Here is a 144,179-nt window from a genome sequence, read left to right as displayed (position 1 = left end):
AATATTTGTTAAAATGATTATCCCATGCGATGATATTCGGATTTATAAATGGAAAAGTAAATTGGTGATACACAAAACAAACATTTGAACCATGGGAAACACTGCCAATTTCATTAATAGTTCGAAACACAATCGGTGTCGAAGTTGTTTCATTAAATCACATCCGCGGATTGAAACTATCATTAAGGTTTCGTAAACGGATCTGCTGGGGCAATTGTGATTCACCAATTGGGATCGACTTGAAAATTTGCTTCCTTAAAATAAATTTGTATTTATTTCTATGTCTTGCGTATAGTTGAAATTCTAATAAAGTGGGCAGATATTTTGTGATTAAGTATTCTGCGCATGATTTTTAGGTAAAGAGTTATTTTAATCGATTCCAATTACCAAATTACAATTGTAATACGGTTCGTAGGGCTGTCAATACCGCTAAACCGCGCATTAGGCTAAATGGCTCGCGTAACGGGATCCCGGGATAGGGGATAGAGGAGGAAATAGTAATGGCAACATGCAAGGATATTCAGCTACTTATGGACAATAAAGCAATGTTACAACTACCACCACGGATATGGGGGTATTTATTATCTAATTTAGTGATGTTTATTTTGGGTGATTTAAATTACGTGGTGTTCGGGCTGAAAATTCTATGAAAAATTAAGGAACTTCACCTCCTTACCATACCTAAATTTGTAAATGCAAATATAAGTCTATCATAGGATATACTTCTTAAGATTTATCTTCAGATAGTTCTTAGGATTTTTGGTAAGCCGCCATTTCCGAATAGTAAAAATTGTCCAGCCTTAATTATTATAAAAAGATTGTTAAATTTTATCATATACTTAACATATCCGATTGAAAACGTTATCTGCTTTGATAACCAAACATTAACTCTACTTAATAGAAAACAAGCTAAAAACTAATAAACAACCAACGACACGGAACCCAAATAAATCAACCAAATCGAGTTACCTCCAACATTTATTTTGTTGATCTATATTCAAAAAGTGGAAGCATCAGACAATAATATTCAGACCGAGCATTATCGCTGTTTGACTTCACATTAAATCTTACAGTCGGGCCCATAAATAACGCAAACTTTTATCCCACCCGAAATAAGCACTCAAAAATGCAAAGAGCAGAACGGTATAGAGCACGTTCACTAAATTTATTTTGTTTCGCACAATTCAAATAACCATAACTCACCGCTACGGTGTCTTAAGCCTATCTAACGATATAATGAAAAGCCATTAAGTTTCAAAGCAAAGCGTAAGTTTAAAACGAGTATTTACCTCGAGATAAAGATGTGACTTTTCGATTTATTGATCTTTCCTTTTCGTAATAGGGAAGATTCGATCGTTTCACCTTGTTTTTCTTTAATCTTATTCTAAAAATACTTTAATATTGAAAGTTATTTTTGCGTTTTTATATTCTTTTCTACATACATATAATTATTAAAATTCTTCCTTACATAGATTTTCTTTTTTACATAGATATAAATACATATTAAAATTCTCATATTGTAGTTTAATATTTTTTTAAGCATGTTTGGTAGAAACGTCTTTTTGGTGGTAAAGTACAGTGCATAATACAATTATAGACACAAACTAATTCAGCCACAGGGTTAAATGCTTTTATTACTACTACAACATTTAAATAATCGAATATGTAAATTATTTCGTAAAATAATCGAGACTAATTAGTCGTGTAAGTTCATGTTTGATAAATTTTTCAGATCTATTTGCCGGCAAATTGAGCTGAGACTGGCCGAAGAAAATTTAAAAGACAAAACATACATATACACTATTTGAATACTTGCAAAGTGATTCGGTGTCTTCGGTTATTTAGTATTCTCATAACAAAAGATTTCATCCTTCCTGTTAAACTTTAAAAAATACTGAAGCGTAACGTAAACTTCAAAGTATACGCCACTGTAGGCGGACGCCATCTTGCCTCCATAATTAGATGGTTTGCATTCATGCCGCGTAGGCCGTATGAATTTTACCTATTGTCTGACATTGGACCTCGGAAGCTATATCATTTCGCACCTACCTTCGATCTACTTAAGGGAAGGGCAAAGGAGAGTGAAAAACGGGACACATTATGGAAAGGCTATAAAGAGGAGCATATTCAACTTTTCAAAATAGATTTTAAGTTTTAATAGAAATGAGGCTGGATATATAAAAAGTAAAGAAACGAATATCTATGTATGTGGCTTGTCAGATTTCAGACAGTTTTTTTTAAATGTGTCTTGAAAATTTTATTGAGTTTGATATTCAATCAGAAAACGGCAAGCGGCACAAGTATGCCTCTCATCGAGAGTAGGTAACATTTTTGTACCATTTGCCGTGGAGATCCTGGGGCCATGGAGTCTTAGTGCAAAAGTTTTAGCGGAGCAGTGCGGAGCTTTATAGCTAAAGTGCGAAGTGCGCCTGGCCTGCTATAACGTAACTTTAAGTGCCTGTCATGCAACCGGACCACAGCTAATTTTATTAAGGTATAACATATCTGTCTCCAGAGTTAATAAAATAAATCATTTTAATATGTATTTATTGGAAATTTCCTTGAAGTATAGGTAAAAACACTATCATAAAAATTACATATTAATAAAATGAAATTTAATGAAAATGAAAATGAAAATCTTTTTTATTCGTATAAACTTTTACAAGTGCTTACGAATAGTCGGATGCATCTACCACTGGTTCGGAATGCCTTAATCAACAGTCTTGTGTATAAAACTTAAGTTTTTGAAACAAAGTAGTAGATACAGAACCCAATTGAACACCACTCTACACTGTTAACTCAACCCTTGTTTGCGAACACGTCTACTCATTCCAGACAATCCCTCAACATGTAACAAATGGGCCCATTGAAAAATATTAATCTTAGGATGCCTCCTAATAGATATTTATGCTTGGTTGGAACTAATTTCCATGAAGCCGGGATATATCGCTAACGGATAACAAATTCAATCAGCTGATGCTGTTTACCATCAATACTTGTGCTTTTATCCGCCATCCTCATTATGTAAAATTAGATTATTCTTTCAGGCAAATTTGATAGCTATATAGTCTGTTAAAAATTTCATTTTAAATGGCATGATGTGTTTTTAGATTTTTGTTGTAGAAAAATTGATGGACACAATATAAGAACAGATAATAACATACCATAACATACGTAGGTATATAAATAATTTGAACATAAGTTAAAAAGACATACAAGTCACAAAACCTATAGTCTCATTAGATATTCTAATAGAAACAGGAATGTCTAGACAAAAAACGCTTTTCGTCGAGCGAATATTTGATCATGAAATCAAATATCAGGTGAGTATTCATATAGATGTTGTTGATTGTTGATAGTATAGTTTAATAGAATTTGTAAATTATGAGATCATGTCAACAACTATTTCATTTAAATTGTATCCTTTTATTGCGTTTTGATAGTAAAAATTCTTTAATAAAGTATTTTAGACCCAGCAATGTATTTTAAAATTGTTTCGTGTATTTTTGAAACTGTAGCCCGTTAGAATACCTACAGAGAAGGGACGTATGAAGGAACAAAACCGAAACGGCGCAAATTAAAAATGCACGAAAAAGAAGCAGGGGACAGGACCGGGGACGGGTTATGACAAATATGTGAGCCAATGGTGTTAATGAAAATGGACCTTTGAAAAACGACTCACGAGAAAGGAGTGTTGTTACAGCTTTCGATAAGTGAGCTTCGGAACAGTATCGGGGCAAATTTTCATAAAATTGTAAATTCCATTGATAATAATTTATAAATTATAAATAACAATTAAGTATATATTTTTATATGGTACTTTTATTGTAGACCTCATAAAAATCATAGAACAGAATTTAAAATATGTGTACAATAAAAACTAAGTCTTGCTAATAATATATTCCTTACTTACATGTAGTTCGATATTATATTACGTCGTAAATTTGATTTGTAGTACCCAGGTTTATGGCACAATTTTTTATTAGGAAAACCCTTTAAAAAGCATTAATGTTCACATGAAATTGTTAAAAGAGCTATGGAGGTCATAATATGGAAGTATTTTATAAAAATAAGCTTATTACATAGATAATCTATATCATCTAGGGCTTATCATACGAGTAAGACTCACTGAAAACGAATCCAGATTAATTACGTTCTATTTATCAGCTTGACCAAATACTATAAAAAGCTCATGCTCATACTCGTGTTTTGTGATAAGTAATGAGGTAATTTGAAGAATCGTATTTTTCTGGACCAGACTAATCAGCAAGCAGACAGGTCGCAAGCGTTAGAATTATTGTGTACATTGAGTTGTAAAGCATCGAATTTCCAGACAAATGGTTTAATTAACCTGATGGCATTATGACTGATCGCCTTGAATTTGCAAATTTCGACGCAATTAGAAACACTTGCAAATCTCATATCAATTAGGCAGCCTCCCAACATCACGCCCTCGTAATTGTTTTTGAATGCGTAGTTCCTGCTTCGCATGATTTATTTTTGACTTTAACACGAAAACTGAACGCTTGTATAATTTGATATTAACAAGTTCAAGGCTTAGAGTTTTAGACCTCTTTGTGTTAACATGAGATCCACATTTAAACATTCCTAGAAAAGTTACGTTCCAAGGAATTCAATTAATTCTGAAAGCATTCCTAACCAATGCGATAAACTTAAAAATATGACATATTTAAAATTGAATTTCATTTGTTTAATAATATTCAACTTTGAGAATTCTCCGTTTTTACGTTTCATACATCTATGGCGTTCAAATAATAGAGCCAATTACTCTACCATCACTTATTAGTGAAACAAAGCGTGAATAAAAAATAGAATGAGACTGTTTTAGATGCGCACTGCACACAGCCTCCCACAAACCGAAAGAAATCACTGGAGACATCTTTTGAATAATTCCTACTTCTGGGACAGACAACGGACGCGCGAGAGTCTGCAGCCTTGACAGCTAATTAGAGTTTTCATTGTTAAACGAATCTTGCCGCATTTTTGAGCCTCCAACGCATTTCTATTCAGATAAGTCTAAATCATCAGCTTATAAGGTCCAATGTTCTTCAGCCGATCTTACATTCATTGTCTTCTTTCTTAAATACTTCGAGTACTGGAAAAATACAATAATCCTCTGTGAATGGCGGGCATTGTATTGAGTCAGTGTCCAGGAAGGATGTTTTGCCGGGGTGTTCTTTTATTGCCGAATTTGCGTTTTATGGGCTGTCACAAAGGGAGTGCTGAGAGGATGTGACAATTCCGCACCCTTGTTCAGTCTGCCTTTTTTACAAGTCGACAATTAACTACTTTATTTGGAATCGATCTTCAGACCACTGTAATAATAGGTATAACTTCAACGCTTAATGCTTTCAAAATAAATGAATCTACTCCTCTTAAGACTACGACATTAATAATAAATCATCAAGAAACTGAAAATCTGAATGATTTTAATGAGTTAAATATCCGATGATAAAGAATGAATGTTATTCCTAGTTTATTCCATAGAATAAAAATAAAAATCAAAGGTTATTTCTATTCCATACGTATCTATAGTTGATTAGGAGCGCAGAGGCAGACAGAGGTCAGCAATAAAGTGACCGTCGTCAAGCTGCGTCACGTCCGACAGCCGACCGCGGACGGCGACAGTGGCGACACCCTCGTTTCGCATACGCAGCAATTCTATTTTATTGACTCTTGCGGTTTCTGCTCTCCTGATGACATTTTGTGTAATCGAAAGTGAAAACTGGTGCTCGTTTATTTTTAGTATTTGTTATTTTATTGTTCTTGTTTTCCGGCCGTGTATGGCTTTACCTATGACGTAAAAAATATCTGGTTTGGTTTGTGATCATTATTTTCATTTTGTATTTATAACCTGAGTTGGATAGGTTATAGTCACTATGGTAAATAATAAACTTTCCCGAAGTGAACCGTAAGATTAAGGATTAATCTTGATTAATCCTTGCGTCTTATAAAAAAACCATACAAACTAACTATGTATAAAGTTAGTTTATGATATAGAACTAAACAAAACAACTGCGTTCCTATTTCCGATTTTGAATTATCAAAACAATTGTTGTACTTATTGTATAAAAAATTTACTATGGCAAACTGGTAGTCAAAATAGTCAATCGTACTAATTCATACTGATATCACTAATACAATATAATGAATGCGAAATTAACTCCGTCGCCTGCACAGATGAGTAAATTTCTCTCATCTGTGGTCGCCTGTCTATCTGTATGCTAACTTCTCACTTACCATCCGTTTAACGGATTTTGACGAAAGTAGGTAGATAAAAAGATAGCTTGCATCCCAGGGTTTTTTTTATATGTCTATCTGCCATCGGTTTTCTAGCCATAATCAGATTTTGGGTAAGTGTGTAAAATTTAAGGGATCCCTGGACTGGACATACCTACTAATTTTGTCCCAAAAAATCAGAGTTTCCATGGGATGCTTAAAAAGCCGTACTTACTATACTACGATACTTACTACTTAAGATACAAAGAAGATAAGAAGGTTAAGATACTTTTATCCTGTAAAATCAGAGTTTCTACGGGATTTTTAAAAAACCTCCTCGTGGACAAAGTCGTTGGGATTATTTAGGTAGTTATTTATATCGCCTGTAGCAAATTAACAAAAAATAAGCCTTTGAACGTTCATTCGTAAACGTATATAAACGAATTCCCTTATGCCTCTAATTGAGAACTTTAAATAATTCTCCATCCTTCGTAAGTGTTACAAATATCCTTCATATTTCAAAGTCGTTTGCATCTGGACATTGCCCATTGAGATACGGATAGGCTTTGCAAGAATTAAGTTAGGGTTCAGATCCCCCTCGGTAAATTACTATGTCAAACTTTATGAATCTAAAAGAGAAAACAGCATTGCAATGGCAAAATTATATTCGTTTAAAAGTAAGATCTACATGCTAATCTATATAATTGTGCAATAATACAGAAAACAAAAGGTTAATCAAATAAAGTCGGTTAGAAGATAAGATGATTTAAATGTTCATGATAAGTCATGTTGATTAAAATTGTGTACTTAATATTATTTAAAAGTGACGATAATAATTATTTCAAATTATTGATCGTAGTTTTAAAATATAATATATATATAAGTATGATGTAAGCTATTTAATTGTACCTTTTATTAAATTACTAGATTAGCAACCCGCCCCGGCTTATCGCACGGGTAGCTTATTAGTTATTACAATTTTTGTCGGGTAATTTCTCTAAATTTTCGCAAGTTATCTATATGCCAAATACCTAGATGATATCCGCGACTTCATCCAATTTAAAAACTCTATAGGAAATCTTTGATTTTCCGGGACCAAAAGTAGCCTATGTCCTTCCCCAGAATGCATGCTCTCTAAGTACCAAAATTCGACAAAATAACGGATGGGCCGTGAACACCTAGGTAGCAGACAGACAAACACACTTTCGCATTTATAATATTAATAGTGTAAAAGTATAGATAATACGTAGGTAATCAATTTATAAACAGACATTACCTACTTCTTAAAGCAATGTCTACCGATTTAGGTAGATTATAAAATATCATACTCTACTTAGTAACTGCGAAAAACAGAGGGTCTACTGATCGTATCCATTATCCTTTATTAATTAAGGTCGTATATGCAGGACCTCGGTCCATTAGACGAAAGACAAACAGCGGCTCAACTCAACGGTTATAATAAAATCTCTTGTCAAAGCTTGACCCATGATGCCCTATTCGCATGGGGTTTAAACGTTGCAATTTATAAGTAAATTTAGTGAAAATTGTGTTCCAATCCGAGAAAAGATTACGAGAGAAGAAAGAGATTACGTTACGTAAGTAGCCGTCAAGTCTCTGCTGTGGTACACTACACTACACCTACCATACGCGATCTTTATTCCACGTCTGTTCTAGCGGCCATCGACCATTAATACAAACATAAACTGCTCTCTACTCATTTAATGGAATACCCATAATGTAATAAAATTACGCTTATCAGAGCAAATAATATGTAGGGTGTACTCTGAGCGCTACACATAGGTCATTTACCTGTGTACATAGGAACGGATGTATGTTATAATCGCCTGCCCATTTAAACTTTTGTAACAACTGCGCACCGAGCTCGTTACCGGCGGATTATTAAATATTGAAACAGTGTCCGCGGATTAAACCCGCCTCCTAGACGACCACGCAAATCCCTGCCAAGGAAACAGAACAAAGACAATGTTTTAATAAGGTCCTACGCTAACCGAATATTTATTTCAATCAACGGTTTGCCGTTTGCGTTTTGGGCTACGAATTCAGCTAAAGCTAAGCTGATACTGGTTATACAATAAATAAATAAACTAACCACTTTAGCGAATATACACATGCACTATGCACTACTGTTTACTTCAGCTTTGCAAAGTATTTCATAATTGATAAACATTGATATAAATGCGAAAATGTGTAGGTATATCTGTCTATCTGCTAACTTTTCACGGCCCATCCGCTTGTAAGAAACTGATAGGCCGTGAAATTTTGAAGTGCTTTACATAGACTACATTTTATCCCGGAAAAATAAAGAGTTCCCACGGGATATACAAACCCTAAATTCGCGCAGATGACTTCACGGGCCTCATCTACTGTAGTAAAAGATAACAAGACAAGGCAAGGCAACAGATGCTTAGATAATGTTGTCTTTTATTCAGCTTCTCTCTTTCTATAGAAGAGTAAAAATTTGTGCCCTGCAAAAATCTTCGCTGACTCTACAGGTTTCAAATGAATTCAATTTTTATTTAACTCTAGAATATTGAAAAATATTGGCATGATAAAATAACACTTTATTTCAATTTAGGTATATTACTTAAGTACTTTTTAAAAATGAAATCTTTCGCTCAGCTTGCAATGGAACTTTTCTTAACATCCCGATTGTACTCTAAACAAATCGTTGCTTATTCGGCATCACGAACAGTCCACTGGCACCTGCATTAGACGTTGATCCAGATGTAAACCGCGCGAAATTGCCGGATTAGGAACAGAATGGACTAAAAAGGAAACGAAATGGATTTTCAATTCAGGGCTGCTAAATGCAACCTCATCTTATAAAGTATCAATTGAAAACTAATATTCGTATGAGTACTAATAACTGGTGTTGATCTAAATGTGTAAAAGGATAAAATAAGTTAGGTAATGCTAGTTAGTTTATAATAACTTCCTTTAAAGGTGCGAACGAACTGCGAAGTCTGCCAATCCGTACTAAATGACGATAATGAATAGATAGACTAGAATTGTGTAAGTATCTCACAGATTCTTACAGTTACTTTATTTTCTAAGAAATAAGAATTGATCTACCAAAGTGCATAGGTGTGTCATTTCGAATTTCGATCCAGCTGCTTTAAGCAGTTCTATAATCGAATCGTAAAGTAATTAAGAGTAGGTACCTATAATCGTGGAATGTTGCAACACTTACAATTTTGAATTCCTAATCAGTAAGATGGTTGAGGCACATATCTAAATAGTAGATATAAAAAAGAGAATCGTAGTTAAGCTGAATCGGTTATCGGCGCTAAACACCCGGGGGTGTATAATTGTGAAAAGAAATCTTTGCTCTTTGTCAGCCGTGCCGAGGGGAGCTATTGATTTCTTTTGTTTTATGCTGATTGAGACACCTTAGCGATCGCGAACCCCCGCATTTGAACGCCTCACAAAACACTTTATTTTTAAAACGAATCGCAAAAGTTGCACCTAAGAAATAAAGATCCTGCTAAACATCAAATTGTTAAAAAAATACGAATCGTTTTACTGCGGTTAAAATCCTCATCTGGTTGACAGAAGGGCTGACTCATTTCTTTTGTAAAGGGTTAGCCTGGCTGTCCAGCGCGGAAATGCAGCCAGTATTCTTGGCACCATTCCACGCGATCAAACTAAAGAAATTCCACCGAAAAAAAGGAAACAGTAGGTAAGTAATGGCCAAAGCTAAACACATCAATCTATGTCTCAGCGATTCTTATCAAGCAGTGTCAAACCTCAATCAGAACCACAAAGTATCGACAGAACAAAAAAGTGGGAAGAGGAAAACAAACTTAATTCCGTCTTCGATAAAACTTAAATTGGTATGTTGTACGTTTAAACAGAAATCGTAAGCCAATCAACATTAGTCCCTTTGAGAATCGCTGCTAGGCTCATTTCTCCTGTGATTGACTGTGACTTAAAAAAAATTAGATTGCCACCTTGTGTGCGATAGCATCTCATTTTTTGAGTCTTCGCTAATGGGAGCCTGTTTTATCTCCCAGCCCCTAATGTTCTTATGCGGGCGACAATAACAAGATTTTGACACATTAATGAAGCGCAGATTATGGGAAGATCAAAACGATCGAGCACAATTATTATATTTTAAGGCTTTTCTTTTTTAGGGTTCCGTACCCGAAGGGTGCCAACGGGTGCTATTACTAAGCCTCCGCTGTCCGTACGTACGTCCGTCAGTTTGACTGTCAGTGAGCTGTATCTCGTGAACCGTAATAGGTAGAGTGTAGAAATTTACAGAGAATGTGTATTTCTATTGCCGCTATAACAACAACTAATAAAAAAAGATTCTGACGAGTTGAGAACCTTTTTTTGAATTAAAAATTAACAATGGTCGCCATGGAATAATTAAAATAATAATTAAAAAGTGCTATTTTTTGCACGATCTTGTACGTGTGTAATCCTTCGTGTGCGAATCCGATTTGCACCTGACCGATTTTAAAAAAAAGACTTATAAAGAGAAACTTATGTTGTTCATTTTTAATGAGCAAGTTTTGCTGCAGTTTACTTAATTCAATTTTTAGGGTTCCGTACCTCAACAGGAAAAAAGGAACCCTTATAGGATCACTTCGCTATCAGTCGGTCCGTCTGTCTTTCTCGTTGTCTGTCGTGTCTGTCAAAAAACATACAGGGTACTTCCCGTTGACCTAGAATCATGAAATTTGCAGGTAGGTACGACAGCAACATTAGGGGAAAATCTCCAAAACCGTGAATTTGTGGTTAAATTACAAAAAAAATATGTATTTATTCATGAACAAATAATCAGTATTTTCAACTTTTAAAGTAAGATTACTTACTATACCAAGTGGTGTCTCATATAAAAGGGCTTTACCTGTACATTTTAAAACGGATTTTTATTTATTTTATGCATAATAGTTTTTGATTTATCGTGCAAAATGTTGACAAAATACGACTGAATTACGGAACCCTCGGTGCACGAGTCAAACTCGCACTTGGCCAGTTTTTAATAAGTTTAAGTAATAATCGTATAGCTAATCTCTAAATTTTGAAAAGTATGACCTCTTTGATTTACCGTGAAAAAAGCCTATATGTCATTCTCCAAAAAATCACGTCGATTCGTTAATCGTTGATCCGATACAGCCTAATTAAAGGATCAAAAAACCAAACAAAAACACTTTCATGTTTATAATAATAATAAAGTAATATCCAAATTTTTCACAACTCAGAAGATTTTTGCAACACAAGATAGCAATATCTTGGAAAGGATCTTGAATCTTCGCCTCACCCCTTTTCACACTAAAGCAGTGCATATTCATAATCTGACAACTAGAGCTGCATCACCACACAATCTTAAGGCAACAAAAGAATCTGATGACAATGATGAATTCCACGCCGCTGATCACGGCTCAATTTTTCAATCGTCTCAAGGTAAGTCCTCCCGTTTAAAGAGGCTCAAGGACCACTCCTCAAGCCAGGGGTGTCGTCAGCGGCGACTTTAATTGTGCAGCACTTCGTTAACGGACGCCTTGATGGCATCTATAATGAACACCCGAATTAATGTAATGGGCGAAATGGAAAATCGAAGTGTGGACACTCTTCGCAATTCGGAATTTGTTTATTTAGGATTGGTCTTCAAACGTAGATAGAATAATAGGTAAGTACTGTGTAACCGCGTATGAGATAGCGATAGCACGACGTAACGATGAATAACACGACAATTATTACCATTGTTTAGGAGTTAATATTTGTATTAACCGATCAACAATATTTGTATTAAACGTTTTTTACGTGAAAACAAGTAGGTAAATAACTCATGAGAAATACAATTACGCCACAAATTCTCAAAGTTTGTTATGCAACTTCTTGTATGTATTCTTGAAAAAAACCAGTTACACGATAAGGGACAAAAAATAGGCCAGCTGCGTCGCTGTTTATCACATTAGTAACTTTATCTGTGCTCTCTGTTTAGTGCGAATGAGAAAGCAAACGTTCCTGCATCTACCTTTATTACTCTATCTACGTCTTCAAATTACTTATTCGGCTCTTGTTTTTGGGAAAGATGTGGGTACTTCAATGTAAGAAGAGTTTCTGCGTCTCTGTTTACGGTTTTAAGTGATAAAGGATCACTAGCTCTGTTATATTGTTATTATTATAGCTTTAGGTATTAGAAGCTTCTATAAATATAGGTTTCATTCTGTGGCCTGAAAATTCATAGGTACTTATAGTACGCGACAGGTCGAGATGACAATAGGGGTGGGTACGTCCCCGCTAACCCGGTGCAAGATTGTGCGTTATATCATTATAAAAGACTATTTACTGGCGCGTGGTCGCCAGTAAATAGTTTCGGAGATCCCAACTTACAAACTTTACCTTTATTTATTCAGATACAAGTTAGCCCTTGACTCTGCAATCTCACCTGGTGGTAAGTGATGATGCAGTCTAATATGGGGGCGTAACCTGAAGGGATATGGCAGGTTTTATTAAACCCATGCACCTTTGGTTTTTACGCGGCATCGTTTACCGGAACGCTAAATTGCTTGGCGGCACGGCTTTCCCGGTAGGGTGGTAACTATCCACGGCTGGAGCCTCCCAGCAGACAACCTCTTTTAAGAGTAAATAGGTTACTTATGTAGCAAATATTATGTCATCATTATCATCATCATCATCAATCGATAGACGTCCACTGCTGGACATAGGTCTCTTGTAGGGACTTCGACACGCCACGGTCTTGCGTCACCTGCATCCAGCGGCTTTCTGCAACTCGTCTGATGACGTCCGTCCACCATTATCAAAACTAATTCATAAAATTCACGAAAATTTAAACGCACTTAATGTGTCGGTAATTAATGAGTAGGTATATAAAATAACAAATGTCTACACCTACAGGCAGAACCAATCAACTTTTCCAATTGTTAAAAACGCCGACCAACCTCTTGTTTCCCGGCGGCTAGTCCTAAATAAATATGCTAAAATAAGACTTTTTAGAAACGGTCCAATACTTGAAGCTATTGAGATGAGGAGGGATTTGGAAATAAAAATTCGGCTCCAAGATTGACAGGTGCGTCTTAATAAGTACGGCGACAGCTGCTTAGAGAAACGAGAAAAGGTAAATTGCCGACTTTATGAATTGTAAGGGAAAATTATTATTACTTATACAGTTTGTTGATTTTTTCGCGGAGCCATCTTGAGCAGAAGTTTTCTTGTCTCTGATGATGTATTGTTTTTATTATTGAAATTTAGATAATTGAAAATTTCTTTTTATGCATTTGATCACATAAGATTGGACGCAAAGTTGATCGCTAGAAGCTGTCATCAGAGGTTTCTAATCTAATCTAATCTAAATCAGCCTGTGCTGTCCCACGTCTGGGCAAACCACGCGCGTTTTACATTATTTAAGTAAAATAATTAAATCTAAATATATAAAATGAAAAGGTGACTGACTGACTGATCTATAAAGGCACAACTCCAACTACTGGACGGATCGGGCTGAAATTTGGCATGCAGATAGCTATTATAACGTAGACATCCGCTATGAAAGGATTTTTGAAAATTCAGCCCCTAAAGGGGTGAAATAGGGTTCTAAATTTGTGTAGTCTACGCGGACGGAGTCGCGAGCATAAGCTAGTAAATATATTATTTATAATTCGTATATAGTTCTATACTCCCACTATTGTTTTCTTAGGGAAATTGCTTTCATAATGAATTTATCAGACGTTCCTCAAACAACATTTATTCAGACGGACCGCTAGAGACAATGGGAGGCTATCCCGGTCTGGGCATCAGCCACTTATTCCGCTGGCCTAAGCAAATTTTCGCCCGGCTCTGTTGGTTTTTCGTCGGATTCTATTTCTTCACTTCTGATTATATTATTCCATACTTTGGATAAACAATGGCTCTGCCCCAACCCTTTTGCACTATTGCTGTTAAGATGCTAAGTCAATATGGATTCTTTTCATTCAAATTATTTATTTGAATTAATCGAGAATTCAAAAAGTCCTCATCATCATCATCATGATCAACCGATAGACGCCCACTGCTGGGCATAGGTCTCTTGTAGGAAATTTTATACACCACATTCTCTTATGCTACCTGAATCTAGAATCTCCTTGCATTTGAAATCGTTTGCGAGGACGCCATTCTAGGCACCTTGGGACCCCAATTTCTATCGATTTTCGACTTAGGTACCTATGTGCCTTACGCATGGCCACTTCAACTCCACAACCATATCTATGCTATGTCTATGAGCTATGTCGGTTACTCTGGTCAAAAAGCAAGTAAACGAAATAAAAATATTTTCAATTTTGTACGTTGTTGGTATTTCTTTTATTTTCAGCAAATTACGATACGAATGACCAAATATCTCACGCTGAAGAAAAATTAGAGCTTGATAGTTAATATTATTGTGCTGTTAAAAAGAATCAATGGCAAACAATTTAACCAATTTATCAGCAATATTGTCTCAATCTTTTTAAATTTAAGAAAAGGATATATAGTAATACTAGCTTATGCTCGCGACTTCGTCCGTGTGGACTACACAAACTTTAAACCCCTGTTTTATCCCTTTAGGGATTGGATTTTCAAAAATCCTTTCTTAGCGGATGCCTACGTCTTGATAGCTATCTGCATGCCAAATTTCAGCCCGATCCGTCCAGTAATTTGAGCTGTGCGTTGATAGATCAGTCAGTCAGTCAATCAGTCAGCCATTCGGTCAGTCTATCAGTCAGTCAGTTACCTTTTCCTTTTATATATTTAGATTCAAGAGAATTAAATGTCCAGAAGTCAAACCCAAAAGCGCTTTCCATACAAAATAAGCTTTCTATGAACATTTTTCTGTATAATCTAACCGCTGTAAAAGGTTTTTGTATACGTTGCTTTTTGGCTCCTTTTGCCAGCTAATCCAATATTGACCACCCCGGCAGGCTATTGACTTATGTTTGTGTTACTCATAATAATTTCGGGTACCTTTTATTATTCAAAACATCAATTTGCTCGAGTTGCTTTCTTTTGACGGAGAAGCCCATTAATTTTATTATGTTGATTTTGGGTTATAATTTTGAAAATTTTGCAGTATTTCCTGGTCTTAATTATTTTAGTAGCAATTATTTCACTAAGTAAACTTAAATTTTAACGGGGAAGATAGTATATAAACTCAGTAGTATTTAATTAATCAAATTAAAAAACCAAATAGGTATACACGTCGTCATCATCAACCCATCGCCAGCACACTACAAAATAATATAGATACAAACATACATACATACATAGACTGCCAAAATCATGACCCTTCCTTTTGGCTTTGCCGTAGCCGGGCAAAAAGGGTTTTAGCCATAGTCCACCACTGGCAGACCAACATACAATTTATTATTTAACATCAGATTTTCACCATAAATGTATTTATAACAACAACTCTTAGGAGTTAGTCTTTCCATTAACCTCGTTTAAAAACATCTTCAGCAGGGAGTCAAATAATGATTGTCTTACAAATTACAATAAAATAAAGTAGGTAAGGTGGACGAACGACATCAGGCGAGTCGCAGGGAGCCGCAGGATTCAGGCGGCACAAGACCGTGGTGTGTGGAAATCGATATATTATGTCCAGCAGTGGAGGTCTAACGGTTGTTTATAATGTTTAGTATTGTTTCATAACATCTTGCTCTACTACTTTTAAGTACGATATTGTTTTTCATTTCAAAACAATAATGTAACAGAAACGAAAATCCAGCTACCGTTATCAAAATATCGTTTAAATCGGACTAAAAGTAAGTCTTTTGCACAACAGGAGGGTGGAAAAGAACAGCATCCGTTACGGACAAAGAGACTGCGGTATCTAAATGTTAATCTTTGGTCACTCGCGCAAAAATTATGTTTTTCGGACACCGGCAAAGTTACTGGGCTGGAAGGGAATGAGCTCCATTTAATTTGCTAAGTTCGGAATATCTAACGCCAACACGCTTTACCCGTGCGTGGGGAGCCCATAATTCTTGGTTATTAATAAAATAAATCCTGTTATTTCTTACGGTTAGAGCTTTATACGATTGTAATTTGTATGTGTGGAGTTTAGGTACGATTTATTAGTGAATTCAGTGAAATCTTGTAAATATATTAAGAGCAGCTCTGACTCACTCACTGACATCAGCGCCCAGCCTAAACCTTTGGACTTGGATAGCTAAAAATTTTCACAGACTTTGCCGTTAGACAAGGAATAAGGTTGGATTTTTTTGTAAATTTCCTCAGGAACTTTGATAAACCATCTTTCATCTAATTTATTTACAGACAAAAATCGCCAGCGACTTGGTCTGCATATAGATTTTAAAAATCAAGCATGAACTCTTATTTTTCGGGATAACATAGAGCGTATGCTTAATCGTCCAAGAGCGTATGTGTTAATTCAGGGTCAATAATCTATCTCAGTTCCAGATTTCAGCCAAATTGGTACTGCCAATGTGACGCGATGGTGTAATAAACATCAATGATCACTACCATAGAATTTTTTAAAGATTTATGATTCCAAAACAAAGTTCGACAAATTGAAAGTAAGTATACATTTACTAGATAAAACCTGCAATACATCTTCGCCAGTATTTATCTCTTTTAGTATTTTTGATTGTATTAATTTTAAAAGACTGTATCTCGGCAACATTAATGGTTTGAAAAACGTTATAGCCACCGTTTGGAACGGAGACGTTTTAAAAGGCTTCGTTTTATTTCTCGTCAATTTCTACAAAGCGAAATGACTTCAATTTGAATATGTAATGACGGCTTAGTATAATCGTCTGGCTTACACTAATAAAGGCTCCTACTCTAAAGCGGGAGTCGTCTCAAAAGAATCGAACAATCGTTCGGTTCGATTCGGGGGTGGTATAATTTATTCGAGTGTGGATCGCCATTTTGCGGCGGGGCGGTCTCCGCTATCGTGCCGGAAGACGCCTTAAGACATTGATGCTGATTCTTTTTTTATTATGCTCCCCTGGTTTCTTAAAGACGCTAATATAAAGCGGCCCATATATAAATAAGCTGCCTTTGTGAAGACGCCTCGATTTCTGAGGCAGGAAGCGGTTCTACCCTCGTCTAAGGCAAAACAATCTAAATTACATTTTCACGCAACTTCAAATGTCTTATTAATTGCGACTTTTCAATGCGATAAATTTTCTTTTAACGCTCCCATTTCAAAATCGGCTTAAGCACAAAGCTGATCATTCAATTGTGTTCTACGATTCTCTTCTTCTTTGTTTGCTTATATGTACTTATCTATCTTTACACGCAAGACACGTAATTTTTCATTTTTAATACAATCCATACTAATATTATAAAATATATGAAAGAATATCTGTATATGTGTCTTTCTACTAGCATTTCATGGCCCATCCGTTTAACTGATGTTGACGAAAGGTACAAGGTAGGCTATTGAGTAGGTACTTAGTTTACATCGCGAAATAGAATATGGGCTATCTACTTTTTCTGCCAGGAATTTTTTAAAACACCAAATCTTGAGAGGATAAAGTCGCAGGCAACATATTATTATCTTTAAAATAAGTGGCATAAAATAGTCACAAAGGAACATAAGTTTTCTCGCAAATTCGACGCCCATAAATAAAACTAATTCTATCTCCCAAAAAAATACGCGCCCAAGAAAATACCTGCGAATGATTTAAAGGTACCCTTAGACAGTGCGATACGGTTTTCATCACCTCCGGAATGACCCCGTATCCCTCTAGCTTTTAGTAATACGCGATAGTGTCGCAAATTCCCGAGGGATTTGTCAAACAAATGCCCCACTATGTATCGAAAAAAATCGACGGCTCAGTAGTGGCCATTATGGCTATTTATGGGTGATTCTCCCTTAGCTTTTTTATTAATAAAACGTATATTATGCGCACAAGTGCGTTTTATATCGCGGTCCTCCTTTTCTTCGCGGATATTATCGTCCATCTTCGGACATCTAACGGTATCGATTACGTATTAGGAGGAAATATTGTTTTTTTATTATATTCATGACGACACGTGCTAAATAATTTGACTATCATTGTTTTTATTTTCTCTAGGAAGACATTGGTGTGAAATAGTACCTAAATTTATTTTTGACTTTGAGATTTTCTGAATTCTGTTTTTAGGGAATCAACAGAATTACTAGTATGCTCAAGTAAGTTTTACGGGGGCCATTTCAACATAAAAACGCCAGCGCCCAGCACTCAGCAATCAATATTATGAAAATGGCCTGATCTGAAAATCTTGGCAGATTTCTTAGTCTTATCAAATCTCACCAATCTAAAGCCAAGCAGTGTATTAGGGCTAAATTACTGTTATTATAGTTAACACTCAATAATCTGAATATGTATAAAAAAGAAAAGTTCTAACTCACACCATCGTCCAGACCAAACAGTTTTCAGCTGAAATTTTGCATAGAGTTTCTCTTTACAATTTAAATAAGGAATAAGGCTGCGTTTTTCGAAACTACCGCGGAAAGTGGAATAAGGAGGAGTTATATTTTGCTGTGAAAAACCGCAGGTGATTGGTAGACATAATTATTATCATTATTATTCCAATACGATAGACAAAGAGTCTCTTACTTTAACGAAACCAGGTATGTAGTTGGTAGGAACAGACTTTTGTAGTAAGTAGGTACCTACTTACCTCTAAAAGCAAAGTTGTCTAATATTTTTGTTTATCATAGCAGTCGGGGAACACGAATGTCTCAGGTACATATCGTGTTTACTCCACTCGCTGCCAAGCAGTTATGCAAACACGAAGATATTGATACGGAAACTTCTTGGCGTGGAGGAAAACAAAGGCGAATGTATAAATACATGACAGATGTCATAAATGGAATACATTATTATTTTATTTTTACAATGAAATGCAGGTAAACTTTCGAACGTTTAATCCTTTGCAAGTACCTACCTATGTTAATATTTATTAATTATCATTGCTAGATCATCGTGGGATTGTTTCTACTTATTTAGTCAGTAGATGATGCCCGCGATCCGTGGGAACTCTTCGATTTTCTGGGATAAAAGTAGCCTTAGCTTAGCCTTCTCCAGGATGGAAGCCATCTTCTTACAAAACAGTTGATCATCTGTGTGGATTTACTATTGTAATAAATTATCTTATACGAAAATATATTAGATACTTTATACTTTTAGGTTTTACTTGTCATTAATTATGCACTTGTTCTACAATTACTTACTCACAATAGAAAAAAATACACAAATAACATTATTAAAAAGTGAATTAAGTACACCTAAGTGATTTTGTTCATAAGTACGATACTTGTATACAAGACGATGAACTTCAATATTAAATTAATTGCATTTTCAGCAATAACTCTCGTTAAAATGTTCACGATCTTGGAATCGCACTTGGGTAGTTCTTAAGTTGGATTTATCGTTGTTTTTCCTCAGCCGATGAAAGAACTTTTCAATCCCTCGATAATGTTTGCGTAAGAGCTAACAGACGGTGGGTACTTACTCGAATTTACCGTGTAAAGAAAGAAAACACCAGACATGTAGGAATATATTATGATATACTAGCTTATGCTCGCGACTTCGTCCGCGTGGACTACACAAATTTCAAACCCCTATATCACCCCCTTAGGGTTTAAATTTTCAAAAATCCTTTCTTAGCGGCGGATGCCTACGTTATAATAGCTATCTGCATGCGAAATTTCAGCCCGATCCGTCTAGTAGTTTGAGCTGTGCGTTGATAGATCAGTCAGTCAGTCAATCCTTAATATTTAGAGAAGAGCGAAAGTACGCTTTTCGTGAAATTTAGCAAACGATTGTTTGCTACATATCACGAAAAGAATTGTTTGCTACATTAACTGAGTTTTATCCGATGCGAATGCGAGTGTACTCGCTCGCGCGCTCTTTAACTCTTGTTGATTACCATGTGCGCACGAAATTTAAGCGATATCAAATAAAGCGTGATTAGATGTAATAATTTTAGTGAGGTTTTGCCTTGTGATTTTTCACAGGCTACTTAGGTACTTTACGTAACATTATAGGTAAGTGTTACAAAAGACTTATCACGTGATTTTTCACAGGCTACTTAGGTACTTTCAGTAACATGATAAGTGTTACAAAGGACTTTTCACGTTATTTTTCACAGGCTACTTATGTACTTTAAGTAACATGACAAGTGTTACAAAAGATTTTTCACATGCGGTCTGTGAATTGTGAAATGGCCGATCTCTACTGTCTAGTAATCTGAAACATTATGAAAAGATTTTAATTTCTCACCCAGTCGTGTCAGGGAAGGACCCCATGATCGCGTCTTATCCACCACGCAAACACTTGACGAGCCTCCATTCACTGCGGAGGTTATCTTTTATTATTTCTCACTGCATCCTCGTTTTATTGCCACTCATATTGGCTTTTTATGCTGTTCGAATAAATACATTTTAATTTTCGCCCGACTTGGTCTTTTGTGCAGCTCAGACGGTGGGGAATTAACTGAGGTATCATAAGCTTTTTAAATGCGTGCGAATTAGATTTTTATGCAGAATTTTATTTTTTATCGTCTATCAAATTTTTAACACGTAGAATAAGATATTTTATACTAAGAAATAGGGTCAAGTTATGTGAAGATTAATACGCTATAGTACGCGACAGATCGAGATGGCAATCGGGGAGAATCAGGGAGGATGGCAAACTCGTCTCATACCTCGATTGGCATCTCGACCTGTCGCGTACTATACAGTTATACAAGATTGTATTACTATCTACTTAGTTATCATCTTCATCTCAACCCGTCGCCGGCCAACTACTAAACACGGGTCTCCTCTCAGACCGAGAAGGATTTAGGACATAGTCCATCAAGCTTGACCAAGTGCGAATGACAAACTTTTCAAGCTTTTGAGAACATTATGGAGATCTCTCAGTTGTGCAGGTTTTCTCACGATGTTTTTTTCCCTTCAATCAGGTCAAGCGATTTAGCGTTTCGGTACGATGCCGTGCAGAAATCAAAGGGGTTTAATAAAAAACTACCATACCCGTTCCAGATTAGCCCGCTTCCATCTTAGACTGCATCATCACTTACCACCAGGTGAGATTGCAGTCGAGGGCTAACTTGTACCTATCTGAATTTTAAAAAAAACTGGATTACTGGAGAAGCTCGTGCATTGAGATATTACTCGAAGAACTTCGTTTCACTTACGTAGGTATCTTTTAGGTATTAGGTAGGTACTACTTAGGTATCTTTTATTATTTTTACTGTAAACTCGTAAGATTTGGAAAATCACGACGTATGTCTTATTAACAGGGAGGGTACTTTAGGCAGCGGGCTCATTTCTAATTCAGAGTTGTTCTCTCGATGCGACATTAAGTCGTTACGGAACCCTTAAGCCCACGGTGTACGGTCACGGCCATAGAGCTGCGAAAAATTGGCCGAGGTAAGTAAATAGTTCGTACAATTTTCCAGTGATTCAAAAAAAGAAGTTTGTTAATTCCAGGTATACCTACAACTAAGAATAAATTGTGTTAATTTCATCTCGGAACTTTCAATTTGTATCGAAGTGCCAATACTGACTTGTGCGGCCCACTTTACAATAGGTTTTTAGCGGGCAAGTTTAATGGTTAACCTTACTTTAACCACCTGATGTGCAATGGCACCTTTTATAAGCGTCTCTCTGGCTATCAGGGCCTGGCCTTCATCAATTCGATTACCTCCACAATTCGCATACACTCTATCATCCGTCAAAACTTGTTGTTGTGTTTGTTTATCCTTCAACCACACCGCAACGGAGCAACGCGCAACCACAGATTAGAGATATTATTCACTCATCTGTGCGCGCAACGGATCGATGTCATTTTTGCATGAATATACTTAGACCTTAATATTACTATGACAACAGCTCAACACTGAGACATTGAATGTACATCGACCTTGAATCGTGAAAATAATGTACTTCGACCTTTAGAAGGAGATAGCAGATTTGTAGAGCATTGTCTCTGTGGTTGAAACCGACAAAACGTCATTTAGGTATGAGTGACAGAGACAACGCTCTACAAAGCCGAAATGTCATTCTAAAGGCCGATGTACATTATTTTCTGCCGCGTACTTTACCTATTTTGTTACAAGTCGCTAAAGTACCTGAACTTTATGGAAAAGAGTAGCATATCCTTATTTTGGTCGATCAATGGTAACACAAGCGGTGGTATTACCCAGTGTTGTAACTTCATTTTCGTAAGTCTCGTTTCATGAGTAGATTACAAGTAATTAATTTATAAGAATACGGCTGGAGGCGGCACGCCATCGGAATTACCTGTCGTTTTGAGGGTCACAATTACATAAACTATATTAAAATGGTTATGAACTTAGAAATTATTTTATATGCGTTGTATAGTAGGTACTACTTTGTGATAATAATATTGTCAATTTGTTCTAAGCAAAGACATTTGATTTTTTTCGTTCTAAGATGCTTTTCAATAAGATTTTTTTAATAGAGAAAGAAAATAATTATTATATTATTAAAGGTCTCATAGTCAAGAAATTTGTGTTTCGAGATTTTTTTTTTATTATAGGACAGGCTTGCGCTTGATGTCATACCTTAAGGAAAGCAATGATGAGGTCTAAGTTGGAGCGCGATTGCCTAGAAGATGCCTATTCACTCTTACCTTAAAGTACTATCGGTAATCTGAGCATAACAACACATATAGGTACCTACATATTATTAGCTTTGATTAATGATTATGAAATGAAATGAAATGAAATGAAATAATTTATTTGTGTGAATATGGGAAGACAAGGTGTTTACAATAGAGAGTTGCCAACATATCCAGTCAGGAAGCCCTGACGTACAAATGTTTTGACAAAGTATCAGCAGTAAACGCGGAACGCAGGCCTCTGACCGTTGATTCGAGTATTAATGGCTTGCTAAATAATACTATTGTCTAACAAATCTTATTTTACATAAAATAAAATGATACAATTATATTATATTTCGCAAGAAAATGAAACCCTCTCGGCGGCGGCGCGGTGCGGCTCGGCTTCACGCACAAGCTGTTACTTTTAATGCGTTATTCGGTTCCGAATTAATGATTTTACTACCTACAATTACCAGATATTGTGGTAAAGGATTGAAAATTAAATCGGAGCGGTTCAAAGTCCCGCAAATTTCTAATGCGCGTGGCCGTCATTTTAGTGCCGTCAGCACTAGACTGAAGTTTTGAGCTGCTGGTATATTTTTATTTCGGCTGACGTCAAAATGACGTCATTTCAATGTTAATGAGACATGATCCCAGCACAATAGCACTTTGCGGGACTTATATTATAAAATTTATTAGTCCTTAATTTTCTAAATAAAACTCTTAGTTTCCTACTACTATCATCACATACTGACCAATAATAGAACCAAGCACGTATAAAAACCTCGGCCCCTTAGAATAACAACTCGCTCGGCCCATTTAGAATTTTAGACCTTATCTTATTTCCTCTTTTCTTCTTGTTTATCAGGCGTAGCTTATTCGTTGATGGCCAAAGGCATCCTCAAGTGCACGTCATTCTGCCTGCTGCTGAGCGAATCTCCTCCAAATTTTTTCCGCAAGTTTGGTGAAATCCATATTTAAAGGACTAATAGACCATTTTTAAATAACAAATACGACAGCAAGACTATAACCACCTTGGCAAAATCTTAGTAACTTTAATAAAAATATAAGACAGTTTGCTCTACAACAGAGTTTTTAAATCCAGAAGCTTGTTCATAGGAACAGATGTATAAAACAGGTTTCATCAGAGCAAATTAGACCCAGCGACTTCCGTAGCTGTAGTATAAACGAATTGAGGGATTCACAAAGTAACTTAAGCAGGCTCAAACTCGCTTACGACATCAATACTAAAATCGTTAAGTTCCTGAGTTCCTGCAAACGTTCGCCGATTCCGACACGTGCTAAATGGCTGCTTTTTCTCGGGAGCTACTTTTTCTCGGGAGCTACTTTGTTATCCTCTTACTTGTACATGTTTAATCGCTCCCCGGAGAGGAGGGACGTCGTTCCGACAATAAGCGCGCCGTTTACACAGGTAACTTGTCTTGTCTCTCTCTACGTGGTGAATTAGAAATTTTCTTTGAACGACGTTAGACAATGTGGCTCTTGCCTTAGTTTTCCTTTTTAACCGACTACAAAAAAAGGAGGAGGTTCTCAATTCGTCGGAATCTTTTTTTTTTTTTTTAAGAATAACATGTTTTAATAGTATCTTTTCCTTTAAAGCAAAGCTTCTTTTGGAGACACTGAATCTGGGTGAGGAAGTATTACAATAATGAGTAGGATAACTTTTTAAAAATACCAACTTTCTATAAATGATTTTGGGTTTATAAAAATCTTGGTAGAAGTCTCTCCTAGATATATTTGTATTTTGTTTGCCCTTCTCCATGCAGGACGTACTTATGGTATGCCCTTTAAAATCGGGTAAGTAGTTGAGGCGTAAGGATGTAACGAACAGATATTCGGATTTTGTATATCGAACATATTGTTTTGAAAAAGACCTATCTATTGGTATAATCTAATTAACTGAAACGCACTACAGTACAGTAGGTACTGTAAGATTATACCAATATCTATATAATATACTGTTTGATTATAAGGCAAAAGTTGCTTTCAAGAGAAAAACAACCAACTTAAAAGCATTTGAAGTCTTTATTCTTAAGTGTTCTAGCTTGCTAGTGAACTAGCTAATCCGCCCCAGCTTCTCTCGAGTAGAATTTTTGAAAATCGCTGAGGGGTGGGATTTCCAAAACTCCTTTCTTAGTGAACAAGGCTTTTTATGTTAGTACCTATATGTTAAATTAAGTTAAGATTAATTATAAAAATACAAGGTAATACCCGCGACGTCATCCGCGTTAGTTTCGGTTATTACAAATGACGTGGGAACTCTTTTATTTTCCGGGATAAAAAGTAGCCTATGTCCTTCCCCGGAATGCAAGCTATCTCTCTACCAAATTACGTCAAAAACAATTAAACAGGTGGGCCGTGAAAAGCTAGCAGATAGACATACACTTTCGCATTTATGGATTACTAGATGATGCCCGCGACTTCGTCCGCGTGGATTTAGGTTTTTAAAAATCCTGTGGGGACTCTTTAATTTTCCGGGATGAAAAGTAGCCTATGTCCTTCCCCGGGATGCAAGCTATCTCTGTACCAAAAATTTCGTGAAAATCGGTTAAACGGTTGAGCCGTGAAAAGCTAGCAGACAGACAGACAGACTCACTTTCGCATTTATAATATTATTATGGATGGATTGATTATATTAAGATGTTCATTCATTAAAGGCTCAAGATTTCTATTGCGAATCGGCATCTGCAAGGCGTTCCAACGTAAACACATAAATTCACAGGGAACTCCTTCTAATTGCGCAACTCCGATTTCTTACCTAACAATTAAACGGCTAATTTATTTGTTGTTTGTCGAAGAGGAAAAATAGGTTTGCTCTATTTTGTTTGTAGCTTCCCGAGGTGTTTCTATCGGAAGTTTTATAGGGATTGCCCACCACACTGTCAACATCGAACATTTCTAAATGCGAAACTGGCAAGATTTAAACCTACGTCAACGTAGGTTCGAATCCTGCCAGTTCCACAAATTTTGATATGTATCTAAAATTATTTAGAAATTTACTTGAAGTGTAGGTAAAAACACTATCATAAAAATTATAAAACATCGAAATTGTTAAATATCGTATTAGTAACATCCCGATTTTCGTTGATTTTCCTGGTGGTAAGCGCTTTGGTTTTTTAGAAGTGATAAGTCCTGGGTTTAATTCCTTACAGAAGCAGTTTGGGAATTTATTTATACATATGAAAAGATTAGTCGACTTGTCGGCTTGACGTGTGTTTCAAATCAATTAGTAAGACTAAAAAAAAAATATTATGATTACAGAGCAGTAGGTACAGGTACGCAATACAAACCCTGTGACTAACGACGATGCAATACCATTCCAACCTGCAAACATTTAACCAAGATTGGATGAAACCCCTTTTTATCTCGAAACAATAACCGGCGCCGAATTTATAATAAAACGTTTAGTGTAAACGTGTAACAACAAAGTTCCATATTTTATTACGATCGTTATCGTAAAGCGCGGCATCCGCGTTCTTTAAAACTTTCCTACGCTCCCCTCAAGCGCGGGAGATTTCATTATAGAATTAAACTTAAACTTGCCTTATATAATATTAGTATTGAAAACGTTTAATATTTCGATTATAATTTGCGAACAAATAATATTCGTTTGCAAGTACGGAAGTTTCGTTCTGGTGTACGGAAAAACTTATTAAAAGTTTATGAATGCACCAAACTTATTGTAAACTGCAAATATTCTTCTTTAATAAAATAAAAAAAATAAAAAAAATAAAAAAAAAAGTAATTTAATCACAAAAATCATTAGAATTCCTATGAGTGATTTCCATTCTAAATAATATCTGTCCCGGCTGTACTCACGTGTGTAGTCGACGTTAGCCCGACTAGTTTCGAACCCATACGGGGTCCTTTTTCAAGGGAGTCCGTTCGCGCACGCGCCGCGGTTTTGACTGCGGGACGCACGTGCCGCTGCCCGTAGCGCCCGTTGTGAGGGTGGCTGGGTGGGTTCGAAACTAGTCGGGCTAACGTCGACTACACACGTGAGAATTCCTATGATTAAATAATTCTAATATTCAAATCAATTAGGTACTTTTGTTTCAAACAATTCAGCATCAGTTTACAAGTTCAACTGGGACTTGTTGGTGCTAGGGTGCTCCGACCCAAAGGTGTGAGCTGTACACCATAATATGTGGGCGGACTTGCGCTTTGTAAAGAAGGAGTCAGTGCTCGGGTTCGAAGAACTGCTTAGCTCTGTTGAGCACACCAAAATTTTTAGAGGCTAATTTGGCTTTACCTTCCGAGTGATCCCGAAATTGGACCTCACTTGAAATGTGGACTCCAAGAATTCGAATTGTTGAGTTGTTGGTAGGGGTGAGGTGATTGCTCTAAATGAGAAGAGGTAAGGTAAATGGGGTCTTCTTGGCGGTTAACGCGGTAAGATATTAAATAAGTATAAAAATCTCAGATAATTTAGTTGCTAAGAATTCTTACCACCGATTACACGTCACATTACACCCGCAAAGCAATGAAAATTGTGTTATCGGCCAAAACAAACGGCGCGGGAGGTTTTCTTAAACTGTAATAGAGAAAGTTGATACCAGTTTTATCTGCGAGTCGCCCTCGAGGATCAATTAAAAGTCGGCGAGCGCAACGCTTGACAATTATTGTTGTAATAACGCGAATAAACGTTTTAGCTTTAAGAATTTTGAAAGTCACGTAAAACGTCTGCGCGGGTTGCTTTGCCTGAAAATAAGTACTTATTTTTGAAGGAAAAGAGAAGTAGTCGATTTTAAGAGCTCAAAATAATATTGCTTTTTCGAAAAATGCTTATTATATTACTATGACTTAAAATGATCACTAGCTTATGCTAGCGACTTCGTCCGTGTGGACTACACTTTCAAACCCCTATTTTATTCCTATAGGGGTAGAATTTTCAAAAATACTTTCTTAGTGGATGTCTACGTTATAATAGCTATCTGCATGCCAAATTTCAGCCCGTTCCGTTCAGTAATTTGAACTGTGCATTGATAGATCAGTCAGTCTCAAAACAGAAAAGCTTTTGTTAGAAGACTTAGATATCATATTTTTATAATTATTTACGTTCAGCTGACGTCAATGCACAATTATTTCATGAGAATGTGTACACACATTAATTTAGTCTTGAAATAATATTTTAAAATAATTTAGGCGAAATTTTTTCTTTTAACCGAAAATATAGGCTTACAATTAAGCGTGTACCTACCTGTTTATAAAGTTTACTATACGGTGTTTAACATTTTCCTAATTTACAAGGGTTACCTTCCAAAATGGGATATGATGTACTTTACCCTTGTATTCTCCAAAATGTAAACTAACCTCAATTTTGCCCTAAACCTCTACATTTACATCTTCGGATTTCCTTATCTCCATCGTTAAGATATTTAAGTTCTTTATAGTGTCACGGAATCGTTTATTACATGGGAATCACCAGTAAACCACTAATGTCTCCGTTGAGATCGATCTGATGCCACTTATAATGGGACTTTTAATTATTTTAATCGCTCTTTGCAAAACAAAAGCCATTAATTCATTATAAAAGAGTGATCATGGTTTCTTTATGGCAGTAACAATTTTTACGAGCGGGCTGAAAAAGCTTGTATTTTGGAAGCGTGGAAAATGTTAAATTAATCAATATAACGGAATAGATTTATTTTTTATTGAAAAAAACTTTTACGAGTGCTTTTGAATCGTCAAAAGAATTTACCACTGGTTCAGAAGGCTATTCCTACCGAGAAGAAATGAGAAATGAGAAAGAAATTTCCTATCAGCAAGAAACTTGGCGATTGCTTTTTCCAAATGTTCCTTCCCTGTAAAACAAAAATTTACCTAATAGATATAATAGCGCTTTAACAAGACTTCGTAAGACATATTACTATAAAAATAGGCAAAATATTTGTCGTTATAAAATAGTAGCTATGAGTCTCTGTTCTTAAAATTGGTTAATTTGATAATAAAAACTACGATGCCTTACAGGCATTACGAATCTACTTTTAACATGCTTGCATAAAATAGTAGAGGCCGTCTGCACGGCAGATTGAAACCAATTAAAAAAATAGCAGGACGGATCGCGGACGTATTAATCGTTTTCCCATTGTTCTTGGAACCACTATCTGAAGCTTTTGTGACGCAACAGCACCACCCCGGCACTAAAATGGACCGTTAATAAAGCAGAAGTTGGGCAAACAGGAAGAGAAAGTTACGAAAATTGAGTCTACGCCAGTCTACAACCATGGTTTTTAAACTGTTTTGAAATGTTCTTACTTTTTACAACATGTAAAGTATAACTAATATACCCGTGTCTTTCTTGACAATTATTTTTGCGGGTGTAAGATAATTTTGATTTAGTATACCTAGACATTTCTTTACCGGTATTTTCTTACTTTTTCTTGAATTGCTGTGAGCTTTCCAACGATTTCGAACACGCAGGTTTTATTATCTTATCTACTCATCGTCGGCTTCTCTTTGTATCAGTGGCAATGGGCAGGGCTCATAGACATCAAATGAGTTGCAGGAAGCCGCTGAATTCTGGCAGCGTAAAACCGGGACTTGTGGAAGTCCCTGAAGACACCTATATCCAACAGAACAGTGGAAGTCTATCGGTTGACGATGATGATGAGATTTTTTCCTATCAATAATATGGCAATATGGAATTTCGGCGTACCAATGGTGAAACCTTTTCAACCAATTTATCTTTTCGGCGCACACAGCACGTCTCGGCGTGGAGCGATAGTGAAGCAAAACACAAACGTTGACTCGGACGTGCGCTGCGGCCGGGACGTGACAATTGACAGCTAAGCCTAACGCAAGGAATGTTTTACTCCTTTTTCTCCACCTATCACACAGCCTGCCGCTTTCTGACGACGTTATTTTTTAATCAAATATATCCGGAACGGGTGATAGACGAAAGGGTCGCAGCGACAATGAAAAACTAAAAGGAAAAAGAGGCCTTTTAAGCAAATAGAGGCGAGACGAAGTTGATTGGTTTTGTTAGCGCTCATGTTGATTGGCACGGGCGTAAACAATTCGCTCCAGTGTTTAAGTTGAAAGGACAATTGAGACTGGACGATATCGTTATACACAACGACACACAACGCACTAGGTTTTCGGTGGTATTTTTTACGGATGATGCTCGCTTAGTGTTTTGAAAAACAAAATTCGCTGTCGACTCTATCTATTGACGTTTCATATAAAAATTAAGAGTGGACCGCAAAAATAGTTACCGAAATAAAATCTATTTTTATTGCGTGGGACTAGCGTATGAAATATGGAGAACTAAATATACAAGAACGGTAGGACAATTCAGTGAAGTTGTTAACCTGAAAAACGGTAACTTTTATACCATTTTTTTTTTTATCTACTAGACCATCCTCTTGTATATAGATTTTTTAAATCTTTTAATTTTACGGGATAAAAAGTATACCTAAAATCAAAATCGGTTAAACACCACCAGAAACCTGATATCTTTACATCATGGTGGGTAACAAATAAATAGACAAGATACATGCATTTATAATATTAATATTAATTTTTTGCGCAGCGGATCAGCCTGGCTGTCCAGCGCGGAAATGCAGCCAGTATTCTTGGCACCATTCCACGCGTTCATGATTTATATAGTAATTAGATAAGGCTAGCTTTAAGTTTTATTGTATTAAAAAAAAAAAAAAAATATTAATATGGATTTCACTTTGATGGCCTTATATTCCAAAGACCCTTAGGGTCGAATCATATTGAGACGGAGGCGAAGAGAATCAAAGCGTCAATCTAAAACTTACATAGAGCTAAGTAAAACAAACATCGTCAGAGGAAAATAAAGACTTTTCGGAAAATAAGCGTTTTCCTCCACAGAAATGTTTTAAGGTACCACGAATACCCGGACTACATAAATTCTCGTTGATATTATTCACGGTGAGTAGCCAGGTCATAAATCAGGACTCCTCAGCCGCTATCATGGGTCCATTAGAGGTCTCACCCGCGAAATACTTTTTGTGGGTTTATAGGTACTTTTTGTTCTCCCTTTGAATAATAACGAAAGTTTTAAGAGACAAAGCTATGTTGGTTACTAACATTTAAAAATTACTATCAAACTTTTAGTTTACGTTTATTGTTTCGGAAATTGTAACTCTTAGTATAGGGTGGTACCTACTGGTGAATTCTAGCTTCGTACAGTATGCGGTAGAAAATAATGTACATTGGCCTTTAGAATGACATTTCGGCTTTGTAGAGCGTTGTCTCTATCACTCATACCTATGTGACGTTTTGTCGGTCTTAATGACAGAGACGCTCTAAAAAACCGCTAACTCTTTCTAAAGGTCGATGTACATTATTTTCTGTCGCGTACTGTAAGTTTAGTACTCGCTTCATAGCCCGATTGCAATCTCGCCCTGTCGCGTACTATATAAATTTAAAATTTAATAACAACAATCTATTTAAGTAATTTAGGCAATGGTCAAATGGATTGCGGAGTTAGGTATTTACGTGGAGTTCTCCCAGGAAATGGTTTCCTTCCGAGAAATTTCCCATTGCGTGTTACTGAGTAGGAGCCAATTGAATGGAAAACAAAATACGGTGAGTGGTATGCCTAACTATTTGCCTTTTGTCTAATTTTGTTAAACTATACATATACCTCCGATTAACATGAAGTCTTTATTTGAGTTATACAAGAATTACAGTTACAGTTGTTTTCAAAAATAAAAATAAAACATCTTTAAGGTAAAATGGGTTCACAAAGGCGAAATGTATGGAAAAGTCTGGGCCACCCGAGCTCAAATTTGTTGCACGCTTTTAAAAAATATTTATATTTAAAATTCTATGTGCTCTGTTACCATAAAATAATACTGTAATCCCTTAATGTATTAAACGTTGAACGTAAACACGAAATTTTTATTGAAATTGGTTTTATATCAATCGAATAAAACTGGTTTTTCATCATGATGGTCGTATAAAAAATGCGTATTTTGTGGAAGCTTTTTTTTTTGTATCGAGCCAATTCTCTAAAGAATATTTTTAATTTTTATAATATTAAAAATAAATAAACAAAGTAGCATTTGAGGCCAAAACTTGATTCTTCGAACATCCGAAATGTGTCTTTTGAGACGCATATCGCCTTAAAAACAATACGAATTAGGTCTCACTTGCTGCGGAGAATTGGACCTAAGCAGCTGGTTTTCAGTTATACAGAGTGAGACAACTCCTGCCGTCTGCCTACCCTGAAATGCGTGCCATCTCAAATATCACCTACCTTTTTTTTAATAAAAATATTGCAATAAAACTTAAAGCTAGCTTTATCTAATTACTATACAAATCATGCTCGCGTGGAATGGTGCCAAGAATACTGACTGCATTTCCACGCTGGACAGCTAGGCTGCTCTTAATTGCGAACATCATCTAAAAATTGATACACAGGTATCAAACTTACACCTTTGGATCTAGAAAGATTTTTCATGTAAGTCTCTCCACGTAGACACTCTATGTAGGAAGGATATTATGTTACCTAAACAAAGCTGCAGCAGGTCACCTAGTAGGCCGTAAGTATTTATTTGTTAATACATGGTACTGGTACTCTTCAGCTTGGTCAGCGCCCACCTACGAAGTTATAATAAATATTATTTGTATCAAATATGCACACTCGCTTCGACTTGAATAAATTTGAGCGGCCCGAGAATTCCTGGGTACTCATTACGTAGTATTTATGTGAGGAGATAAAAATATTAGGGACAAGCTTAATCGGGAACGGATGAACAGGGACACCCTTGAATTGTGTCCCTTTTTGGATTCTATTTTATCAAGTTTTAATTTAAATTTTGTATAATATATTATAACGTCCTTAAAATTTCTACGTCCCTTTTATTTCTCATTTTCATTTTTATACTAGTGGTCAAGAGTGAATCTGGGAGTTATTACATGAATTGAATATCTGTTTACGTAAAAGATGAAAATAATGTTTGATGCCGAGCTAACTTCAAATTGTTTCTTGGATGTGAAAAAGATTCTGTGAAGAGTTCATCAAAATAAAAATAAAAATTAGTCAAGGTGTAAACTAAATTATTTGTTTCGAGGAGGTAGGTACCCTGAAAAAAATTCAGAATTTTTATATGCCTCTTTGTAGCTGTAACGGGGTTAACATAACTAGTTATACTAAAACTAAATTTATTTGATTTTAAGAATGACTGAGACACACAGACTGACAAACCGACAAAACTATAATTAACACAGCTAACCTTGCTTTACGAACGGTAAAAACAGGACGAATATAAAACTTAATAAGTATTATTATTGTCGCTAAATACTGAGTACTTAACCTTAAAAATAATAATAATTTGCACTTTGTTTAACTTTCAAATACGTTCAGGTGATATCAAAAGTTGCAACAAAGGGGGCCTGAAAAAATCCCATTGTTATCGAGGGTATAATTTATTAGGAGGCCCGGCTCACGGGGACCTTTTTTTATATATCATCGCATTATCCCCACTTGGAGAGTTACAACTTCTTAAAGAAAATCACGGGAAATTAATTTAAGCATTTAAAACTGTCCCGGACACTGACTGGCTTTGTGTGAGTTTTGATAAATGTAATTTTTTCAAGAAATTAATGAGGTGTTTGTTTTTTGTTTTGGCGTTTTAATGTTTAGTTTTATCGCATCTAATAATAGCCTAGTTTATAAAGACATCACTCGGCCTTAGAAATAGGAGGGTTTTTAGTAAAATAAATTTTCACTAGTGCTTTTGATTCGTTCTAGTGAATCTATCTATATTTTTAATGTTCCGGGGTAGCTCGGTCAGCACCTCTAACCAGAAAGGTGAACTAAATGAATAATTTATTAATTGCAGATATCATTTGTTCCACATAATAGGTACTGTTTCTCGTTAAGATACTACAACTTCTAACCTGCCTGCTACTAATATATCATCGATTAATTAAATTATCCACTTTGCTTCCATAGTTCTTACTCTAAAGTGTGTTTACCTCAAGAAGTGAATACGATAAGCTACTTTCGTAAGTATAAGGCAGTTCTTTGTCCCAAACTATAAAAAATAAAGCCCTAATATCGTTAAATGTGCCATTGGGGAGTGACTGGACAAAGCGGGAAATTCAGCTAACTTCAGGGTTGTCAATTTTGCAAAGGATCAAATAATGCGCACTTATTATGGGCATATTTATTAAATTGGTTTCAATGCTATCTTACTAGCTGATGTCCACGACTTCGTACGCGTGGATTTAGGTTTTTAAAAATCCCGTGGGAACTCCTAAATTTTCCCGGATAAAAAGTAGCCTATGTACTTACCTTGGTCGCAAGCTACCTCTGTACCAAATTTCGCCAAAATCGGTTGAACGATTGAGCCGTGAAAAGCTAGCAGACAGACAGACAGTCAGTCAGACTGACAGACACACTTTCGCATTTATAATATTAGTATAGAAGTATGGATAACAGAAATAACTTGAAATTTTGTCTATGTTTCACTAATAATATTATGTGTATATTGTATAAACTATAAAGCATAAAGCACATACATCCTTTAACTTTTTTGAACTATCAAATATAACACACCTCATAAAAAATTTAGACACAAGAAAGCTTAAGGTCTGGAATGAAATCTACCAGATATTAGACATGCGGAAACCTGCTTGCGAAATTTCGAACATCATCATGATCATCATGATTAACCCATTGCCAGCCCACTACTGAGCACGGGTATCCTCTCAGAATGAGAAGGTTTAACCATAGTCTGCTACGCTGGCCCCATGCGGCCATGCACACTTCACACATTTTTGAGAACATTATGGCCACTGCCAACATTACGTGAAAAACTGAGCAGAAATTCTTCTGAGCTTAGATTCTGTGTTGTTGCTACATAAGTCACACTTCTTGTAACAGCATCTTTAACTCTTCTTTCATTTGTGAATTTTATAAATCACGGCACTATGATTACTCCACTTAAAAAAAATAGATAAAAAAATAGTTAGATGTCATCCCTAGCCAATTCTAAGGCGAATACGCACAATTTATATCGCAATAATCCGCGCGGACATTACGTAGCGTTGCGATCGGACATTATCGGAGGCCTGCGCTAGTTTGAGGACAAAAAACGACCTCTCATTTATTCGGTCACTTCGCGGTGACAGCCCATCGCCTCCCCTCTAAAGACTTGCAGTATTACTGGACTTTTTTTTATTCGTAGATAACTTTGGGAAATTAGACTGGTAGGTAGGTTTCCTTCTTTATTAAACTACCAGCCTTTGTTTTCTTAAAAGTTTTTAATTAGTGTGGAAACTAATCGGCCCACACGTTTGCAGTGAAGGGTTAATAAGGTAAACATAATAGTTAATGGATGTAATAATTACATTAGAATGTTTATGTTGTTTTCTTGAAAATGTTACTTACTATAAAGTAAAGCCGTTATTAAATTAATTTTGATAGTTACCTACGAATATATTGGTTTTTTATTCGATGACAACATTGCTCATCTAGCTCTATGTGTAATCTCACCTGGTAGCAAGTAGTAGTTAGTTCACTTTGATATAGTCTGAGTTATAAGTAGGTTTATTTGGAAGGGGTATGTCAAAACTTCCTTCTTATATAACTATGGCACACACCACTGCATGAGGGAGGATTAAAAATTTATAGAAAATCATGTGATAATGGAAAAAATTGGCACTTGTTCAAATAGAGTTTTACTCCCAAAAATACGAATAAAATCCATTTTTCCTTTTATTGACTGAGATCGCAAACATTGTAACCCTGCGCATTGTGATGTAATTGAAAAATCGGTGCCTCGAACTACATTCAGCATTTCTATCCATTATTCAGTTGACAATCAGGCGAAATTCCTGAAAAACGAAGTGAAAAACATTCGCCTGTTGTTTCTCGACGATTCGATTTATAAAAAATTCAGCGACTTAATCGCCGCTACGACCAAACAAACGTCCCAATAGCCAATGACGATAGTTGGCAATTTATTCCAGTCATTTCCGAAAACTGTTTGCAAAGTCTTTTATTATGACACTGGCTTTACCAACGGTTATACAAGTTATTTCACTAGACGTTTAATGATAAGCGAATTTCACTATGATCGCAATATCCCGATATCAATATTTAAGTTCCTCTACGGAATAATAATCCATTCTTTTATTATTAACTAGATGATGCCCGCGACTTCGTCCGCGTGGATTTACGTTTTTTAAAATCCCGTGGGAACTCTTTAATTTTCCGGGATAAAAAGTAGCCTGTCCTTCCCCGGGATATGACCTAACTCTGTACCAAATTTCATCAAAATCGGTTGAACGGTTGGGCCGTGAAAAGCTAGCAGACAGACAGACAGACACACTTTCGCATTTATAATATTAGTATAGATAATATAAATGTGGAAGTCTGTCTATTTATCTGTCTGCTAGCTTTTCACGGCCTATCTGTTTAATAGATTATGACGAATACCTTTCGTCAGAGACAGCTTGAATTACGGAGACAGACATAGGCTATTTTTTGTCTCGGAAAGTCAAAAAGTTCGGGTTTTAAAAAAAAAATGTAGAAAATTATAGTGTTAAATAAAATCTCAAGTAACCAGTAACAGTAACATTAGGCGGTAAAGTTAGATAACCTGATGTAAATTTTCTTTTTTCATGAAAATCATCAACATCAAAGACGTTATTTAGCATGCACGATGTAGGTACCTAAGTGCTAGATAAAAATAAAGGAGAATCTCCAATATTTTCCTTCAGCATATGCGGGTGCACCGTTCCCTGATCCTTGCAGGGGTGGAATCTGCGCACTCATCAAAACAATAAACAAAGTATCGGGGCCCTATTTTATTATGTTATTATGCACGCCGCCCTATGATTTACGCTGCATGCACGCTGAAAATGTCTACTCCAAAGGTTTTTTATTTTTCGTGCTGAAAAATTAACCAAAGTATTGAATTTTTTTTTTTTGTTTTTCTTCTTATAGGAACTAAGCGAGATAAGATTTATAAACTGAAAAAAGTCAGTATTCATAGGTTGATTTAGAGAAAATACTTTTGATATATAATTCAGTCAACTTGTACAAATATACATATAGGTACCATAATAATTATACGTTTTTGTTATGGAGATTTGACTAGTGAAAAAGACCCTCCTAAATGGAATATTCTACCCGTATTTTGAATGCGAAACTGTTTGTTTGTTTGTTTTTCCTTCAATTACGATGCAGCGGAGCAACGAATCGACTTGATTTTTTGCATGGGTTTGGGTATTGTTAAAGACCTGGAGAGTGACATAAGCTACTATTTATCCCGGAAAAGCAAAAATTTCAAAAACCTAAATCCACGCAGACGAAGTCGCGCGCATCAGCTAGCGGCAGCTAGCTAGCTAAACAGGCGGTATTCACAGGTTCGTTAAGGAAATATAAGTATTTTTGATGTCAATTCATAAACTTGTAGAACTAGGTACGGAATATAATCTTTGTTGAAATTTGACTAGTGAAAAGGACCTAAATCTAAAATATTCTCTTTATTCTGGAAACTACTTTCAAAATTCTGTATCCCTAACTGAATATAAATTTAAAAATTTTGTTTTTATCTGGTGTCGGCGCTAGGTGACTGTGCAATCATTAATCAGCCAATAAGATGCAGCTCCCGTTAAAAACACCGCCGAGAATCAAAACATAAAAATAGTCATAGTATGGATATGCCCAAAAAACACAAAATGTATAGAAATTTAATGTTTCAAAATCATAAATCTATTGGAATGGTATTGTTCATATGGTTAAAGTATGTATTCTTTTTACCTGTAGGTACCTACTTTTCAACTATCAGGAACGTATACCTACATATTTCAGCGTAAAGTATTATTTAAATAACAAGAAAGTTTGGGAATGAGTTGCTCCAATAGTATAAGTTTGAAGTGATATTGCGAATTGAACATAATAAAAATAATACAAGACTGAGTTTGTTGTGGGCTAAAAATCCACAAAGGTTTTATTCGATCGATAAGTGCAATCAAAATTTGCATTTCAAATTTCGCCGCGAAAACACTACCCACCATCTTTTAGGTTCATGAGCTATGATAACTTCACATGAGTTGATAAAAAACGACATTTTCTTAGTAAAATACAATACAAGTTCAATCCATGTGACATCACAGTCGGAGTTGATGCGTTTTGGATATTTGTAGAACAGATAAAAAATGAAACCTTCAAAATTTTTAACTGAAATTAACCTTTTTAAGTTGCTTATTGCTAATACTACTTATCTTGTTTACACATTTTAAGTTTTTTCTCGTTTGGTGTAAAATACCGTATTGTGAAAAAAGTATAATGTGGCGTGTTGCACTTAAAATCTGAACACTGATATTGTTAGACCTTAAATATCATATATGCATGACCTTCTATTTGGCCTTAGCATGTTTTGATATATCTGGTATTGCTATGAAATAGACAAATAAAAAAAATAAAAAAAAATGATAGCAAGTCCATAACAAGATAACCCAAATTTTTTGACGTAATGATGATAAAAATATGATGTTGAGCTCCCCTCCGGATATCCGATGGATATTGTGTTATCCGGCGTCACAATAAGACTCTCGTGATAAATTTGTACCCGGTATCCTTGATTGATAACGTTGAGAGACGGCTAAAAACACGTGGTAGGGTACACGCGGGGAATCTTAGAACGATTTCACGCGTTTTCTTTAAGAGCCCGCGTCATCGAAGCGACAACTCGTTGGCGGATGGACCCTAGAATAGTGTTGTTTCCATAGATGACGGAAAAAACGTTATCTATGCGTGTCCCTCTAAACGTACCTCACCCCGAGAGAAGCCGGGTGAATGAATTTTGCTTGAGATACAAGATTTTTTAGTCAAAACCGGAAAGCGAAAATTTCAAATCATCGTTTGGAATTAAGTACGCCTATTTTCGGCAAAAGAAAACATTTTTACTAACTAAAGATATTTCAAATGACTATGAAGTAAAGTGTGACATGAAGTTGTTAATGTTCCAATTTTCTAGTTTCTTAAATTTGCCCTTTTTTTTCAAATTCAGATACAACTTAGCCCTTGACTGCAATCTCACCTGGTGGTAAGTGATATAAAATAAAAAATAAATAAAAATAGCTTTATTTTCTCCTTACAATATTTTCCTTATTACCAATACAGTGCATAATTAATAAAAATAAAAAATAAAAGAATTATTAGTAAGTTAGTAACTATGTTTCTTATTCTTAAATAACTATGTTAGTATAATGGGTTTCATTGTAAGGACCGCCTAGGGCGGTAAAAGTAAAAGTGATGATGCAGTCTAAATAGAGATTATTTAAGGGCTATAACTTTTGAAATAAATACAATTTTACTATATCAATTATTTTAGGGCACATTTATTATAATCGAGAGATATATTGATATATGGCTTAGTTATAGATCTAGAACTAGAAAGAATAGAATAATAGGCGTACCTAATACATTTGTGTGGAGAAGCGCGCAATAAGTAGGTATGTTAGGTACAGTGGCGTGCACAGGGTTTGAAGCTAGGGTATGCATTAGTTAGGTAGGAACCTGTTTACTGGCAGGTCATAATGAAAATATGCATCGTGCTATTACAACTGGGGTAAGCACTGCATTTATGCCTCTATGACCTGCACGCTACTGGTTAGGTAGGCATACCTACGCGGACGCACGCGGAATTCTCGGGTATCACCACTACCCATGTTAGGTATAAATGTGAAATTGTGTTTGTTTGTTCTTCAATCTCGTCACTATGAAGCAACGAGTTGACATGATTTCTTGCATGGATTAGTTAGAGACATGGAAAGTGACATATGCAACTTTTTACGGGACGTCTTAAGCACTAGGTGTTAATGACCACTCTTAGCATTTTTAAACCTTCGTGTTTTTTTGCTGTGTCTAAATTGGATTTGTTAAACATTCTTTATGTTGGTAATTTTAAAAAAAAATTACCTATAATAGATTTTATTGTTACATATTATCATCAATAAATTATCGGTATTATATTAAAATATGACAAGAACCCCATGGGCGTTTTTCAAATACGTCCTAACGGCCTTGGTAAAGTTAAATACTAATAGATTTCGTATTTTATGGTTCTGTTGCAGTAAACCTATTTTAATCTATCCCCACTAGATTGGTCCTAATCAATCGTCTGAAAAGTTGAAGCGATCAATATGGGAATCGCCATATTCCGTGTAAGACGGCCAATTTCTAACAAGGCCATTTTTCTAAAAATCTGCCTTACTCCAAATGGTATACTAAAATTAGGTGTATTATAACGATATTCTCTCTCTCTCAAGAGTCTGGAGACTCGAAGGAGGTGCGGAAGGCGTATCAAAAGATTACCACGCCCACCGTATAGGCGTGTCGAAAAATCATATTAAAATGAGTCCTATAATTTGCCATGTTTCCTTTAGCTGTTTCATATGTCCACGCTCAAGTAGGTACTTAAGTACTTTAGTGTCTCTTGGATTCGATTAGATTTAAGATTACAAAAACTTCGGACTTCCTAATAAATAATTGCTTCATATAATTTAAAAAGCATGTAGGTACCTACCTAAATCAACACGAGATTTAATTTTGAACATAAAAGTAGGTACCATTTGTTTTGAAACTTTTGTAGGTATTATGTTTATTTCAAAACCTCGTTTTTCATTTTCACAATAGCTATCGTATTGATACAGTATTATTGACAATATCTTACCGATTACCTATATTTTAGGAATTAAAAAATTACACAAAATCTTATAAATATTATCTCAGTACTAAATGTAGCAAAGACTACGTGCTACGAGACTCCGTAGTAATATCTGAAATCTGAAACCGTAGGCGGGGCATTTCTACGATAATACCCGAGAGTTCACGAAAGTGAACAAGCAGACAGAATCCAGTTACCATAGACCCTTAAAACTAAATGTTTTCCTCTTCACAAGCCCGAATTAGTAGAGATCGAAGGGAGAGGTGGAGGTTAAACTAACTTGGTGCGCCCTGTGAGAAAATGCATGGAAATCGAGGGATGTAAAGGAATTCGCCAGGACGTGTTACGTAACGTCAGTTAAGTTTCTCCAGTGTATGGGGATGCACGTTTCATCCGCTTTTCCGAGTACACAATAAACAACAACAACGTGTTTACAGTCGTAAACAACACAACTTTTTGGACTTTGTCAACTTTACGATTGATTGGTAAGTACCTACAAGTTGTACCAGCCTAGTACTGTTGAGATATGCGATTGTGTGTGGGAGTGTTTTCTTTTATTATTATATTATTATTATTATTTATTACTGTTTTTTTTTTCTAAAACTTGAAGTGTTTTACACAACGCGTATTTTTTTTAGTTCTCAAAATATTTTTTAGTTACACTTAATAAAGATTCCTTAATGAAGATTCTTATTCTGTACATTTTTGAAAATAGTTCACAACTTTTTCCTAACTTATTAAATCAAATTATTTATTCATAATAGTTAACGAGTTGATTTAGTTTCCAACACACTAAATTAATAAAATTAATCCGTCGGCAGAAGACATCTTATTTTATACCTACTTGTTTTATTGATTACATTGTTTTATTTCTTTTTTTGCCGTGATAGATTATCTATCTTTAATAAATATAATTAGTACAACGAGTAATATTCGAACCTACAATTTTTTTATTTCGAGGACATCCCTTAGACTTAGGACACAGAACACCCACACCCAGGCTTAGGATTAGGCTATATTTTTCCGGCAATCGAAAAAACCTATCATAATACATATTATAATGAGTTTTACTTATGTAAAGCAAGTTACCTAAAATCTAAGCAGATACGTCGCAAGGTGTTGTTATTGTTGCATATCGACATGCACCCCTGTTTTGTTCCCCTTGTTTACTGTGTATTTTGCCCTTCGTGAAGCAATGTATTGATGAAAAACACTTTCACTTTCAAAGCTAAAAACTTTTACATTTTATTTTTAATCAGCTTCTGTCAAATTCTTCAAATTTGATCAAAATCGTTTAAACTGTTGAGCCGTGAAAATCAAGCAGACAGACAGACACACTTTTGTATTTATTTAGTATGGATTATTAGTATAGACGTATTGTGACTCAAAAAAGATAATACTGACCATTACATTATTTTAATACTTACATTCTTATTTCATTTATTTTACTAACTATAAGCTTAACTTCCTCGTCGGTCTAGTGCCAGGCATATTTGATTCGGATCATGGGGTAGGTACCAGGTTCAATCGTACCAGGACCAGGATCGTTGTTAGATTTTTCTAGAAATTCGTAGCAGCCTGAAACTGAAAAGGTCATAATGTTACGACAACGTACCCGGGCTCTTGATTTTTTACTCCTGTTAATACGGTGCGTGTAAGATTATGGTCCAAAAAAGGAATCGCCTTCAGCATAAAATATTCATTATAACACGGGGCTAATTAAAGAAAAGCTGATCTGAATATTTGATCACTCCAGCCAGAGGGTAATAAGCTAACCGCGGCTTTGCTCGGCTTAATAATTCACGGATTGAACAATTGAATCTGCTCGCGATACCTGTATTAAATATGCAAATTAGTTATTTATTCAAGTCGCGCCACTTTCAAAGGGGAGTCTATGAAAACTTGGCGCTAATTTGCGCGACGTTCTTGTCATATTTGTGATGAGAAAATGTCGCGAATTCCCTGATTTCAGAATTTCATCTTACATGTTTAATGTCTCCAAACCTTACGTATTTTGTTACTTAATTACTAATTATTATTATTTTGTTCCAATTTGTACGGTTAGCATAATATAACTTAATCATCATATTATTTATCATCGTAATTCTTAGCGGCACGGAATCTTGGCCAAGCTTTTATTTTGCTATAACAAACGATTGGAGTGTTTCTAATGAATGTTACTGAAAACGTGATTATTGTCAAATTGCTTTACAAGCTCTAGACAGTGGTGAAAGACTGTGGAGAAGAAAAGCAAAGTAGTACTTAGTACCTACTTACCCCTCACACACAATGAGTTTTTATAGCGGTTCATACGTAGAATCATAAGTGTAGCCCATTGAAGTAAATACGTGCTAAATGTCACAAATATTTAATTTTTTTATAATGTCAAAATTATCAAAGCTATTATTATTAATCTTCATCAAAAATCTTCATCAATAATATTTAAATCATAACTTTTATTACTTGTATAAAAATATCGAAGCTAATTTACGTAGCTACCTACTTACTACAATATTTCGAGGCGAATGCCGAACGAAGCTAATCAAAAATTATTAATTGGAGAATATTAAACAATAGCAAGATATCGCGCGTTGCCTCTAGGGAGACGTTTAATTTAGATTATTTATAATTTCGCGGCGAGTGGGCGTAGGCCAAGACGTCTACGAGCTAATTTCCAAAATAAATATTAGTCCAATCAGACTCCTTGGGTTGTATTCGAGTCATTCGAGTCTACAGCGATGTTATTACAATAACTTTGTTGTATTTAACATTCATTGGATTGGATATTGTTGTTTTAGGTCCTAATATTATGGCAACAATTATATCGCCGCAACTGAAAACCAAGTAGAGTATGAAATTAGTTAATATCAATTTAATGGTGAGGAGGTTCCTCACTCTGAAGCCCTGACCACTGGCAACTCAAAATATCCGAGTCAATTATTTATTTAATAACCTTTGCGTACCTGTGAATCTAAGCGTAGTTCTACATGCCTAGCTTATAAAATCATCATTCCTTTTATGTAGGCTTCTCTTACCATATGCCATCTTGGTATGGACCTATAGTTACCTATTTAGTTAGTGATACTTAAAGCAGCTAAGACAGCTATCCCTCGTAGTCGTAGTCGAAGGAGATATTGTTTTCAATAAATTAAGCGGACAAGAGCGTGCAAACAGCCGCCGGGCTCCGTCAACACAATTATTATACTCGGACAGCCACCCTTGTTGATAAACGTGTACTAAATAAATTAACTGGACTTATTTACTTGCTTGTCATTCTACTGAAAATAAACTTTTACTTTTAAAGTTTCTAGGTAGATAATTATTCCGGTTTTTACGGCCGAAATGGATAATCAGTCCTATCTGTAATCTGTTGATAAGTTACTTAGCAATATTGCTATTTGTAAATATGTTATGGTATTTTTTGTCACACAGAAATGTTGTTAAGTTACTTATCGACAGATTCCAGATTGGCCATTAGAGACTCTAAGTATCTTATTATCGATACTAATAGGTTTATAAAAGTAGATATCGGTCTTCTAGCCTTTCATGGCCCATCAGTTTAATCGATTTTGACAATACAGTGATAGCATGCATCTCGGGGAAGAGTATAGGCTACATTTTTCCATGTTATCTGCACTAAGCTCCAGCAAATCGCGAAAGCTTATTTAAATGAAAGTGATGTCGGGTAAAACAATATTGTCCGGCTCATTTGAACGAGCTCACTGCAATACTGGCTCAGTACAAAAAATCTTTATCATACTCAACACTGAAAAGGAGTAAGTTACCAAACTTTTGTAGTTTAATCTGTTTCTGTCTGTTTAACCTGAAATATTGCTTCTCTTTTGTTTCAGATTACTAAAAGAAAATGGGTACACGGCCCGCAGCAGCCGGTGCTCGTGCCAAGAAGCAGAACCATGCGAACATTCCGTGCCCCATCGAGGACTGCGCACGCTTCACGTACGGGAAACTGCCCGACCACTTGACCAAGATCCACGGCCTCACTGGGACAGAAAGGGACGCACTCAATGAGCAACAGAGAAAAAGATTTTTCAATGGAGAACTCTGTCAAGTGCGCTATTTGAAAGAAACGGCCATCCGAGACCTTTGGGGTGCCGATTACGATGATCCCAGGATTCGTGCAAAAATACACCAGAGCTACGGGCTGGTGAAAATTAGGATAATTCCACTGGCCGCTTCTCAACGCGCTCGACCTCTCACAGAACAAGATGCCAACGTTTTAACAGCGTACAACGCGAGGACTGCTCCTCGACCTGCCCGTCTTCAAAGATCTAGAGCACGCCCAAGACCATATTCTATTCCCAAAGCTAGTCCTGTAGAACGGCGAATATCGAGCGAGTCGAGTGAAGAAGAAAACCCGCGTAACTCCCTCCCGCCATCACCTCCACCATCTTCACCCTCCTTACCCCCATCTCCAGCACCGTACGAGCTCCAACCTGTGGAAACACGCTTACGGGATATATTCGATTCCAAAATCGATGCGGGATACAAAGCGGTTATTGATGATATGAAGAAATCGATGACAATGGGTCGGACGCTCGGGACGCGGAAACGTAAAGCTTACCGAACATATCGACGCTACGCGAAACGGTTGATAGCTTATTTGCATCGACAGCATTCGCCGTTGGCTTATGATGTGGATGTGCTTCTTTGTGGGGAGAGACAAGTTTGCTCGTTCTTGGAAAGAATCAGTAGCGAGCATAAAACGAAAACTTTGCGGAACTATATAGTGGCTGCGATCAAATTGCTAGATTCTCGACTTTTTGCCATTGAGACTGATCCTGCAAGCAAAGAAAAAGTTGCCTCTATGACGCGGGTGTACGATGTTCTGCATGGACGGCTGAATGCCTGCGACAGGTTACTTGCTCAAAAAGAACCTGGCTGTGAAAAGGCCACTCCTTCTTTTGACAGCGACGCAATGGAGCAGAGCTTCAACGGAAGTTACGATGATCTAGTGTAAATAAGTGACACTAACATTTGCCGTGTTTTAATTTTTGTCGTGTTTTAGCGTCGAACAGTACCTATTTTAAAAATACCTAAGTACTTATAGTGTAAATTTTATTCTAGTCAAGCTAATTTTTTTAATAGTATCTAGGTAGGTACTGCACATCATAACATATTTTGAATTTTGATGATAATTACGTAATTACCTATAAATTAATAAAAATCTCCGTGTCCATGATTCTGCTTTGAACTCCTCGAATTTTAATTGGTAAAGTCAGAATAGAGTGAATTGTTCATCAAACTTTGTAAATATTATTTTGTAAATTTTTCCTATTCAAGAACCATTCGCAATTTCGTAATTAATTATTATTTATGAATATACTTTCTGAAGCAAAATATATAACTAAAAAATATGAAGTAAGTACATAATATTATGGGCTACAAATGAGATATTGTAAATATTCTGATATGGTGCGTGTTTCAAGCAATATTCTTCATATACAAAAGCATTGAAATAACTTGCATATTATTATTATAATAATGTATGTAAAGAAAGGCGTAGTATAGTAGAAAATGTAAAGGTGTGTTTACACATTTGCCAATGAGGTCAAGGCGCATGGCAACCCTCACGCGAATGTTGAGCACACGAGTAGTGTTCACACATTTGTTTATGCATGACATAGCGACGTGACACGATGAATGCTACGGTATATACCATCGCGCAGCGAACCTGACGCATGTGTAAATGAAGGGTAAGAATAATATAGATGTACGATGTATGTCATTACTCATTATTATCTTCAATTATACATTATCTTCTATTAGAATGCTTCGACATGTTAAAAAATTCATTAAACGTTTAAGCTATAATGTAAATAGGCGAATTATACTCGTTAAACAACACTAATTTATTGCAACTGGTAATAAACGTCATAGACACAGACGCCTGGCTTGTTTTTCATTAATTAAATCCAGAATTTCCCTAATTTTCCTATAAGTAACTACTTATCACTGAAAATCGAACCTGAGTAGGTACCCTTGCTTGCCATACAAAATATAGTAGGTAGGTAGTTACCCGACTAAAAACGTTTAGGTAGGTACCTACGCGACAGGTTGAAATGGCAATAGGGGAGAGACGCCCCGCACACCCACACAGTCCCCACGCTAACCCGGTGCGGGCGAGCGCGGGTAACGTGCGGGTGACGTGTGGGTGTACTGGGCGTCCCCCCACTTCATACCCCGATTGACATCTCGACCTGTCGCAGACTATAGGTATCTCTATTGCTGTACAGTACAGCGATATACCTACCTACCTTTCTGAACGGTCTTGACTCTTGATCGGGTACGACCTAGACCATTCAATAATAGCTTTTGAAACCTGAATTTCTATAGATATATACCTACCTGAAAGAGTTTGATGGTGACACTGTAGCTAATTCTGTTGTACTTACACAAATCTCTAAAGTCTGACTGAACTATACTAAAATTATACCTACGTCTAAATCTAGTGTTAACCAGCAGGGGGCATTAGAGAATTAGCCACGGCTGATCTGTGGATGAACCCAATAAACATAGGTAAATAATTACATCAATACCTGTACCTTTGTACCACAAACCAGTAATTTGTGCTTTGTACTGACACTGACATCATGACCTGTCGTGACATCTATTACGGCATAACTGCTATGCTAATTACCTGTAAGCACAGAATAGTAGTACGTGACTGGTTCATGAGATTTGAATGGGTTCATATCAAAAATGAAAAACTTTATCCGCTGTACAATAGATGGCGCTGGAAGTACTCCACAAACATCTTTGTAGTTTATACTGTCCTGGTACATGGCGATTGTAACTGCCTGCTCCAGATTCTCCACTGGCGAACCGCCCACGTTCCTAACGTTCCGCAGACATTCTGCAATGTCGCCTCTTCATTTTTAACCGACCTTCCTTTCTATGAACCGCTTGTTGGCACGGTAATGTTAGAAGATGATGATAACATTACCGTGCTTGTTGGTTTGGTAGCTGTTATATTTTGTACCTATATATTTACGTCCTTACCTTGTAACAAAGTAGGGTAGGTTAAAATAAAACGTAAGATCCGTAACATTATTATTATAAAATTTATGTGTACTTATTCGTTCTTTCGTTTGTTTACGCATTATTCATCCGATTTAACTGAAACTTTGTACAGTTGTTGCTGGAATTTGCAGGAAGATTTCTGAGATAGATACTAAGTGACGCGCGCGTCTGCGTTGCTAGTTATTCTAAGTTTAAAATAAATACATAGAAAATGGCGAAGAGGCTCAGCGCTGTCAAAACAAAAGATTCCGACGAATTAGTATCTCCTCCTTTTTGGAGTCGGTTAAAAATCGTAGAAAATATGAATCGATAGATAGCTTGCCACTTTGCTTGCCACCAGCAGTGGCCAGATACTAAGTACCTAGCATAGTATTGGCATGCGTTCGTTGCAGTGCGACTAGCGCGCCACCTATTGTAGGTTGGTACGTTTAAATGGTACGTACTACTAAGTACTTATGTCAATTTTTACCTACAAAGTTCGAATGAACGATGCGTGAACGCATAGCTTCAACGAACTCAACCCTAGTCGGGATGCTTTCTTGGTAGGTATGCTGTGTACATACTACATAGGTACTAATTACTAACTAATCTATACTCTATACTAATAAATAAAATTGAAGTGTATGTCTGTAATTTCGATCTAACTACTTGAAATTAAGCTCATACATTGTTATTTGAACTGTACCATAACTAAATCACGCGTTTTTTAAATTTTTGGTTCACCCATGGTTCAGTCGATAGCGTACTACATAGTAGAAAATTGAACTTTTTAGGGTTCCTTAAAACGACAAAAGGAACCCTTATAGGATGACTTTGTTGTCTGTCTGTCTGTATATGTCCGTGTGTCCGTATGTCCTTCGTGTCTGTCAAGAAAACCTATAGGGTACTTCCCGTGGACCTAAAATCATGAAATTTGGTAAGTAGGTAGATCTTATAGGGCCTTATTCCTCTACTTGCGAGTAAAGGAATAAATCCGAAAACCATGCATTTGTGCTTACATCACAGAAAAAAAAATGTGTTCATGAACAAATATTACTATTTTCAATTTTCAAAGTTTACCCGGTGCGGGCGAGCGCGGGTGATATGCGGGTGTGCGGGGCGTACCCTCCGCTTCATACCCCAATTGCAATCTCGACCTGTCGCGGACTATACTAATCTCAATACTAATGTAGGTGTTAGCCGTGAAAACGTCAAAGGTACTATTTTTTGAAGAGTTCATAAAGCCTAAAGCCTAATTCAGCTTTTATTTGTTGTTATTTGTTGCTAGATGTCGCTCTACTTACTATAGCCTACCTTTGGTTCCCTGTAACTATTATTTTTTAAACTAGATTACCTTAAATCCATACTAATCCATACTAATATTATTATAAATGTGAAAGTGTCAGTGTATGTCTGTCTGTCTGTCTGTCTGTCTGCTAACTTTTCACGGCCCAACAGTTTAACCGATTTTGATAAAATTTGGTACAGAGTTAGCTTACATCCCGGGGAAGGACATAGGCTACTTTTTATCCCGAAAATCAAAGAGTTCCCACGGGATTTTTCAAAACCTTAATCCACGCGAAGTCGCGGACATCCTCTAGTACAAAATATTTATAAGTAGGTAAAGCAGTAACTGAACTGACGTGCATGAAATGGGGTAAACCTACGACGGCAATTCGATGATTTCTATTTTTAACGCCTCACTCACAGGGCTATTCCTGTAGCCACTGCCTTGAACCAACATGAAGCAGACCTATTTAAGTTTCATGAATCATGACTAAGAAAAATGCTTGTGGAACAAAGACTCAAAAATATGATAAACAAGATTTAAGATACAGTTCCAAAGTTAAAACCTGTACTACTATACTCTTAAAAATATCAACACAAATGAAATTTTCATATAAAAATCATAAAGCTATCATTAACATCAAACTTGATTTTTCTGTTTGTCATATCCGCCATCTTAGATTTGTCATGATGTCATAAGCCCATGACGCGTATAACACTTAGACAAAGCCAAGGAACGAAGCCACTCCCTTTACCAACGACGACGACGACCGACACTACGCGGCGGCAACGATGCGACAATAGAAGAGTGGAACATCCATACGTACCTACATAATTATATACATAAACTAGCTTAAGCTCGCGACTTCGTCCGCGTGGACTACATAATTTTCAAACCCCTATTTTACCCCCTTAGGGGTTGAATTTTCAAAAATCATTTCTTAACGGATGTCTACGTCATAATAGCTATCTACAAACCAAATTTCAGTTTGATCCGTCCAATAGTTTGAGCTGTGCGTTGATAGATCAGTCAGTCAGTCGGTCAGATTTTCCTTTTATAGATAGATAGACGATAGACCAAAAAACACATAACCTTCCTTTTGTTTTGTTACGCCGTTAGTTGAATAAAATAGGATAGTGAATCATAGACATTATTTGGAAAGTGCCAACGGCTTTGGAACAATTTTTCGCTTGGCTGATGTTCTGCAGATATATTTCTGGATCTTCGTAGGCAGATAGCGTGTGTGGTAAAAATTGGCCGTTTAACGACGGCTTTAAATAAAACTTCACTTCGCTACTCGTTGGAATTCATGAGGAGAGAAAATTTCGCAATATTTTTAGACCAAAGTAACGCCGTTGTAACGGCTGCAGCGTTAGATTTTATGCGTGTGTTACGTGTAGAAGCACTAATTTCTCTTGAGAAGCTCATAGATGAACGAACTAAATTCTTTCACACTAATCCATACTATTATTATAAATGCGAAAGTATGTCTGTCTGTCTGTCTGCTAGTTTTTTACAGCTCATCCGTTTAACTGATTTTGATAAAATTTGGTACAGAGATGGCTCGCTTACATCCCAGGGAAGGACATAGGCTACTTTTAATTACGGAAAATCAAAGAGTTCGCAAGGGATTTTCAAAACCTAAATCCCTGCGAACGAAGTCGCTGGCATCATGGTATTATTATAATGGCGAAAGTTTGTGTATGTGTGTATGTTTGTTACTCTTTTTAGGATTTGGCTGAATGGAAATAGATTAACCCTGGATTAAAACATAGACTACATACTTTTTATCACGTTAAATTAAAGAGTTACCACGGGATTTTTAGAGAACCTATATCCACGCGAACGAAGTCGCGGGCATCAGTTAGTAAATATACAATATATATAATTATTTACTTTATATATGAAAATTTGTATATTATATATGATTGTATAAACGTGTTATCTGTACATTGTATAAAACAAGTCGCTTTCCGCTGTCTGTCCCATCTGTAGGCTTAGTTCTTAAACTATACAACAGATTTTAAGTATAGATAATATAAAATAAATAGAGTTACTTATGTCTATATTATCTCCTGACGGTGTTTTGGTGTCAGTGCGAAAAGTGCGTTGAGTGTGATTGGAGGATATGTTTTTGTGCTTGTTTTTCCTGCATGCAGTGATGGCGACCGGTGCACATTGCATCTTGCACGTTGCGACTTACAGATTTGTCTGATTTAGCGAATTATAGCAAATTATGCTTATGGTTCCTTGTAGGTACATCATGGACTTTCGCAAACTAACGCCTGCTTGTATGCAATATACACCTTTTTTATCCGACTTTCAAAAAGGAAGACGTGTCTTTTTTTATAATTCTTTAAGCACGCGTGCTTAAAGAATTATAAAAAAAAGCATTAGGTCTCCGAACGATAGGTACCTATCGGATATCTATCCTATCGTTCTATCCTATCATTATCAGTTAGATTTTTATTTACCTTTTTCTATTTCTTTTAACATTTTTCTGTTATTCAAATGCAGCTAATTCTTTTAGGTACGTAGGTATAATTTGTCAAATAATGTTTGTCGAAATATTTGTCAAAATATAATATGATTTATATTATGATCATTATTACCTACCCACAGTAACATTACAGTCTGTATCTATAACGATTGCCATTAATCATGTAATATAAAAATATCGTATCGTTTAATCATATTTAACAAATCAATCACATTAAGTAAATAGCAAATACTTATTCATATTTTGTTTCCATTTGCCTACTTTTTTAGCTAGCAATCACTTTTACGTCTTGTAAAACTGATTATTCAACACCGCGTGCTACTGCAAGTAGGTACGTTAATGAATGAATGACATCTACCAACTTGAAAAGTGCAACAGCAAACAATACAATGCGAACTGGTTGACGTCACACGTATTCGGTGCAAAGTGCATGTATGCACCTCGATCTCTTTGCGTTCATGCTACCCTGGTGATCGTTCCTTTTGTCAGCGACACCAAAGGGGCCCTATCCCCTTCGAGAGCACCCTTCTCTGGGTCATCCGTTCGTCACTCGGTCACTGACCGAGCAACCTTCGTTTGGATTGTGGCTACTCTCCTCTGCAATTTTAAACTCTCTAACTGTATGATTAAGACAAATTATTATCATGTGTTTTTTACTTTATTTAATATTTTATATTATTACAAAAAGGATTATTGCTACATCAAGTCACCATGCATCAACAGGAAAATTTAAATAAATATTGATGAAACTATAACTACAAATTAAAAATAGGTATGTTTCATGAAAGCCTGCAAAGGGAAATTGAAATATTTGTAAAATATAAGTAATGAATTACTTATAATATTATAATTATTGTATGTGGTCTATATTGTAGCACTTTTCACTAAAATATTAAAAATGAACAGCTTAAAAATGGCTCTTTAATCTCATGATAGCAACCTTTATTCAATTTTAATAAACTTCCACGTCCTTTTCCATGTTGATCAAAAATAATAATTTAATTTGCATATCATTAAATGTATAACAAAAAATAATAGAAAAAGTTTGAATAAAATAAGCAAATCGAGTCGTAACAAAATTAGTCTTTATGGCTTGTCTTACCAGGAACTCGAAGGACAAGGCGAACAGTAAATGAAAGAGTAATTTAATGCAATTTTATGCATAACTGCATCTACCTAATTATTCTAAATCTAAATAATATTAGTTCTCAAAAGTGACGCCGCGCTGTCGATACAATTTTTCAAGCTAATTATCAAAAAAGGCTCTTTGTAGAATCTATGTTAACTCGAGGTGAAAATATTCTATCCTTTGATAATATTCTCTGTTTTACGTCATCACCTTCGACACGTGTTATTTTAATCAATATTCAGAGACGAAAATATCTTTTATGATCCATGGCTCATAGCGCTCTTTGAATATTGCCAGTTGCACACTTTAGTTGTCAATGCCTATGAATATAAAACTGAAAGCATTGACCAATTCGCTTGTTATGTATTTTTTGAAGCAAATTAACATAAGACTTATGGGCAACCTCACAAATCGGCTGAACCATGCACGGATGGGCCGTGTAAAAGTAAAAAAAAACTGACAGTTAGTCATCAATATCATATTTATGATATTGAGTAGTATAGAAGTATGGTTTTTATTATTAGAAGGAACAGATAGGTAAGAATATTTAAAAATTTATTAAATTAATCAAAGATTGTTTACAAATTTTATTATCCAGGCATGAAGATATACTTAGGTTTGTATTTTAAAGTTTCATTTGACATGTAAATTAAAAAAAGAACACGAAAAGACAGTTTCTCTCATTTCTGGATCATTATCATACCAAACACAATTCAAATTAAGTTGGTTTAGTTTATTATAGGTAGCAACTGGATATAGTTATTTTTTCATATATTTCAATCATCACTTCGCAAACATTGCTATTTGCTAAGAATAATAATTTTACGAGTTTTGTAAACACAATATTGGCCACATAATATGAATGCAATAAATGTCATCATAATTAAAACCATACACATTACCAGATCTGATTATGGATTCAAGGGATATTTTCATCTTATATTACGTATATTTTAAAATAATTCCAGGTCAAGTATTTAAGAAATAAAATCAATTAGCACGAGAAGCTTACAACCTCGTTCCAGTTTTATACAGAATCTGGCATTCAGTTAAAAATAAAGCACCCGAAAGAAACTTCTAAGCTTTTATCTCGACATAAAATATATCTTTATAAAACCTTTTCTTCCTAAAAGCAGTTTTTGTAAAGGCTCTGAAGACATTCTGAAAATATACGAAATGATAGTAGATAGTGATACTAAATAAACTAAGGTTTTTACAACAAAAATTTTTTTTTTTACAAAACCACTCCTAATTTGCAAATTAACTAAGGACTTAAGGATTAAAGGAAAGTCGTGGGCACAAGCTAGTCTTTACTAACTAGATAATATTGAAAATTATCGGGTGTGATACGTTAAAATGCGAAATTTTACTTAAAACTAATATTTTACGTAAAACTTCGCATTCTGAATTTAACCTAGTTAATGTTTAAATTAAGGTATGCAAAACAGCTGTCAATCCACGAAGCAGTTGTTTTTGATAGCTAGGTAAAATTAAAGAAAAACTAAACGATTTCCTGACATAATTGCTGATAATTATGATGATGAAGCTGATGTTCATACTGATGGTGATGATAGCGACGATGATGATAGTGACGGTGGTGGTGATCGTGATATTAACAAGGAGCCCAAATGGGCTATGCCAGAAGAGCTTCTGACTTTACGATTTACAAAACCACTCTAGAAAAAGGATTGAAGTTCGAGTGCTTATAATTAGTTCTGGGTCACATTCAAACTAAGAATTTTATTTATCAATTATAAAGTATTTTGGAAGAAACATGGAAAATTTTACAGAGACGACAAAAAAGAGAGCTTCAATCAAACTCTTTTTTGGTCTGTAGAAATAAAACATGTCTAAATGAAGATTTGATTTTATTATTGTCCTAGTAAAGTATCTCCTGGCTATGTAGAGATATTTTTGTACGTCATTTGCTCGTTTCTGCGTAGTGTCCGTTCTCACTGTTATTTACACCAACAGCGCTTTTCGCCGTATAAAACACGTAAGGTGAGTCAGTAGCGCTTATTTCGTACTCAACTTTTGAGAGAGAGCCATCTAGTGTCAGGCGTGCTAAACTCGCGCGAGTGATTAGTGCAACTGTGTAGTGTTTACGGAAATACTAAATACTTAATCAAAATGCCTGGACGTCCTATCTGGCAGGTAAATAAAATATTGTTTTAAGTAGGTATTTGTTATATAATTAGGTATTAATATCCCTAAGTAAACTATATTTTTAAGCCAACTGTCATTATTTCGCATCCAATATACAAAATATTGTAATTAATGATCCGTTAATGTGTTTGACACCCAAAAATAATTAAATCGATAAAAACTATGCGCCTCGAAAGAATATAATTTGGTTTAAATAGTGCCTAAGATTAATAAAAATCCATTGTGTCAGAACCCGAGCTAATAGAGCAGAAGCTGATAAGAAAGGTTACCTACCTAGTTTAATTACATTTTGTCAGTTTTCACTATTGATATGAATAAATACCGATTGAAAACGTATATTTTAAATCAAAGATAATTTTAAAATATAAAGGTGTACTAGTAAGTCAGTTCGTAAACTAAACAAGATGACTAATCCACGTAACCTTGGTTATACCTGAAAATAACAGGAATCCGTGTAAACTGTAAAACTATTTTGATGCCCACGAGCAGTCTAAATATTTTAAATATGTTCCTACTTACTGCCTAAAAGATATGCTCTCATAGTTAGGTCACTGATAAGTTTTTCAAAGGTTTTTCACATGATTACCTACTATTCCACACGGGATTTTAAATAAAAAAAATTGGACGTGTTTTTTCGTTTATCCTAAAATACTTACGAAGCTTAAGATCGTAGAGGACTGATAGCATATAATTAGTTTTGAGAAAGGTCTTGCCATATTTGCTCTACGTGTCAACTGTCATGCCAAAAGTACAATTTTAGTCCTTAATCTAAGCATAAACCGTACTTTTGACATGACAGATGACACATAGATCCAATATGGCGATTCCTTTCTCAAAATGTATGCATTATATCTAGTTTTTGGTGATTTGTCAGTGAACGAGACATTCAGTCAAATGGTGTGTGGACTGTGGAAGTGCCCACAAGAGATCTATGTCCAACTGTGGAGTCTATCGCTTGATAATGATAATGATGATAAAGACATTCAGTATGAAATTGCACTTCAAAAGATATTTATCTTTTAGTTTTCTAATAATTTTATTACTATCTACATATAAAAGGAAAAGCTGACTGACTGACTGACTGACAGACTGACTGACTGATCTATCAATGCACAGATCAAAATGCTGGACGAAAAAAATCAGACCGAAATTCAGCAAGCAGATAGCTATTATGATGTAGACATCGGTATGAAAGGATTTTTAAAAATTAAATTTCTAAAGGGGTAAAACTGGAGTTCGAATCTTGTATACTTAGTACGCGGACGGAGTCGCGGGCATAAATAAGCTTGTTGTGATGAAAAACCGGGAATTTCCATTTTTTCACCACTGCAAGACTTACAGATGCAGGCAGACCTTAGTTAGCCTGTAGGTGATAATTTTAATCTGCAGTTTCTGAGAAAATGTCGATAGTCTACTGTCTATCGACTTTTTCCATTACGATGTACCTACTTACATACGTACGAACTCTAAAAAATACAGTAAAATTTCACACTAAAACTATATGAACTAAGCAAGAAGTTTGTTGAAATAATGCACAAACACTTATTTAAAATATTTTATTATTTACAAAATATAATATTAATTATTCTAACTTACATCTAATTAATTATGATGGTAAACTATAATATCACTCACAATTTAAAGCAGTAAGTATAAACAAAATTAACATAATATTCATAATATTATGAGACGATAAATTGTTAGCTTACTATAATAATAATGCAAATAACTGTCTGCTTCATTTTTCAATATACAAAAGTATCTGAATATTTTACATTACATTTTATTATAACTAAGCACCTATCTTCTTTTGTAGCGTTACTCTATCACAAAATTAACAACTAATTCCAATATTTGTAGGCTACAATCATATTAATGAGCCTAAAAATATAAGAATTATAGGCATATTTTAAGCAAAAATATTTTTGTTCATCGAGATCTAGCAGCTCTAAAATATTAAGTATAATACATAAGTAGATACATGATAATATATAGAATTCAGTATTATTAATGTAAGAAACAGTCTAAATTCCCCTAAAATTAATGCAAGTAAATTAAGAAACACAATTTTCTTAGTCATTTACTTTCTTCTCAATTTTATTTATTAGATGGCTTTTCAAATCTCCAATCATGAAATCTGCTGGCAGATTGTGGAATATCTGTTGCATGAAACCAAGTAGAATGTCTTCAATAGTCTTTGACAAAATTGGTCTCAAAGACTCGGATACTGGACGCCAATTAGCATTTAAATATGCGTTAGTGCTTTCCTCTGCAAAAAATAAGAAGAGAACAGTTTTATGAAAACATAAATTTTGATAATAAATAAACTCCCCCCTGTTAAAACCCGTTTTTCACAATATAAATCATTCATATACGCATCATACCTACAGCGTATTTTTTGTGACATCACTAAATTGAGTGGACCTAAAAAGGGGACAAATTGTTTCTCTAATTTATTGTTTTGTTAATAATTATTCATGTCATTTTTTATTCGTCCGCTCTGTAGATTTACAATTATAATAATGAAATTCAATATTGTTTTATCTATTTATTATAATATTTATAAATTTTTTGCAAAAATGTAGCGAATTGGCAACAAACTTATTCAAGGTCCCTCCCTCACGACGCGCGACGACCGGACGTCTCACGACGTTTCAACGTTGCAATTTGTGACACTATACTACCAGGCTATCATAAGCTTAGTGGCAGCGATGCCTAGTTAATAATTACTGTCTCTGTAGCGCTCTCTGTCGTCAATTTTTAGCTTACAAAATAGTAACTCCTTTCTGTAGGGATATCAACTCTTGTATTTTTGGCGCTATCTGGCGTCGAGTAGTTTGCAACTCTGATTCTACATGTTTTCACTTAGACAGACAGAGAGCGCTGCTAACGTATTTATTAAAATAAAATCATAAACTTACCAAGAGATGAAATACCATCAAATAAATTGCCCATATGCAATTTTAAGCCTCCTATATTGTATTTCACGTGACATTGAGTAACGTTAAAGAATGGAAGACCAGATTTTTCGTATAACTTAACTGCGCTTATGATATCGATTGTCATATTGCCTGTAAAAAAAGTTTTAAAATTATTGCAATTAATTACCCCACAACATGAAAAAGGAAAACAAGAAAAACAGAAAAACTTACTGGGCTCAAACCAACACCGACCATTCCCAACTAAGGGAATTAATAATATTTTTCCTTTTAAATCGTAAGTGCCTTCTATTCTTATTTTAGGGACTCGTACCTTAGTGTAGAAATCATATGTTTTGCCGTCTACCCTAAAAAACAAATTGAGTATATTATTTTTGTGTTTTATTTTAATATAGTGTGGCTGATTCTGTTGAACTTACACAATACTGATAACTTATGTAAACTTAATTAGATTTACAGGTCTAAATCGAATGCTTTCTTTTTTGCATGGAGCATTATGAAAGGGCACAATATATTTGGACCTGTCATTTTAGTTAAGCTATTGTGTACAACAGAATTAGCTTATCTATCATTAGAATCATAACAAAAGTTAACCAACTGGCTTAGTAACACTTCAGTTTTTCCAAAACCTGTTACGACGACATTGTCAAGGGCGGCATTTACGTTAACGGGCCCTTCTCCTTGCAATATCCTTATTTTGGGAATTTTCAACGGATCCAATGGCGGCAAATTGATTTCTGGTAGACCTGGAAAAAAAGTTAGTGCAATTATTAATTAAAGAGCTGAGTCATTACACGAAAAAAAAATTACAGGAGACGCAAAAAACTAACTGTTAGGTGAAACTTTTCTGTAAATAAATACGTGTTCATTGATATCACGAACTTTGGACTTTAGAAGTTTAACAGTTTTAGTTGTAAAATGAGTTCAAGTTTTCTAGTCAGTGATCGAAATAATGAACTTTCAACTTTGGGCTCAATTTCAGTACAATTTAGGCCGTTATTCTTGGAAATAAGTACAGATTTGTATTCAATGGGCCAAAGTTACCCGAATTAATGAAAAAAAGTATTTTGAGCAGATTTTTATTGTAATTACACCATTTTGTTAGCCAGCTCCTCAATTTATATCGTCACACTGCCGTGTGATAAAGATGAAGAAATAGCACTTTCGCTTTCCGCAAGTTGTGTCCTACTAACTGTGACATACACATTTCGTAATTGAGGCGGTGTGACCACCTTAATGGCATTATGAACCCACTAGTTTATCGGTCTTTTGTACATTGTAATACAGCAATCATACATTTATTTATACTTTTTTCATACTTAATTGAGTTGAATTTATCCACGTACAGTACGCGGCCGAAAGTAATGTACATCGACCGAATAATGTGATCGAAGGGGATAGCCGATTTGTAGAGCGTTGTCCCTGTCGTTGAGACCGACAAAACGTCATACAGGAATGAGTGACAGAGACAACGCTCTACAAAGCCGAAATGTCATTCTGAAGGCCGATGTACATTACTTTTTGCCGCGTACTGTTGTTGATTAGTTAATTTAGCACAAAATGAAATTATACTATTTCTTGCCCCCTAATTCCTATATTTCGTGTTGTCGCCATTTTAATCGAAGATGCATATTTTATGCATATACCTGCGAATGCGACTACATCGGCATTAATTAAAATTTGTTATAATTCCGTGGAAACTCTTTGATTTTCTGGGACAAAAAGTAGTCCACCTTAATATCCGTCTCTGATATGCAAACTATCTCTGTAGGTATCCGTCGAAATCGGTTTAATAGATGAGCCGGGAAAAGATAGCAGACAGACAGACAACACTTTTGCATTTATAATATTACATTCTATAGTATCAAAGGACTTTTATCACTTCGCGTTGGTAATTTACAAGATTTAGGATGGCACTAACTCTGCCAGTCAAGTCGCCGTAAAAAGTGGAGAAAACAGCAAAAATTTTGCAGAATAAGGTAAAAAGTAACGGTGATGAGGTAGTGCCAACCAGGAGTTCAGCGTAAGGAGTAGGTGTGCAACGTTGTGCAACAGACCCAACTGCAAGCGGCTTACGCAGTTAACTGGTCTTGTAACCGCATGTTACCTACTTATTCGTAATACATACAAACGTTAGAACTGATGCGCAAGTGCATTACGATTACGAATAGAAATGTATTGTAAAATAGGAGTAAACGTAAAATTATCGCAGAATAATATTCGTAAAAAAAGAAATAATAGAGTAGATACAAGAAGTCGGTTAAAAACGGATGCACTTGACTTTGACCCATTAAAATGTTTTATACTTAGGTACTCAAGAAACACCTAAACTATAAATGATAGCATCAATCAAAACTGTAAGCATAACAATAAAATTATATACGTAGTTAATACGAGCACAAACTCCACACAGGTGATTTTATAGCTTTTATTAATAGCTGATCATTTTTACAACAGTGAAAAATCATCACACAATATAGCTAAGGAATATCCCGATCGAACTATTATTTATTAAAAAAACTGCTAACCCGTTTAAGTTTAAGAGCTAAGATGCTATAGAAAGACAGGACCTCCTTCGCAAAATTCCGGCTTCGCACTTGACAAAAACACGAGGGGTAGGACAAACAAGACTACGAGGAGTCAAACACGAGGGGTAGGTGTTAGGACAAACAAGACTATGAGGAGTCGGGATGATGGGTTTCGATTGTAGAACCTTATTCCCTAGGTTATTATAGCCCTAACTCTTAAGCCTAGGAACCTGAAATGCACGGAAATTCCTTATTTTATAATGCAGACAAGGAATAAGGCCAGATTTTTCAAAATTCCCACGAGAGCGAACCCACGAGCGGTCGCTTGTATGTTATAGATAAAGTATGAGAAAAGTCAATAAATACCTGGTCCTAAAGCATTGAATAGTTGTTGTACCGCCTCCCTAGAGCATTCGTCAAAATCCGGATCACTTTTTAAACAAGTCTTCACGAAACTGGCTGAAAAACATTGAAATAAATAAAGTTTCAAAACATACTTCAATAATAATGCAAACGGCTAAATCGGGCAGGATTTGAACCCAAATCTCTCTGGGAATCGCGCAGAGTTAGTACTTGTAGTTCGACCTTTAAGCCGTTATGCCCGACACTTTGACCGCGTTTAGTTTTTTGAGCTCTGGTTTCGACAGTTACGGATTAAGGGGTTTTGATCCTGAATTGACGATATATCAATTCAGGACCAACGGGTATTGGCGGACGTGAAATCTGTGAACGTGACGTGAATTAGGGCTACTACCGTCATATGTACTAACATTTGACGCCTGCCAGCATCGATGTATGCCAGTGACGTCAGTCTCGACGTTTTGTTAGAAGTTCCCTAACTGTCGTGAACTGTGCCTCGGGTAGTTAAATTCCAAATATGCTCAGTAGATTAAAGCAAGTTTAGAGATGGAGGTCCTTATAAGAAATTAAAAAGTGATAAATATAATGAACAAGATCGCTGTAAAATTGAGAAAAATTTTTACGCTCGCTTCTCTCACACTTATATTTCACTGTAGATTCATTACTTTCTACATGGACCTTCTGGGTGTCGAGTTCGTGATAAAAATTATATCAAAGAACGGAGGCCCCATTTAGCGATGCCGCCCCGGACGTCAGACGAGCTTAGTCCGCCGCTGCGTATCGCAAGTAGTTTTTGGCTGTATGCCAAACGTTGAAATCAGTTGGGGCGTAAAGAAATAATAAATAAGTAAACAAACAGACGCACTTTGGTATATGAGTTAATATTACGTATTCAGTATGAATAAGTAACTTAATTTTTTGCCTTCAGCTTCGTCACGTGAGACGTGAGTAGGCTTCGTCGGCGTGATGTTCGAATCAAATTATAATGGGATCAATTTTTTCAAATAAAAAGCTGATCTCAGCCGGACTTGTGTATTTAATCCGTAATATCCAAACCAATAATAAAAATTTATGAATACGAGTTTATTTATGAATCTATGACCTCAGCAGACAACTATGTTGCAACTTCAGATTGGACTTGTTGACTTCGAACCATATTAGGATTGTAGTCTTCAGACTGGCATGAAACACTACTGCTGCAGCCCTATGTTCTAGGAGGAATAAAGGGACTCTACCATCATCTTAGTTATTATACTCAAATGAGTACTCAATCTACTTAGGTGATTTTTTATAAAGTATTAATAATCATCCTATTAGTTTCAATCACCGTGTAGCTACGAACCCAAACGCATGATTTCATTACGAATACAGACGGTTATAAATCAGATAAAACGAGCGTAAGTGCTTAGTATGTTTTTCATCAGAAGTAGGACGGTTTTAATCAGAACACGCAAAGTAAAAATGCTTCCAAAAATACTCACGCCTCGTTTTGTAATATTCCCCAGCCGAATACTGGAGCACTATTGACACTATAAACAATATGAACTGCATATTTTCGTTATTCTGTTTTACTTTTTTTCCGTATTTTACCTCGAGCAGGCTGCTCGAGGTGATAGTTTGAGACTAAGGCACATAGTGCCGGCTGTTCCACCACCGTATATCGAGGAGGGGAGAATCTCGCAACGCTTAGCAATGTAAATACAACATAAACTTTGTCCTTCTAAATCAAAGTTACTTACTATAACTAGAATCACTTGTCAGAGACCATCCCTTGTAGGCTTGTAAGGAATTCGTTAATGTTTTTTGTACTTGTAAGATTTACCAATTACGTAATCTATTGCGCCTAGTAGTGTACCAATAAGTACTAAGACTGCATAATCCGCGACATCTTTTTATGTTTATGTAACTTTGATTTAGTTATCTGGGTTAGCCCGGCGCGGCGTTTGCTTAACATCGCAACACCTTTGCTAATATAATTTTTCCATTATTTCGTTTCTTTTGTTTTCTTTCACGTGTTTATGTTGTGTTAGGCAAAGTTATAATTGCTCAAGATAAGTTAAGATCACCGGTCAGTTTTAAAAGATTCATCATTATGTTTCTTTCCACCTGTTTGAAGATTGCTTGTTCAAACAGGTGGAAGTTCCACGTTTAGCTTTAGCTTTGTTAGCTATTTTGGCTATTCTAATTATTTCTAAGCCCAGACATTCTTCTTCAACCATACTTGCACTAAATTTTGTTTCATAATGTTCCGGATATCTATCTATTATTTTCTAAAACTCTCTTTGAAAGCTTCAACCATTTTAATACTGACTCAAAGAAGCAGATCTTTCTCTCTAAGAATTTTGTTAGTGTAGGAGATCTACACAAACAAAGATAATATTGGTTGTGACACCTTTACCTTTCGTAGAAGATTCCGTAAAGGTTAGTCATCCTATTGGGCAACTCAAAACTAGACAACAAGATGTATCGCCATCAGCTAGGTAGTCCCTGCAAAACAAGTTCTAGTTCGTGGAAGCATCGCCTTCGTAACAGAAACCTAATAAGCTGTAATAAGTGTTACAGTCGTTCCGTGCCATTTAACCATTTCGTATTTGGTAATCATTTAACGGATTCTTACTTATTTTCTTTAAATATGCGTGAAAATACTTGATCTTTTTTCTATTGCATGTATCTACCTACTGATAACTGCACGTCAAGTATAACTTAACATTGTTTTTTCAACGATAGAGTTCAATGATTTTAAGTCCCGTATTTCATGATAAGTATTAGATGTTTTTGATACCTCGGTTCTTTTGCAAGTTTTTTTTTTAAATTTACACAGCTTCTAATAAAATTATGATGAGTCGCCTTCCTGCTCGTAGTAACTAGAACCTTGGCTCTATTTAAACCAAATCTCTCGCCAAGTGATTAAAATACTCCTATAAACTACGCGGTGATAGCCTAGTAGTAAAGTAAGACGTCCGCTTCCTCTTTGGGGGGTCAGGGGTTTGATCTCTAACTTTTCGCAGTTAGAATATCATTTGCTTTAACGGTGAAAGAAAACATTGTGAGGTTGCCATTTTTCGTCGCGATGTTTTCCTTCACCGTTTAAGCAAGTGATATTAATTTGCTTAAAACGCACATAATTGGTATAAATATTAAGTATAAGAATATATGTAAGTACATTTATTATGCAGAAGATACTTGTACATATGTTTTTTGAAGAATAAACCATTTATTTATAACTCGGAAAAGTAAGGAATCGAATCCCCGCCCCAGTATAAAAGAGGCGAACGTCTTAACCACTAGGCTATCACGTTCGTCATTACGTATATTGTTCGCCTTTGTTGGTCAATGAAATTGTTAACCTTTGGGTTGGTTGCTTCAACGTAAACTTTACTTCTGAGGTGTACACCCATTATGCAATTAATGCATTAGTGGGGGTGTATAGAGAATGGTTCTTTGGAAACTTTGGCTTGGCCTTGAGTCAGTGATTGCAGACCTGTCTTACACAACAAGTAAGGGTAAAGGATACAGGAATTATTAGGGATTTTTTGCAACATTGCACAATTATATTGTGCAATGTTTAGTTTTATGAATCATTCATAACTCTAGTGGTGGACTAAAATCAGGAAAATCCATTAAATAGCAGACTTCACACACCTCAGAGAACATCATGGAAAACCCTTAGGCATGCATGTTTCTTCACCGATATTTAAATTTAATTTGTCATAAAATTAATAAAAAATTTGGCTCGTCTCTCATAATTAGGTACGATAGTGCCAAATTACCCACGCTACCTTATATAATTCGCGATGACCAATTTCACGCAAACTTTGTTTTGTAAATTAAGAGCATGATTTGTACGACTAATTACTCCAAGAATATCGTGCCCACTACAATACGTGGGATTGTTTCTACTTATTTAGTCAGTAGATGATGACGACGACCTCGTCCGCGTGGATTTAGTTAATCCCGTGGGAACTCTTTACATAAAGTAGCCTATGCCAGTCTTCAGGATGCAAGCTATCTATTACCAAGTATAAGATCATCCACGTCGATATAGATTTTCAAGAATCCTGTGGGAGCTTTTTGATTTTTAGCCTTTCCCTAGGATGCAAGCTATTTCTACATATACCACGCACGTCATAAACGGATAATTAGATGAGCTGTGAAAAGGTAGCAGACAGACTGACAGACACACTTTCGCATTCATAATATTAGTATGGATTTAGTCGTATTTATGTCTATGTCTTTCAATTGATTAGTTTGAGTTCTCATGACTGATACCATCAGGTAAGCCGTAAGCCCTGTAACCTAGACCTCATCATTGCTGTCCATCAGGCTACGGGCATGATTGTGATCAAGCGCAAACCATTCTTGCATGAAACAAAATGTATAGGTACCTACCTACCGTGCCTGTAAGTTTATTTTTTCATGTTTTGTTACTTAGGTCACTACTTTTCTTAAACAGTTTGTATTAATTACTTTTCGTACTTTTCATAATATTTTGGTAATGTGACATGATTTGTTCCAAATAAAATGTGTACGTATGTAGTAACTAACATTTGCACTAACAATGACAACTGATTTTTCTACCTACCTACCATGCATGCATTTTGTGATATACTTAGTTATTGGTGCTATCAGTAGCAAAAACAACATCAATACGCCTTCAATTAATCTCGCAGCGCTTATGTAACTCTGGTAACTGGTCTTTTTATAAACAGCTATTCCAGCAGTGCGATTATCTAAAACTTAACGATGAAAAAAGGGTGAAAAATCATTTATTCATTTGACAGCTAGCTTTCATTTGTCAAACCGCTAATTCGAATTGCGTATGGAGCAAAAAAAGTTTAAGTAGGTACTAATTGTTGATGTACATAAGAATTACTTGCTAAATTCATGGTATGGAGTTCATAGATGGTTAACGATTGGATTGTTTATCGTGATTGTTATTTTAGACGATGAGTGAATGATTTGATACGATTTGACAACTTATTCGGATTGTCTAACTTTTTTGAGCTCATCGCTTGGATGAAATACTTTAGTATACATTCGTGGCTCATTGCTTATTTCAAACTATTGCGGTAACTAGAGGGCTATGATATGACAACCGAAGATTTGAATTTTAATCCTTTCTCTCCTCTCACCTTGTAAATTCGAATAGGTTTTTCAAGTTCCTTCTTTTTCGTAAGATATTCAGCGCTATAAAATTCAGAGTTGGACAGTAAAATGCCGTGCATATTTAGATCAACACGATTATACTTCACATTCAAAAGAAAAAAGTTTAATGTCAATAAAAATAATTCGGATTTCATTTTAAATTACAATAGAAACAACAAAGCACTAAAGTAGGTTGGTTATTTATTTGAAGCTCGTTTTATTACATGAAACCAGGTTATGGCTGCACGTAAACAATGTCTAAAATAATGTAACGCCGCGCCGCAACGGACTGTTTAATGATAACAAAGTACATATAGGATAGGTGTATATTTTAGTAACGGTAACTTCGAATATATTTAAGAAGTAACAAAACGAATGAACTAGACCACATAACCAGAAAAAAGAATATTATGGATAGACTTGAAGGCAGTGATCTCCCTATATGATCTGAAAACGAATAAGTAAGTAGACAAAGTTTTCCTGTTCATCTTCCATCGAAAATCTCACATCAAAACCTTCATTTCACCTTCCAGCATTCCCGATTGATGTTATATTTTTTGACGAACGTTTGTTGAAATTGATAGAACACGTAGCTCAATAGTGCAGCTTCTAACATAGTAACGTACCTATTATAATAGTATACCTTATATATGGGCGTAAACCAATTTTAAAAATCTTTAGCATCTCATCACTGTCGCTATTAATTTAGCATGTGTCCACACTTCCGTTTATTTCTGTTCTAGTGATCGATGGTATTGCTCTGCCCCAATGGTAATACTGCTTCTAAATCTTAGTTCTAGACAAAACTTTAATCTGTATATTATATAAAATTCAAAGTCCTGACTGACTGACTGACTGACTGACTTATACATCAACGCACAGCCTAAACTGCTGGTCCTAGAGATATGAAATTTGGAGGGTGTGTTCTTTGTAAAGAGTAGCTATCCACTAAGAAAGGATTTTTCGAAATTCCACCCCCAAGTGGGTTAAATGGGGGTTTGAAAATTGTGTAGTCCGCGCGGACGAAGTCGCGAGCATAAGCTAGTTTAAAATAAATTATAAAAAATGGCACCTTTGCACGTAATTTTCTCTGTTGATGCCTGATTGAAATCATAATTTTTGCGCGAAATTTTGACGTTATATTTTGATTCAAGAACTGTTAAGTTTAACATCATGAAATAGCTATAACGCGTAAAATTTAACTCCTCACACGCCGTTTTAACTCTTTGTGTCAAATTTCATGTCAAAAGTACGATTTTAGCCCTTATTTTAAAGGTAGGTAAGCCGTACTTTTGACATGACAGAGTACCCATAGAGTCATTTTTACAGACTATACGAGTGAATACCATTGATATTATTACCAGAAACGGGCTAGGCAAAGATTCAAGTTTTCTCTAGTTTTACCACGGGTCTTAATTCCACATGTATAAAGATGACCTATCCACTTGCATAATCTCACGTGGGATTCGTGGTGGGTAGGTACATTAACTTGACATCTTTAAATATTATATGTAGGTATATTTCGAAAGAAGCAATGTTGACACTTCTTAAGTTTGTCAACTACATTTTACTTTCGCCTGCAACCGTTTGTCTGTCAACAAATGCAAAATTTTAACGTTGTTTTTAAGTTATTTTTTTTGTAATAAGTATTATGTTACAGAAATATTTTAAACTTTTTATTTCAATATACTTTGAAAATTAAACACATAAATAAAGAATAACCGACTAACGGCTTAAAATTATTATGTGCCAAGAAAGTTATACCTAAAGAGTTACATTTGTATTGGATTCCAAACTAAATAGAAATATCCATGGTTCATTGACTTCAAAATTATATAATTTTTCAGATCGTGTATTTGTGACATATTTTTATTTTAAAATGTTTCCTACGTCTTTATTACGGCATTTTTTTTTTCATCATTCAATAACAATAGCTGTTTATATCACTGTTGTTTAATTTAAGAATTCCATTGTTAAAAATTCTAACGAAATATTATACGCATTAGCAAAGTAAAGGATCTTATAATATTTCTCCTGTGATGTCTTGGTGCGGATTCTCAACTATAAGTATTAAAGATATTATAATTTTATAACTAGGTATAGGTACACAATCTGCTTTAATTAAATTATGTTACCTTGTAATTTTTCCGTTTAAAAACTTCTTGACTCTACTCTTATTATTACATATTATTATTAGTATGTACTATGTGGCTTTATATTATTGGCACTGTCAAGATTTTCGTCTGAAATATGCCAAGAAATAATTCATTTTTAATAGCCTTGTGGTTCATCATGTACTAAAATGTTAATTCTTAATTACGACTTTGTAATAGGTGTTTTAAAATTTGAAAAAATTTATTGTTTTAAATTATAGTAGATTCATAATAAGCACAAAACAAATTTATACATAGTGCATTTGTGATATAAATGAAATGCATAAGAATATAAAAGATTTTTTTATTAAATATAAAATATTATGTACAAAATTATATTAGTCAGGTAAAAATGTCTTACCTAAAAATAATTTGTAGTTCTTTCACAAAAATATAATGTAATGTTTAACTCCGCGTTTAAACCCAGATCCATAAAAAAAGCAAATGAAATAAAATAAAGTTAATAACAAACATTCGTCAAGCAACATAAAAACTACATTTTATATAGAAAAAACTTAAGCCTGATATAAAAATAGAGATACTACATACTAGATTTGCTATCTTAAAAATACTGATATTCTGTATTAATCGGTGCTGATCTTTAACACCCTGTAGGTTTTTGGCATGGTGTTGACATGTAATTAATAACGTAAATTATAAATTACATATGACGGGTATTACCGAAGCTACCGAGTCCGGACTGAGAAGCACCTTTGTTGTAGCCCATTTGAAGGTTAAGTTCGGCGTTATGTGCCCTAAGCTGTTCCTCTGTGAAGGTCCTTTCATTTTTGTCCGCCATCTTGGGTCCTAATTGTGGGCCAGTCCATTCCGGATGTTTTTGAGTCTGTAAAATTTAAATATTATTATGCAAAAACCACATCATAAAGTGCAGAAACTTTTAGACACGCTAGTGAATGAAAATAATGTTCTTACAATTCTTCCCAAAGCGTACAAGCACAGAGTGACTTGAGGAATGTTACGCCTCTCGAACAGATCGGCAGTCTGGAAAATTTCTTCCTCCGGAACTCCGTACTTTTTAATAGCTGCTTGGAACCTGCAATTTACGATTTATAAAAGTTATAAATAGTTTTTAACGTCGGATGCTTTTATGTTTCATTTGACTTTTTGCCCTCTATCCAATGCTATACAAAACTGAATAGAATTTTTCATAGCTTGAATTCTGCTTGTTTAAAGTCTTTAAAGTAAACAATACCTTTGAATGTTTTCCATGAGCTGGAAGTTGGTTCCTTTCTCCTGAATCTTCTTTACTGATCCAGGTGCAAGTTTATTGATAAGTTTGCACAAAACAATGCCATCCTTCAGAATGTCTTCATAGGCGCCCTTGGGTAAGGGTTCTCCAAGGACCGCGGTGATCCAGGTCAAAACTTCATCCTCCTGTTCCTTGTTTCTGGCCTGCAAACATATGTTTATGTCAGAGACGTAAATAAAAGCAAGTTTTTGAACAACGGCCATAAAATATCTGCTCCAGTGCCAAGTCGTTTGATGGTGGAGCGGTTAAATTCCAGAATCATCTCCTAAAATAACGTTAACGCAAACCTAGGGTTATTATAGCAAAGATGTGTCTGGAACGCTTTCGAGATTAAAGGACTACCGTCCGTACTCATAATGGGATGCAGCTGTGTGCTTGATCACGAACGTGCCATTAAGATGAATGGAGGAGTGTTTTACTAAAATATAAACGAAGTTCTAACCATTTGCCTCAATGCAAAAGTAAACCAAACATTAAAAGCGCATAATCATCATGATGCTCATCATCAAGTCATAAAACGTTTTTATTTTAAAAACACTAAAATTTATGTGATGTCCTTAATATGACTTTCGCGGGTCGGGATAATCACAAACAGAAAATTTTGATATATATCTAAGGGCAAGCTCCCAAAACAAGTTTGAATTTTTGAAACACAAAGTAAGTTTTATGTAAACAAAGGGGCATAGAAGTCAAGAGTAAAGTTCTTACAGGCATGTTGGTTGCTGGTGGAAACTTTGAACTAAAAACACTAGTGAACTATCCTGGTCCGTGTCAACAAGTGGACTGGCTTGGGAACCGCCCGCCCGCCCAAAGCATTTCAGCGTCCACGGAGGCGTCTGACGTCACCGCTTGTTTTCATTAACCAAACGCATACGTAATTATAGTCGTTACACCATTGCCTTTCAGCTCATGATAGCATGTTAAACTGTTAGGAGCCATTTTGACTCATATTTTATGTGTAAGTGAATAGTCGTTGAATAAATCATAAGATTTGTAAGGTGACTAAAATTAATAATTACCTACTTATATCTAACCGAATATTTCTGGAAAGATCACCCAAACTTTTTATTGGTCTTTATTTTGCTAAGTTTGGCGAAAAGACTATGTAAGTACTAAGTAGTAGGCGGAGTATTTAGAAAAATATAGTTATTTCCACATTTTATTATTAAATATATTTTTTTCTAAGCACGTATTATTTGGATAAGTATTAATGCTGGAATATGGCTGAATCAGGAGAGGTATAATACGTGTATCGGTAACAGTTCACAAAAACTGTAACTTTTTTATTTCATAGTATTAATTATTTGTGTTAGTGACCTAAGTATATTATATAAAATATCAAACCAGTTTTAATGTATTTTCAAAGTTGCACGAGCTACAAAACTGTATGTAAAACTTTGAGGCCGTGTTACTTTGAAAATGAATATTTTTATGGCAAACTACAGTCACTGATATTAGTCTCTAGAACATTATCGTCTACATTTCATTGAGATTGATTTATAATATTCAAACTACATATTTTGTATGGAGAGCGCTATAGCACAATTTTATTCAAACGGCCATGATGCAATTTCCGGCTTTTGAATCTATTCCTGAAAGACACTTTATTTTCTTTACGTCCGAATAGCGGAAAGCCGTAAATCTTTTCGCCAAACCATTGGTTTTCTTAATTCATTATTTTAAACTCGACATATGAGGTGTATCTGTTGGTGTGTTAAATGTGTAAAAGTCTAGGATTATTTTCTTTTTCTACGTATAACACTATAATTTATGAATACTGTAAATAATAATACATAACATAACATATTGCATGCTAATAGGCAGAATTTGGCTGTACCTGTTTGTTTTTGTAACATCTCAACTGTTTACCCATATTCGCAATAAAGAAATTTGTATTTGTATTTGTATTTGTATTTTAATATATCTACTTACAATCAAACAAAAGGCTCCAAATGTATTTATCTGATCTTCCAGACCCTCAAACATAGGGTCAGTTATCGGAGGCATGTATATCTCAGATCTCGGACCTGGGGTAGTACCCTCTCCTAATAGACCATCTCCTATACCTTCATGACGGGACCGGGAAAGAGAAGCTCGGTAAACGAAGAAAGTCGTGGTTTAGAATCATCCGAAAATGGAATTCATTTGCAAGCTCAGATACCCACAAGTTAGAAGATAGAAACATTTTAATGTTAACGAAAAAAAATGTTTTTCATTCAAGCTAGTATAAGCTCCGTGTCTGCGTCGGCGTTTTTATAAATAGAGAAAAGAAACATTAATACAACTGTGAAATATTTGTTTGTACGCTCAATCATTAATCCCGCTGTAGCTAATATTAGATTTTATTTTCGAGTGCAGTGTAGCTGCGATATCAGAGCAAATTTTGTTGAATAATTATTCTTATTGAATTTGGAACAGAATTTGTTATAGTAAGTATGGAATATATAGAATGTAATATTAAGTAATCAAGACCTACCTATTCCATGGAATTGACAAGAACAACAAATATTTCAATATGAATAAGAAATCATTCAAAATTAATATTGCGTGTCAGTCCTTAATCTTTTCTAGTGCAGAGTCTTAGCGTGCTTTGTGGTTATACAATAATTAATATACCATGGCCGTAGCCAGGCATTGATTTCGGGAGGGGTTTTATCAGGGCCTTAAACCGTATCCTTTCATGAGAAAAAAACTTTTCCTCGACATGATGGGGTAGGTAACTGGTTAGTGGAATTTCACCTATTAATCCAACAACTGACAATCAAAAAGTGTAATTTATTACAGATCAGTACCCTTATTATAAATGCGAAAGTGTGTTTGTTTGTTGGTTTGTCCTTCAATCACGTCGCAACGGTGCAACGGATTGACATGATTTTTTGCATGGGTATAGATAAAGACCTGCAGAGTGACATGGGCTACTTTTTATCCCGGAAAATCAAAGAGTTCCCACGGGATTTTAAAAAAAACCTAATTCCACGCAGACGTAGTCGCCGGTATCAGCTAGTTTTGAATAAATTATTTGATTTGATTTGGTTTGATTTGACAGTGAGATAGAATTGGTACAACAATAAAAAAGAGCACGAGCATAGCGAGCGCAATTTTTTTCATTTAATACAAAAAATAAATTAAAGCGAAAGGGACGAAGGAAAAAACGAGCTCACCCAAAACATTTAAGTTTAGACCATACTCATTACTCATACAAAAAAATCCGAAAGTGTGTCTGTTTGTCTATCTGTTTGTTAACTACCTTTTCACGGCCCATCTTCTTAATCGAACGTTGGTACTATTCAGAGATAAATTGCATCCCGGAAACGGACATAAATAAGCTTTTAATCCCAGAAAATCAAAGTTCCATGGGATTTTTAAAAACCTAAATCCATGTCTATGAAATTGGGGGCAGTAACTAACATAAAAATAAAAGCGCGAGCCAAGCGAGTGCGACATTTTTGATATATTTACAAAAAATACTATAATAACGTTATAAATGCGAAAGTGTATCTGTCTGTCTATCTACCTTTGTCTGTCTGTCAGGTACCTTTTACGGTTCATCTTCTTAACGAAAATTTGGTTAAGAAAACAAACTACTCAGTGATGATAGCTTGTATCTGGGAAAATTATCCTGGTTTATCCGGGGCCAAAATATTAGTAGGTACCTAGTAGAGATAAATTCATAGTTTAAAATAAATGGCCGTCGATTTTGAGAGTTTAATAAATTAATAAGAACGATTTATTAATAAATCTTGCACTGGCAGCCATCCAAACCAAAGTGAAAACATGTTGTAGGGCGCGTGGCGGGAAACCCCTTTTGATAAAATTAAGAAATTAAATGTAAAGTAGGTATTTCATAGGTATTTAAGTTACAGGCACATAATTATTAGTAAGTAGGTACTATCCTGCCGAGACTTCTTCCGCGTGGATTTATGTTTTTAAAAATCCCGGGAACTATTTGGTTTTCCAGGTCAAAAGTAGCCTATGTGTCTCTCTAGGTATTTCACTGTACCCATGCAAAAATTACGCCAATCCGTTGTTTCATTGTGATGTGATTGTGTGTGGTACCTATTCCCATATATTACAGTAGCCGGCAGGAAATGTACATCGACCTTTAGAAAGAGATTTCGGCTTTGTACAGCGTCGTTACTGTCAGCCATACCTATGTGACGTTTTGTCGGTCTCGACGACAGAGACAACGCTCTACGAAACCGCTATCCTTTCTAAACGTCGATATATGTATAATATTTCCTGCCAGGTTACAGGTACCTACTGCATTTTATAGTCCCATGTTCCAACACTATTTTCTTGTCCTCTTATTACAGTGCGCCAACAAACGTGAGCCCGAAAAGGAGCAGGAGGCCCAGAGATGGATCGAAGCGGTCATCGGAGAGAGGTTCCCTTCAAACCTTCCCTACGAGCTGGCCCTCCGCGACGGCATCATCCTCTGCAAGCTCATGAACAGGCTTCAGCCAGGCATCATCTCTAAAGTGAACGTCTCTGGCGGCGACTACAAGTTCATGGACAACATCAGCCAGTGAGTAATAATTTTCTTCCATATACAAGTAACCAAAAGCTTAATTTGCTATAATCAGCTGAAGCCTGAAACAGGCAAATGTTATGGTGCAACATGCAGCATGCAATATGTATAGGGTTGCCAGGTCGCCATACCTAATAGCCGGACAGACCAGCCAGTTTGGCCGGGCATTTGGGTAGAAAGGCCGGACACCCTACATTATTGAGAATTTTGTGTCTTAGTATTAATAGGTACGACAAAAAAATTGTACGTAAAATCAAGCTTTTTTTACTATTGTCATAAAATATCTTGTTGTCAGGCGGCACTGCCGCCTGCGGGAGCGACCGACAGTCGACTCGCCTGCGCTCGGCCACGCTTGTTTGCGAAATGTAAAAAGCCTAACAAAAGCCGGACAAGCCGGACACCGTTTATTTTGGCCGGACACGCAATCAAAAAGCCTACCTATGTGCGGCTTTATCCGGACGCCTGGCAACCCTAAATATGTACCACCCGCCCTTCCCACTGCTAAACACACACTTCTAAATGCAGGAAAAGCCAGCCATCATGCAAGCAATACGAAACACTACCACGCACACCACACAAATCCACGAGTGTGTTTGGTGGTTTGGTTACGTGTATACTTCTTCTTATTCCGCAAAGTAACCCTGTTTCTATTCAATATAAATCTTTCATGTCACAATAGATAGGTAGTTATAAAGCAGGTCAAGTGCGAGACAGACTCGCGGACCGAGGGTTCCGTACCTTGGAAGTATACTTCCAATTTTATTTTGATGCTTAAATTCATTATTTCCAATTCTGCAAATAGGTATCTCTACATAGTATAAAATAAAGTCGCGTCCGGCGTCTGTATGTACGTATGTATGTATGAACGCGTAGATCTTTTGAACTACGCAACGGATTTTAATGCGGTTTTCACCAACATATAGAGTGATTCAAGAGGAAAGTTTATTGCTATAGTTTAATTCTCAAAAATTAGAGATCCCTAGAGAAATTGAAATAATGTGAATTAGGTCGGAAAAAAATCCTCTCATTTGAGAGTTTCCGAGACAATGACACAACAAGGACACCACATTAGTATCTACTTTGTACCCATGCGAAGCCGGGGCGGGTCGCTAGTAAGTTTATAATCATAAATTTTAATGTGGCAAACACCTGATCATGAGGAGATAGATATTGATTAATAGGTACTGATCAGCCGCCTATGCATGTCCAGCTAGTTCCAGATAGTCATAATACCATTTGTTGGTCGCCAGAGATTTTTATTATTGAACCAGAAAGAGATCCCACTGGTTTAAGCGATGATGCCTATGCAGGGTGGAAGTGCACACCCTTCCTCCTTATTTTCTTGCCACGTATAATTTAAAGACCATCAAGGCCATAGTGAATAGGTATATTCTAGGCAAGCACGAGACCTCATCATTGTTGTCAAAGTATGATTGACGTCAAGCGCAAGCCTATTCTGCAATAAAAAATATACCTTCTTAACATATTTTTCTCTTTTATTTCAGATTCCAAAAGGCCTGCATCAAATACGGAGTTCCAGATACGGACCTGTTCCAATCAACTGACCTCTGGGACCAAAAGAACATCGCGCTGGTGACGCAAACAATCTTTGCCCTCGGAAGAACGGTAATTGTATTTTTTAATCCAAAAATACAAGCGAACGAGCAGGTGGGTGTCCAGGATTACCGCCGCCCATGAACATTTGCAGAACCAGAGGAACCGCTATTGCGTTGGCCGGCCTTTCAGGAATTTGTAGGTCCGCCCCTTAATAAAAATATAATAAGTACTTAGATTAGATCATGGTCGCGACTTCATCCGCGTGGATTTAGGTAATTTAAAAATTCCGTGGGAACTCTTTGATATTCCGGGATAAAAAGTAGCCTATGTTCTTCCTTACATCCCGGGAAAAACTTCTACAGAAGCTAACTCTGTACCAAATTCGATCAAAATCGTATAAACTGTTGGGTCGTGAAAAGCTAGCAGACAGACAGACACACTTTCTCATTTAGAATATTAGTATGGATAGATGAGACGAAAATAGGTACTATAACCTATTAAGACTTTATGAGTTATTCAAGATCTTACGAGTAAAGAAATAGGTAGAATAGAAGGAGACAATATGGCTGAACATGGATATGGTAGCTCAGAAACTGGTGCTCTCACTGTTGGGCTGGAAGATTTCTTCAGTCTTCTCATAAGACATGCCCACGAGCACGACACGGTCAGACTCACTGAAATTAGTTAGGTAGATAGATGGTTTCCTTTAAAACAGTCATTTTTTCCGGTTCAGAAAAGTGCGCGATGAATTTTTCAAACAATTGTACCTATTTAAAAAGTTTAATGTTTTATTTGGGCTTTTCAGTCATACAAACACCCAGAATGGCGCGGTCCCTTCCTTGGCCCCAGGCCTGCTGAAGAAAACCGCCGTGAGTTCAGCGAAGACGTGCTCCGTGCAGGAGAATCGGTCATCGGCCTACAAGCTGGCACGAACAAATTGGCGTCACAATCGGGACAAAGCTTCGGCGCCTCGCGCAAGATCATTCTCGGCAAGTGAAGTTACCAAGGCGCTAGGAATTCGAAGCGTTATACAACGCAAGGTCATACAATATAATATTATGTAGGTAGTAATAAAGATATGTAACATCATTGGATTATATGGATCTGTTGGCCTATGTAATGATAAGATAAACACCTTTTATTTTATTTTTATGATCTATTTTTTGAACAAATGACTTGACTCCAAAGAATGTACTGATTAAATATATTTTAAATGGCTTCTATTTATTCATTATTTAAGATATACCTACTTAAATACCTTACCTTACCTGTTTAATAAACCTACTTGCTTAATGTTATGTGCTATAATTATACACTTAAAGTGTGGAGATGTTAGATAGGTAAGTAGGTAGGTATCTTTACTGTGATATCGGAAACCAATTAATTATATTGTATACTTATTATTAATATTATTTTATAAATTAAAAGCTGCTAACTAGCTGAATTCGTGAAAAAAATATTAGAAAAGAGGGTAGGTACCTACTTACTTTAAATTAAAGGAAATGAAAAGTCACTGTGGGTTTTGTATTTTTTTTGTTCTGAGGAATTTTTATGCCTTCGATGTTTAAAAGGCGGGGTAGGTTAGTTAAAATTACCTAAACTAGCGGCACGCTATGATGGCCGGTTTGACGTTTGTCCGCTCATGAAGTTCCGTATTAATTGATAACGACTTTGAAGGAAATAATTGTATTACTTTATTGACGATAGTGATGTGCAGAGATTCATAAATTTTATCGAATGTAGTTTTAGGTTTAGGACTCAAAATTTATTTATTAAATTGATTTCTTAAATGTATACAAGTGTAGAAAAATCAGTTTGCACCATTTAAGGGGTGAATGTACTTGTGAATATGAACAATTTTCACTATGTGGACAAACCTCTGAAATCGCAAAAAAAATATCAATAAATTTTTAAAAATGGAATCTAATACGATCGTCACATAGGATCGCTGGCTAGCACAACTACTACCTCCGGCAAACTCGCGTCAATGCTCAATGCAAAACAAAGCAGTTTCGAATTGACGTTGCTTCGAAAAGTATAAACTGTCAGTGCAATGCGATTGTGATATAGTTTTGACCTGGCTTTGGATTTCAAATATTGATACTGCATTACTGTTGACCCTTGCTCGTTAATTTGGACTCTGTTCAAGCCCTTTGTTGTGGATTTCGTCGATATGACCGAACGTACGCAGAGAACTGTTCTAAATAGTCAGACACGTGAGTTCCTAATACGCCTTCGTAACTATTTCGATCGTGAAGCTCAAAATGGAGGGCCAATTTTACCTATAACGTCAGTGGTTGAACGCGTAGCTGATGCGCTTAATATTGGACAACGAACTGTTAGACGGATAACTAAAAAAAATATGGCGAGACTGGCACAGAAGAAAATAAACTTCACACACCAAAAAAGAGAAAACGAGCAAAACCAGTCGTAGGCATCGATAGCTTTGATGCCGATGCTATCCGAAGACATGTTTACGGCTACTATTACAGAAGGAGTATCCAACAAGAAAAAAGTTGGTGCATTCACTGAAGGAAGCTGGATTATTCTTCGGTGGGGAAAGTTCTTTAACGAAGATTTTGAAGACCATTGGATTTCGATACAAAAAATGTAACAAACGCAAAATATTGATGGAAAGATTTGATATAGCGATGGCAAGGTATACTTTTTTACGGCAAGTGAAAGAAATCAAAAATTGGCAAAATGTTGTGTTCTTGGATGAAACATGGCTTAATGCTAACCATACTGTAGGCCGTTCTTGGAACGATGACACAGCAGCATCTACTTCCAAAGTTCCTGTAGGAAAAGGATCGCGACTTATAATTTGTCACGCCGGAACCATCAACGGGTTTGTCGAAGGTCTCTCATGGCTTTTGCGTCAAAAACCACTGGAGACTATCATGAAGACATGAATGGAGAAAAGTTTACTGAATGGTTTACCTCAATGTTGTGTAGCCTCCCTGAACCATCTATTATAATTATGGACAACGCCCCATACCACTCGATGCAAATTGACAAGCCACCTGCCCAATCCCAAAAGAAAGCTGATATCGTCGCATGGCTTCGTAAAAATGGCGTAGATGCAAACATGAATATGTTAAAAGCGGAATTAGTACGTCTTTTAAAAGAAAACAAACCAACCAAGATCCGATACGTCATTGACGAAATAGCATTAGAACATGGGCACAGAGTTATACGGTTACCGCCTTACCATTGTGAGTATAATGCGATTGAGTTGGTGTGGGCTCAAATTAAGGGATATGCTGCAAGACACAATACAGAACCCCCATTTACCACAAAAAAATGCTAAAATTATTAGAAGAAGCTTGTGAACATGTGACTAAAGGAGACTGGGAAAAGGTGTGAATAGAACTGTTAAATTAATAAGGGAAGATTATGAAAGAGATGTGAAAATAGATAATATTATAGAAAACGAACATATAATTATTAATGTATGTGATGATAGCAGTGACGACAGTGAAAATAGTAGTATGGACGAATCTGATTAATTATGGCCTTTTGTGGCACCTTTTTCGGTATCTTTTGTATTCATATGTTTCTTGTGTGCATATAAAGTATGTATATTCATTTTCGTTCAAATATTCAGTTCGTTCAAATAAATTAAATAAACATATACATTTTTGTTTTATTAAACCTATTTAATCAGGTACAAAAACAAAACTTAATTGTTTTTTGTTCGAGAATAAATTGACATTCCACATCACTATTGTAATGTGTCAAACCGGCCATCATAGCGTGCCGCTAGTGTAATAAAAATTTTATAGTAAAGTCTTTCTTTTATTTTTATTTAGGCTGTAGGTAGTACTTTATGTGCTACAGGTAAAAGCACTAAGGTTTAAAGCACTCTCCCATCGCAAATTATTTTATATAATAATATTATCTTTTCTTTTGTGCTTTCTACTTTACTATCCCGAATCCCGATTCCCTAAAAGCCAAGGTGTAAAATTAATGCAATATAATATTATAAGGGAGTAGGAACTATAGAGCCATCTATTGAGCGGAGGAAAAATCAATAAAACTAAATTCTATAATCGTAGCTTCGCATATTTCTAAATAGATGGCAGTAAAAGACGGATGTCCAAGGTCGTCCATAGGGATGTCCTACACGTAAAATGTCATTTGATAAAAATCGATTTTGAAGAATATCGGAAACACTAAATATTAAAAAGTTCAACGTTCTTAAACCTTTGCCCAAAGAGTACCTACTTCCTACTTTCATGCTCCATAGCCCAAAGCCAGATGTGGACCTAACAATCTTTATTGTGGAAAGCTTAAACAACAGTTTTAATAATTTTCAGTATAGACATAAATTTATCATAATATAGAGCCAGGTAAAATTAGTAAGACACGTATTTACCAGGGATTTGGATGCCAAGAAGATTAATCCGCAAAGATATTGTTTATACTTAAATGAATAGCGACTCTTGTTACGATCCTTATTGGGTCTAGTATAGTCGTGAGATTTTTAATTATAGTGTCGTTAATTTGCAGTTGTCGTTACCGTGTCGTTGTCTTGTTGTCACGGTGTCATTGCCTTGTCGTTGCTATATCGTCGTCTTGTCGTTGTCTTGTCATTTCCGTGTCGTCGTCTTGTCGTTACCTTGTCCTTTGCCGCGTCGTTACCGTGTCATTGTCTTGTCGTTGCCGTGTTTTTGTCCTGTCGTTGCCATGTCGTTCTGTCATTTCCGTATCGTTGCTTTGTCGTTGCCGTGTCGTTGCAGTGTCGTTGTCTTGTCCTTGCAGTATCGTTTCCTTGTCGTTATCTTGTCATTGCCGTGTAGTTGTCCTGTCGTTGCCATGTCGTTGTTCTGTCGTCATCGTATCTTTGCCATGTCGTTGCTGTATCGTTGCCGTATCGTTGTCATATCGTTGCCTTGTCTTTGTCCTGTCGTTGCCGTGTCGTTCTTCTGTCGTCACCGTATCGTTGCCATGTCGTTGCTGTGTCGTTGTCGTATCGTTGCCATATCGTTGCCTTGTCGCTGTCTTGTTGTTGTCTTGTCGTTGACGTATCGTTGCCTTGTCATTGTTTTGTCGTTGATTTTGATGGATGGGGTTATTTAAGGGTAGGCTAACAAATTTTTGAGAAGCTGGAAACGTATTTACGGTTTTTAGTGCTGCATTCATGAGTGGCAGTAATAAGTTAATATCAGGTGACCCTTGTGCTTATTGGTCGCTACTTATATTTTTATGCCCTTCATGATTCAATGAGGAAGTTTCTAGCCAACATTCGATAAAATTTTCATAGGTGGCGCTTAAATACTAACACCACTAAAACGAAAAATAATACCTATAACTATATTATGATCTATGCTTTAATGTTTAGGTCGTGTCAATCAATGACATAGATGAAGAGTAACAGCTAGTGTGCACTGCAGTTTTCCTTATGTTTCTTCGCTACAAAATCTGTGAACTATAATAGAAGTAATTACCTAATTAATTTTGCATCGGAGCAGAAACGTAAGGATTGACTTGACCTAAAGCATAGATCATAATTATATATATAGGTACCTAGGTATTATTTTTCGTTTTTAGTGGTGTTAGTATTTAAGCGCCACATATGAAAATTTTACCGAAGGTAGGCCCTGAAATTCCCTCATTGAACCATTGTTTGACACGTTTCTAAAGTTACCCATTACCCTTGTATCGATTTTGACGAGTTGTTAAGTGATTAACATTGACTTTTAATTGTGATGCCGGACATCACTATTATTAAATAACAACTGTGAACTGGCGAGCACTTGTTGTGGTTTTCTGTCGAGTGGGACTTATTTGTGGCCAATTTGTTATTGAAAAGCTTTTATATCCTAGAAATATGCAATCCTACTGTGAAAAAACGAAAAAATGATAACATTCGGCGGAGCAAATACTTCTACGGCGCTAGAGGAGTCTGGTATGAAAATCAGTTTTTGAGTACGACGGAATTCGAATATTTTTTGATTTTCGTTGAGTTTGTGTTTGAATTGTCTTTTGTTTTAATTAGGCGACGTTCGGAGTATTTGCGAAAGTGTTTGCAGCGATGGTTCCAATGCAACAGTGCAGGCCGGGGCCTCTAACCAGAGGCCCCGTATGGACATCGCATGTGTTTTGGACATAAACCAAACATTGAACCTTGCTCATAGAAAAAGGGCACTTGAGGAGATCCGATTGGCTTCCGAGCTGGTCAATGCGAATGTACATCACATTCATGTGAGTATGACAATTAAAATTGGTTTTACTTTGTTTAAACCAAAAAGTTTTATAGGTATGTATGCTTGTGATGGCTTGACTAAAAAATTGTATAGGTACCTACTTAACTTTTAAACAGTCAAAGCTACTTACAACAATTTTTCATTGAGTAGTTTCATGATCAATTACCAGTTGGCTGAGTATATTATTAAGTAATTAATTTTTACTCTTAAATCATTGATTCTCCTCCTATCAGTACTGATTGAATGTAAACCTCATAATATTATGTTTGCTCAAGTTTTCCTAATGCCTGCACTCTAAATAATTCAAATTTAAGCTGGCTAAATATTATCAAAAATTGTATGTTAGAAAACTGTCTATTACATTCACTCTGCTAATGTCTGAAATGTGTGTTCAATCCAGGGAAGTTCTTAGTCTGGGAATTTATTGCAATATATATATAAAGCGTGCCTTCCATATCAGAATTATTCATATGGACAATTTCTGATAATATGCGGCTGGCCATAAAGACTTTCCTTTGTTTTTTTTCAAAAAAATGTATAATACTCCAGATGGCAAAGCTAATACAGTTATAAATAAGATTGTAATTTAAAAAGTGAAGACAAAAGTATGTTTGTGTGTGTGTGTGACACATGCATAGTGACATAGACTACATAAATACGAGGTACAAGGTTTACGGGGCAAGGGCTTTCGAAATCTATGAGCCTGCTTGAAAAATATTGGCCTGCTACCAGGCTTGCTTAGCACAAAAAGAAAGAAAAACAATGATAAAATAAAATAGCAACTAGCAACCAATCAGCCCCCTGATTTGTTGGAAAGAAAAAATTCTGCCCTTTGATTGGTTGATTCGCTGTTTACATTTTTTCACAGCCAATCAAAGAGCAGAATTTGTTGACGATTACGATAACGATGGATATGTTTTTCTTAGACAATTGGGGGTCAGGAATGTTTCTTCTAATTTTTCCACAGTATGAAAAACTAGACTTTGGTGAAACAAGTGTTCTAGACACGTTCTACAATGCAGATGTGGCCTTAGTGGACCTCAGTGTGCAAGTACAACAGAGCTCCCTGCTGTACCACCTTGGAGTGCGGGAGAGCTTTGATATGAAGGAAAATGTACTGCTCTATAATGATGTCGATCCAGATGCCACGCTACGACTTAAGGTATGACTAATTATTGATTATTTATTATTATCTTTAGGAAGTGTCTAAACGGCCACAAGTGGTCGTGCAATAGTGAAAAATATACCGCCACAAGATTTTAATTAGCTTTTATAATTCGTTCCATAACACAATGAAAGTAAATAATTTTTAATGAATAACTTTACGTGCGGCTGAATATTTTTTGTGGCTGGCTAGACACTTTGTTATGTTTATTATTATATAAATTTTGGTACAGTCCAAACTGTTATCCAGTCAAAAATACTTTTAACGAAAACAAGTATTGTTATGGTCAATGACATTGGTCAAAAGTAGTTTCAACTGAAATTTCACTCTTTGCTGGAATAACTTATTGTTAAATTAATAAATAATGCTTAAATAAGATACGTAGGCCGATTTCTTAAAACCTGCATCAATCATTACAATCTCAATCGTTCGGCTGAATTTGTGCGATTCTTGTTGCAACAATGCATTGTAACCAATAGTGAGCGAGCGTTAACCAATCAGAGGTGATTGCGATCGTGACAATGTAGCAGTCATTCTACCGCAATCGAGGCCCAGGTCAAAATATATGGCCCAGAGCGAAATCAGAGCACCCCGACTCCAGTCGGTCTTGTCTTTTTAAAATAAAAATGGTGAGCAAATGAGCAGGCGGGTCACCTGATGGTAAGTGATTACCGCAGCCCATGAACATTTGCAGTACCAGAGGAACCACCAAAGCGTTGCCGGCCTTTCAGGAACTTGTTGGTCCGCCCCTTGAATAACCCCATGTTGTAATGTAACGGGAATACCGCCGATAGGAGTTGGTTCCACAGTTTGCATGTGCGTGGAAAAAAGGATCTGGCACAACGCGTGGTCGAAGTGCACCAGACACCCAGGTGGTGAGGGTGGAATTGTTTGCGGTGACGTGCGGTGCGGTTGTTGAAAAAGGAGGGTGTATGTCCTAACTCCTACCCCTAGAGTGTTTTTGGAAAGTGCAAAGCCAGAAGGTTGCAAAGGTCCTGAATGAAGGTTGATTATGATTAGGTTTTTAGTTTTCAGAATTTTAGAACTCTACAATGATCCGTTTTCTAAGGGCAATGGGTATAAAAGATCTAAGATATAACATGCAAACATCCTCAGTTATCAAAGCCTTGAGTGATAATAATATCTCAATAGTTGTTACTCTCAATTCTTCAATTGCTCTATGCAGACTAGATGTGTTTGTTACACATTTCACATTGACTGGGCTTTATTTAAATAATAATATTATGTTGATACTATGGACATAAAATAGCATTAAGCATTAAAGGTAAATCAACCTTTAATCCTTAATGTTCCGAACTCTTGCTTTTTTTCCAATACAATAAAAAAATTCGCAAAAAGTGCATGTATCACGTAAAAATTGTAAGGTATTGTATAAATACATAATTACAAGCAACTTTTTTTTAAACTTATATACTAACGCTTGGCTACAATCAGACCTGTTGTGGCAAGTGATGATGCAGCCTAAGATGAAGCATGCTTGCCTATTAATTTCTTATAGCAAAGTCAGTTCCTCATTATGTCTACAAAAAACATAATATTATGTGCAGAGTTGTAACCCTCCTTTTTAACCAAAAAGTATTGTCACGGAACTATATTAACTCTTGTATACATAATATTATATTCGGTAATAAATTAAATTATTTTTTAATTTTTAGTGTTTGTGGCTAGGTAATTGAAGTTTTTTATTTTTTTTGTAATTTTTCTTATTGTAAATCAGTTGAACTCAAAAATCACAATGGAACAAAATACCCATATTGAAAAAAAAAATTGCAGTTTTGTTGTCAGTTTATATTAAATGTCCCTCGATACCTGTGGCTTTATTAAATTAGTGCCAAGCACCAGTTATTGTGCTCGTCTTTTATATTCTTATTGATATACAAGTAACTATGTTGTATATTCAGGGAATTTCAAGTACCTATAATACGCGACAGGTTGAGATGGCAATCGGGGTGGGGCCGCCCCGCACAGCCTCCCGCTAACCCGGTGCGGGCATGCGCGGGTGACGTGCGGGTCTGCGGAGCGTCCCCCTGCCCTGGCATTAGGGGAAAAATCTGAAAATTTGTGTTTCTATTACACAAACAATTTAATTTGTGGTCATAAACTAATAATTAGTATTTTTAATTTTCGAAGTAAGATAACTCTATCAAGTGGCGTATCATATGAAAGGGCTTCATCTGTGCATTCTAAAACTGATTTTCATTTATTTTTACGCATCATAGTTTTTTAATTATCGTGCAAAATGTCGAAAAAATACGACTGAATTACGGAACCCTCGTTGCGCGAGCCTGACTCGCACTTGGCCGGTTTTTTTCGTTAAAATATAAGCTGTAGTGAAAATGGTTGCAATCGATTCTGTTACTGATTCAAAACAAACTACTTTCAGATTTTGCGTATACTAAAACTAACGTTGTTATTGTAATCGGCGCTAGCGAAGTCCTTCTTGCACTCTCTCACCTCAGTTTGCCTGTAGTTTTAAACCAAAATTTTCATGAGTTTGTCCCCAAAATACTCTCTAACTTTAGATAACTATACATTTACAGATATCGCTACCAAACTTTCTGTTCGTGTCATACAAGTTAACAGACGCAGGCACCTGTGTTACTACGAACCCGGCTGCAGCCAAGTTCAAAGGAGAAGAGGCACCCGATCCTAAACAGCATCTTACATTGAGGCTCAAGAATATATTGCAAGATGTTGAGGTTCAGACCAAGTAAGTTCTTCAAGCTGTGATAGCCTAGTGGTTAGGACGTCCGCCTTCTAATCGGAGGTCGGGGGTTCGATCCCGGGTTCGCACTTCTTACTTTTCGGAGTAATGTGCGTTTTAAGTAATTAAATATCACTTGCTTTAACGGTGAAGGAAAACATCGTGAGGAAACCTGCATGCCTGAGAGTTCTCCATAATAAATAAATAAATCATTTATTGTTCCAAAGCGTTGGTACAAGTATAAGAATATTTCGTTCTAATGTTCTCTAAAGGTGTGTGAAGTCTACCAATCCGCCAGCATGGTAGACTATGGCCAAAACCCTCCTCACTCTGAGAGGAGACCCGTGCTCTGTAGTGAGCCGGCGATGGGTTGATCATGATGAAGTTCTTCAATCTTCAACACATACTACTGAATAGGCTACTTGACACTTTTTTTAAGTAGGTCTTAAATGGTTAATATTTGTCCTATTAGATCAAAAAAATTAACACTATATTTTTTTGCGCCCTAAAAACCGTAAAACTTTAATTTAAAAATATATTTTTCATAGACAGCTGAAAACACTGTCGGCCATGTTTGGCCTATTGATTATCTGTGCTCTGACGTCATGCATTTGTAAACAACAGCATAAACTTCCGTGACATAGGGATGACATTTCTTTGTTTACATATTTAATGACGTCACATCATGGCTGACAGCGTTTTCTGCGTTTCAAATAAAAATAAAAACTGTCTTTTTTAAAATTAGATTTATATATCCATCCTGCGTTTTTAATAATTGTTATTGATATATTTCGTTGTCTTAAGCAAAATACTATAATAAATAATCATTTATTGGACGAAATTAGATATGAGTCAAGTAGCCTATTCTGTTTCATTAATATTTAAGTTATCAAGTAGAGAATTAAGAATTTTTCAAGCAACTTGAAAGTATGACATGCAATGTTAATTAATAATGCTGCTGTTTGTATTTTTTAAACATTTCTACAATATTCAACCGAAAGTAATGTACATCGACCTTTAGAAGGACATAGATTTATAGAGCGTTGTCCCTGTCGTTGAGACCGACAAACGTCATATAGGTACCAGAGACAACGCTCTACAAATCCGAAATGTCATTCTAAAGGCTGATGTACATTACTTTCGGCCGCGTACTGTATTTAACTTTCTGTGAGTGTTTACATGCAAGTGACTTGCCAGAGCTTACTTCCCGTGGACACTTAGCTTTATGCCAATACTATTAAATTATAATGCATTCAAAGAAATTGATCCAAGATAATGTCTTTCCTGTTATAAAGTCAAGAACTAAATATGCTTTTGTAGGCATGTTAATTAGTATGCAAATCAATTCTAAACACGCTGGCCTAAGCCGACATTTAAATGTATCTTGATGTTTGTGGTAATATCAAAAGTTTACTGCGTACATTGAACGCCCACACTAGGATTATATTGTCATCTTGCCTAATGATACCCATATTTATTTGTGGGCTTTATCCTTCGAAATATTGTATTAGTAGTTGATTCCGGCGACTACCTCAGCTTGAATTTTTTTTTGGATAAAATTGAACAAATAGGAGGAATTTTTTTAACATTTTGTTTAGTAAAAAGTTATGTCCACGTTTTTGAATTCACAAATAGTGAAATTATAAACCATGGTGATATTCTGGAGCCATTAAAAAGGCTCATATATACAGTGGCGTGCATAGGGTTTAAAGCCAGGGTAAGCAGTAGTTAGGTAAGCAAGTGAAAGAATAATGAGCATTGAGCAATTTCAACCGAGTTAACTATTTCTTGGGTAAGCAGCGCTTTTATGCCTCTATGAGTTGCACGCCACTGCATATATAGTTATATGATCCCCCCAAACATAGGCATTTTCAAACGCATACCACCTGGTCTACTTTTTATTATTTGTGGTTATAGCGGCACATTACAAAATTTCAACTCTACCTATCATAGTTCATGAGATACAGCTCACACTGACGGACAGACAGAGAGAGAGAAAGACGGACGTACATTGGAGGCTTAATAATAGGGTCCTGTTGGGCACCCTTTGAGTTAAACCTACGCTAAAAATTAATAAAAGTTATTCTTGCACAATTTTTTGTACTTACTATTGACCAGAAAGTGACAGTATTTTTCTTGGAATAAGTGTCTTATGGTGGATCCATACTAGTGATGTAACGAATGTCATATTTTGAACAATCGCGGATGCGAATATCTGCTGCCAACATTCGCGAGTGCGAATGCGAATATTCAGTTTTTGTTTAAATTTGGCGCCATTTGTCTATGCCTATCCCGTTACCAAATGATAAAGAGAAGACTGATAATGAATGTGATTACGAGGTTAAGTTACTTTTTATTACATTAAAATGTAAATAAAAAATTAATGGTTTTTGTTTTATTAACCGACTATTACATCAATTTTTTTAATATATTCGCAAAACATTCGCAGTAATTTCGCGAATGCGAATACCCGCGAATGCGAATGTTCGTTACATCACTAATCCATAATGCCGCCAGAATTAACTCGCCGGCCGAACCGGGTGGCATGTGCGGATCCACCATAAATCCCCTTTTACATAATTATCAAGACGTAATAATGAACTATTTTCTAGAGCCCATCTCCAAGAAAAGTTCCTATCAGACCTCCGGAAAGCTCGCGAGACCTACAGCGGGACAGAGCTGGCGAATGTTCTTCACGCCATGCGACGCCGCCTCGACGACCCCGCCGTCCTGTCTGGCGATACTATACTCAACCTCCTCATATCCTACAGAGAAATACAAGATTACGATGCCATAGTACAAATCGTTGATGATTTGAAAACGATTATGAACAGAAAGAACTACGTCAATATGCCTATTATTAGGTTTATGTACGCTTTTGCTATGAACAGGTAAGATTGTACTATGATGTTATATGTATGTAGTTTTGATGCTGTAGTATACTTCATCCACGAAATCAAGTTCTTAGTTGATATAGCGCTCTCTCTCTGTTTGGCTCTATCATTTGTGTGGGTACATTACAGAGAGAGCGCTATACTAACTTCTCTGAGGAATGAAGTTAGTATAGTGTTCTCTCTGTTTTTGTATGGGATTAGGTAGAGAGAGCGCTATATTAACTTGATTCTGTGAATGGATTATAGTAATAGCTGCTGTCTGTTGCGTCCGCATGGAATTGTTATATATATTTTTATTTTATTTACTTTGCCGTCAAGACTAAGATATTTTCCATTTGAATAGCTACTAGAACCCAAAAGTGGGTGATAATAATTCGTTTGTTAGCTTAATAAATTATAGAGTTGCCATATTACTGGAATGCCCCCTAAAGTTAAATGAAAATGATTTATAAATTTAGAAAAACATGTTTTACTGCTGGACTACCAATAATATTGCTATCTTGATCATATGACGCAATCAGTACCCTTATTATAAATGCGAAAGTGTGTTTGTTTGTTGGTTTGTCCTTCAATCACGTCGCAAAGGTGCAACGGATTGACGTGATTATTTGCATGGGTATAGATAAAGACCTGGAAAGTGACATAGGCTACTTTTTATCCCGAAAAATCAGAGTTCCCACGGGTTTTTTAAAAAACCTAATTCCACGCGGACGAAGTCGCGGGCATCAGCTAGTTATTTATTTATTTTATTTTATTCAGATACAAGTTAGCCCTTGACTGCAATCTCACCTGGTGGTAAGTGATGATGCAGTCTAAGATGATAGCGGGCTAACCTGGAAGGGGTATGGTTTTTATTAAACCCATACCCCTTTGGTTTCTACACGGCATCGTACCGGAACGCTAAATCGCTTGGCGGCACGGCTTTGCCGGTAGGGTGGTAACTAGCCACGGCCGAAGCCTCCCATCAGACAAAACACAAATGTAACGAGTAAAAGAGATGATGATTTCACTGTCATTTTATTTACAGGAGAAATAAGGAAGGCGACAGGGAGAATGCTTTGAAAGTTTGCGTCAAAGCTCTGGAGAAAAAGGAGAATAGATTTCCCGATATGTTGTGTCTCTGTGGTCGAATATATAAGGATAAGTTTGTAGAATCTCAGCATTCGGACGTGGAAAGTTTGACGAGTGCTATACATTGGTAAGGATCTGTAAAATATTTCGTAAGATACTCAAAATACTAAGAAATTATATGTATATAAGTTCGTAATATTTATAACCGACATAGCTCAACGGATTGCGAAGCTGAAGTGGCAATGGGCAGGGCATATAGTTCGTAAAACCGATAGACGTTGGGGTCTCAAGGTGCTGTAATGGCGACCTCGCACCGGAAGACGCAGCGCTGGAAGACCCCCGCTAGCCGGACGGACGACATCAGACGAGTCGCAGGGAGCCGCTGGATTCAGGCGGCGCAAGACCGTGGCGTGTGGAAGTCCCTACAAGAGACCTATGTCCAGCAGTAGACGTCTATCAGTTGATGATGATGATGATGATGATAATGACGTAACTTTGGCCGCTCTGGGACTTAAGTGAAAGTTTTCAGGTTACAATCGTGACGCGAGACTTGATGAGGTCACGGTCTGATTTTGAAAAATCGATCATCCATCGAGCATCCCGAAAATTAACACAAGCAACTTTTTATCCCAGATAATCAAAGAGGTCCTAGTTCCCACGGGATTTTTGAAAATCCTAAATCCACGCGAAAGAAGTCGCGGGCATCCTCTAGTAAATAATAATTTCATTCCACCTATCTTTAATGTTTTCAGGTACAGACAGGGCTTCGAAGTACAGCCGAACGAATACGCGGGTATAAATTTAGCGACACTGCTAGTCATAGCCGGGAATGATTTCAAGAATTCTCAAGAGCTGCAGCATATAGGTACATCTTCTATAATATAAAAATGAATCACTAAATGTGTTGCTCATCGCAAATCTCGAGAACAGCTGAACGGATTTCGCAAATTCTTTTTTTATAATATTTCTTGAAGTACGAGGATGGTTCTTACGTAGAGAAAATTTAAAAAATTGCCTGAAAAAAAATCGACTGTTAGGCGGTAGGAAGTTCGCCAGGGCAGATAGTAGAAAATAAAAGTAAAATCCTTATTGATTGGGAAAAAACAATGTTCAAATATTTTTCCTTATTCATCGATAAGGAAAAATCGTGCATTACCAGTACCTACGTAAAATAAATCGTGAGCTTTTGATGAGAAATTTTTGTATTAATTTACTTTTAGAGTCAATTTCGTAGCTTTAGTTTTTAAGTTCGCGTTAAAATTATCACCACTATATCTTACCAATGCAACGACGGACTTTTAAAAAGTGTAATTACCTATTAGCTGATGCCCGCGACTTCGTCCGCGTGGATTTACATTTTTCAAAATCCCGCGGGAACTCTTTGATTTTCCGAGAAAAAAGTAGCCTATGTGTTAATCCAGGGTATAATCTATTTCCATTCCAAATTTCATCCAAATCCGTTCAGCCGTTTTTGCGTGATTGAGTAACAAACATCCGAACATCATATTATAAACATATTATTACAACATATTATAAATGTTAGAATTAGGATTATTAGGATAAGAATTCCATGTTCTTAAGAGCCTACTACACGCGAAAGTTTACAGTGTTTCCTTTATATGGTTTCTTCGTATTTTCTTTCAGGCAGAATATTAAACCATCTGATAGGGAAAAAGGGCAGCTTGTCTTCGTTGAAGGACTATTGGGATGTGGCCACCTTCTTCGAGATCTCAGTTCTAGCGCAAGACTACGTGAAGGCGATTCAAGCAGCTGAGTGCATGTTCAAGCTGAAACCGCCCAATTGGTACCTGAAGTCAACTATAGGGAATATAGAACTTATCGATAGGTAAATACTAAATATACAGTAGCCGGCAAGAAATATTGTACATCGGCCTTTAGAATGAGATTTCGGCTTTGTAGAACGTTGTCTCTGTCACTCATATCTATCTGTTAGTATAGCGCTCTGAACGCGTTAGTATTTGTCGGTCTCAACGACAGAGACAACGCCCTACGAAACCGCTCTCTCTCTCTTTTTAAAAGTCGATGTACATTTCTTGCCGAGTACTGTAACTGATTTAATATATTCCCGTATTTGTATTGTTTAAGTCCTTATGTTCTCGACATTCAATAATACATAAAAAATATCACATATTTTTTTAGGTTTAGGAAAAAAACTGGAGAAACATCACCAGAGCAGGAAGTATTTTCGTTCTGGATGGAGTTTTTCGTAGAGGCGACTAAAAGCACATGTGAAAATATTATTCGGTTTCCTGTAAGTATTGTTGGTAACTATACTTTAATATTATCATATTATGTTATTCTATTCCATCGATATGGTTTTTAGGGTTCCGTACCTCAAAAGGAAAAAGAAACCCTTTTAGGATCAGTTTGTTGTTTATCCGTCTGTCTGTCATGTCTGTCAAGAAAATCTATACTTAGGGTACTTCCCGTTGACCTAGAATCATGAAATTTGGTAGGTAGGTAGGTCTTATACCACAAGGAAAAGCTAAGGAGAAGTAGGTTTCGATTTGATTTGATTGAATTGACAGACAGACACAACGAAGTAATCCTATAAGGGTTCCTTTTAAGGTACGGAGCCTTTTTTTTTAATATTCATTATAGGTATACGCTTGACCACAATCACACCTGATGGGAAGTGATGATGTGGCCTAAGATGGGGCGCGTTTACCTTGAATATGCCTATTCACTCTTGTTTTAAAGATACCCGGGTTGTAATTGGTAGGAAACACATATCGCGGAAGAGCCTTAGAAATGTGGCCACTGTGATACTATTTTTGCTTTCCAGGCGTAGGTCCGAGTATATGGAACATACACAAAAATATAATTTATACTGTGTATTACCTTCCAGGCCGTGATATTAGAAACTACCAAAGTGTACATACCATCATACGTCAACGTCCATATGGGCGCAGAGGAGAAGTCCGTGGAGATATTCAACCTGTGCCTGGACTCAATGCGCGGGGACTGCAGACAAGTCCATCGGTGGCTTTTCACCTCTGACATGATACGAACTTATAGGTAAGTACGGCATTTCGGCAATTCTACAACTTCAAACACGCATGCCACCTAACAGATTCCGGATGTCGATTCCAAAAAACTTGCCTCAATAATTATTATTACAATCGCTGTGACTGGCTGAATTTATCGTATTGTTGTTGCACAATGCATTGTAGCCAATAGTAAGCGAATATCGGTTATTCAGAGGTAATTGCGATTTTCACTATATAGCTATAAAAAATTATATTGAAATGTTTCAGCTCCCTACGCCCAGGTTTCATACTTTGCCCATTATTACGGGCTCTCGGGCCAAATATAGAGAGATAAAAGTCGATGTTTTATGAAATATTCGACTTGACTTGGTAATAGATCTATTGTGGAATGTGCAATGCAGCTTTTGCGGAAAAAATATATACGAATATACCCTTACAGAATTGTTTTTTTTTTTTTGCAGTTTATACAAGCGCGACGAACGTTGCCTATTCCTGTATGTCAGTGAGAACTCCGATGATTTCCAAATATTCCTACCGTCGCAACAGTTCAGACAACATCTGTATGATTTGTTGGGGGAACTTACCGCTGATCATGAGAAGATGGCGGATTTGGACACCAGCGTTATGCAGGATCATTTGAAGGTATTCAGTTTCACCTTTGGTCAAATATTCCTACCGTCGCAACAGTTCAGACAACATCTGTATGATTTGTTGGGAGAACTTACCGCTGATCATGAGAAGATGGCGGATTTTGACACCAGCGTTATGCAAGATCATTTGAAGGTATATTTAGTTTCACCTTTGGTCAAATATTCCTACCGTTGCAACAGTTCAGATAACATCTGTATGATTTGTTGGGGTAACTCACCGCTGATCATGAGAAGATGGCGGATTTGGACACCAGCGTTATGCAGGATCAGTTGAAGGTATATTAAAAGTCAAAGTCAAATAATATTTATAAAAAGTAGGCACTATTGTACACTTTTCTCACTTTTGTAAGATGATCTTGTGGTGATAATTGGTTACGTAAACGTAATTCATCAGTTCATGTAATGAGTGGCTCCTATGTATGGGCCTTGGACGATTTAACCTAAGGACGCGCCTCGCATGATTATTCCCCTCTGTCAATAGTAATGGATTTTTAATCCACTGCGTTTATAAACACTGTTTGCGGAATCGATTTTGTCATTGTAAGAATCGTTTTCGATGTGTGACGACGTCTTACACGCTGGGTGAAAAATGCCTGTTTGTGCCGTTAGTGAGTGCAAGAACAAATCAAACACATCAAATTTACAAAAAGATGGAATTTCATTTCATAAGTAAGTATTTTTGGTGTAATAAACGCTTTCTATAAATTAAATTACATAAATTATTATAATAAAATAACAATCGAGAACTTTACCGATTCAGTAATTGAGTACGTAATAATTCGGTAGAAACGAGTTACACTCCTCACGAGACTATATTTTGTTTTTTCTAAACAATTGCAACCCTCGATATATACAAATTAGGTTTAAATTTGAATACGCGTGAACAGCATGAAATTACGTAGTAGTACGATAGTGATTGCGGTTCGATTATCGATATCGATGAAAACATTTTCTTTATTATTAACGACTAAATTACCGTCTTCAAGTCAAGTAAAGAATAGTTATTATTAATTACCACAATTTTTTCGCTACCTATACTTGTAATAAAACTGGTCGATTTCTGTGATTTCACGTACTTAATACATTTAAAAAAAAAATTAAAGCAACGCAATTTTAGTGATAGGCGCGAAACGGGGTAGGGTGTCTCTGAACTGGGTAATATGTAGCTAAAAGGTGTACCTTTCTCAAGGATGAGGATCAGGTAATAATTTATCATAATCGTTTTATTTTTACAGATTTCCTAAAGACGCCCACTTTAAAATGAAGTGGGCACTACGTGTTATATATTTTAAGGGCAATACGTGTTATATTTAATAACTTACATTTAATTTTTTTGGACAAAGAGTACACCATATTGGAATTACCATGTAAACCCAATGTGCAATAAATAAATGATTGATTGGAAAGAAAAAACATTTTATTGATTGATATACCTACTAATTATGTTTGGTAGGCTTTTGCGCGGTCAGGTTTATTTTGTATTATATAATAATATAAGTCATTAATAAGCACATTTTCACTATCGAAATTTTAAATGAAAATTTCGTTATATAAAAAAATACAAAAGATTAAAAATGATATAAAATAAGTAAAAAAGTATGTGCATATTTTTTAAATAAATATTTTTCTTATTTTTACGTTGCATTATTAGTTTTTGGGATAGTTACCTATTAAGTGAGGTGAATGTATGCAAGAATACGCTACGCTGACCAAACACTGGTTTTAAGTAATTAAATACGAGTAATAAATTCTTACTTCTACTTTTGTTTCTGAAAAACTATCGATATATTTTAAAATATCGATACGGTAGCATCGCAAATAAATTTGACTGTCTTACACTCGTAATGTCTTTGCATGTTGATGTATATAACTTATTAGTGTGCGTAAAATGTAGTAGTGTTGAAGATTTAGATATGTGTGTGTTAATAATGACACAAAACTTTGTTGAGTGAGTGTGTCAAGTTGTCTATGTAGTGTTTCCTCGTCCCGCACTAAAAGTGACAGAAATTTTTATTCGTAATATTAGGCGCGTTACAAGTCCATAGGTTAAATCGTCCAAGGTATGGGCTGACCACGTATTACCAGAAACTGTCAGAAAACTTTCTGTCCCACTCTGCGAACATCATACCGAAAACCTACATCAATCACTATTACAGTTGTGATTGGCTGAATTAATGGTATTCTTGTTGCAACAATGCATTGTAGCCAATAGCGAGAGAGTGGCTGCCAATCAGCGGCAATTGCGATCTTCACACTAGCTGTCATTTTACCGTAATCAAGCCCCTGAGTTTTGCCAGTCAGAGTGCCTTCCGGCGCGAGTCCGTGTATTTCTGTCTGTATATTTCGCTATAAGCAGCCCCATAATGATGTATGATCCAATGACTGTAATTTTTAGTTCGAGTACGAGTTAGATGACTGCAATAAGCGCGTCGTCCTCGGCAAGGGTACATACGGCGTGGTATATGCGGCGCGGGACCTCAACACGCAAGTCCGCATCGCGGTGAAGGAGATCCCGGAGAAGAACCTGGGCGACGTGCAGCCGCTGCACGAGGAGATTCTGCTGCACTCGCAGTTGCGGCATCGGAATATTGTGCAGGTGAGGAGTATGTTCCGCAAAACGTGGGGTTTCGGTCTCCACATAGAAATATTAGATGACGCTTATACGAAGGATCCTTCAACTGTTACACGCTGCAAAGAAGTAACTTACAACAACCAACCTAGATATCGCCACAGGATACTTAATATCTCGCTACAAATCTTAAATCACGCTATTGGAGTTTTCTCTATGGAGTACTGTACAAGTTCCAAGATACAACCCTAACGGCGGTTACGCACTCATCTGATCCGAGTCCGAGAAAATACGTTCCTTTTTGTTTTGTATGGGAGCTTATGACATATGTCGTAGATAATCGCGGGTATTCTCACGGATGACGGAAGTGCAGTGCGTAATCGCCTTAAAAATACAGGTCTTTAATATTCAAGTACATACTTATGCTTTTAGTACCTGGGATCATTATCGGAAGACAACTACTTCAAGATCTTCATGGAACAAGTCCCCGGAGGATCGCTGTCCGCTCTGCTGAGGTCCAAGTGGGGACCGCTCAAGGAAAACGAGGCAACTATCGCGTATTATACCAAACAAATATTAGAAGGTTAGTACTGACACGACATACCTGTGGATAATTATAGTGAGGAACTTTAACAGCTACGTTGTGATAGTCACATTTACTTCCGATTGTTGTACTTTAAGTTTAAGGGATTTTGTAAAGTGGTGATAATTTAAAAAAACCCGGCTGAATTTGTTGTGGGCTCGTCTCAGACCTGGGCGCGTTTGGAACCCTCGTAGCTGTAGTTTTAAGTTCGCGTAAAAATACTCTTCACTATATCTTACAAATCCAACAACCAACCATCAAAAAGCGTAATTTATTACCTATTTTTAATAAATTATTTGATGTGATTTGATTGGCACTCTTCTAACATTGACTAAAGTAAACAGTTCTATTAAAAAAATGTGTTTTTCTCTCTAATGAATCAAATCGAATTTCTATTTATTTAGATATTATAATAGCATTTTGACTACTTCTGCAAATAAATTGTCCTGCAAAACAAAATTCGCGGCAAAGTGCCTGCTTAACGTGGTGGAGTTCTGTGCTATATACATTTTTAGAAATTCGCTTCGATTCGCTGCTAATGTGAATTGACCCTTATCTTGTTACAGTACGCGGCAGAAAAAAATGGACGTCAACCTTTAGATAGCGGATTTGTAGAGCATTGTCTCTGTCGTCAAGACCGACAAAACGTCATGTGGATATGAGTGACAGAGACAACGCTCTACAAAGCCGAAATGTCATTCTAGAGGCCGATGTACATTATTTTCTGCCGCGTACTATAGAATCTCTTTAGTCCTTTTGGAATAAAGTTCTTTAAGAATTTGAGATACATTTTACCAAATTATTAAGGCATTGCCTTTTTCAATATGCTTTACGAAATTTGAAAAAGTAAGCTTTTAAATTAAGTTTTGGCTTAGGTTAACCTCTGGTTGGTATACACCAAAAATCTAATATTGCATAGAAATTATTTAGTTCTTGACCTTGAAATTTATTTTCCTAGGTCTAAAGTACCTTCACGATCAAAAAATCGTACATCGCGATATCAAAGGCGACAACGTTCTTGTGAACACGTACAGTGGAGTCGTGAAGATATCGGACTTCGGTACTTCGAAGCGACTGGCGGGGTTGTGTCCATCTACCGAGACCTTCGCTGGTACACTGCAGTATATGGCGCCGGAGGTCATTGATAAGGGACAACGTGGTTATGGAGCACCGGTAAGATTTTCCACACTATACGACACGATATTTATTTTGCTCTTATAAACATTAAAATATTATAATAATGTGGCTTATTCTGTTGTACACAATCTCATAACTAAATGTCAGATCGAAATGTATTGCTTTCGTAATGCTCCCTGCGGAAAAGGATAGCATTAGATTTGGACCAGTCAATTCAGCTTATTTACGAGATTGTTTAAAACAGAACTCCTACAATACTCCTCACACACGTATACACACGCAATATCCTGTCGGATATTGCGGCTAGTTCTAACATCTTAATCCTAATGGAAATCCTGAAAAATAATATTATAATTATATCATAGTGAGTAGCGATCTGACTATAATAAATAGGGGAGTAGATAATTGAACTGTTTTTTGAAGTGTTCCACATTTCGAGTGTAAAGAATTTTGGAAAATATGTATCTATGCTGGAAACTGAAATGGTACTGGAAATCTTCTTTAAAATTCTGCTTAAATTATTTTGATTTTCTTCCTATTGTGTGCATGCTATTTTGCTTATAAAGCATTGTTAAATGTAGTAGATTACTTAGTAAAAATGTTGTTTGCTTTTCTGCGTAGGCTGACATTTGGTCTTTGGGCTGTACGGTCGTAGAAATGGCTACAGGAAACCCGCCCTTTATGGAGCTAGGGTCACCGCAAGCTGCTTTATTCAAGGTAAGATTCTTTCACAGATTACTAAGAAACCCCATTTATTTTATTTGGGATCATAAATAATCCTAATACAGTCCAAAACACATGAACATACAGAAGAAACAAACATCACTAAAACTTAATACTAAGCATAACTTTCCATTTACTTTGTTACTTTGTTACTCACATTTAGTAAAATATAATAATTCATTTCATTTCATCCATTTCCATTCCATTTCCATCGATATTGTCCTTATCGTCCTTATTCCTTTTAAAATGACATTTCGGCTTTGTAGAGCGTTGTCTCTGTCACTCATGCCTATATGACGTTTCGTAAGTCTCAACGACCACAGATATGTCCAGATTTGCAACTAGCGTGGCCCCCTCAGTCCCTCTCGCTCAAGCAGATTTTATTACTTGTGAAATGTCATTCCTTCTACACTTCACGTTGTTTGCCTAAATCTCACGTACAAATACATTTTGGCAAACAAAAAAAAGTGGCCACGGTGATAAGGACAAAACATAATCATTTTGTCACGTTCTAATAAGAGCTTAAATGTATTTAGCTATCTCGCTCTAACAGTAAGTGTCACAATAGGGCTACTTCTAATAGTCCTTGTTCTGAGTCAACGACAGACATGCTCTACAAATCCGCTATCTCCTTTTAAAAGTTGATGTACATCATTTTCTGCCGCGTACTGTACATGCATGTAAAATTGGCTTTTAGTTTGAGAACATGCACGTAAAATGTTAGTCTTAGTATATGAGATAACTAACCTATGTTTGCGACTTCGTCCGCGTGGACTACAAACATTTCAAACCCCTATTTTATCCCCTTAGGGGTTGAATTTTCAAAATCCTTTCTTAGCGGACGTCTACGTCAATGGGGCCGATTCTCTTGAATACAATCTCTAAACTAAACTACATTAACAGGTCTAAATCTAATGCCATCCTTTTCTGCGAGCAGCATTATGAAAGGGATAGCAATAGATTTAGGCGTGTCATTTTAGTTTAGGTTAGAGATTGTGTACAATGGAATTAGCCACAATAGCTATCTATCTGCATTCTTCATGCCAAAATTCAGCCCATGATTTGAGCTGTGCGTTGATAGATCAGTCAGTCAGTCGGCCAGCTTTTCCTTTTATTCTACCAAAATTATTAATTAGTCGAAAATTATGCTACATATTAGTTCAATTGAGTAATGACATGAAAATAATTTGTGGTGAGTCAGGTCAAACTGTTGCATTTTCTGTGACCAAAACGAGAAACCGAACGCGACCTATTGCGTATTATAAGTATGTTTCCACCTTAAAAGTACTCCCAAGTTTTCTAAATTATTGCTTTCTTAGGTGGGATATTACAAAATGCACCCGGAGATACCCAGCGAACTGTCCCAGAAGGCCAAAAATTTCATACTCCGCTGCTTCGTCGCTGATCCGGAGAAGCGAGCCACTGCGACAGAGCTACTCGAGGATCCGTTTTTGTGCGAGTGAGTATATCTTCTACTAGATGACGCCTGTGACTTCGTCGTAGGTAGGTAGGTTCGACGTAGGTCTTTTTTTTTTAAAGAATCCCTTTCCTCTCCAACTAAGCGTCAGGCTTGTGCTAGGAGTAGGTACGAAAATAGTGCAACGGGCGGGTTTTCAGTCCATTCCTATACCGGTTGAGTTATTGTACCTCAAAAGGAAAAATGAACTTATAGGATCACTTCGTTGTCTGTCTGTCGTGTCTGTCAAGAAACCTTTAGGGTACTTCCCGTTGATATATAATTTTGAAATTTGGCAGGTAGTTGTAGGTCTTATTGCACACGTAAGGGGGAAAATCGAACTAAAAACACTTGCTCAAATTTGAAAATCGTGCATTGTTACAGCCGGACATTGTTTTTTTTCAAAAAAATCATCCATCCACATTGATCTTTTTTGGGCAGTCGTGTAAAAATCTCAACTTTCCCTCCCAGGTCTTTGATTATATCCCTGCGAACTGATGTGAAATGATCTTGGAAGCTTTTTGAATGCCGTACCGCCAAGCGTGAATCGCAATACGTATGGTATTATAAACCATATAAACGCAGGTTGGGGGTATGGGCTTAACAAACTGGGTCTAAAAATCCCTTCCAGGTTAGCCCGTTGCCATCTTACGCAGAGGAGTTCGCAGTCAATGGTATCCAAATTAAAAAATCATAATTATGTTTCAGAAAGAAAAAGTCGAGTAGCCGCCTAGGCAACAGCGTCGACTACAGTCGCAGTATCTCTGTACCCGCCGAAAAAGCTCGAGTCTCTCAAAAGAAAATATCCGAACCGAGTCTCCCCGGAATCGTTCCCAGTTCACCAGACATCGAGTAAGTATCGATGTTTTAATCGATTTAAATTTTAACAGCGTTATTTAGTTTCCACTAAATGTCTTAGAGTTGCTTCCACTTAGAGATGATGAATTAAAAAAGCATGGATTTTAATTTTTCGAAATCACATAGAACCTGAGAATTTGTCTAATTTTAGTTCGGCTGACGTTTGATTTTTATTAGCCACCGTACAAGTATCGATTCCAAAGAATCGATTTGAAATTTAAATTTTTGTACTCTTTTCAGAGATGTCATATTTACCGTAGGGTGCAGTTCAGAAAAAAGGCTTCAACTTGACTGGTGTACCATGTACAAACAAATAACTCTAGATGTACTTTTTGTCGAAAAAACTCTTTTGACACCTTGGAGAAGGTTTGCTCCTCTAGTAATGTGACATCTCTGTGCGTCTTCTTTTGTTTTCATGACGATTTCAAACGTTGGTATCGAATACGATTCGTTAGAAATAATCACTTATTTATTTGCATGACTTTTTCCAATAGGGATTATTATTATGGCTGTTACGGGTCTATGTTAAAAGTTGAATTTGTAATTTGCATTGTGTGTCGTCATTCCTTACCATTCATAACAATATTATGGTGAAAGGGAGCTTATACGTACAGTAGACAGCAAGAAATATTGTACATCGACCTTTAGAATGAGATTTCGGCTTTGTAGAGCGTTGTCTTTGTCACTCATACATATATGTGACATTTTGTCGGTCTCAACGACAGAGTCAGCGCTCTACGAAACCGCTGTCTCTTTCTAAAGGTCAATGTACAGTATTTACTGCCGCGAACAATTTCGCCGCCCGGTCGGCGAAATTGTTCGGAATCGTTGTGAAAGTATCAGGATAACTGTACTTTGGATGCGAATTTGTATCGTACGTAAACGTATGAATATTGGTCGTACGAATTGAGTGCGCACACTGAATATGTTTTTCTCCGTCAAATAGGTAGTGTCCCACGGTGATATCGCTTTCGTGAAGTCCTTTTTGGTGCGTGATCCCATTTTTGTCCGTAAACCAAGTTAATAAATTTTCCTATATCCATTTTGAATGCTCCAGCAATGCCCCGTGCATTGCAATTGCTTGTACAGTATGGTATAATAATATTGTATCTTGCCGAGTTTCTTGCTGGTTCTTCTCGGTAAGAACGTAATTCCGAAACAGTGGTAAATTAAACTAGTTAATGATTCAAAAGCACTTGTAAAAGTTTAATAACTCGCACCTAGTCTGCGTGCTTCCATAGTAGGTATTTGGAAGGTTGGAATTGTTCGTACGTATTCGCACGAGTTAAATTCGTACCAAAACGCATCCAAAGTGCGGTTGGCGTCATTCTAATAAAATGTTGCCATATTCATGACTATTACAACTAATCTCTCTTTCAAAATAGCCATTACCCATTAATTTGTACTTTGTAGCAATCAGAAACATCTACAAATAAATATGTGATTGATTTAACGATTTTGTGAAATCATACGCACACTCGAAAATAAACAATTCTTTGTCTTTAGATTATTTATGGGGAACTACCTACCCATAAGAATAATTTGCACTGTCATATTTTATATTAACAGAACAAAACTAAGATAATTTCGGTATCATTTCTTGACCATTTATGATGATATTAATTAATTGATTATTTTAAGTAAAATTTTGGTTGTATTTTAGAGCCTTAAATGCATGCACCTATTTACGATCCCCAGGAATACATAAGTCTATGCAAAAAATCCGAGAAATAAAATCACTTCTTTTATCTCTCCTATGAATGACTTGTCTGCAGAGAAGTTAGCAAATCCTGAACTTGATGTGCAGATACAAGTTTTTTGCATACTTTGCATAATATAAACTACAGGACCAGCCGGGTCAGTTTTGGGATATTTTGAAGTCTCTCAGGCTTCCATTGTGCCATTGTTTTTCACATATTTTTTTTTACATCTCCATGTGCCATCATAATATATTACGCAAAATAGAAATAAATATACATAACTCCAATTATAATTGAAAAAGCTTGAGCGAAGTGAGCGCAGATTTTGTTTAATTATATGGGGCGTATTTTTGACTTCGTTTCGGCGCCGTCTTATGGACGATGCCAAGAGTGTCGCAACCTTCGCACCATCTGGGCCTGCCTGCATGCCTACGCAACTATTTCAGTTAGCGCAAGTTTTTTTTTTAAATATTTTATTAACAGACATTTTTTACATTTATGTATGTCAGCCATCGCAAGTTATATTATGATACTTCATACTTTATAAGGCTCTAAAAGGACAATTCAAACGCTAACAGGCAATATGATAACGCTTAAAAGTTCAACAATTAACATCTAAAGACAACGTTTGGTGTGCGCCCACTAAGCATCTATTTGTTTCCGCCGTCAAGGGTTAAAACGGTCCGGTCTAACCCGACCATCACTAGGACGGCTTCGTCGATGCTCTCGCCGATTCTGATATACCCGCCGGACCTGTCCAATAGCAGGTAATCATTTGTACCACATTTTGTAAATGTTAGGGATGTTACGGGGTGTTAAGCTACGGTTTTCTAGGAAAGCGATACCATAGTTGAGCCATTATGAACGTGCGAGCGGGGTCATAAATCATTTATGATCAAGGGTTCTGAGAATGCCGCAGATGTCGTTATCGATAAAGGGATGCCATTCGGACGCAGGTAGTAGACGCAGATAAAAAGGCGCTTTTTATAACCTGTTATCGGCTATGGACAAATCTTTTTGTTGCTGTTACACACAACACCAGAGCACCAGAACCCCGTTCGCACGTTCGTAATGGCCCAACTATACCACACCATAGCCGTAAATGGCGGTCGTAATAGACGGCTGTCATAATGGTAATGACACGCGAGAAGTTCCATCGCCGCAACTGTAGCTTGACGACCGCCATTTTGCTTTTCGATTACAATTTTTTTATCAAAATTTCACAAGGAACAACCTTAATTCGCAATAATCCGCCAAAACAGACAAATCTGTATGGTACTACGTGCAGCATGCGATATGCACTGCCCATCCTGTAGTGGGAGAGTGGGCGCTGCATATCACATTTAAACATGTCTAAAAAAATAGAAATATTTCTTAAATAAATTCGGCTTGATGTCACATAGCTTCGATTTGGATTAAATTTATTCTCCGCTTATATTTTTTATCACGCAAACTACTGTAGATCCACTATTTATGTGAGACGGCTTTTGTAGGCCCACTGTTTATCTGAGACAGCTTTTGTAGGCCCACTGTTTATCTGATACAGCTTTTGTAGGCCCACTGTTTATCTGAGACAGCTTTTGTAGGCCAACTGTTTATCTGAGACAGTTTTTGTAGGCCCACTGCTTATTTGAGATAGCTTTTGTAGGCTCACTCTTTATCTGAGACAGCTTTTGTAGGCCCACTGTTTATCTGAGACAGCTTTTGTAGGCCCACTGTTTAACTGAGACAGGTTCTGCGGTAGATGTGCGGTGCGGAAGGGGTAATGGTGCCTTGCTTTTAACACAACTTCGTACTTTCGTCATTTGGGAATAAACTAATGTAAATATTTAAACATATTGTATTGTAAAACTTACCTTATTCAGATAATGTCAAAGTAGAAATCGCCAAAATAGGTATATCGAAATAGGTTAACAGTTCAACACTCCTGCACCCCGTATCTACCTCGGAAACCGTCAGATAGCATTTTTATAAAAAAATATTAAAATCTTTGTTACCTGCCGTTACCGTTTAGTGATTTTTAATTAGAGAACTAGAAAAAAGTAGATTCTTTTTAATATGTATTCTTAATTCTTACATTAGTTTTTGTAGTTACATTTTCTTGGCTGGTTCACTAATAAAATAACAAAAATACAATTAACCAATAATAATAATTTAACTCAAAAATCTAAATCTGAAAATGCTCTATTGGAATTTCTATGAAATTATCTATTAAGTAATATATGCTTGCTGATTTTAATTAATTAACATTTAATATATCAAACCACTACGTTACATCACAAACATAATTTATTTATTTACAAGCGAAGCGAAATATCCATCTATCATCAAAATCAATTTTACATTGTGTGTGTCTGTGTACTCTATGTATTCAAACATGATTTTGTTATAATCACTCTACTTTTACTAACGCTTCAATAAATGTATGTACATTTTTATTTCGATGGTAATAAAAATGAAGTATATTTAACGGTTCCACTACACATTGGTCACTGCGGTTCCAGGCAAGCGTCGGCCAACGTTTATGTATTGTTAATTGCTAATTGTGTAAAGACCCTTTGATGTTTATGACAGCCCACAAAGTCGGAAATCTTATCAGCACTGGCCACTTGCGCAGCAGAAACGCCAAGTGTGTTGGGCCAGTGAAGCCTGTTACACTATCAGTATTATCACGCGACACGCGAAATTGCGGTCCTGTATCGTGAAAATATTGATGGTATTGATAGTATCGCAATGTATCTGGATGTTCTTGAAATCCTGCGATACCAGTATGCTTAGTACAAGATTTTATGTCTCACCAACGTGTTTCGAGTATCGAAACACTTCAGCGTTATAGTGCCTTGTTTTAAAGCTCAAGTTTGTCTTCACATCTACAGCCAGCGCTCCAAGCGGAAGCGTTGCGAAATTAAAATCAGTGGTTCATTTTACTTTGACGTTATTGTGTTTCACTCTCAAATAATATCAACGTTGGCTAGACGTAAAATCTTATACTAAGCGTACAGAATCGCGATACGGTATTGATCGTGTAACTCCCTCCATTGTGAATTAGACTCTTGAAAAATAGTTATTTGAGTATCCATAGTTCTTAGTTTTACTTGCTAGAAATACAGTAAAATATTTGATTTTCGTAGCACGATGCCTAATACACCGTCTACGGATGAGATGGACAGTAATGATACCATCCTGAACAGAAGAAGCTCTTCTGGCGGACTCCTTTCACCTGAGGTACATTTACAAATATTCCTAAAAGTGTTTTACGGAGGACCAATATGTAATGTATAATGCCTAACGTGTGAACTAACACGTTAATTCGGACGCATACTCTCTTGACTTGTGCATAGTACATCGAGCGGACGTAGATACGTATGTAAATACATAATTTAAGTCTCTATAAGTGAGATATATTATTTCCCAATTTCCAATAAAAGCTGTTAAGTTTCTAGCTTTTTTCTGTATTATTATTATGAGTATTAAGTACCTATGTGTTAAAAAAGTACAAAAATGATACGCTAAAATCCCGTGAAGAAGTTTTCTTTCAGAAACCTAAAAAGCAAATCTAGGCAAGCAGTTTTCCTTAAAAACTTCTAGAGACGTTTTTACACTAATTTGCGTCGTGTTTTTAATGTGGCATGTATATTTTCTGCTTAAAGACGTTCACAATTACCACATAAGGTTCGCCAACGACTTCGCATGTACGCAAATTTATATTGGTGTGGACACGGCTTTGGATTTAGGCCATAAGGCTTAAGTTTATGTTCAAAGCATAGATTATAGTATATGGTTGAACCATTAATTTCCTTGCACATAAAAAGTAACAACTTACAAAACAAAATATTTCTAATAACATTTCCTAGGTGGATATGCCAAATGTACCTCGGTCGTCAATAGACACAGAAACGGACGGCTTTTACCTCCTGAAGAAAGACTCGCAGCGCCGTTTCACTCTCTCCCGAGTGTTAGAGCAGGACAGCGAGAAGATCTGCTCTAAATGGATGCTGAGCATACAACAGGACTTTGGCACTACAGTTTTGACTATGGTAAGTAAAATATTTGATTTAACTTTTAAGTCGCTAATTTTGTTTGCGATCACTTACGCATTTAAAGGTGAATTCACACCTGCGCACGCGCATGAACCGTGTGCACATCGGACCGAACGCCTGTGAACGGATCACTATCATGTTTGTAACTTCCAAAAATTCACGGATGTGTGCACGCATGTATAGTGCATTCAATATTAACTGGCGTATTTCCACTGGAAACTGTCATTAGCAATAACAATAGGATTAAGTCGTAGCGGGTGAGTTCAAAAGTATCAACACTGGTTGGTTTGCATAAAAATATATAAGGTTGAACCGGCTCCTTTAAAAATGAATGGGCTCTATGAGTGTTTAGTTTATTACCCCTAGGCATGTTGAATGTTATCCTGTTGTTATTGCTAATTAAGGTCTCAAGTGGAAACACGGCAGTTAATATTGAATGCACTATAACTTGTACAACATATACGCGAACCGCTCGCACATCACTCGTGATGCGCGTTATTTGTGCATGGATCGCGCATTGTGTGCAGGTGTGGATCGGCCTTAACACACCTCATATGTGATGATAGCCTTAACTCGTCGTGACAACGAGTTACTTTTGCGCTTCGGTCCTAACGTACAATATGTACAAGCACCTGAAATTATTAACAAATGGATTCTATCATATGTGTAATTTACCGTAGAACCGATGCATAATAAGGACCCCTGATGGGATTACTAGTTGCAAAACTCTTTGTAAACCTGTGAGTATAGAATAATACTAATGGCAGCTTATTTTAGATGTTTTGTGATGCTTTGCTCGTGTCCTTGAATTCCTATCGTTTGTCACAGTTCACGATTTCAGCACTATGGTTTTTAAACTAAAAAAGGCAACATATAAATATTTTTTTCGAAAAACTAATTATTTTGACGATAAAGTTAATAATCTACACAAATCTATAGTGCTGCAATTTAGGTTCATAAATAAAACCTTAACCAGAGGGAAGTAGTGCTATTCCTTTAGAAATGTAGCCAGTGGAAAAGGACAGCATGATTTTAACATTATAAAATTATTATGCACAATCGAATTGGCGTACTGATCGCACATTGACGTGATATGTAACCGCACACGTATTTTTGTGCGGTTTGTCACGTAGTGCAAACAGACAATCTGCTAAATACACTGAAATAGACGTAATATACAAGTACGCTGGAAGAGGTGTGCCCAACAAAGTGACAGGTCTTTTTTGTGCCGATTCGAAACGCCCCACTGAGCGTATCTGGAATTATAGGCGTCAAATGGTCTTCGTGTTGACACCAAGTTGACACATGTCTCCTCATTGACATTTAGTTCCGAGTACGCTCACATGACGCTCACTGCACTTTCGCCAATTCGAAATTGATGCTATCAACGCCGAAATGGCGAAAATCAAATTGCTTCAAAAACAGATAGGCAATCGCAGGTCCAGTGTACTTGTATTTGTCGGAGTCAGTGGCTAAATAGGATAAAAGCAAATCTATTTTCGTTACCAGAATCATTTGGAGACGTTACGGCGCGCCTTAAAGGAATACATCACCGACCAAAACAGAAGTGTGATCGAGCGCGCTATAATTGCCCTGAAGGAGGAATTAGACTTCGACTCGAATGCGATAAACGAGTTGCATTCGGCTATTTACATGTTCCAAGAGGCCGTGAATGTGGTGTTGAGGATGCACAGTATCAAGCCGCATTGGATGTTCGCGTTGGATAACTTAGTTAGAAATGCTGTTCAGGCTGCCATCACTGTTTTGTCGCCAGGTGAGTTCTAGATAGTTATGTGTAATCCATCACGGATCAAAGCCAGAGCGTAATCGAGCGCTCTAGTTCCCCTGAAGAAGAAACGAGACCTTGACTCTAATGCGATAAACGAGTTGCATTCGGACATTTACATTTTCCAAGAAGTAATATCAAGCCGCATTGAGTAAGTTAGATAACTTAGTTAGAAATGCTATTCAGGTCGCCATCACTGTTTTGTCGCCAGGTGAGTTCTACTCGAATACAAAAAACGTGCTGCATTCGGCCATTTACATCTTCCAAGAGCGAAAATTTGAACTACAGTGAAGAGATGATAAGTTAATACTTTAACGAACAGATCAAATGTCTATCACTACACTATAAAGTAGATTTCCATAGCTATTTGCATGTCTAAGAAACCTCATAATGATTTTAAACACTTATTTAAGGTAGCCAAAAAATTTTTTTTTCTTACGAATTTCATGCTTAGGAGGTACCCTAATTTTTTTCAATACTTTACTTAATACTCTATACATCTGTGTAGTGGTAATAAGTTTCTATAACTGTATTTTTATTTTTAAAATGGCTGTAACACACACATATACACAGACGGGCGGACTTGAGGAAACTAAGAGTTCCTTGTATACAGAATCCTAAAAACGAATATCCTATATTTTTCTTTAGAATTAGGCGCGAATTTAGCGGGGCAAGAGGCGGAAAGACGCGGCGGTGCGGCGGATGTCTCTCCTTCGGCTCTCTCCACCGCCACGTCGACGCGCGACCCGCGCGACCCGCTGCAGTTGCACCAGCTGAAACTAGACAATCACAAGTAAGTTTTGTTCCAAATAACTTAAGCGCAGACATTATCGCGAGCCAAAGTAATTGGACGCGAATTTAGCGTGGCAAGAGGCGGAAAGACGCGGCGGTGCGGCGGATGTCTCTCCTTCGGCTCTCTCCACCGCCACGTCGACGCGCGACCCGCGCGACCCGCTGCAGTTGCACCAGCTGAAACTAGACAATCACAAGTAAGTTTTGTTCCAAATAACTTAAGCGCAGACATTATCGCGAGCCAAAGTAATTGGACGCGAATTTAGCGTGGCAAGAGGCGGAAAGACGCGGCGGTGCGGCGGATGTCTCTCCTTCGGCTCTCTCCACCGCCACGTCGACGCGCGACCCGCGCGACCCGCTGCAGTTGCACCAGCTGAAACTAGACAATCACAAGTAAGTTTTATTTCGACTAACTTAAGCGCAGGCATTATCGCGAGCTAAAGTAATTAGACGCGAATTTAGCGGGGCAAGAGACGGAAAGACGCGGCGGTGCGGCGGATGTCTCTCCTTCAGCTCTCCGCCGCTACTTGTGTGTCGTGCACGCAGTGCCGCGTAGTTGTACATGCAAAAGTCGCGTCGTGTCGTCGCTCACCTCAAAAGGCCAAAATTTATCCATCCATTGATGGATAAATTTTGGAATATGAATACAAAGAAAACTTATTTAATGACTGAAATATTGCTCGTAACGGTTTGTGCGTAACACTCCGGCGTAATTAAAAGACACTCAACTAATTCCGCTCGTAATGACAATCTTGGCAATAATTCTTACTGAGAAAACAAATAAACAAAAAGGTTTATAAAAGTTCCTCTGAGTTCTATGCCCAAAACAGTGCTTATTTCTTGATCTGTGATCTCAGTGAAAAATGCCTTTCAATAGTTACATTAATGGATGTACTTTGACCAAAAACCCTTTGACGAATGGGCGTTTCCGATTGCTTGGTCACTTAAAATGGTTAACACTCACTTACTTTTTGTCATTTGTATGAGACCACATAACAGAGAGACTATATTAACTTCTCTCCGTGGAAGTATAGAACATAATATTACGATGATTTATGCCAATCATCATTTTCAGACTTCAACAAGAACTCATTGAGAGTTATCAACAGTACCAAGCGTTGCTCAAAGTGATGCTCGAGGAACAAAAGATGCAAACGCAAATCCTAAAGGAAATGGTTGATAAGAAATCGAGGTAAGTTGGAATAAATAATTTGCTTCTCGCGCGGAATTTACCTCTGGTTGACCGAATCTTAATCACATCTCTTTAATCCATCTATACTAATATAAGAATATTATAAATGCGAAATACTTGGTGCGTATTGCTTGCCCGGTGGCTGATTACAGATTCGACCTGTTTCAGCGGATTATAGCAAATTAAGCTTTTGGTTCATTGTATATCATGGACTTCCGCAAAGTAACGCCTGCTTCTATACAACATTTAATATTATTTTGTTCAGCACAAGAAGCCAGACGCCCAGCTCAGAATCAACCGGTGAATATGATCGCGAGGAATTGGAAGCTTTTCGCGAGTGGTTGTTACCGCGGGGGATTTCCGACGAAGCGGCCATAGCTTTAGTGTCTCAGCACTACACTCTGCCTGATGTGCTGCAGCATGTGCAGAGAGAAGATATCGCGAGGCTCAACTTGAAGTAAGTGAATAAATATTACTGATTTTTAGGGTTTCGTACCTCAAAAGGAAAAACCCTTATATGATCACTTTGTTGTCTGTTGAACACTGTCTGTCTATCTGTGTCTGTCTGTGTCTGTCTGTCTGTCTGTCTGTCTGTCAAGAAACCTACAGGGTACTTCCCGTTGACCCAGAATCATGAAATTTGGCAGAAAGGTAGGTCTTATAGCTGGCATGAGGGGAAAAATCTGAAAACCGTGAATTTGTGGTTACATTACAAGAAAAAAAAATGTTTTCAGGCACAAATATTGCTATTTTCAACTTTCAAAGTAAGATTACTATACCAAGTGGGGTATCATAAATGAAAGGGCTTTACTTGTATATTCTAAAACAGATTTTTATTTATTTTTAGGCATAATAGTTTTTGATTTAACGTGCAAAATGTAGATAAAATAGGATTGTATTACGGAACCCTCAGTGCGCGAGTCTGACTCGCACTTGGCCGGTTTTTTACTCAGGAAAATATTAATTTCCAGGGGCGGTATAGAGCTTCGTCTATGGCGTGCAATAGTCGAACATCGTATGCAGAACAACTCAAACCACTTACGACGAACGAGCAGCACCGAAACAGATATGGACACGAACTCGATAGTCGTCGTCGAATGTCAGAAGTGCAAAACCTCTCGGACCATTTCAAACAACTCCTCCTGCTCCAACAACCCTACAGTAGTCATCAGGGACCAGCAGGTGAACGGTGATGACACCGTGGGTGAGTATTACACGGAGAACGGGATCGTCAACCTTTGACTATTGCGCGGGTGGTGCACTCTGCAGTGACCACAGGGTTGGCGACTTCTGCGGTTTTGGCTTTAAGATGACTGGTATTCCGCTGACAAAAACTGGGACACATTTGGGACAAATATCGGGAAAATTAGCTAAATAATTTACCTTTAGGGCCAAAGTACTACCTTATTTGGAGATTGCTTTGAGTGTCACATTAAACTTTCCTGGTTATTAAAAGCTCCTCCGAACGAATGATCGCCTTGGTCGTTTCGATTCTGCGTCAATAATATGTTTTGTACAAAATTAATTCTGACGCGCCATTTGAACTTTATGTGTCAATTGTCATGTCAAAAGTAGGATTTTAGTCCTTATTATAAGGTGAACCGTATTTTTGGCACGACAGTTGACTCTATAGAGTTAAAATGGCGCGTGAGGAGTCATTTTGTACGGACTATATATATTTTTTCAAAGTAATAATGTGAGTAGTTTTGTCAGTGGAAAATGCAGTCTTACGGTTCTTTTACTTAAAAACAAATCAATCTAAGCTATATTTACATGCTTTGTGTGTTAATTAAAAAAATAGGTATTGCACCCTATAAGCAATATAGTAGGTTGTTGAGCAAATTATGTACTAACAAAGCAATAGTGTTTTATTATTAATACGAGGAATGAGGATACATTTATTGCACTTTTGTGGTCGATTAATGAGATGTACCGAATATTTAATTATTTGTCAAATCAAAAGCAAACTTAAATTTAATAAAAAAATTGATTGTTGTGAATCGACTAACATCTAGTCTTCATCCCTTATATTTATATATGCCGCAGCGAAATAGCATAAACCGGGATTTGGCGATATCCCTCAGTGATATGGTGAAACCCCGGGAGATGTTAAAACGACAGAATAACTCAGAACATCACGGTAAGAGCGTCTCAAACGAATACTGGAATGTCGACATTTTAATCTGCTGTAGCGATAAAATGCCAAAATTCATCAAATAAAGTATTCCAGTAAGCGGCATCAATCCCTTTGAATCGACTATTCTATAAAATATTAAGGGCGCATTTCACCAACGTAAAATAAGTCTTATCCGAGAGTAAATTTGATATTTAGACAGGTTTTCAATACAAAAACTGTCATTACAACCAATTTATTCCTAGGTTGGTGAAATCGGTGGCTCGATTGCGTTAGAATGACAGCCACAATGTCACGATCGTAATCACCTCTGATTGGTTGATGCTAGCTCACTATTGGCTACAATGCATTTTTGCAACTTGTTCTTGAACAGCACAAATTCAGCCGATCACGACAATTGAGATTGTAATAATGATTGATGCCTGTTTTACGAAATCGACCTGCTGCGTTAAGTTGTTTGATAGTTCGGAGGAATTTTTCGGTACATCTCTATTTGGTACAATTTTACGATGTATACGTGATTTCTTTACAATAAATCGGCTTCGCTATGCAATAACCGCTTAAAGCCTGAGTGTATCACCCTTAACAAAATTGTATATAATTTAGTATTTATAAAATACGAAATGTTATTTACAAACATGTAAATTTTGTAAATATTTTTTCATATACGGAGGCATAATAATAAGCAATAATGCTTTTTTACAAGGCTATTATACGACGCACATTTATCATGTGTATGGTGCTTAGTGATAGGTTTAAATGAAGTGCCTTTCAAATAATTACGCTTGCTACAAAGAAACTTAAGGCTGTTTTACGCCAGAGCAACACAGTGCCACATGTGGCATGGATGTGTGCCACAATGATTCAAAATGTGGCAAGAATCATCGGAAGGCTTTCGTACCGTTAATTCCAATTCTACAAGATTTTGTCTCAGCATAAAACTGATTGCCGCATGCTGCTTGAAGCACCTATTAGGCTATTACACTGTCAATATTATTACGCGATCCACGTGCGTCACAACTCACAATCCATATCGATACGAGATTGATGCATTGACAGTATCACAATTATATTGACGTACAATCAGAATGTTTGAAATCATATGATATTAGAATCGCGATGTGGTATTAATAGTAACACCCCAAAGGCCTCCTTAAAATTAAGGTTTCTATTGTAACATGTCATATTGTCGCTTGTTGCTCTGGCGTAAAACACCCTTTACAAATGTTATACGAAATGTTGTTTTCGTAATGCCAAGGTTGTGCGCACATAGGCTACAATTGCTTACAAGATCGCTTCTTTCTAGCAGTTAAAACGGCGAATTTTTAGCTGCTTGAGATGTATGCCTTAACTCCAAATTAGTAGTCGGCGTCCTCCGAAGTTGAAGTACCTCTATAGTGGCTGTCTAACCTCCAAAGTAGCTGGTGTACCTCTGTAGTATCTGTACTGTACTCATGTAGTAGCCGTCGTAGCTCTAGAGTAGCCGGCGTATGCGATGTGACGTTAAGTCAAAGATTTTAAACCATAATATTATTTAAACTGATTGCTTGAAGTGAGAGCGAAAGAAAGACAACCTTGCCTACGACAGCTCTCGCCTCTTCGATCTATTATCAGTTTTCACCTTATTTTCATGGTGCTAGTGTAGATGAAGCATTTTGAAATACGTGTTCCAAGTGAAATAGTGTCTTGATTCGTGAAGGCTCGAGTGTCTGAACAGCTTCAACTGAACTTTGAAAAGCTTCACATTTGATAGTTGTCGTAGAAAAGGAGCTTCTGTTTTATACGCTACTAGCTCATGCTCGCGACTTCGCCCGCGTGGACTACACTAATTTCGAATCCCTATTTTACCGCCCTTAGGGCTTGAGTTTTAAAAATCCTTTCTTAGCGGATGTGTACGTCATAACAGTTATCTGCATGCCAAATTCATCCCGATCCGTTCAGTAGTTTGAGCTGTGTGTTGATAGATCAGTTAGTCAGTCATTCAGTCAGTCAGTCACCTTCTTGTTTTCTATATTTAGATTACTGCTAGAGCAGCTAGATACTCAGACCATAGTAGCCAATGTGTGCGCCCAGCCTGAGTAAAACATAATATTTTGCTAATACATAACATAATCTTGGTTTTATAATTATTAAGAAGTTATTAATTTTTAATGTTTGGTGCCATACATACATAGTTATGTCTACATAGTAACATAGATATATTTACAATTTATTGCTTAGTTTATAACTTATAACTAATATGTACTAAATACCTACGTTATTAATGTCGAACAGTAATTTTAGTGTTAATCATTATTTATAGTTACAAAGTGTATTTTTAATATTTTGTTTAGTTTGAAATAATTGTATGTTGTCTTACAAACCTATTATATCATGTTTGGATTATTTAATTTTTTGAGACACAAAGTTTTCGATTGTTATATTATTTATTGCATACCTACGCTAAATATTTTTGAAAATAATAATTGCAAATTAATAATTGCAAATTATTATTTTCAAAAATATTTAGCGTGAGCCTTTTGAGATCAGGCCTAAATAAAAATATAGCCTTAGCTAATTTATATTTTAGGCAGCTGTTTTGTTACTACACTTATTTGGAAAATTAAAAGTAATCGTAAATATTTGAAATATGTTATGTTATAAATTGTTATAATTATTGTACTGTTTTACGTACTAAACTCCTCATCATCATTTAAAATGATTCTAATATTGTTTTCAAAAATCTGAACAGCAGAAACTTTTTAAGTATCTTATTAAAGTATCTAACCATAAACTCAATTCAATAGCATTGGCCTATTACGACTGTGAAATTGTTCATAAAAAGTGCGCTTAGTAATATATCACATGGATTGTTAAATATTTTTATATTACATATACTATTATATACTATGAATTAATCATACCGTTTAACAATATATTTATATTTACACATACAAAGTATAATATCATGTCCTAGACATAAGAACTTATTGTACGCCTAGCATAGCGTAGATAAGCACTACTCTAACAATACTCAATAATTCTGTTGTGAAGTACAAAATACATAATGATATGGATTTGCGGTTTTTTTATTATATAACACCAATTACATTTATCAGTAAGAGCACTAGTTATTTGATTTTTATCTTTGAATCCGAATCGAAATTGATTTTTATACTCTATCCAAGGAAAGGAGTTAGTATAGCGCTCTCTCTGTTACGTATTCCCATACAAACGATAGACAAAAATCTCAGTGGGAGCTAACGATTGCAATCACCTCCGATTGGTTGACGTTCGCCCACTATTGCTATTGGTGAACAAGAACACCATCATAAGGTCAGCCAATCACAACAATTGCGATTATAATAATGATTGATGTAGGTTTTCTGGAATCGAGCAGCTGATTTAATTCCCAAAATTGTCCCATCTAGAAATATGGAAATCGAACCTGAGACCTCTCAATTAAAAGACCACTGCGTCTGGGAGGGAATATAAGTAATAAGAAACTGTATACAACTGCGCATTTTAAATTCATCCGTAACATGTGTGTCTACATATGCACACAAAATAAAAGACTAATAAGGTAATTTGAACAGGTAACTAGGTTCTAATTTTAACTAAATAAGTTTGAGCACGTAAACAGTAAACTGCCCGTATACTGATACCTCCCAGGACACCATACCTAATTTCCAAAATTGCCCCATCCAGAAATATAGAAATCTAACCTGAGAGGATATAACGAACTAAGAAATAAGTAACTAAAATCGAACGGAGGTAAATATAACTGAATAAAGCTCGATATTCAAATGCGCATTTTATATTCATCCGTAACATGTGTCTGCACAAAATAACAAGACTAACAAGTAATTTGAATACATTCTTATTAAGACACGAGTAGCTGTGGATCCGATATTGTTACAATTTAAGTTCGCTCCCCAGGGCACGTGAGACGCGAGACATTAATTCACCCAGTGTTTGCGGGATAGCGTCTATCCTAATTTACATATAACGTGAAACGTATTAATTTATGTTACGTACTTCTAATGGTATTTATATTAGTTTGTTTAGGGTAGGTAAGTAGCTCTGTATAAATATTTCTACCTAGGTATAGCTAGCAAGGGATTCCTCGGGTATAGGTAGCCGGTAGGTATACCTATCGTATTTTTGAAATTCGTAAAAAACCTCCGGTTTTCATTAAAGAGGTATCTACGCCTTTCAGGCAGGCAAATATTGTATTACGGTTACATAGGTTTCCACCCAATCGATTATTTCTGACTTTAAGCTAAGAAATTAGGTAAATAAAAACCAATCACCGCTACCGCTAAGACACGATACCTTCCTACTTAGTTTCTCAAAATCAGGTATATGCAAGTCTGCTCGTAAACTCACAGCTAATTAAAATTGCTGATAGGGTAATTAATAAAATACTAAAGAAAAAGCTTTTCATTGGACTATACTTTTATAAAGCGAAAGTTTAGCTGAAACAGTTGGGGTGGATGTCTACTCAATTACTGGAGCGTCTTAATTATATTAGATATGCTCGAGACTTCGGATTTGAATTTCAATCGAGATGCCCGAACCCGTGTCAGACAGTCGAAAGAATTGTTAATTTTATTAGATTCGCCCGAAGGCTTTTTGATGTAAATCGAGCTGATCTCATTATACAGAATTTTGTAGGCGATCTTATTAAGTTGGCTACAAAGAATTTGCACAAGGTATTGCAATCCAGATCCGGAGAATCCGGCTCTTTTTGGTACCTAGGTACTTAACAGATCCGGCAACTTCTAGCGGATCCGTGAACTATAAAATAATTATGAATGACTAAAACAAGCACGAAAATGAGTTTTTGTGCAAAATACTCATTCACTATCGGATACCTACTTTCAAATGGCACATATTGCCGCATATCCTGCAGAAGGCACAAGCGTCTCATTTTTCAACTGAATTTACCTTCTGACAATGAGAGCAACTTCAGCATGATGTCCTTAGAACTTTTCTTTATTTCCGATGGGGCTGAATCTTCCTGCTGAAGTCATCCGCATTTTCAGTTATGAAAAATGGCGTTGTGGTTGCCTCATGCGACTTTTGTGCTTCTCACGGATCGTCTCGGGTATGCATTCGATCAGTTATCTTAGACGAAGGCGTTAGGCTTTGGCTCTACTTCACTCTGTTGGTGTGTAATGCGCCTTATTCAAAACTTTAAGCGGGTTTTAGATTGTTTATTTCTTCGTTTAGAAGTTTGAATAACTTGAAAAGTGTTCTGAATAGAGAATAGGTAGTGAATTTCTGAGATCTTTAATGACTATATCAATGTGAGGCATTTCTTAGAACTTTAAGCGTCGTAAATTGTTTGGATAAGATGCGATTGTTACTTTGTTGTTTTCAATTATTTTATTTAACTAGAAAACTTTCATATTTTCTAAAACAAAACACTTAGTTTGAAGATTAGGGAAAATATTACTTTAATAGTAAGTTTACGATTTGATTTGCTAAGCGGTTGTCCTCTTACAAATTGGCAAATTGATGCTGACTTAAAATAATCGGTTGAACATTTTGTACATACCTGCCTACTATAAAGTCAATTTTAATTAGTAATTTTCCAATTAGTTGAATTGGTCCCAAGATGGAAGCGGGCTAACCTGGAAGGGGTATGGCAGTTTTTAATAAACCCATTTGGTTTCTACACGGCATCGTGCCGGAACGCTAAATCGCTTGGCGGCACGGCTTTGCCGGTAGGGTGGTATCTAGCCACTTAGTACCGATATTTAGGCAACTGCCGTATTATGTAAGAAAGCTTTTTATATAAAGTGGTAGCGACGTGGCGCGGACCCATTTGGTTTTATATAGGTAGTGTAGCGCGTAGTATACGTGATGACATAGTGCCAGCGCCACAGCGCATGAGAACAAACGCCCATACATCTGTAAAGTAGAAATTCAGCAGAAGGTACATACTCGTGGAATGGGCTGCTGGCAGTGAACCAAAACGTTGAATTTTGCATAATAAGTAGTTATTGCAGACCCGAGTTCGGTTAAGCGGAACCCAGGCGTCTGAGACAGCAATTTACACAAGTGATGTTAACGTTCCCACCTCAAACGTTCCCTTAGCTTTAGATTATCTTAAAATGAGCTTTGTAGTAGCATAAACACTAAGCCGTTTTCATATCCTGAATATTATACGGGCGGCTGGAAATGTTCTTCGTGATAGGAAGAATTAAAGACATGGAGACCCAACGCGCGGCGCGTTTAAAAGCTTAAATCATTTTGATCATTTCTGTCTATCAGGTAAGGCTATAATAATGAACATTAATTAAGCGACCCATCCGCTTGGATTAAGATTTTCTAAAAATTCTTTTTAGTTTTCCTGCAATCATTTCTCGTATAGTTCTCTAGAAAAGAAAGCCCCGTCAAAATCAGTTTAGCTGTTTCTAGATATTCTGGATAAACAGTAATGTAAAACAGTAGTCAATGTAAATCATACGTTATGATTAAGAAAATTATAATAATAATTATAGTAGGCTACTAGTTATTTAATACCCGCGACATCGCGCTCGTGGATTTCCGTTTTGATTTTCCGGAATGAATGTCCTATCCTTTGTCCATCTCTGAGATGCAAGCTATACCTATTTGTACCTAATTTCGTCGAAATTGTTTAACCGGATAGATGGTGAAAATGTTACAGATATATACACACTTTCGTATTTATAATAATTTCTTAATATAAATATTACAATCATACCTGCTTACACGACAATTTACGAATCGATCTCAATTCTGACTTCGGTCTTTACTACCCAAGGGACGATACGAGAATCAAATCGATTGATCGCTGCCACAGACGTTTTCGCCACGTGCTGAAAGGTCTTGAAAATATAATTTAAAAGCTTTCAAGAGAATACCGCTCCACGGCGTGTCTCAAGTATCAATTCAGCTTGTAAGACGACTACCTCTCGGATGTTGCAGACCTTGATGGCTGTATTGGAAAATTGTACGGCACTCTCTCGGAGTTCGGGGAATCTCGTGGGAGTTGATTTTTATTAAAACTAAAATAAACGTTATGGCTGCTTGATCGTAAACATTGCCGTTCTAGTCGTTTTATCCTTCTTTCCAGTTTTTAAATAAGAAATATCTTTTCAAAAACTTTTTACTCAAGAAAACAAATAATATGTATAAGTCCCGCAAATTGCTAATGCCATTGATGCCATTTTAGTGACGCACTAGACTGAAGTTTTGAGTTGATGGTATATTTTTATTTCGACTGACGTCAAAATGACGTCATTTCGATGTTAATGAGACATGGTTCCAAGGCAATAGCAATTTGCGCGACTTATAGGTAGGTATCTAAAAGTGTATAGCTTCCTACTAAACTGTGTCGCATCAGCGTCGGAAAATCCTAGAGTGGAGACCACGTAACAAGTAAGCGCAGGCGTATGGACCGACAATTTAAACAGTTGGACTCACAAAGTGGCGGGATACTGTCTGGATGAGAAATACTAGGAGTGTAAGGACCGTATGTGATGGCGTTCTTTAGGAAAGGTCTAAGTGCAACAGTGCGTGTCCCCAGGCTGATGATAATAATATGTGACTTACTTATTTTGTACTTAGTATTAACATCATCATCATCATTATCAGCTGATAGAAGACGTCCACTTCTGGACATATGTCTTTTGTAGGGAAGTAGTGGCAATGGGCAGGTCTGTCGCAGAACCGACAGCCGATGGGGCAGACGTGTTCTGGAGTGGAAACCGCGTACCGGTAAGCGCAGTGTGAGACGACCTCCAGCCCGCTGGACCGATGACCTGAAGAAGGTGGTGGGGAGCGGGTGGATGAGGAAGGCTGAGGAACGTGTTTGGTGGCGCGCTCTTGGAAAGGCCTATGTCCAGCAGTGGACGCAAACAGGCTGATGGATTGGATTGGATTGGAGGGAATTCCACACGCCACGGTCCTGTGCCGCCTGAATCCAGCGTCACCCTGGACTTGTTTGATGTCGTCTGTCTACCTAGTGGAGGGTCTTCTAAGCTGCGCTGTCCGGTACAAGGTTGCTATTCTAGCACCTTGGAACCCCAGTCTTTTCTTTCAAACATCTTTTTTCAGCTTTGCAATGCGTTCAGCTATGTCGGTTACTCTGGTCCTCCTACGAATCTCCTCATTTCTGATTTGATTACGTATCAACATATAAACATATTCTTACATACCTACTTAGTCAATAGGTTAAATTTTTTTTGGCAATATAGAAATTCATAACTTATGATGAACTGAGCGATGTATGAAAAACTGAGTGTCACATAAGAGTTGCAATCCAAAACAGATTTACTGCACGCATGACGGATGGCAGCAATACTAACGACGAAATGATACCTCCCACCCTTTGACGTAATTTTTTAACGCAAGGGTGCACTAGAGGTCCATTAATCTCCCGACCCGAGCTATGGCTACACAATTAGGTGAAAAAATTGAATATTAAGCTGTAGCCATTAGAGCGTAAGGGCAAGACAAATGATTCAACTCCAACATTTCCGAGCCCCTTCTCTCATACTCGTATGATATTGAAATATATGAGTCGCCCCAGAAGACATTAGTCTTGTTTCCATATAGGTAGATATCATGCACGAATATTCCGCCATACATTGAATATTTATGGCGCTTTGAAACCGAAATAGGAAATTCGTATAATCGACGTCATCCTATTATACTTACTATCTGTTTGTCACCTTTTCACGGCTCATCTGTTTAAACGATTTTTGACGAAAGGTAGGTTGATTCCGGAGACGGACCTGGGCTACTTATTGTCTCTATCTGTGTGTTACCTTTTCACGGCCAATCCGATTTTGACGAGGTACAGAGAAAACTTGTAACCCGCAGACAGACAGGCTACTTTTTAGCCCGGTAAATCAATTCCCACGGGAATTTATAGAACCGAAATCCAGGCGGACGATTCGCGGATAAGTATCATATTTTGTCACTAAATATGTATGTTTTTAATCCATACTTCCATACTAATAATATAAATGCGAAAGTGCGTCTGTCTGTCTGTCTGTCTGTCTATCTGTCTGCTAGCTTATCACGGCCCGTCCAATAACCTGATTTCAATGAAATTTACAGTACAGAGATAGCTTGCGTCCCGGGGAAGGACATTTATCCTACTACTACTTTTATCCCGGAAAATTAAAGAGTTCCCACGGGATTTTTAAAAACCTAAATCCACGCGGCGAAATTGCGGGAATCCTCTTGTTTCATAATTAACCAGTCCACTAGCTATAAATTACAACAAAAGCAAACGGTTAATTCATTGTTGTTCCTATTTATGCAAAGATTTCGTAAGTCAGGTGGTTGGTTGCTCCTAAATTTGCTTACGCGGATTGCGATCTTCTTTAATTTATCCTTAATGGGTTTGGAACGAGCAGCGAGTGTTCGCACTGATTGCCAGACTCCCCCGGGGGCGTATATCTTCACGATACACAATACTTTAATACCTATCAGCTATCTGCTTATTTCAGAACTGCTTCGCTCTCGAACGTTAAGATTAATAAAGGTTTTAGTTTCTATTCAAGAACACGAGGTATGCTTTGTTAAGACAAGAAACTACTACGATGTTTGTCTACAGTTAAAATACGAAGCCTACGCAAAAAGATGAAGTAGATTGTTCAAAACAGATAAGTATAGTTTTTGCATTTCGCGAAGACGAGTGCTCGTGTAAATGACGTAACCACAAGTAAAGTTCACTCGTCTTCGTGAATTGCAAGAACTGTAACAGTTTTTGATGGGCATTATGATTAATAATTATTTATTTATTCTTCAAATTTACATAGGAACTTATACGCTAGGGAAACGCACAACAGACGGAAACGTTTAAGTGCGGAAACCAGCCCAAAGTGAAGAAGATACGCTAGGTAAACGATAACAGCTGTGTTAGTTAAAAAACTGTATCACAGTAATAAAACTACTTAATCGTAGATCTAGTTAGGTAGCACATTAATTAACATTGCACACTTCTATGCAGGATTGGTATCCTACATTGCAGAATCGGCAGTGTTAAACAAATCCTATTCCTAAACCTTATATAGTATCAGAGTAGTAATGAGAACTTAAAGTTTAATGCTGTATACCTACCTATAGTCTGAATAGGTACTTGCAGTCTTAAATGAGCTTTGACACCGACAAAGCATTCGCCTAGACATCACTCCGCGGGGAGTTTGGAACAAAGTAAAATGCAAATTCTCATGTATTTCCAATTAGTACCACCTCCCTCCACTCCCGTACATATCTTAAGATTGCTATCGCTGTCATGTTGTCTTTTGCATTTTACTGTCTCCATTCTACATAATGCCAACTCCATATTCGTAATTAAAGGAGGTAGTTGGATTCGTAGTTCACTTTTTATATAGAACACCTAGATTTATTAAAAGGAAAACTTACTGACTGAAACTAATATAACGCACATCTCAAACTACCCTAAAAATTTGTGCATATAATATGCACCTTGTTTTATAACATGGACTAAAAAAAAAAAAAAAAAAGATTCCGACGAATTGAGAACCTCCTCCTTTTTTTAAAGTCGGTTAAAAAGGATTTTCCAGAAATTCCACAACAGCGAAGCCGAAGCTGATCAGCTGATTGATACCCACTCATAAAAATCTCTGACCCCTGTTTCACCTGTTGAGTGTGTCTAAGACTATAACACTAGCTAGACATGTAACGAGAATGCCTATATCCCCGCCAGTCCCCGGGCAGACGTCTAACGTTTATAAATAATACATTTTGATCCTCTCGACGACTTGCAAGACGTTGGAACCCGACACCTGGGCGGTTTGAAAATTCTAATACCTATCACTTCAAAAGCTTCTACGAATGAACTTCGTTTTAAATGACTGAATGAAAATGTTTTGAATTTTCCTTTTTGAGAAAATATTAAAGTTTTCTACTTCTCTAGCGCAGCAAGACGAACATTTGCAATTCATGATAGTTCCCATATTCGACTCTAGTTTGGTATAACATTTAAGTTACAATATATTTACCTAAGAAACTAGATAGCCTAGTGGTTATCTAGTTCGAAATGTATGTTCTAAGCGATTAAATAATATCACTTGCTTGACGGTGAAGGATAACATCGTGCGGAAATCTGCATGCCTGAAAGTTCTCCATAATGTTCTCAAAGGTGTGTCATCATCATGATCAACCCATCGCCGGCTCACTACCTCTGTAGTCTCACGGATCTCCTCTCAGAGTGAGAAGGGGTTTGGCTAGAGTCTACCACCCTTGCCGAGTGCGGATTGGCAGATTTCACACACCTTGCGTGCAGGTTGTTTTCCTTCACCGTTAAAGCGAGTGATATTTAATTACTTAAAACTAACTACGAAAAGTAAGAGGTGTGTGCCCGAAATCGAACCCCCGACCTCCGATTAGGAGGCGGATGTCGTAACCACTAGGCTATCACGGCTTTTAAGATGTGTAAAGTCTGCCAATCTGCACTCGACCAGCGTTGTGGAAAACCAGAACCATCTCATTATAAGAGGAGACTCGTGCTCGGTATATACATATATGTATGGGTTGATGATGATGATAACCATAAAATAAAATTAGTAAGTAGGTACGTTCATACATGTAATGGATTACAGTTCATAGAAACTAATCTCCAAGATTAGTTCTCAAACTGTACGCTAAGACATTTATTAAGTCTTGGATTTGCGTCTAGGCAAATATTGTCGCTGGAGCTTACGAGTCAACTTATCAAGTAGTGGCCGGCAACAGGTAGGGGCGGCTGCAACTTGAGCCAGACTGCATGAGACGCTGTTTAATATAAAATGATTTATCATTTTATCTAATAGGTAACTATAAGTCGATGTATTTTAAAGTAGATAACGGGTACATACCACGATTAGTGCAATTGGGTTGAAATATTGACAAAAAAAATATCAAATTAATCGTGGTATGTACCTGTTATCTACTATAACCATCGATATAATTGACAAGATATGCCGACGCGAACAAAATTTTTCACGGTTTTGCAACCTAATAAATCAGCGCCACGATAGTAATGAACGACCCGTTTGAAATCCAGACGTCACTGAGGTTACATTGGTGCTAAAGCACCACTGAGTCGGTGCCATTTTGTTCGTTCAATGGCCCTGTCCATACGAACTAATATATAAGTCAATGACCAAGTCATATATCGTTAAACCATGAAATAAGCTTCAAATAATAATTTTAGTATAAATCAATAGTTGTAAGTTGTTTGCAATAAATGATAAGCTAAACCTATTCAAATTTTTTATAATTACTTAATGTTAATAAAGAAGGCACAAATTATTTTAACATAATCATCTTCAGTTGCTTGCGATCCTTGTATTATTATAGCAGCATAGACACCTTTGTAGTTCGTAGGGAGGTAAGGTAGGTATAAGATTTTGACATCAAAAATACCTAACTACTAGGTAAGCTACGAGCGCAATAACTTCTTGCTAAAAACGATTCAATGAACCATTGAGAAATTGCACGTTTATTGTTGTGTACAAAGGATAAATATTTCAAACAAATATTTAACCAACAATAGAATGTGAACTAGGTGTATTATCCAGATAAAAGTTTTTACATTAAGAAATATCCCGACTATTTCTGAAGGGCTGTTCAGACGTGGAAAACAGCGACTGAAAACTGCATGATTTTGACAGCGATATGAGAGAGATGCGAAGTGACGTACCTATGACCTTATTTCAAGTCTGAAAAAACGCGGTCACCGCAGTCACTCTACAGTCTATAGACAAGTAATAGGAACAGTGCGGCTGATGCGCGAATTTATTTTTCGGTGCTTAGAGACGCCAGAAGCAGCCGCACGAACTTTTATAAACCAATATGAAGACTAGAATAATAGTAGAAGTGCCGAAAGGAATAGCTCAGTTTCTGCACAAAAAATCAGCCGGGCTATTCAGTTCGCAAAGTCCGCCAGGTTCTTAGCCCCTTTTCACTAGGCATGTGATTCAACTGAACTAGCAACTGGATTTGACTAGAAAACAGCTTTTTACAGACGCTACTGTAAATAGGTAAGAGGGTATGCATCCGCGTGAATTTCGTCGAATCTGTACTACCCCTAAGATCTAAATGCACGCGAAGGACGAACTGAGAAGCAATAAAAATACCATCCGAGGGTCAATCAGGTTAAGTGTTTTGTCCGGCGCGTATTTCGCCTCCAAATAATATATATCCAAGATTTATCCCCCGGGTAAGTGGCGAAATAGCTGGAATAATAGCCCCGCGTACTTGGGAGTTCGGAAGGTGGGTTTGCTTTAGGACAGACTTACATTATGGCATTTCATGACTCCGTTGCATTCCGCTCTTGAATTTACGTTGCGTTGTAGTAATGTTTTTGTTGGTAGTGCGCTCCGTATTTAGATTTGAATATAAGAATGAATTTTAGTTGCTGAACCCGGTATAGGTAAGGTACCTACTTTTCTAGAAAATATGATTTTGTCTGCGTTTTCAAATAGATTCATTTTTTTATTTTTACGCTGTATGCGGTATTCGGTAAGGAGCTGACACCTGCCGTCCGTGGCTAGCCCCAAAAAATAATAGTTTATGTGTTCAGTCAACATAATTTATTCAGTTTTAGTCAATCTTGAACTGAATTTTTTAGGATAATTTGATCTTCAGGTTCAGAGATTTCAAGCTGCTAGGTATATCAATATAGACAAAAGGTAAGTTAACGTTACGAATGCGCTACGATTAGCGTTACGTCTATTATGTTTTCTGTGGTTACGTTTGCTAGATATTTATTAGAAAAGGTAATAGTAAATACCTACCTACATACTTAGCTACTTGAAATCAATTACTAATAGAGTAGATTCAAAATAACAAAATTCGAGGTCTCGGGAATAAATAACAATGAATCTGTACAAAGGCCATTAAAATTTTCCGAGAAGGCACTTTTCAATTTAAATTCTCGTTATTACGGCGGGACGGTCTCGCGACATTTTCTATGAAAAATTGGCATTTTCATAAATAAGAAAACGCTGAGTCGACGGACAGACGTCCTTGTGCTAATTAAAAGAGTCATTGTACTTTGTAAAATTTTGGCATACCTACCTTCTGTGTACTTTATCTTGTAGTAAGATGCAAATAATCTGGCACTTAAACCACATGAGTAGATATCCCTATCTACTCGAGTGCTCAAACAGTAATTTTTCAAAACTTCATCTGCTTTGATTTATGCAGTTACGTACGTGTCAATGTACCAAGGTATAGTACGCGACAAGGTAGGTATAGTAAATATCTTATTTTGTGTCCGAGACCAATAAAAGTGTCTCTAGAATTACATACACCACTATTTGTACCCACACTTAATGGGAATTACGATTAAGTATCTACCTACTTACATCTTTATACCTAAGTATTAGACCCACTGTGTTAGTTAAAAGACGTTATTTAAGAAATTAAAGATGAAATCATTCCCCGAATAATCGACTAAATACGAGCCCAAAAATTCTCGATTCCTTATTTTGCTGTTTACCGCAAAACCGATACAATCTGGTGAGCGCGTCGCATAGAAACAAATTGTAAGTTCAGGCGGCTCGGCAGTCGCAGTCGCGCAGATTGAGACAATAAATTGCGCAGTAATAGAATCATGTGGGCGCCAGACCAGATAGCCCAAGAGATGGTAGAAAATTTGAACAAGTTAAGTACCCACTTAAAAAATATTGGTGACTTCGTACATAAGAACGATGCCCAAGTGTATTATAAACTAAAACTTTCCCAAAAGTATGTAAATTACGGCTGAGTTTGTTGTGGGCTCTTCTCAGATCTGGGCGCGTTTGGAACCCTCGTAGCTTTAGTCTTAAGTTAACGTAATTAATTATCACCACTATATAATTGTATTACATATTCAGCTATTGAAAATCAGAAAGTGTACAATAGTGCCTACCCAATTTATATAAATGATTTCAAATAGGTACCTTCTCAAACTCTCCCACCATCTCCCGTGCTACAACACAATCGCACCCCGCCATATTACGCCCAAATTAAGACAGCTTGCAGCTACCAATATGCAAATCCCGTGTTCCAAATTCTACGAGCCTAAACAAATATTGTTCGTAATAGCAGGGACACTTTGTCTTTCATAAGTGACATTTGCAACAAATACAGACGGAGCGTATGTAAATTATTGTTTTGATTATGTTCATTGTTTCACACTAAAACAACTTAACTTTATGTAGTCAACTGGTAATATTATATGAAAATCATAAGAAACAAGTAGACACCTACTACAGAATCCTAGCTTAAGTAATAAACATGGTAGTAGTAATAATATTATGGTAGGCATCTACTACCTAATATAATATATTGTTGTTCAATACCGAAAATATCACAACTATCCTCTTATAATACATACAGAATACTTACATACTATCCCAATCGATCCTTGACCCTTTTCATTAATCAAAATATAGTTTCTTAAGATAATAATGCAGCTGGCTTCCAGAAACTTTATATACAACTTGACTAAAGAGAACGATTTCGATGTTCTTTATTATCAGATGTTATTATCGATATACTTACCAACAGTTACCAACGGAGTAACGTCCTCTCCGAGACACATTAGTGCCAAATTCAAAACTCTGAAAGTCCATCACCTGAAATGAAATGAAAATTGAAATGAAAATTTGAAATGAAAATTTATTTATGACAACAATGTCGGTTTACAGTTTAGTGTCCCCGCTCCTCCTCCTCAGTCTCAAACATAATAGTTGTGTTAAAAAAATAATCACCTATCCAGTTACCAGCATGGATCAACGTAGCTAAACCAGCACAATCAACCGATATTCACTGTCGCGATTAGGCCACACCATCATCACACAAAACAAGACATATTAAAACGTACAGGCGTATAGTTGTTTAGACGATAGCAAACTGTACTATTGCGTCTACCCTTTGTTACCTTGAAAGCTCACTATTCCTTTGAATTGATTCGCTCGGTAAAATAAAAGCGGTTTGCATTTCCGCAACGTATTTGTTGCTCGTTTGTTCAAACAAACAGAAGAATCCCGTAAGTTCCTTTCACTCCGCGATAAAATATCACAGGGCTTGGGCGCATTCTTTCGATTCCCGGCTGAAGCCAGCGGAACGGAAACGTCTTTTATGTTTAACGATACCGCGTTATTTTATGAGCTGCCTCGTTGGTCTACTGACTAATGGTTGGCATATTTAACTGCACCTGACGAGGTCGCGGATTCGATTCTCGGGTCAGGCCAAAAGTTACTATTGGGTTTTCTGTTAAAGCTTCTCCTCAGACCAGTGCGCGTTTGGAAACCTCGTAATTTTAGTTTTAAGTTTATGTAATTAATTATCACCGTCACATCATTAAGTATACAAGTTCAAGAATTCGTCAATCAAAAAGTGTACATTTTTTTTATTTTTTTATTCAGATACAAATTAGCCCTTGACTGCAATCTCCCCTGATGGTTAGTGATGATGCAGTCTAAGATGATAGCGGGCTAACCTGGAAGGGGTATGGCAGTTTTTATTAAACCCGTACAAGGGGTACGGTGATACGGTGGTTCGGGGTACGGTGGTTTCTACACGGCATCGTACCGGAACGCTTAATCGCTTGGCGGCACGGCTTTGCTGGTAGGGTGGTAACTAGCCACGGCCGAAGCCTCCCACCAGACGTTGCATTGCACTTACCTATTTTCAATGAGTAAATGCTTTGAGTTGACCTCGAATCCAATCCATTCCAATCGCTTAGCCTGTATGTATCTACTATATCCACTGCTGGACATAGGCCTTTTCAAAAGCCCGCCACCAAACACAGTCCTCCACCTTCCTCATCCACCCGCTTCTTACCTATTTCAGGTCATCAGTCCAGAGGGCTGGAGATCGTCCTACACTGCGCTTACCGGTGCGTTCGTGGTCTCCACTCCAGAACACAGAAATCTGTCTAACAGCTAAATATTAATTTTAGGCCTGTATACCTAATAATAAAAGCCAAAGTCAATTAAAATAAAATTCAGAGTAGGTATCTAAGAACTCTTCAATTTTAAAATGCTTATCTGTTTTTGGGAGTAAAGCCCTAGCATTAAAAGTTATAGTTATAGCTGAGATACTAAACAAGATTCTTTAATAAACACAAATTTTAAACTTTAGAATACATAAAGAGAGAAATTTACATAAAAAAATGAAAAGCTTTTTAAAATAGTGTTTATAACTGAGATAAAATCGCAATATGCATGATCAAGCATTCAGTATCTCTTATAAAGTTTTAATAGAAATCAACTCCCGCGAGATTTCCCGAACTCCGAGAGAGTGCCGTACAATTTTCCAATACAGCCATCAAGGTCTGCAACATCCGAGAGGTAGTCGTCTTACAAGCTGAATTGATACTTGAGACACGCCGTGGAGCGGTATTCTCTTGAAAGCTTTTAAATTATATTATCTTAGTGTCTATTCAGACGGACAACACAACCACACCATCGTGGCAAGACAGACGCCAGACAGGTCGTATGTAGGGTTACCAGATGACAGGAATTTTTTGACATGTCAGGCTCTGTCTTTAAGGGAATCAGAAAAAAAATTGAATTTACCAGGAATGTTTAAAAGTGAAATATGTAAAGTAAAATACGAGTAAAAAATAGTCCATTCTAATCCATACTTACATTTCATACTAATACCATAAAATATACTACTACTACTACTACTAAAGCCACTTTTGACGCTCTCAGAGTGCAGTACAACAATGAGTTCGAAACGCATTGTTGTACTGCACTCTGCTGGGGCTGCCGTGGAGGTGTAGCGCGTCGGGTATGTTTGTGATGCACAGGGTTGACGATTTTTATGCGGTAATGCCCACCATAGACGTCCACGTCGTATTTCGTCTATCGGTTGATGATAATGATGATGACATTTGATTAACTTTATGCATTTCCATACAATTTTTTGACCAATGACGTTTCTGCAGCTATGTGGAGTGGTTGTGGCACGTCTGACAGGATCCTAAGACCTTAGCACGTGGCGAAAACGTCTGTGGTAGCGATCAATCGATTTGATTCTCGCATCTCTACAGTAAACTGAAGGTAAAGAGAAATAAAGGTAAAGGCAAGGAAAATGGCAGGTTCTCCATTTTATGCCTGACAATAAAAAACTATTATTATTATGCAGCCAGCATGGTAGACTATGGCCTAACCCTTCTCATTCTGAGAGGAGACCAATGCTCAATAGTGCCGGTGTTGCTTTGATCATGATGATGTTGATGAGATCTATGAAGGCATAATGACACTGCGAAATGAATGTTACAGTCGCGCTTCTGCAGTTGCACTTTATCGCATCCATATTAAGTACATGAAAAATGGCTTTATCTAAAAAGGCCTTCCGTAGTCCTATTTAAGTTTTGCACGCTTTATTCTAATCCTTATTATTAGCTACATATTGCAGATTCAGCCTTTAGGAAGCTGGCAGCGAACCAAAACGTTGTAACTCGCATAATATGGAGTTATTTGAGGGGCAGCTTCGTTGGAGCCGCCTCGTAAGCTCAGCCCTAAGCAATTTGTACAAACGATCCCACTTCCAAGTTAAGAAACTACGAACTACGAAACGCACATTGGAGCTGCTCTACTACACGCTCGCGTTGCAACGCTCACTGACGGAGTGGAGTGGTTCCGTAGCCAAATGGCAAAAAAAACGGAACCCTTATAGATTCGTCATGTCTGTCTGTCCGTCCGTATGTCACAGCCAGTTTTCTCCGAAACTATAAGAGGCAAGAGCTATACTGTTGAAACTTGGTAAGTAGATGTATTCTGTAAATCGCATTAAGATTTTTACACAAAAATAGAAAAAAAACAATAATCTATCTATGGATAGGTCTTCAAAAATGATATTGAAATTTGTAATATAATTTTTTTCTAAACAGAATAGTTTGCGCGAGAGACACTTCCAAAGTGGTAAAAAGAGTCCCTCCCCCCCCCCCCACTGTAACTTCTAAAATAAGAGAATGATAAAACAAAAAAATATATGATATACATTACCATGCAAACTTCCAACGAAAATTGGTTTGAACGAGATCTAGTAAGTAGTTTTTGATTTATCGTGCAAAATGTCGATAAAATACGATTGTACTACGGAACCCGTGTCTACAGTGTCTACAGTGCGCGAGTCTGATTCGCACTTGGCCGGTTTTTTTTAATGTAGCGGAGCTCTAATGCCATGATAAGAGCCATGCAATAAAGCTTCACTTTAAAAAAAGGATGACTGTCTGGCTAAATCAATGTTACTAACCTATTACTTCCTAACAATTTAAAGCAAATAAAATTAACTAACTCCAGTCGCCATGCAATAAACTCGGCTTTAAATTGACGCAAAAATTGAAATTAGCCATTTAGAGAAAGGTCACCGCAATCAATCAAGTTGCCGCCCTCCAATACCAATTTAACCGCTCGGGGATGAACCCCGTACATAATAAATGAAACTTTACACCACAACCTCCGTGGGAGTACATTTTGATGTTCTTTACACGCAAAATGCTAAATTAGTAAGGATTAAAAAATCTAATTGGATACCCAAGCTCATATTGAATTTAACATGACCATATTATATCTTTTAGACCCTACCTATCCTACTAATTTTCTCGAATTACATTTGCAGTTTAAAGGTAGGTACAATAATAAGATTACAGATAGGATTGATTTTCAATTTTGGCTGTTAGCCTACGAATAAAAATCCGTTCATCGAAATCCACGATCACTATTTTTATTCATGTAGAAAACTAGCTTATGCTCGTGACTTTGTCCACGTGGACTACACAAATTCCAAATCCCCAAATTTTCAAAAATCCTTTCTTAGCGAATGCCTACGTCATAAATCATAATAGCTATCTACATGCCAAATTACGGCCCGATACGTCCAGTAGTTTGAGCTGTGCGTTGATAGATCAGTCAGTCAGTCAGTCAGTCACCTTTCCCTTTTATATATTTAGATATGGTATTTTGTATCTCCCCATTATACCTATATAGAAAGAGCCATGGCGTGCCAGATCTTTGTTATTTTATAAAAGCTGAAAGTTTCTCTGCGTATTGTCCCCAACACAGGGAGAAACGATCACGCCTATGAAGTTTGGATCATGGTGGCTTTGTAAGATGACAGGTAATAAAGGTGCAAAAAATCTTACGTCAAAGTGTATAAATAAAGTCAATTTTTTAATATTTTCTTTGAAATATTATTAGAAATCACGTCATGTATTGCCAGATACTTAGCATCGTTGCAACCCAATGGAGAAAGAAGAAACTTTCAGCTTTTTATAAAATAAAGAAAGTCTGGCACGCGCTAGCTACTCCACTAGGTATTTTACGGCAATAAAACTCTACTTTAATAACTAAACAAAAATGTAAATGCTCTCAGTAATTTATTCAATCCTGAAAAAGAGATAATTTCCATTTTGGCAGGGTTAATCGCAAGTTCGCCTGACAGCCAAAGGGTAGCTAGCAGTAGATTATGGCTGCTCCAGACATCACGCGTGAATCGTGGCAGGACTCAGGAGGTATAATTGCGAGAGAATAAAATATCTATGCACGTTTTTATTTATTTATTTTACTTAATGTATGTCACGTGCCACGTGTTTTGGATCCACACTCGGAACCTTTGCAGATTTTTTTACAGTAGCAAATTCTGCACGTTCGACGAAGATTGAACGAGAAATTGCTGCTCAAACTTTATGTTATTCATATGCGTGCATAATTATTAGCCTCATGTTTGTGTAGGTATATTGACTAATACATAATTAAAAAGTCGTGAGATGTCGTGGAACATCCGACCGAAGCGCAACTCTGTCTCATTCACTCATTTGGGCAACAATACACATTGCTCAGCCAATAAGTCACCCCGTTTGTTTGTTCATTTCATTTTTTACCATATAATTAAACTTCGATTTAAAAAGTGTAGAAAATAAAGAATTACGAAGAGCTTTGCGGGTACTTTGTCACATTATAGATTATAATAAAGGTGAAAAGCCGCAAACAGTATGCAAATCCTCAAACCAATCGATTATGTACTAGTATTCTCAGTTTGCGAGTATTTCACAGTGTCGGTTGCGGTAAAAACGCGCTCAAGTGTTGAGGGGGCTTTAGACGTGAATATATAAACGCTATCCATTACACACCATTATAACGGACGTCGAACTTATTTTGCACATTCTGAAATACTTCGCATGCCAGTGAAAACTAATAGAAAGAAATGCGCATATTGCGTAGTCATTCAAGAGCAATTACAGCTTACATTCAAAACAGTAAGTTTTACTTTAGCTGAATTCCTTTTCATATGAAAAGGCGATATGACTTTGGGTTTTAATTTATCGATTTTTTGGATGTAAAATCTTTCGTCCTCAGAGAAGGACAAAAGATTTAGCCGCATATAGAATTGGTAGGTATTTAGACAATGTTTTTATAGAAGCAACTACCATTCGAATATGGGCAGGTAAGAAGTACAGCTGCGCTATACAGTTTAAATCTATATATCAGTAGCTCACGTCTTGCAATAGTATAATCACCGAAAAACTCAGTAGGTACGTTGCACTTTTCAAAAAAAAATATGTGTACAAATAATAAATAAATTTTAATGAAAATATCAGACTAAAGCATATTGCAATAAAATCGTGATTAAAATTAGGCTAAACGTAATACCATTATTGTATTAAGCACGCATGGATGCGCTAGAATTTGGCAAAGCGGTGCTCCGTCGAGATACGGGGCTTATAATAAAACAATATTAATTATCAATCGACGCTCCACTGCCTCCTTTGTTCCGCGCCCGATTTCATAATAAAGGCATGCGAGTTACGGTTGCCACCACTTTTCTAGAGTTTTTTTAAGTGATAACTTCTTTAGTAACCTTTTCCTAACCGTTCTCATTGTGAGAGGAGACCTGTTCTTTGTAGTGAGCCGGTCATGGGTTGATCATGATGATGATAAACTTCTTAAGGCATATTGATCGATTTTGGGATGGGTAAAAACTTCATCGTATCATCGGCACGCTAATTTTATTAGCTCAGCAGCCGGACTGGCTCAGCTAGTGTATTTATTACAAATAATAATGATAATATGGCCAGGTGACAGCCCTAGCTCGTGTATTAAACCTCCGGCATTTCACGGCAGTTTTGTTTAAATAATAAATTGGATTTCTATAATGTTGCTTCAAAGAATAACTTCTGAGCATAACATTATTATTATTGCTCAACGAATGCCGCTGATATTTGGAATTTTAACCTCGTTCTTTGTTTCGAACGCCGCTATTAAAGATGGAATAAGGGCATAGGATTTATAATATAGGAAATGTTGAAGTGTTGTACACAAATGACGATTTCTCTAAAACCTTTAAGAATTTTTTTAGAAATCTCACCAAAAAGAAACCCGGGCGAATTATTTTTTATAATGCTAATCTCTAGTGATTGTCTACCGATTGTAAATCTCTAATAATCTTGGTCATAATCTACGTGGACGTTGGTAAAAGCTAGTCCTAATCCTACCTACCTAATCTAGAAGTAGACCAGGTACTTATTATAAATGTGAAAATTTTGATGTTTGGATGTTTATTATTCTTCACACCACAATAACCGATATGGTTTAATTTATGGAATAGAGTTAGCTTTTACCTTGAATTAACACATATCGTATTATTTTTCATGGCGGAGAATGAACGAGTTCTCGTGGCATTTTTAAAATCCTATACTTATCCAAGCCGACGCGCGACGTCGCGGGCATCGTCTAATAATTATTACAAGCTTTTTGCTTTTTTTTAATTGCTCCATTACCTTCATTTAATTTCCCATTACTTAAGAAGAAGTGAATACAACAAGGAATAGAATGTATAAAAAAATCAATTTAGCTCCCCTCGAACTGTCAGCAAAACGGGCGGAGCCGAATCAGTTTGTTAATAAATTCAAATTTATTCGTTGATCACGCGCTCGTCTCGCTACTAACGTATTTAAAAAGTGATTAGAAGTTAAATTGACACAATATGAACTTTTTGTCCCCGCTACGAAACTTAATCAAAAACAAAATTATTCAATTTGCATCGAAATATTTGTCTGAAAGCGAAAGCAGCAATATTTTTAGTACTTCTCTAATCATAGCAAGCACTAAGCGTACCTACCATTCATTTATATATTAATAATATTTTAAATGTGAAAGTGTGTCTGTCTGTCTGTATGTCTGCTAGCTTTTCATTGATCCGTTTAACGGTAGAGAATTTGCTTACATTCCGAGGACGGACATAGGCTACTTTATACCGGAAAATCAGAGTTCCCATGGGAGTATTAAAAAACCTAAATCCACACAGATGAAGTGGCGGACTTCATCTAGTTTTGTTATAAAAAAATCAATTTATTTCGAAAATAACAACTAAAACACTCGACGTGAACTCAAAATTCGCATTACTTAGAAAGAATCAAGATTAAACTTACATTGTTGCTTTTATAGCGTCGGTTCACGGCGTCTATTATGGTAAGGTATTCATGAAAGCAAATGTTTAGTCTCAGAGGAGTCGAGCAACGTAATATAGAAGTCTTGGCAGAAATACGGAATCATCAGCATATTATTATGTGAACGAAGTTATGATAATTACTTGCCAGAATAATCCACCCGGTGCGATAAGACTCCAGCTTCTTATAAACATTTTATTGACTTGCAATTACAGCAGCAGTAAAACTTAAGAACAAAATAAAATAACTTACTATAACTTAACTCCTTGTCTTATTTTTATAGCGACGTACAAAACGTATCTGGCACCTAACTAAATATTACTCTTATTTTTCTTTTTCCTTTATCTATTTTTTGTTACATTTATGTTTATTCTGAGACGGTTCAAAACTCTTTATTAAAGTCTTTTTTAGAATACTATGTTCTCTTAGAATTCTTTGAGCCTTATAAGCTCTTTTCATAATTTCGTTATTTTTCGCGAATACTTCACGCGTTACACTGTTCACTATATCTTTATTCAGATAATCCAATTTTGATGTCAAATTAGTATAGAGATTTTCAATGTTACTGGCTAGAGTTACAATATCATCTTTAGGATCTTCAGGACCTCCTAACAGCTGTGTGTGAACGTATTGAACACACGTATACAGATGAGTAGACTCTAAAGAACAATACAATTTTTTAAATTCAGTAAACAGTATTCTATTGAACTTATTTTTATCAATCATTTCTTTCATCTTCATCCATTTCAATTTTGTTCTTCATAAAATTAGTAAATGTTTTTTACTTCATTTATTTCTGTGTTACTTTTGTCTTAATATTGTCACGAGATTTTTGCACTGATTTCAAATATTTGAAAATAACATTCAATTTGCATATAGTTTAAGCATTGTTACTGACATTATCAAAAATTTGCTTAAGTTGCTGCGGTTTTTTGAAATAAATCTTTGGTGGCATACGTTTTAAGATAGTCTCACTTGTATTATACAGAGTCTTTAATGAAGTTGATGGCCGAGAGTGTATCTGAAAATATTCTGTGAAAATCAACTTGTTATCTTCAAAATCTTTATTGTACATCATCCGCCACCACTGAGGAGACAGTAAGTTTAAAAATTGACCATATTTTGACAAGATATTAAAATTCACAATCAAATTATCAGCTTCATTTCTTATTTTTTTGTATTTGAGCTTAATAAACTTAATTGTTTTAAAACAACGTTTAATTCTTGGGATCTTTGCTCCGCCTCCTCGTGGACACGCTTAGCTATATCATATTTTTGATTAACAAACTTTATAAATTTTGTTTTAGTTTTGGCATATTGCTCATAAATTTTCTTATATTGCCGAAGTTCATCTACTAGAGAAGTATCTATTTGTATAATTTTTTCTTTTGCAAATGCTGCATTAGCCCTAAAAAGTATTATGTCTCGTAAATCACTGGTTATATAAACATTGATATCGAAAAATTTTCTCAATGGTACGACCTTTTTACAATTTCAAAGAAAGTCTCATCTATGTCACAAATTGTTCTTGGATCAGACATGATAAATGGTTCAGGTTGTGGCTTTTTCACTGTTGTTTTGCACTTGCGACTAAACATGCGTAGACGGTTAGGAATATGAAATGGATTGCTATTACAAGGCACTGAAGGTTACTTCGATCTTGCAGTAATACTTTTTGTATTGCTTGGATTATTTTTGTTAAGCATAGCGTTAAGTTGACTTTTGTGTAATGGTTTATCTAATTTCTTTTCCGGCTATGCTCCTGAAAACAATATTTATATTATTATAGAATAATAATAGGTATAGCACTTTTATTATCTATGCTGTGGCTGTTTTCTCTTTTTTTACGTGAACTTACCGCTGTATTGTGAATCTTAGAGATTAGAATTTTCTAAACAGTAAATACATCGATGAGTAAACAGTTTTTCTAGTTTTCGATCTCTTTCGATTTAAGGCTCCCCCACACAGCCGCGTTATTATCGGTCCGCGTTATTATCGGTCGATAATATCGCATGCGTTATTGCGATATCTGTTTTCAGTACATTTTGTTTTAGGATGGTCATGTAGTTACACACTGCTGCGATAATACGTCCCTACTTCCATTGCGGCGTTTTTATCGCAGCAGTGTGTAACTACATGACCATCCTAATACAAAATGTACTGAAAACAGATATAGCAATAACGCATGCGATATTATCGACCGATAATAACGCGGACCGATAATAACGCGGCTGTGTGGGGGAGCCTTTAATCATATCGTTCATCGCTAATGAGCGCTAACGTCTTATTCGTCTTTTTTGACAATCTTCTAGGAAGAATTTCTTTTTTGGTTACAGTGTAAATAAATTACACTTATAGAACTGCAAACTCCTTGTCACTAATCTTCATGCTGTTTAGAAGTAATACAAATTTTTTTCAAGAAATCTTGAAACTAGTTAAAACTTTGCTGCACCCTACAGAATAGGGATACATAGTATTTAATCTATGCAAAAAATAAGAAAGTTGTAGGTAACTAATAGCAACTATAGGTATGTATTCTATCTTATAGTACGCGGACAGGTCGAGATGCCCACCGGGCAGGGACGCCCCGCACACCCCGCATAGCCCCCGCGCTAAACAGTGTGGGATAGCGCGGGTGAGCGTGCGGATGTGCGGGGCGTCCCCCCGCCCTCATACCCGATTGCCCATCTCGACCCGCTCGCGAACCTATACTTATATCAAGAAAAACAATAATGTACTAAGGTATATCAAGGAGAAAATTTACTATTTTCAGTAAAACGTGACGGACACTCACGTCGCATTGGGAAGTCATCCCAAGGGTCCTGTAACCTCCGGCCACTCCGGCTGTCAGTCAAACGGACGCCCCGGATGACCGCAAGTAGCCCTTGGTTCGGCCCCTGCTCGCTAAGAAGTGTTGCTTCTGACCACACCGCTGAAGCTATAAGCTGAAAACGTTTTAATTTTTTTTCTTCTCGTGCCTCTTAATATTGGAGTTGGCAGTTATCTTGTCATCTATGTAATCTATACTTAATTTCATTAAACTAGGTGATGGCCGCGACTTTGTAAAATCCCGCAAGAAATCTTTGACTTTCCAGGATAAGTGGTTAATCCAGGGTATAATCACTCTCGATTCTGAATTGCAGCCAAATCCGTCCAGTAGATTTTGCGTTGGAAAGAGTAACATACATACAAACTTTGGCCTTTGTAATATTAAGTGTGATGCGAAAGTAGGTATGGCTGCTGACTTTTCACGGCCAAACTGTTTGCGATTTTGATGAAATTTAGTACAGGGATGCGTCATAATTTTTATCCCCTGGAAAATCAAAGAGTACCACGGGGTTTTTAAAAATCTAAATAGATGCGAACGAAGTTGCGGGCATCTTCTAGTTTCCTATGTTTTGCCATAATATAATGGCTATCCAGGTCCATTCCCGGATATTTTCTAAGCGAGAGTTTCTCCTTCTACCGACACTTTTCTTTTCCTCAGCATATTTATTTTATTCTATGAAAACTTAACTTACTTGACTTTAATCTTACAGGGCGACGATGCAGTTGAGATGGAGCGCATAAATTCAATGTCTTCTAGCCACACGATACCATGTGCCATGCCACACGATGCGTTGCGACGTCGCACGGTGCCGCACCGACGTTTAACGGACTTGCAATCAGAGAGACGAACTGGAGAGAGGTAGTGCGGTGCAGCGTGGCACTCAATACCAATCCTAAACGGCGCGAACGTCGCAACGCACCGGAAACACATCGTGTGGCTTCAGTATTAGCTGGATATTAATACCGGGCAATAGCTCAACAGGTAAAGGAGTGGACTGAAAACCGAAAAAGGTCGACGGTCAAACCCCGCCCGTTGCACTATTGTCGTCCCTGCTCCTAGCACAAGCATGACGCTTTGTTGGAGAGGAAAGGGGAATATTAGTTGTTTAACATGGCTAATATTCTTTTTAAAAAAAAGATACAGTTTAAGCGCTGCATTAGAGAAAACGCTTGGATCCTTTAACTTAAAACGATATCTCGTCCACTACAACGCCTATTCAATTTAATCTGGCTTAAGAAGTTATTTCTTAATTAAAGAGCTCTGAGATTGGAATTTCACTAGAATCTTCGAAAATACCTTGATTTATAAGCAAAATCAAAGATGATGTTATAACGAAATTCTAATTACACATTTTAATACATACTTCTAATAAGATTGTTATTACTAATGGATTGGTTTAGTCGATTGTTCTGGGTAAGCAACGTTTAGACAAGTCAGTACGTATCGTATGGTGGACCAACTTTAAATATTCCAAGTTGCAGCTTGTTTCCCTAGCACATTGTCATTGCTCGGTTGGTTTTCATTTTTATTCAGATTCAAGTATTTTATTTTTTTATTTTTATTTTTATTTTTTATTTTGTTTATTTGAAAGTAATCAACAGCGTAAATACATAATTATTATTTAAATTTAAATCTAGGTATAACAGAAGGCCAAAAGAGATTACTTAAAATTATAATTAAACTATTTTAACAGAATAGAGTTAGAATAAATGTAGGTATATACAATAATAAAATAAAATTACAACAGTGTGTATGATTGTATGTGAGTGTGTATGCGTGTGTGAGTGTGTGCTTATGAGTATGTGTGAGCGTGTGTGCATGTGTGTGTGTGTGTAAATGGGAGTGTATGATTGCATGCATATTTAGATGTTAGCTATTTTTTTTGTTTTACGATGATAGTTTCTTAATTCCTTTTTAAATTTATTGTTTGATAGGTAAAATAAGTCAACTCAGCGAACTGATTGTTATAAGTACGTACCAGCGTGGAATATTAGAATTTCGCGCTAATTGAGTTAGATTTGAACATTTATAATTTATATCCCTTGACGTTCGATTCACTGAGTGGTAAGTCATGCGTGCAGTCTAAGATGAAGTCTATCTCCTACGCGGCTCGTACCAGAACTCTAAATTGCTTGGCGGCACGGTGCGGGTCCGTAGCGTGTAACTAGTATAGACATACCAGAAGTTAAATTAAATATATATTAGTTAATACATTCGCCACGGCTGAGCCTCCCACCAGACAAACCCGAAACACAAAAACAGATGCGATTAGGTTTCACTTCATCTGATAAAATCTTTAAAGAGTGCAATTCTCGTATTCTTCATAGAGTATTTTGGTCTAGGATGGATTATATGGAAAGGAGTCACAACCTTCAGCAATGAGGAATACGACCTAAAGAGAGATAAGATGGATAAATCAAGGTAATTTTGTATACTGAATTACAGTATACCAAAATATACTGTAATTCAGTATAATTTTGAACTACCGTATATTTGTATAAATATACAAAATTACTAAGTTCGTCTACTCTTACGAAAGGTTAGAGCGTTTCAGTTAGTGCAAATTTAATCAGCCCCTAGCGATTATGCAAATGTGCTAAGGAATGGATTCTGCTTACGTTCGAATTAGCTGAATAGATTACAGGCTGAAAATATACGACAAATTATGTGGCTAAATAACACCTCCCTCATGTTGAAAATACATTAATTTTATGTTAAAGCAAGTCGGTAATCTATCAGTTAAAGTACTAATAATCATTACGGTATAGGGTATAGATAACGCCTCCGTCTTCGTACGCGTGGATTTAGTTATTAAGAATCCCGAGGAACTCTTGATTTTCCGAGACAAAAAGAGTAGCTTATGTTCACAGGGCACAAATCGATATTGTGCAGTGTGTGGTATTAAACCGATCCATCAACAGCTAACAAGGAGGTATAAATGAATGACCCTCGTTTTCTCGAGACGGCGGTCAAGGAACCGCACCTAAAGTCACTTATCCGATCCATCCGCAAGAATAATTGGAGGACCCGTCTTGGACCGTCCGTGGTTACCGAGTGAGCAGATATTAATTGGTTTGTTTGAATTATTTAAGTTCGACTGTCAGTGCTCCTACGTACACGGGGATTGAGTTACTAAAAATTACATTGCAGGAAATGAAATTTAAAACCTAAAACCGTAGGTTCGTTCCATAGACCATATCATACACAAAAGTAAGTAGTAAGTCCCGCAAATTGCTATGCGCTGGAACCATGTCTCATAACATCGAATGACGTCCTTTTGACGTTAACCGAAATATACCATCAGCTCGAAACTTCAGTCTAGTGCTGACGTCACTAAAATGCGGCCACGCGCAGTAGCAATTTTCCGGACTTATAAAAGTAATATCGTTCCATAGACAAAATTATTCTAGATGCCTGTTACTTTTCACGCTAAATCGAGCATACCTGGAGACACACATAGATTTGACAGAAAGGTAGGAAAAAAAACGGATCTTAAGAAGAGTTAAAAACACCTAATCAACACGAACGATATCGCAAGCAAACGCTAATTTTTAACTTTCAAAAGTATCAAAAAAACTAAGATTGGGATACTGAGCTATTAGTATTATGGCAGGGCCCATGCTTATATAGGGCAGCCTTGAGAAGTTATTCTTGTAGGTACTATTATAATATCTTCTGTGCTAGGGCGCCAAGGTGGGCAGCACCTTAATCAAAACGTAACTATGCTGCGCTTAGTGTGGAAGTTATTATTATTACATACTCAGTAGGTATAACAAATAAATATTTATTTTAATACCAATGGTAGAAGCAAGCTATACTTAAGTGATTTAAATAGAAAAACATCAAAGCAAAATTCAAGTAAATATTTCTTGAGGTAAAATTTTCCGATAAAAAGCGTAAAACACAAATATTATTAAACTTTCGGCTATCAAGATTCCATTACTTCTACTAAAGACCAATATCCACCCACGACAACTTTTACTCAATTATAAGAACAAATAATTTAATTTTAAACGATGCCGTGAGACATGCGGCTCCCCTCAGAGTACTCAAATATCGACTTTTAATGCTTGGATGTTTTATTTTAACAGACACTTATTTATTAGACGAAAATAAACATAATTCACAACTGGAATATGCTTATGAATGTAGATATATAAATTATTATTTAGCTGTTTCCCTCAAGCCTATTTTTGATTGTAGAATTTTGTAATTTGATTGATTAGGCACTCATTTAGAACCGCGACTTTGTCTGCGTGGATTTAACAGTGTTGTACAGATAATAAATTAAAGGCTAACATCATTTAAACGTCTAAAATAAGGGGTAAATTGGTCTCAAACATCACCATCGTCACATATTTGACCGTATATATTACAGCCTAAATTACAGCCTAATGCATGGAATGACTATCCTAATAATTCCATACCCCACAAAACCATTGTCACTAGTAATATCACGGAGCGTAACGTAGCCGACCGCCGACGACATCATGGCTCTGTATTAACGTATAAAGTTAGGACGTTAGCGACGGAACCCACTCGAATATCGTAAACCCCTGTTGTGTCATTCTCAGCACTTGCGCTACGCCTTTGTCACTTTCATTTCGCTTGTACACGAAAAGACAGAAAATGAAAAATATATTTTTGCTATTCACACCAGTGAGCTTCGTATGGTTGGGGCATCTCGATAACGTTGATAGATTTCGAGCATAGATCGCAACATTACCATACTAATTAATATATAATGCGAAAGTGTGGTCGCTCTGTCTGTCTGTCGTCTGCTAGTTTTTCACGGCCCAACAGTTTAAAACGCGATGGTTGATGAAATTCGGTACAGAGTTAGCTGACAATCCCGGAGAAGTACATAGGCTAGGCTTTTTTATTCCAGAAAATCCACGCGGACGAAGTCACGGGCATCATCTAGCAATATAATATAACGTCCCAGATTATGTAAAGTGAACCTATAGTACGCGACCTATAGTCGAGATGGCAATCAGGGTGGGATGTTGGGAACGCCCCGCATACCCGCACAGTCCCACGCGCTAACACTGTGCGGCATAGCGCGGGTGATGGGCGAGTGTGCGGGGCCTTTCGCCTCATACCCCGATTGCCAGCTCGACCTGTCGCGTATCTACTATAACTTCTCTTCTATAAGGTTTCAGTTCGTCCATCCATCTACCTCCAGCAATCTCAAGCGGAAACGTTGTTAAATGGAAAATACGGTATTATTGAATGGTGTGTATAAAAAACTGCAATACTTCTGTGTACTAGTATCTAACAGATTTCTATAACGGACTGGTACTTACTGGTTACTCTTAGACTTATGTAGACTGGACGAAACGAAAATAGAGGTGCCTAATGGGTACTAGCTAAAAAAACCGGCCAAGTGCGGGTCAGACTCGCGTACCCCGAACCCCGCACCCGCGTCCATATGACATAATATCCAATAATAGATCATTAGGACGTACAAGCAATTCGATATCGAGCAGATCTGTGCGTGATATCGTCAAATTATACGATTCTGTCAGGATTTTTTTAGATTGTCCATACATTTTCTTAGGCCGCATGTTCATGCGATATCTCGCCGATATCGGCAATCGATGCAATTCGATATCGAATCACACCATGAAGTCAAAGTCAAAGTCAAATGATTTATTCAAAATAGGTAATAAATTACTCTTATTGATGGTCTGGTCATGAGTCATGACAATCACTAATAATCAATAATCAATCACTAAAGGATACATAATTGAAGAGTGGTTTCGATCGGGAACCTCAAGAAGTTGAGTTTGCGATTTGGGAAATAAACTCACATGTTACGTTTTAACGATTACATTCCTGCAAAAGTGCAACGTATAAATTCAAAACGATTAAGGCCGAATTTTCGAAATCTCCACAGGAGCGCAGCAGCCGCGGGGAAGCTAGATTTTTACAAAATTGTGCACTACGTTTAAATACACTGAACAATATATAGCCTAGGATTGTGTACGTTGAAAACTGAGATGAACGCAAGCAGTAATAATAGTACTGAGGCAGACCAGACATCTCTAGAAAGCATCAGCCACCGTCTCCCACGTGATGCATACTTATTGGTCGATTTCCACAGAACAATTTCAATTGTACCGTACCATTAGCG

General features: G+C 36.6%; 6 protein-coding genes across 6 annotated transcripts; 4 read left to right on the top strand and 2 right to left on the bottom strand.

The window, feature by feature from the left end:
- The first annotated feature begins 40,778 nt into the window (after positions 1 to 40,778).
- On the top strand, positions 40,779 to 46,399 carry LOC117984350 (uncharacterized). The gene is made up of 2 exons (XM_034970973.2): positions 40,779 to 40,998; positions 44,365 to 46,399. Exon 2 carries the CDS (start codon positions 44,379 to 44,381, stop codon positions 45,489 to 45,491), a length of 1,113 nt encoding a protein of 370 aa, XP_034826864.1. The 5' UTR covers positions 40,779 to 40,998; positions 44,365 to 44,378; the 3' UTR covers positions 45,492 to 46,399.
- An 8,043-nt stretch (positions 46,400 to 54,442) lies between these two features.
- Positions 54,443 to 76,314, top strand: LOC117984217 (muscle-specific protein 20-like). Its single transcript, XM_034970842.2, has 4 exons — positions 54,443 to 54,604; positions 73,325 to 73,536; positions 75,045 to 75,165; positions 75,902 to 76,314. Exons 1-4 carry the CDS (start codon positions 54,581 to 54,583, stop codon positions 76,091 to 76,093), a joined length of 549 nt encoding a protein of 182 aa, XP_034826733.1. The 5' UTR covers positions 54,443 to 54,580; the 3' UTR covers positions 76,094 to 76,314.
- LOC117984216 (protein takeout-like) lies at positions 56,236 to 62,182 on the bottom strand. Its single transcript, XM_034970841.2, has 6 exons — positions 61,925 to 62,182; positions 60,450 to 60,542; positions 58,154 to 58,301; positions 57,769 to 57,902; positions 57,538 to 57,687; positions 56,236 to 56,885 (listed from the first exon to the last, which is right to left on the bottom strand). Exons 1-6 carry the CDS (start codon positions 61,992 to 61,994, stop codon positions 56,689 to 56,691), a joined length of 792 nt encoding a protein of 263 aa, XP_034826732.1. The 5' UTR covers positions 61,995 to 62,182; the 3' UTR covers positions 56,236 to 56,688.
- Positions 68,030 to 69,841, bottom strand: LOC117984218 (myophilin). The gene is made up of 4 exons (XM_034970843.2): positions 69,720 to 69,841; positions 68,955 to 69,154; positions 68,675 to 68,795; positions 68,030 to 68,585 (listed from the first exon to the last, which is right to left on the bottom strand). Exons 1-4 carry the CDS (start codon positions 69,723 to 69,725, stop codon positions 68,403 to 68,405), a joined length of 510 nt encoding a protein of 169 aa, XP_034826734.1. The 5' UTR covers positions 69,726 to 69,841; the 3' UTR covers positions 68,030 to 68,402.
- A 4,502-nt stretch (positions 76,315 to 80,816) lies between the features above and the next one.
- On the top strand, positions 80,817 to 108,470 carry LOC117984203 (mitogen-activated protein kinase kinase kinase 15-like). The gene is made up of 22 exons (XM_034970819.2): positions 80,817 to 81,007; positions 81,098 to 81,303; positions 82,273 to 82,467; positions 85,032 to 85,201; positions 87,808 to 88,086; positions 89,117 to 89,287; positions 89,913 to 90,025; positions 90,805 to 91,006; positions 91,321 to 91,432; positions 92,030 to 92,199; positions 92,633 to 92,813; positions 95,217 to 95,417; positions 95,823 to 95,973; positions 96,932 to 97,146; positions 97,732 to 97,827; positions 99,153 to 99,292; positions 99,998 to 100,141; positions 102,519 to 102,614; positions 104,979 to 105,072; positions 105,702 to 105,884; positions 107,397 to 107,661; positions 108,322 to 108,470. The coding sequence occupies exons 1-22, from the start codon at positions 80,959 to 80,961 to the stop codon at positions 108,468 to 108,470; spliced, it is 3,582 nt and encodes a 1,193-aa protein (XP_034826710.2). The 5' UTR covers positions 80,817 to 80,958.
- Positions 108,471 to 108,726: 256 nt separating this feature from the next.
- On the top strand, positions 108,727 to 114,847 carry LOC138402658 (mitogen-activated protein kinase kinase kinase 15-like). The gene is made up of 4 exons (XM_069500231.1): positions 108,727 to 108,858; positions 109,541 to 109,657; positions 109,923 to 110,114; positions 110,629 to 114,847. The coding sequence occupies exons 2-4, from the start codon at positions 109,596 to 109,598 to the stop codon at positions 110,897 to 110,899; spliced, it is 525 nt and encodes a 174-aa protein (XP_069356332.1). The 5' UTR covers positions 108,727 to 108,858; positions 109,541 to 109,595; the 3' UTR covers positions 110,900 to 114,847.
- The last annotated feature ends 29,332 nt before the right edge of the window (positions 114,848 to 144,179 follow it).

Source organism: Maniola hyperantus, chromosome 8, assembly GCF_902806685.2.
Source record: "Maniola hyperantus chromosome 8, iAphHyp1.2, whole genome shotgun sequence".
NCBI classification, from domain to species: Eukaryota; Metazoa; Arthropoda; class Insecta; order Lepidoptera; family Nymphalidae; genus Maniola; species Maniola hyperantus.
This window is presented reverse-complemented; position numbering and strand designations above follow the sequence as displayed.

Bases quoted from the DNA above. Each gene is read 5' to 3' on its own strand.
- LOC117984350 (XM_034970973.2), top strand. From the start codon at position 44,379: ATGGGTACACGGCCCGCAGCAGCCGGTGCTCGTGCCAAGAAGCAGAAC.
- LOC117984217 (XM_034970842.2), top strand. From the start codon at position 54,581: ATGCCTGGACGTCCTATCTGGCAG. The intron at 54,605-73,324 runs GTAAATAAAATA...CTCTTATTACAG, and splicing joins CTGGACGTCCTATCTGGCAG to TGCGCCAACAAACGTGAGCC. The intron at 73,537-75,044 runs GTGAGTAATAAT...CTTTTATTTCAG, and splicing joins TTCATGGACAACATCAGCCA to ATTCCAAAAGGCCTGCATCA.
- LOC117984216 (XM_034970841.2), bottom strand. From the start codon at position 61,994: ATGCAGTTCATATTGTTTATAGTGTCAATAGTGCTCCAGTATTCGGCT. The intron at 60,543-61,924 runs GTGAGTATTTTT...AATGTTTTTCAG, and splicing joins GGAATATTACAAAACGAGGC to CCAGTTTCGTGAAGACTTGT. The intron at 57,688-57,768 runs GTAAGTTTTTCT...CTTTTTTTACAG, and splicing joins TCGGTGTTGGTTTGAGCCCA to GCAATATGACAATCGATATC.
- LOC117984218 (XM_034970843.2), bottom strand. The intron at 68,796-68,954 runs GTATTGTTTACT...CGTAAATTGCAG, and splicing joins CTCATGGAAAACATTCAAAG to GTTCCAAGCAGCTATTAAAA. The intron at 68,586-68,674 runs GTAAGAACATTA...TAAATTTTACAG, and splicing joins TGTACGCTTTGGGAAGAATT to ACTCAAAAACATCCGGAATG.
- LOC117984203 (XM_034970819.2), top strand. From the start codon at position 80,959: ATGATAACATTCGGCGGAGCAAATACTTCTACGGCGCTAGAGGAGTCT. The intron at 88,087-89,116 runs GTAAGATTGTAC...TTTTATTTACAG, and splicing joins TACGCTTTTGCTATGAACAG to GAGAAATAAGGAAGGCGACA. The intron at 92,814-95,216 runs GTATTCAGTTTC...TGTAATTTTTAG, and splicing joins TTATGCAGGATCATTTGAAG to TTCGAGTACGAGTTAGATGA.
- LOC138402658 (XM_069500231.1), top strand. From the start codon at position 109,596: ATGCTCGAGGAACAAAAGATGCAAACGCAAATCCTAAAGGAAATGGTT. The intron at 109,658-109,922 runs GTAAGTTGGAAT...TATTTTGTTCAG, and splicing joins ATGGTTGATAAGAAATCGAG to CACAAGAAGCCAGACGCCCA. The intron at 110,115-110,628 runs GTAAGTGAATAA...ATTAATTTCCAG, and splicing joins ATCGCGAGGCTCAACTTGAA to GGGCGGTATAGAGCTTCGTC.